The 107,628-nt window shown below is 40.6% G+C and overlaps 4 protein-coding genes across 16 annotated transcripts; 2 read left to right on the top strand and 2 right to left on the bottom strand.

The window, feature by feature from the left end:
* Nucleotides 1-5,784: 5,784 nt before the first annotated feature.
* On the bottom strand, nt 5,785-34,616 carry GPRIN2 (G protein regulated inducer of neurite outgrowth 2). Of its 8 annotated transcripts, none has more exons than XM_040072155.1 (5): nt 34,524-34,616; nt 31,063-31,128; nt 12,123-12,211; nt 10,968-11,127; nt 5,785-10,008 (listed from the first exon to the last, which is right to left on the bottom strand). In XM_040072155.1, exons 4-5 carry the CDS (start codon nt 11,072-11,074, stop codon nt 8,226-8,228), a joined length of 1,890 nt encoding a protein of 629 aa, XP_039928089.1. In that variant the 5' UTR covers nt 11,075-11,127; nt 12,123-12,211; nt 31,063-31,128; nt 34,524-34,616; the 3' UTR covers nt 5,785-8,225. The 8 variants fall into 8 exon arrangements, with proteins under 8 accessions (XP_039928089.1, XP_058277506.1, XP_039928095.1 ...); XM_058421523.1 differs by having other exon boundaries at nt 10,968-11,084; XM_040072161.1 differs by lacking the exons at nt 10,968-11,127; nt 12,123-12,211.
* A 2,206-nt stretch (nt 34,617-36,822) lies between these two features.
* Nucleotides 36,823-45,582, top strand: LOC120755799 (synaptotagmin-15-like). Its single transcript, XM_040071267.2, has 8 exons — nt 36,823-36,904; nt 39,964-40,162; nt 40,813-40,955; nt 41,468-41,763; nt 42,230-42,400; nt 42,876-42,996; nt 44,002-44,181; nt 45,289-45,582. The coding sequence occupies exons 1-8, from the start codon at nt 36,898-36,900 to the stop codon at nt 45,423-45,425; spliced, it is 1,254 nt and encodes a 417-aa protein (XP_039927201.1). The 5' UTR covers nt 36,823-36,897; the 3' UTR covers nt 45,426-45,582.
* A 2,204-nt stretch (nt 45,583-47,786) lies between these two features.
* Nucleotides 47,787-77,618, bottom strand: SHLD2 (shieldin complex subunit 2). 6 transcript variants are annotated; one of them, XM_040071295.1, is made up of 13 exons: nt 77,338-77,618; nt 71,157-71,254; nt 67,869-68,797; nt 61,330-61,631; nt 59,760-59,851; nt 55,334-58,650; nt 54,684-54,791; nt 53,730-53,924; nt 52,721-52,855; nt 51,549-51,755; nt 50,477-50,711; nt 48,746-48,861; nt 47,787-48,180 (listed from the first exon to the last, which is right to left on the bottom strand). In XM_040071295.1, the coding sequence occupies exons 6-13, from the start codon at nt 57,720-57,722 to the stop codon at nt 48,008-48,010; spliced, it is 3,558 nt and encodes a 1,185-aa protein (XP_039927229.1). In that variant the 5' UTR covers nt 57,723-58,650; nt 59,760-59,851; nt 61,330-61,631; nt 67,869-68,797; nt 71,157-71,254; nt 77,338-77,618; the 3' UTR covers nt 47,787-48,007. The 6 variants fall into 6 exon arrangements, 5 of the variants coding, with proteins under 5 accessions (XP_039927229.1, XP_039927230.1, XP_039927228.1 ...); XM_040071296.1 differs by lacking the exon at nt 61,330-61,631; XM_040071294.1 differs by lacking the exon at nt 61,330-61,631 and having other exon boundaries at nt 68,597-68,797.
* A 356-nt stretch (nt 77,619-77,974) lies between these two features.
* GLUD1 (glutamate dehydrogenase 1) lies at nt 77,975-107,035 on the top strand. Its single transcript, XM_040071134.2, has 13 exons — nt 77,975-78,416; nt 90,036-90,116; nt 90,927-90,982; nt 91,878-91,941; nt 93,546-93,640; nt 97,770-97,949; nt 99,462-99,599; nt 100,658-100,795; nt 100,936-101,016; nt 101,780-101,903; nt 102,790-102,881; nt 104,803-104,865; nt 105,669-107,035. Exons 1-13 carry the CDS (start codon nt 77,984-77,986, stop codon nt 105,786-105,788), a joined length of 1,665 nt encoding a protein of 554 aa, XP_039927068.1. The 5' UTR covers nt 77,975-77,983; the 3' UTR covers nt 105,789-107,035.
* The last annotated feature ends 593 nt before the right edge of the window (nt 107,036-107,628 follow it).

Raw genomic sequence — 107,628 nt, 5'->3', positions numbered from 1 at the left:
GGATAAAAGCCTGCAGCTTTTGCCCTCAGAAGTGTGTGATACCACGTAATGCATGCCTATACCCAAGATTCAGCACTATTTCTTGCTGAACAAGAATCCCATTTAAAGTTCTGCAGCATAAAGCCCATCCTTCCTTGACTTGGCAAAAGTGCGTAATGGCTCCCTTGTCACACTCAAAGACATTATTCCTTGCTCATCTGCAGTGTGGGAATGAAGACCAGGGAGAGATTAATCCCTTCCCATCCCCTGGAAACCATGAGGTTTGATAGAGAACTGGAAGATTTTTCTGTGTTTCTTAGGTATGGGCCTGCAAAACTGTACTACTGGACACCACTCAAACCACAGAGAACTTGAAGAATATTCTCTGGTGCAATGGCTTTTGAGCAAATTTTATGGGGTTTAAAGAATGTTTCTGTTTTCTGTTCAGACGGTTCCTCTTTCAAGAACTGCACTAGTGTAGTTGAAGGGCATCAGCTGTGTTAACTTCCCTGTTAAACGCCCCAGAATGTGATTTCCCTGTTCTGCAATGCTGCCACACCGTTGAGCAGTCCATCCCTGCCCGGTAAAGCGGGAATAAGGAAGCGCAGTGAGCCCTGCACAGCCGCGGGTGCAGCCGGACACCGAGGCAGACCAAGCTGCCGGCCAGCACTTCTGCCAGAAGCAGAAGTCCCAAGGCAGAGTATGAAATTCTAGAAGAGTCGTCACGGTAGCCGTCAGGGAACCTCAGGCAGCTCCCGCGGGAATCTCCAGTTTCCTCAAGCTCTGCCGCTGGAAAGGGACTGTTTTCCCTTCGTCCCTGCCAGCCCGGGTGCATGACCCTCCCTCGCACGTATCCTCTCTGACGTGTGTCCCTGGTCCCCTTCCAGGCAGGCCGTGACCTGGCACTGGGTCCCACAGCTGTGTGCCAGATCCATCCCCAGCCTTCCCGCAGGGCCCGTCCCGCCCGTGCCCCCAGGGCGACCTCAGCTCCCAGCCCGGAGCAGAGCAGCTGCCACTTGTGCTCAAGTCCAAAGGCTTCGCTGCCCTGAACGGCCCTTTCAAAGCTCTCTGCACTGTATTTACTCACTTGGAATCTTTGCTGTTTGTGTCGAGCTACCTCAGTGCCAGAGAGGAATGAAATGTTTTTGAACTCCCACACAAACAGTTTCATATATAGACTGTAAACAGATGTTTTAATAGCCTTTTCCTGCAGGCGACACGCAGCCTCTTTCCTTTCTCTAGTTTAGGGGTTTCTCATTTCTGCAAACTTTTTAAGTACTCTCTATTCTTCTATCCCACTACACATTGAACAAAAATACCAACTCCACCTAACTCCACACTCATCTTTCATTTAAAGAGGTTCTCGGGAATGTCTTCTGTAGCTTCTCCAGACAGCCTAACCAAAGGCAGAGCTTCTGGAAGCAGTGGGTTGCTTTTGTGAATTAGGGTCCCACCACAGATGTGAACAAATCTCTTACTTGTTGTGGCTCAAACCTATCAATGCAAAAAATAACAGGCACAGCACCAAAGGGCTCACATTGGAGGGAGGCAGGCATATAAACAGTATATAAACAATTTTAACTATAACCAAAACTGCTTTTACAAAGCTTAAACCTGCTTCAGAAAAGCTGCTCTATCACAAACATAGATTGAGATCCTGTAGCAAAACAGGTGTGATTTTGATCCCTAAACATTTTGCAGCTCCCCAGTATAAACACACACACACACATTCCAGTCAAAATTGGCCCAAGAAAGGCCTCATAGTGCAGACTTGGAACAAAGGGCTGTGTTACAGCTCCAGGGTTTGCTCTCATTTGAGTGGGGGAGCAGGTTGTTGAACAGCATCACACAATCGAAACAGGTCTCTTCTGCTTTCTCAGAAACACTCATATCATCTTTTCCCAAGATCCTTTTTAAGAAAGCAGTTACAGAAGCATGACAGTAAATTTACCCCTCATTCTGCTGTTAGAGTGAGGTTGATGCTGAAAAAAAGCGTGAAATTCAGAAAACACGGATCACTATGTGAACAAGGAAGAAATTACAACATAACAAATTATAACATCACATTAGAACTTAAATCAATGTAAAAGCTTTTCTAAGATTCGATTCTCTGAGGCAGGGACATTTGTAGGATTTTCCAGACAGCATTCAAATAACCTGCACACAGGAATTTCTGCCCAGTCCCCAACTGGAGTGCATCAGTTTGCACTACAACCAGCACCAGAGGCACACTAAGCAAATCACCTACAAGCTTGCAAAAAGCCATCAGAGGAGGGGAAAGTCCTGACTTTTTATGCATGTGTAATCCCTGAGTCAGGGGAAGGACCAGACACTCCGGCTCCCACTGGAGTTGCTTTAGGGGCAGTACAGCACAGGCCAGGTGCTGGCACTCAGGCCTCAACAGTTCTCTGTGCTTCCTGCACCACAAAAAGCTGCCTGTCAGTGGGTCTGCTGGAAAACACAAACAAAAGGGTGTCCGGGCAGGATTCCCTGCACCCCAAGCTGAGACCCCCATCTCTGCTTTACAGTAAAAATTGTCGGAGGTGAGCAGGGACCAGAAGGTGCCGGAGAGGAAGTGTGGGTCTGTCCTGCGAAGCTGTGCGCTGGCACTGAGCACCAGGTGGAGCTCGGAGATGTAATCCTGGCCAGCAGGAGTGCACGGGAGCGCCTGACCCACATTCCGTAAGTCCTACTACCTTTAACACCTTGGGGGACAAAAATCTCCCCTTCATCACACCTGTGACACCGTTGTAACTGGAGTTGTCCTTAGTGCCTGTAGGCGAGCAGGAGGTGACTGGAAGGGGATGGAAGCCTGCAGCATGGTTTCCCTGCCCGTGTCCCTCCCCTTTGTTTTCTAAGCTTCCTTCACATGCCATCTGAGTGGCATGGTCTGTAGTATACCGAAAGCCTGGTAATAAGACAGATGACATCTGTTTAGGTCACATATTTGAAAGGATTAATGCTCCCGAAGACTTAGAAGCTACCGCTTAGTACTCTGCTATCTGAACACATTGGCCCTGGTACGTGTGATGGCTGTCAGCTCAAGGCTCAGCACTTCTACAGCTCCAGAAAGATGGAAGCCGGGCATCCAAGGGACCATGGCAAAGGATATGCACCATTCCCCTCACAGATGCAGTAAAAGCCACAAGCAACTGTGTGTCAAGTCTGGTGAAAGAGTTCCAAGGGAAAGAAACTACTTCATGGCACTGGTTTTGCCTATGATATGGTGCTGCCCCACAGAAAATGGACACGCTCGTTCCAGCTGGCAGAGGTCAAAAGGGAGCACAACCATTTTTATACAGGGCAGAACTGCTGTCTACAAGTTGCTTTCTGAGCAAGAAAGGGAAGAAGATTCTCACTAATCCACGTCACCCACAAAGCTTACCCATCTCTTTCTTTTTAAAACCACATGACTCTGTAGAATTGCTCCTGTAGAGGGGCAGGGGAGTGGGATCACCTGGACTATAGCATCAAGAGAAAGCACCACAGCTCCCTTCCTCAGCAGGCAGGAGGGACTTGCAGGACACACAGTACTTGTGGACAGGCAGGACTTGCAGACACGGGCAGCCCAGGGCTCTGCACACAGGCTCACTGGCATTAGATTCCCCGGTTTTGAGGAGGGTCAGCTGGATCTTGTGGCCTGTGTAAATAATAAGGCTTTGGAAGGAAGCTGAATAGAATGTTATATTCTCCATTTCAGATCCATAGTTCTGCATGGAGGGAAAAGAAATAAAATTTAGAAATCAATCCTACACCCTAAAGTCCCCCTAAGGGGAAAGACACGAGAGACTGACGCAGCAAGTTCCACTAAGTTATTTAACCGGTAACATGAGAGTTGATTAGAATTATTTATTTCCAACTCGTAAACCCACATGCTGCCTCCTTCTCTCTTGCCAATTAACAGTATTACTTAGCACTAATAAACTGCTTTCATTTTCAAGGGGCTTAAGAAGACAAATTAATCACCTCAACATGTCTGAAGGGAACAGATGGCAATGAAGTATTAACATTGCAATTTCACAGTTGGAAAAGCTCCTAAGAGAGGGCAGTAGCAGTGTCTGGAGGACACCTAGCCCTGTTCCCTCTGTGGAACTGGGGTCCCTCAATCTCAGTTCCACTCAGCTTCTGCTTTAACCCAACCTCACCACACATTACTCTTCCCAGAGCAAAGCTACACTGTTTTTCTTATTAATTCTTTAATAGTGAGTTACATCCTTCTAGAAGGCCTCTTACATCTCCAGACAGGTCGTTACTGCTTTGGATTTAAAAGACTAAATGTCTATCCAGTAATGCAATTAGTCCAGCCTGTCATTCTTACTGGCTATAAGCAGAGAAGTGATCAGGAAAAAACACATTGCTCTGTCCATACAGTGGAGGTGCTCTTTTTCCCTGGAACATCTTGGTTACATTTCAGTACAAAACAGCTGACTGCCTTTTCCTCTCCTCACCCCTGTCTCAGAGGACTGTGCAAAAGTGATGCTCTTTGGGGCCTCTTGGCTCAGCTGTAGGACACAAATTTTCTTAAGCTACATCTGGAAGGAAAAATAGGCTTTCTGTGGAATAGGGATTCCTAAAGCAAAACGTGTTAGGGTGAGGACCAAACAATAAATACCACGTATTTTTAATAGTAACTGATGTGACAATGACTAAGCAACTGTTTAGTGTGTTTTGGCTTTTTCTAAAGAACTGATTTAACTATGGAAGGTTTTTATTTAAAGCATTGAGATAATACGCTCTATTTCAGTATTTAACCCCAGTCAAAGACTATCTCAAATTGAAACGGCAATGATAATAGGCAGCATCAAATGTCTGACAGGTTTTGGGTTCTCCTCTAGGAATGGTAACAGTAAATACTAATTCAGAATGAAATTAATTGTTCTAACACCTTTTCAGAACTATTTCAACAGCATACTGATATTAGTATCAATTGCCTTCAATCTCTGCTGAGCCACTGAGCTAAGCATCTCAGCCCGTTATCAATCTCATCAAGTATCAATGTACAATGAAATCCTTCTAGAGACATTAGTTAGTGCCTAGGGACAACAAAACACATCCAAAATACTGCATTAACTGAGGCTGTTCCCACATGTTAAGGTAAGGAAGGCACGCTGAGACAAAAGGGTTCAGCACCCAGTGTGCCAGTGCATCCCTCCCTGAGAATTCCTGGGAAAGGCAGCCCCAGTGTGCTCAGCTGGAACTCCTACCTGAGCATTCAGGCTGGGGAGCAGAGGCAGCATGATGCAATACAAACTGGTTTTCAAATGGGCTTAAGAAAATAACACACCCTGATTTCACCCTAGCTTGACAAGCTGTGTTCAGCATTGACCCACTCAGTTGTAAGTCCTAGTGTGAGTTTTCCTGCTACTTTATTTATATTTAAGAGTAGAATGTAATGGATTTGATTTTCTTAAGTTAGAAAATATTAAAAAACAGAGTTCTCACATTTACAAGAGTAACACTTCAACAGAGAATACTTAATAAACAAAATGGTTGTATTTGATTTTTTTAAAAAATTGAACCAAATGCAAAATTAATCCAACTAGCCCTTTTTCTGAGACTTTGATTGTATAAGTAAAAACTTGTTTTATCCCTATAGCTAATATTCAAATGAATGTTTGTTGTTGGGTTTTTTCTCAGATTTCCATTATATTCTTGTACTTTAAATATTTCCAAAAGTGTAGGAAGTCCTCAAACATAAACATTATTTTTTGTAAATAACAGCAATCCTAATTAATAACATGAAGATTCAGAATGCCCATAATGAGTGAGCATCTGTTTTTCTGAACTTGCAAATCATTGGTATCCTTTGCCTTTATTGTAATTTATTTTTCTTATCCAGGAATGATAATCAATGTTTAGGACTGTAGTAGCAAGTCACACCAATGTATAAACCATAAGTAATTGACACCAGAATTGTGTGAAATACAAGAATGCTTCCAGGTTTTGTAGCACAACAGCCAAAGAATTCCAGGGACTTTGCTGTATTATTCCAGTCCCTTCTGCAAACTCTCTCTTTCTGACCAGTTTAATACTGGTTTTATTATATCATCTTCCTACAGCATCCTGGGGGCATTATTTTGGAGAGGTGCTTGGAATGGCAGGGGTGGGAAGGAGAATACATATTTTCCACATGTCAAATAAAGTATGGATTACAATGGCCATGGGAGGAAGGTGCTCTTGCTGCTTTAAAGCTTTAGTTTGATTCTTCAAATCTTCAATTCTGCACAGCCAAGGACAAGCTAAGACAGCACAAGGCTTCAGACTGCTATAGTACTTAAAATTCTCAAAGTGTAATGTTTGAAGAAAGGAAAAAAAATCAATGTTCAATATTCTGGACAATAAGCTCACATAGAAACTGCTTAGATAAACTCTAAATAACAGGAGAGTAATTTTATTTAGTTACTCCCTTACTCCTATTAAAGCTTCAATAAAAGGAATTTTAACATCCAGAATCATTATCAGAACTTAGATGCTCACAGCTATTGAGTCATCCTGAGTAAGGCATTATATTCCAGTGGTTTCACACTTGGTTTGTATAAAAGTCATTTTGAGCTCAGACTTCTTTGAGGCCAAAGTCCCAGGGTCTGAATGAAGCCTCCTGAAACAAAGTGAATTTCACAGGAGCCAGCTCTGTTAAATCCCACTTTGCCCTGGAGTGAAAGTTTGATCTTAAATTACTCTACATGATTAAATTAATGCATCACAGGACATTCCAGCTAGGAGGTCCTACATTTAAGGATGTTTAAAGCTGTCCTAATCACCAGGGGTTCCTCTTGATATGCAAATGTCAGGTGAACATTGTGGCAACGGTCTGCTAACTTACTGGAACAAAAACCAAACCAACAAAGCACAAGCACGCATATTTAAAGCAAGAGTGGGTAATTCCACAGCAGTAAGTTCTCGGACACTGCAAATTTACCTTTGAGTCAGAAATGAATGTTTCTCTTCCCTCTCATTAAAAAAAAAAAAAAAAAAAAAAAAACAACAAACCCAAAACATTGCACATCTCTTTCTGAAGAACCTTAGGCATTCACCAAAGGCACATATGACACTGGAAATAGTATTCTCAGCTTCCTTGAGAAACCTTTCACTTCAAACAGGCCCTGCACTATGGTGCATTTCACTATCATAACAGGTTTCTCACTGAAAACTTGTTTGCGAAGTTGTTTTTAGAAGAAAATAAATCTTTAAGCTGCCCAAATGACCAAGGCACTCAAAATAACCTTAGGACTGTCCTTTGGGGAAGACACAAGGTGTCACTTGCAGCAGACGCCTGACGTCAGACCAGAGAGGGAACACGAGACAGGCAAAGGTTACGTGCAAACTGTCCCCTGTGGCTTATGCAAGAGCCAAACATCCACTGCTCAGGATAGATGCACATAAAAAGAACTCACTGGAAATTTCTTTTAATATAAGCAAACCAAAGCTGCTCGTGAGTGGTAGGGTATGGTGGTGCCACAGACTAATCTGAACAGCTGCCATTTCAGGTCTCTAAAACAAGCATTCAGTAAGTAATCCACGTTACATCAGTCATCTTTGGTAATACTGTACATTTGTGTCAATCACCTGGTAAACATCACTTCTGGATATTTAGAGTGTAATTCATCGTAACTACAAACTAACTGGAAAGATGATAGTGTCCTCCAGCAGTACGTGAGCTTGCTAAGGGAAGAGTTCAGACTAGCAACACTGAAATTACTTCACAGTTATGTAGAAAAAAGTTACAATTCTTTGTCACAGAACATTACTCTAGTTTGTTATTTTGTCTACAGTTAAAGTGGGCTTATAGTCAGGATTATTAAATTAACAGCAAAACAGCTGCCAAAACAATGTAAGGGAACGTGATTGAAAGCTAATAACTTTGATTGAAGCAGAATTTTTAAACGTTGTTTTCTAACCCTAAGTTATTAAAGTACAGAAAAAAACCCCATTATTTCAAAAAGATGTATCATTAAAAAAGAAGTTCCATTCCTTACAATACAGTTTAAAACTAACACAGAAGAAAAGAGTGCTACATTAAATACAGTCAAGAGCATTTGGATGGCATTATTTAAGTATAATCTTGTGTCCTCTGTTATATGGTCCAGCCATGGACTTTTCCTTGCTTTAATGTATATTTGATGATCACTGAACTTTTCCCACTCATCCTGATGTGGGCTGTCCACACACACTGTGTTACCACTTAAGAGTCAGCATTTATGTACAGCTTAAAAACAGCACAGCTATCCTACACCCTCCAGGCAGGCTCACTCCACTGCAGTACTGGAGCGAGCACAACAGCTTGGATATCTCAGGGAATGCATCATTGTTCTGAAAGGCTTTTTTTTCCCAGGTTTTCCAGGCGGTGGCTCCTCATTACTTTTCTCAGCTGCCGCAGCAGGCTCTGTCTGGAACTGTTCTATTTGAAACTCGAGATGTTTTTGAATGGCTACCCCGAGGACTTCTGGATCCACAGATGCCCCATACACTTCCCATGTCATTCCTTCATCATCCCATCGCACTTCACGAACTGGAGATTTGGAGGCCTCCAGGTTCACCTCTGGGAACACATGTGAGTGACCTTCTGCTGCAGCTGCTGGGCTTGTTGACACCGATTTGCATTCCATGGTTGGAAGAGTTTGTACCTCGGCATCTCTCCGCTCCAGAGCTGGTTTCAGGCCTTTGCTTATGTCATTCATAGAGGTCATAGTCCACATATCCTTGGTTGTCACTACCACGTCTGCATCTTGCTGGCTGCTCAGGGCAACACGAGCAGCCTTGGCTTCTGGAGGAGCTCTCTCCTGCTGAGCAGGTTGCAGTTGTTCTCCAGGAACGTTGCAACACTTCAGGATTTTCTTGGCATCCAGGCCCGATTCACTTACTGAAGACACCAGCTTAGGATATGTCAGAATGTCTGAAGCAGAAAAGGAATGGAAGTAGCCAGGGGCTGCCTGCTCTTTTTCTGTCTCGCTGACAGAGCACAGCAACTGCGGGATGAGCTGGATGGATGGGATGGGCAAGGAGTGGCAATAGGCCGGGATGGTGGCGTCTGCCTTCAAGGCATCCTGCCTGAGACTGCAGGGCCCCGCAGAGTTGTTGTGAACCGTCATCACCATGGGGGAGTACGCGGAGTTTGGAATATTACCGTAAGCTAGACCACCATGAATAACCCCAGGGGCTTGACTGAACATTGTCCTGTTTGGGAAACTATTTCCAGGCACATGGGGTCCTAGAACAGCAACGTGAAACGTGCCAGGATCTGTGTAAACAGTAGTGTTACGTGGAATACTGCCACTGTCAAAGGTATTTGTGGGTACTTGTTGGTCTCTAGGAAGATGAGCCACAAGGTTTTGATAGTGAGCTGTATTTTCATTTGTTTCTGATCCATATCTCTGAGTTTGGGAAGACATCCTAGCCACTGGTGGATCATGCCTGCAGCCAGAAGAGCTTAGGCTGGAGTGAGTAGCACTGGTTTCTACGTGAGTGACATAAGTCTGCTGTTTGCAGCTGCAGGTTAGGTCTGAGTGGCTTCTCTGAAGGGCAGCTCCTGATTCTTCCATTTTATACATGCCTTGCTGGTGAACAAAGCAGGCTGAAGAAACATTCTCCACAGTGCTGCTCTGTACACGCATCTTAGTGTCCCCCACTCCCCAGGATGCTGAGGACTGTTCAGTGACAAGAACATGGTTTGTATTCTTAGTTCTGCCCTCTGAATGGTCATTGGCTGACCGGTCATTTATGGTTTGGACTTCTGATCCAAGTCCCATCGTCCCAGGCTGCGAGGAGGACCATCCAGAACTCTGCACGCTCCTTGCATCACTCCTGTTTTCCAGGATATGGCAGATGGTACTACTGTGGCTTTTCTTCAGCTCCTGTTTGTTTTGCTTTTCCTCTAAACTCCTTGAGTGCCCAATACAGGCCAGATTTGAGGAGCTCTTGGACAGGGGGTGACTGTTGACATTCAGGAGACTGTGACAAGAACTTTGTGAGTCCTGGTAGGAATGGGTGTGGAGCTGGTGGCTGTCGGATGACATGGCAAAAAAGAGAGATCTGCAAGAAAAGGTGGAAAAGAAAAAGAAGCAATTTAAGTAGGAAACAAATGTACTGGAAACTATATCTACTGACCTTCTGCTTGGCCTTCTTGCCTTTCACAGTTCACAAGTATTTTTTAAAATGCACAGTACTCTCGTCTAAGTATACTCAGACCAGTCAGTTTCCATTTTCACCTTCCTCAAAGAGTTTTCCCCTTAACTAGATCTGGGATGTTTTTAAATTCTGGTGAGGTTTTTTCCAATTCATAAAACACAAAAGGAAAAACAACTCCTTGGTTTCTACCTTTTTACAATAACTATCTCAACATTACCACGTATCATCTCCCCAGATTCACTGGAGCCATTTTTGGGACATCCAGAAATGTCATGTAACTTAAGCAAAGACAGAAGTATTTACAAACTAGATAGCTTTTCACCACAGTGGTCATTAAGCCGATGGTATTATTGGCAATACAATTATGTATTGTCAAGACAAAAAAAGTTTCATTTTTAGTCTCTTGACATCGTCATTTCAGAATTTATCCAGTCACTGATGGAGCTTTTAAAACTCAAAGCTGCAACAACTGCACAAATTCTCCCTTTTCCCCATACCTTTCCTAACAAGCTTCTTGATATTTCATGTTACAAGATCACTGTTTTAGTCCACTGTTTTCCCTGAGCTCACACAAGTTTACAGTAGGTATGGACAAAGCTGTTTGACCGCTAGTGACAGAGATGACACAAAGCACAAAGGAAATGACCTCTGCCAGGCCAGTGTGGGGTCACTGCCAGTGTTCCCAGAACAAATAATGCTGGGCAGCACTCCAGCTTGTGCTCACCTCCGACACCACAGGAGGTGGCTGCAAAGACAGATCCAGTGAAAGGCTGGAGGTGAAATTCCCCTCTCTCTGTAAGGAGAATCTGCACCTCACACTGCCTCTGGTAAGAGTGCATGCTCTGGACTCTTGGGCTGCTTACCTCTGCAAATCCACAAGTTCATGCTGGCACCAGAGGTCGGGTAAAAACGGAACAAGAAAATCTTTAGCCAAGGTCTTGCAGTTCTTCTGTCTTTTTCTATCGTGCATTCAGTCATTCCTATTTTTAGAAAACCCTTGTTTCTACCAGTTGGTGCAGTAGCCTGTATGTTATTAACATTTATGTTAGCAGTTTCACATCTAAGGGAAGTCATGATTGAAGATTTTGAATCTCACCAGATTCAGCGATCCATTTTTGCTGACAGAATCAGATATTCCACTGACTGACTCCACATATTGCCTTGGTGTCACAGAGGTGTTGCAACATTTGTACAACTAAAGTTATTTTAATATGCTCATTTATCTGTATCTACCCACTCATATACATATATGTCTTTTCTACAAGAACTCACTATGTTGAGCACAAAGATACAGAGTATTTGTGCATTGCCTCCAGACCAAGTACTACTGGATATTTTGTTGTGCAGATGTGGAGAGTGAAAGCCAGAATTTCTCATTTTGGACAGATACACTCTATGCACTCTGCCTCCTTAGCAGGTCTCTAACAGAAACCTGCACAATTTCTTGTGCACTATATCACTAAAATAGAAATGAATGTGTGGAACAGGAAAAGTACATACACATAGTGACCAAATGCACTCTGCAAATGTAACAGGGAAGTTCACTCTTACCATCAAGGACACAGTGGCTGCAAGGGCTCACATTCAACCCTCTCAGTGAGAAGCTTCTCATATGTGATCCTTTTAATGTGATATTTACAGGCTTCAAGAGTCATGAACCAAGGTAACTGATAAGAACATGCCTTTTGCTCCCTCTGCCAACCAAGAGCTCAACAGCTGATCCAGGAGCTATCAGTGCTCGTAATTCCATTTCCATTGTTAACTTTGGCAGGCTAGCATGTTGCGATTTTCCCATCACCTGAAATCCACTTGTGTTGGCTGTCTTCCGTAACAAAATTAAATTGAAAATGACAACATTAAAAAATAGTAATATTTGCAATTCCATTCCTACAAAAATTCTGATTGTGAGTTGTGCAGCAGGGACTTGTGACCAGCAGCAACACCCTCTAGCACAGGGTTAGCCCCAGTTTGGACCGTATGCAGAAAAAAGGTGATTTCCCATCCTCCATACGTGTTACCTCTCCTGCAGCCGCTTCAGCACGTGAGTATGGTCTGCCACACAGGGTTCAAAGGAGTCAAGAGGATTAAACACCAGAGCAATAGCTGCCTACAAGGTGAAAACCTTACATTTAATCTCCTTAAAACATAACACCTGCAAAGGCTCTCACACACACACCTGGGTGAAACAACAGTTACTAATAGAAATCTTCAGACACAAATATTGAGACTTAGGTGAAAGGAAGCCTCAAACATATCCTGTTACAAATGATCCAAGGCTGTGGGAAGTTTGAAGGGCTCTCTTACAAAGTTTAAATACGTATAGGTACACAGAAACCAACGTCTCCATTTGCTTTCCTTATGTAGCAAAGGGCATTGCTGCAGAAGCCTCTGTACCTGAAGGAAGTGATGCATTTGAAACTGATTTGTCACCTCACACACAACACATTCAGATGGATGAAACAGACCAAATATAGTGACATCACTGAAAGCAACATCCAGGGTGATGCTGGCAAGGAAACTTCCAAAGAAAACTGAAGAAATTTACTTGTGCCCCACTGCAGGTGAAATCATGACCAAACACGGGCCGATGTGACATACACTACACATGGACATGTAGAATATTCTCACCAGCCACTCCCAACAGCATCTGAACATCAGACACACCAGTGTCCCACGCCAGTGGAATTGTAACGATCCTCCCATGGCCTTGGGCCCTCCCAAACTCTGCATTTCACACTGAGGGGATGCCCAACTCCACCACACCTCCCACTGAGCCCGGTGTGCTCCCACGGCTCCTGGGAAAGGCTGGGAAGCACAAGGGCCTGGAGGGTCCTTCCCACACCGACACCGCTGCCAGCGAGGGGCTGGGTCACGTACGGACAGTGAGGTGCCAAATTTTTCAAAATCCAACCCCAAAACGTGGAACCTCCTCAGTGGCACAGCCACGCAACACCTTTGAATTTTGTGAATCAGCTAATCAGGAGTGGATTATCCACATAAAACATGGATACACAATGATTTTGTGTGTTCGTAGGCACCCAAACCAACTTTCTGTGTGCCTGCTGGGCAGAGCAGATTGGCTTAACTTTCATTTTCAAAATGTAAAAATATGGTTTATAGGAAAGGAATTTTACTTTAAAATATCTACTTTAAGTTTTGGGTCTGTCTGAAAGATTTTGATTTGAAATTTCAAAGGAAATTCCCACCTGAATACACAAATAAGGAAGTATGAATTTTTGAGGCAGATACTATGCTATGAATATATAGAAAATTATTAGACAAGCAGAGAAAGGATTAGGTTAGAAATGGAATTAACATCCACTATTTTTGGCTTAGCTTCAGATAGCTTATGAGGGGATCTAGGCTGCTTTCACTAATTCCACTGAACTACTTTAAAGCAACAAATGTGTATTTTGCCATGACTTATGATTAAAGTTTTGACCTATTTAATGCACCAGTAAATTTACTCTCAAAATATTAAATATAATGTATGTAATCAATTGAAAGATATTCCCTGTAAATTAACTATGATGCTAAAATCCTTTGGTATTTTTGTATTCCACACGTGTACTTCAACTGAAATTTTGACAACACTCTCATCTCTTAGTTTGAAACTGTTCCCCCTTGTCCTATCTGCTCACATAAAAAGTCCTTTTCCCTCTTTTTTAAGGAACTCCCATTTAGTACTTTGTTAGTATAGTTAGTTAAGAGACAGTGAGGCTCTGAGAATCACCTGACACATTGAAAAACACAAGTTAGTTGCAGAATTTGGGAAGAGTCAGAGAAGTTTAATACTATTTACTAGAAACATGCATGCAGTGCCAGAGACCTCTCTAAATCTACCACAGTTTTGGTGGGGTTTTTTTTTATATAACTCTGATGGTCAACCCACAAGTCAAGAAGATTTGTAATAATGACTACAGCTGTTTCATCCATCTTTACTTGGCTGATCATACAAAAACCCCATTTTTTTCTTAATTTTATGCTTTCAAAACCAGCATCTGACTGCAAAATAAGTTATAAAATCAAAGCCAGTTCCAGGGGTGAGAGCACTAATATGCAAACGTGGAATTCAGAAAAGCTAAGCAATCTGATCCATACCAACATTTTCAGATGATGACTGTTATTTCTGGATGCTGACCAGCACCCTCCATGGCACTAGCCCTTTCAGAGAAGACACCTTCTGAGAAGAGTTAGGGGATTGCAAGGTCTTTGTCCTGAATTTGCTTCTCCATTTGCATCATTCTGGTCCTGCTGAGCAATAATCAGCTCCGCAAGGCAAACACAGAATTTCTGCAACAACACCAAACTCCAAGACATACACAATTATCTTTTATACAAGCAGAACACTGTCATTTTAATTAACTTAAGAAATTTACTTGAATAGAAGGCTGCTAGACAGAGATTCTTAACTTTATTTAATCTTATTACGAACACCATGGTTATAAATTTGAAAGTTAAGAGCAGTTTATGGCTAAAACGATGGAACTTCAATTACATCCTCAGGGGCAGCAGTCACTTAGCCATAAACACTGCTGACCCCTGACCCCTGCCTGGGGCACAAGGCAGCACAGAGGAAAACCTGCATTTCTGCCCAAACAACCAAACCCCCTCAGGTACCAGAAGCAATTCAGTATAGTCACACTGCCTTCTCTTCAGGCCCGCTATTTTTAAACAATGTGGCTTCCTTACTGCAATCCATGACTACACTTCTAAGATATGTGTTAATGTGGTAAAACTATGTAAAAAGGAACATCATCTAATATGACATTCATTTATTTTAGAGCTGTACTAATTTTAAAGAAACTCATACCATTTAAAAAAAAAAAAAAAAGAGTGTGCTTATGTCTAAAAGTTGTCCTTGCTTGGCCAGATGGAGAACTACTTGCAGAAGATAAGAAAGATCTGTTTTGCTTTAGACAAAGATTGGCATGATAGCATTATGAGATCTGATGGCCTCTCCCTAACCACTACTACTGCTGAAGGAAATAGTTCATTAACAGTAATCACTAACATTTAAATTGTGCGGGGGGCAGGGGGGAGTCAAACCAATTGAAAGGCATTGGCAAAACAGGATTAACCACGGTAAAAAGCTTAGAGATTCAAGTGTCTGGGATTAAGAGTTTTGTTGTTGCTGTTTTTAATTGTTATTTTATTTTGGTGAGGTGTAAGTGAAAGGAAAAATAGAGGATTTATAGTAGGAGAAAAGGTATCACTTGTCAGGGAATATAAAAAAAATTCTCTAAATTCTGTCAATACAAAAATAATTTCTGTAAATTCTGTCAACTAGATTAATAAAGACTCAGGTTGAGACCCCAATCACTTAACCTTTAATCCATCATCTTTCTGTAGGCTTTCCATTTCGGAATAGCATTATAAACAAACTATGCCTTGTTCAGCTCAATCTGCTAATGCCCTTTTCTAAATATTTTCCATCATCCTAAGTATTTCCAAGTATCAGCCGGATCTACAGGACAGCCCAGCCTGGGCACTGCGGACACCCACAGCCAGCCGCTAGAGACGAGCGCACACTTGCTGTGCAGGGGAGCGGGGCCGTTTTCCAGTTCAGCCCCGCGAGAAGCCCTGGGGCCAGTGGGGCCGTGTCACTGGGACCATCATTCCATCATTCTCGGGGGAAAGGGGAGAACACCCGACAGGGGGAACGCACGAGAGCCGTGACCCTCAGCGCCCAGCACGGCCAGAGCAGAGGCCTCGTGCCTGATGCCTCACAAAGCCGCTGGTCGCAGCCCCGTTAGTTTCTGCCGATTCCCGCTTTGGCTTTTCCTAGAAGCCTTTTGTCTTCTCCCCCTCCTGTGCTGGGCACGTTGGGCAGGTGTCCCCCTGCAGTGACGGGTGACCAGACCGAGAGTGAGGAGTCCCCTATAATGGGGGAGCGTTCGTGGATTAATGAACCTGGGCTCTCTCCTTCCCGAGGGCCACAGCGGGGATCTCCTCCCCCAGCCGTGAGGGTGCCACGGCCCCCTGTAACCCGCGGCCTCAGCAGGGGATAACAAACGAGTTACCACATCAGGAAACGGACAGACTCCAACATTTGCCAACGCATTCACCTCAGCGTGGAACACAGGGCCACGGTGGCCACAGTGACAGAGGAGCCATGCAGGAAGGGCAGCGTTCTCTTTCAGTAGACAGCCCGCAGCCCCGGCACAGTCTGAGCCAGCCAAGCAGAGCTGACAGCTCGGGATTCTAAACATGAAAAAGGCTAAAATGAAAGTGCCATGAGAGAGGAGCCTGATAGGGATGAACCAAAGGAGACCATTTCGGTGACACCTTCAGCTGAATTCCCAGGAAGGACAATGCACATTGCTGTAAACAAATTATTGGGAAACCAGAGAGAGGTGCGTTCTGTCACAAGGGGGGCATGTGTTGGGACATTGTCCTGACACCACCACATGATTTATTACTGCAATATGTGGCTTCTTTGCCACCTTTTTAATTTAATCATCTCCCCTAGAAACAACTTCAAAAATCTCTTGGACTTCATCTTTCTTTAGAAGAATTTTATAAGCAAAATATTACTCCCACTATATCTCCATGTGGAGATCCCCTGCAGCACACAAACTACCCTACAATACACCCAACAGAGCTAAAATATGAGATCTTGTACCGTCATATTTGATGCTCGCTTTTACTGTTTGACACCTCACTTCTTCAAAGCTCATCTCTTCAGTTAGAAGACTTAAAACTTTAATTACAAATTAGATATGATGACACGGTCATGTAATCAGCTGTTTTCACCAGCTGGGGCTTAAAAAAAATCAAATATAATGACAGCAGGCAACATTGACTTAGAATCATGCTTACACTGAATAGTGCACATCTAAAGAAGTGATATATTAATATAATTGTTTTTCTGGCTTAAACAGAACAGAATGAAGAAAAATGAAACTGTTAATTCAGATGCCAGGATTATGCTGCTAAGAATTGATGGCTACTGATATCCACTGGTATATTGCAGAAGTCCTGTGACAAAATATTTGCTCTTTTCTTTAGGAATCCATCTTTAATGCAGAAAATATGCAGTGGCTTTTCCACACTTAGATTTATTTCAGAGAGACAGACACTAGTCTGCCTTTTCCTCTTCACAGCAGGGGATCAAATCCTATTCCTTCACGTGTTCCAACTTGGAGGAGAGAAAATTGGTCTGGTGTCGAACAACTCATGTTCCTCAGAGTTCCACTTTTGTACCCACGCTTCAGTCCTGAGCAGACCAGCTCCAAAGCAACCCCACTGATGTGGAACTCTGGAAAAACACATGGCCATAGATTTGCTTAGGAAGCCTCTGCCTGTCAGAGGCCCAAGCCTGCCAACTGTGTGAGTCACAGCTGCCTGGGCAGCAGCATGAACTAAAAAATCATACAGAAAACCAGAAGCTCACTTACAGCCTCCTTCCAATCTCAAATTACAGCTGGATATCAGTGCAACCTGCACAAGAGGCCAGCAGTTTGCACATCCAGCAAACTCCACCCAAACTGGCTCAGTGATTAGAATATCTACTTGAAAATTCACATGTTTTAGCAGAAAATATTCAAATAATAATTTTTGCTGTTTGCTTGAAAGCTTGACAGTGACAGTTAGAGGGAAGGTACGAACTCAGCTTATCCTCCCTGCCCTATGGACATCCCAGCTTTAATGGCACTGCACTTCTGAGTGAGGGGGCAGTGGGACGCCCCTCCCTGCCAGGTGTGAGAGCCAAAGCTGTGTCCCAGCCCGTGGGAGTGGATGCACTGTGTGTGTGCGCTGTGCTGGCTGCAAGGCGGCAGAAAAGCGCAGAGCTGAGCCTGTCTAACACGCCCAGCTCCCCAAAGAACTCGCTGCCTTGCTTCGTTGTTGTGCCAACAGAGATAAAAGCTTTACAACCAGCTGCAGTGGCAGACAAAGGAAGCTCAAATCTGCCTTAAAAATACTGAATAGATATAGCCCCACGTACAGCAGCTTTTCGTGTTCACATATCAGCCCTAATTGAAGGATGGCAATTCCTACAGCAGCATCAAACAGGAATAATGGTGATAGAAACAACAGTAAGAGCAACCTGAAGGTCTCCAAACATCTCCATCAGGGTAAAGACAGTATTTCAGATTGAAGGAAACCAAAACAATTATAGATGGCTCATTATTCTTCAACATGGAATAGTTGAATCTCTTTCCTACCTAGAAAAACCTGGCAACTTACCAGCAAAACCTAGGAATTTACCTTCATTACTTATTCCCTTGTTTTCCCCTGTGATTGAACACTATACCAGGGCCACAAAATCCCCTTCTTTATTTAAATAACAGCATTTTTGAACTGTATGCAAAACTGTTTTTCTTGAAGAAAATAATTCAAAAACACAATCCATCTAGCTCTAGAAGCTGCTCTCAGTGGTGGCAGAGAAAAGACTGACTTTGACATTGTGGACTGACAGAAAACTGATTTCCAGAACTTAAAAAACAATTGCTCAGTAATTAGAAAGGGGAAACAATTGCTTTCTAATTTTGTCTGTGCTCACTGACATAGTGTATGACCTTGAGCAAGTCATTCCCTTTGTGACTCAGTTTACTCATCTGTGACTCACAGATTAGATGCAGAAGCCCCCAATGTAGGTATTTAAAGGCTTAACTCATGATTGCAGAGCACTCTGAAATCCTAGAATAAAAGATATTAAATATAAGATGCTGAAGACAATGTATTCTGGCCCTTCTTTTGTAATATTTGGATTGGAAGAAATAAATAGAGCATCTGTAGAGTTCTTGTTGCACTTGCAGAAAAGTCACCTTACCAGTAAAGTTCAGACATTATCTGTGCTTCAGAACATATGTTTAAAGCACCTCCTGCAGCTTTCCAGCATTGTAATGTAATCTCAAGGATTTCAAATACTCAAACTCAGCTGAGTTTCTCAAATTAGCTGTTGTATGTATATACTCTCTATACAATATGCATGCTGACAACATGTATATTGTATATACATGGTATATTAAGTAGCAATGATTCATTATTATAAACAGTCTCATTAAACTTTCTAAGCAGTCTTGTCACAACTGCAGACCACGTTGTCTTGCAGTGCCACATGCACTTGTGGGCTTTTATTTACTATGGTGAACTTCTCATGAAAAAGAGATTCTGGGACTGATTTAAGCCTTCAGTTCACACTGCAAGCTGTCTTTTATATATCCTTAAGCTGGAAAAGAGCTGGCAACCTCTCTCCAAGGGGCTAAGTGAATATTGAAAAGAACTAGAAAGGGGACTAGCTAATCATGTTTCACAGCACTAAAAGTTGCCATTGTAGTATGAGGTAGATTTGAAACTATTTAAACAAGGAATATGGGAAGAGGAAGTTTTCATTTCAAACTTGGTATTTTGTCATAAAAAAGCATTATGCCAAAGTGCAATATCTGTCTCTCAGGAAAGCAACTGTCCCAATTAATCTGTGGTCGAATCAGACCTGTGTGGGGAACTAGTATCCACAGTTTGCAGAGAATATCTGAAAGGGATGAAAGGAAGCATTTCCCTACTCTCTCAGGACTGAGAGAAGAAAAACATCAGAGCTTGGCTAGAGGAGAGCCCCTGCCTCCCAAGGCTTGACACCAGAGACAAAAAGGAGAAAAAACTCAAGACAGAGTAAAATAACAGTCCAAAGCAGGAGACTAAAGTTTGCAAATACTTTGTCAAATCCAAGTGACTTCCTCTAGAACTAATGTTTACACCCTACTCTATGTAAACAAACAATTTTCCCCTCCTTTTGGTTAATTTCAATCATAAACCAAGCTGCAGAAGTCCCTACTTTCTTATTAACATTTAGTAATGTCAGAATCACAAAGTTTTGAGGTATAAATTTGGAACAACTCAAGAGCCACAAGACAATTCAGTTCCTGTCGTCATTCAGATAGAGAAAGATCCCCCCCCGTGACATGGACAACTAGAAAATAACTCTCCAGGCATCTGCTGTTAACTGCTAGCAACAAGATACTGATTATAAAGAATAAAAGCCCTGCTACAGGAATTCTTTGCTTTTCAAACATTGGCCATATTCAAGACTCATGCAGACAGAACTCTAAGAAATCTGATCTGATCTCACAGCTGTCTGTGCTTTGAGCAGGAGATTGGAATAGACGAATTCACAAGGTCCCTTCAAAAATGGCTTTTTTAAAAATTCTTTTCATAAATTCGTGCTTTTATCTGTCAGTGCAAATGAATGTCATGTACCTTCTCAACCTGAGCAGCTGAAATGTGTGGCCATTTTGCAATACTGAACCACTTTTAATTGATTAGTGGAACCTGTTGGTTTTACTGAAACCTTAGCACCTTTTACTGAGACAGGAATGGCTTTGGAAAGGAAGCACAAAGGCGATCCCCACATTCTACACAAAAAGTGCTATAGGAAGGAGGCAGTGACCCCAGAAGTTTCTTTCCGATTTATTAACACCTCTCTGTTACTAAATCAACAAAATCACCCCACGCCTTTCACAGTTTAGAGGCCATTAAGAACCAAATAAAACTGCTATAACAAGATGTGTTTTTCCTTGATGTTTCAAGAAGTATTGATCTACCCTGCTCAGTCATAACCACTGAACTCTCCCAGCAGATTCACTGCAGAAAGCATATTTTTAAGTCTTAAAAAAAAAACACAACAAAACCAAAAACCCCACACTACCCTAGTTAATAAGAGTTAGGATGGCTTTGTGCATTCATCATCTCTTCAATTTCCATGTCAGGTTTGCTTAGCTTGAGCTGAAAAGGAGTCGGATCTGTCACTTCAGCTCAGATGAATTGGGTTCTGTCAGTCTTCTTTGCTGTTGACTGGAGTAAAGCTCTACAAGTCAAATGAAGGTCTAACAACTGCTCAATCCCATTAACCTTCATTTGCACACTGAAGTGTGCCCTTGCTAAAGCTTAATTAGCAAATATTGTGCAGATGGAGAAAGACTCCTGTTCCTTTCTCTGCTTTGTATTAAATCCACACCGCGCACAAGTCAAGCCATCATTTTGCAAGAATTTCCCCACACAGGGACAGCCCAGTTTAAAGGTGATCTTTCTTACTAAGCTCTTTTTTTGGTGCAGAACGATGCTTGGCTGTAACTCACATGCTTAATGCTCTCACACCAAGGAAAGACCTGGCTGATGTCAACTTCCTTTAGTTGGCCTAACCCAAGTCCCGTGCTCTGAGTACATTGACCTAAGCAGCCCCAAAGTGATTTTTTTGTGTGGTTCCTGTTGCTAAAGCTAATTTCTCAGAGTGGAACAATTTTGAAGAACTTCAACAGCTTTCCTAAATGGAAGAGGACATCTTCCCAACAATCCCCACAGCAATCAGAGAATACTCCTAAAGGAGAGTTCTCAACATACAGATGAACCACTACCTGTACAGCTATAAATTAATTCAATTGTTATAAGGCATGCATAGGAAGTATTGCATCAAGTTATCTTAAGCAGAGAAAAGCTCAGCAGTATCTTTCAGTTCACTGCCTTCTCATTGTGTCCCTCATGCTGATATTCCTGACCACTCTACTCCAACATTTATTTTCATTCTCATTTTGCTTTTACTAAAAAGATCTCTCTCTCACCACTGAAAGGCTGCCCTCAACCTCCCCAGCAACAACAACAAAAGGTTATTCAAAGTTTGGATAGTTCACATCTTCCAGAATCTTAATATCTCAGAGAGATACTGTGTATGAATACAGCTTTACTGTTTACACCAGTTAAAAACCTCTTATTTCTGTACAATGAAGCTGCAAGAATTAACTAAAATGCCAGTGCCTGCAGTCCCTATGGTGTGGCTCATAGCCATGGGAAATTATTTTAAAAAAAAAAAGAGTTCAAGGCTGACAAGGAAAGAAAAGTGCAACATCATTTGCAGCCTATGATTCCTGATGTACCGTTGCTCTTGGGCCAAAATGGTTTGAGACTAGAAGCAATGAAGTACCACACACATCTGCAAAAGATACTTGCTGCAAGAAATGTATTAGTATGATAACAAAAAGAAGATTTTTTTTTCCTGATTAATTGGAAGAATTACTTGCAGAATAAATACCATTAACAGGTCTCTCTCAAGTCCCTAGCCCTGGAAAGCATCCTTCTCCTGCAAACTGTGTAACAGCTTGTAATATCCAAATACAAGGGACCAGTGAAGTACACTCCATCCTCATTTAAAAACATTAACTCCAGGACAAAGGAATGAACAATTCAGTCTCTCTAACCTCCAGAAGAGTCCACTGGAGAAGAAACGGGATTTTGTTGCTGTTCTGCTCAGAAATAACCTGCCTGCAGTCAGATGTAACAGTATCTCACTGGTACAAGCAAATACCTCTGCTCATCTGCAGTAGTTTAAAGCTACCTCCAATTTATCCTTTGTCATTGCCCTAACAGGCAAGAAAGAAAATCAAACTTGACAAGTCTAATGATCATCAATAACAATTTTCCTTTGTTTTACCCTCCCTCATACATTTTCATTTTTCAAGTGCAATTTGAATATGCATAGTTTACTATGGAAGGAAAAATGTTTGGATTTGAAAATGAAAGGATTTGGCATGGTTATCTGACAGAAATTTATCACACTTGGTATTATAAACCAACTCTGACACTACAAGGCCATACACAGTTTATTGCTCTTGTTTATGCAGCCCTAAATCACTGTCAGATAAACTAAATTGCAATTCCAGCTTTCCCTGGAATACAGTTTAAGATAAAATGTCTGGACAACAAAAATCAACAAAACCCGGTAAGTGGAGAAGTGTTTACAGAGTAATCAAGACACGGCACGAAAACATAAAGCCCTCATCTAATCCACCCTCCTAAATGAAAACTTCTGAAAACCTAATTGTTTTACACAAAGACTCCATGCAGAGATCTCCAAACTCGGCTCTTACTAGAATCCATGTCCTGCAAACATTCAGACATATGCTAAAACATGCAAACAACCATCTGCAAGCTTTCATCGATGTCTGGGTGCAAGAAAAGCACTGATATTTTTATATTTTTGTACGAGATTATTACTATGAAGCACGAGTCAATGGAAGAGAAGTAGATTTTGATCTATACAAGGTCCATCTCATTTATGCAAGAAATCAACATCTTGCAAAATATATTTATCTCACAGCTACCTTTCCCATCACCTTTGATGAATTCTCTAAATGAAAATAACTGCTTGCTCTTCCTCCCTCCCTTTTCCCTCTTCCCCTGAAATCCAGGAGTGCATCAGCACAGAATGTTGCTTTAAATCACAACATATACACAATATAGTCTTCTACTAAGGATTCTGATATAAAACACTTAATCTAGTGACAATAGAAAGCCAAACCGAATCAAATTTGTGACTTTGGAAAGAAAACATGTTTTGATTTAAGATAAAAAATTTATTTGCCATTTTAAATAGCAATTGACCATGTATCTAGGAAGGAAAACTGTAAAACAAAGCTGATATGCAGAAAGCACAGAAACATTCCTCAGATTTTTCTAGTGTTCAATATTCCTAGGAATTTAAAAAACATGTGGTACACACGGTGGAAAACAGTAAGGTAAACAATTCTCTGGTACATTAGTACTAAAAGGTAGAAATCTAAAGCAACAAAATTTACTCTTTTCTCTTATTTTTACTAGCCAAACTCTAACATACACACAAGAGATAATCAAAAAGCATCTTCATAAACTCACAGATGTGCAGAGGAGTAAGATGAACAAGCTTATGGGGGTTTTTCTCCCCCAAGTGACATGCACATTCTGGAAATATTTACTAAAAGAAAAACACATACACATGTAAGTGAAAGACATCAACACAAAAACCCCACCTTCTACAGAACTACATTAAATTCAATTAAAGCTCAGAGTCATCGTTCCCATCATTTCAGAAAAAGAGAAAGCTACCATTTCCTGGGGTTTTCAGTCCAGCTATCAACCCCCTGCTGCCACCACAGCACGTACAGAAGCCTGGGTCTGTCTCTGTGCAGCTCCTCTCGCTTCCCTTCCCCTCATCTGCTTTGTTACCCTGGCAAAACGGAGAGGGCTCGGTGTCCTTACGGGAGCCGAGAGAGCGGGCAATGCATGACTGCCGTGGTCCTTACCTTCCCCCCACTCAGGGACTGCACATCCAGCTTCCCTGCACAAGTTACTTGGAGGGTGTTTAAAAACAGATGCTCAGAAATCTGAGGAGAACAAAAGCCCAAAGAGTTCAGATTTCCTCTCCTTGATCCGCCTGATGCTGCTGACACTAAGGTGAGCATATGATAAGGGGAAGGAGGTGGGATTGTTAGAGAGCATCAGAGGCAGGAGATTGGGAGATGGGGTTCCCTCTGCCCCTTCCTGGCTCCCCCCTTGGCTGGAGAGGAAATAAAATGGAGCCTAGGAGGGAGGGAGAGAGATAATCCTGCAGCTTCATCTGATTAGAGAAACTGGGCCTGTGCGGAGCTGGCAATGCCGCCAGGGAAGCACAGGGAGGGGAGGCAATCAGGGGCAGGAAGAGGAGGAGCAGAGGGGGAGGAATAAAATTCTAAGGGTTAAAGGAAAATTATAAAAGGTATACAAAGGAACTGACTGCTGGGCCAAGGCATCCTGCTATGTGGTCAGTATCAACCCTCATATAAAGGTAAAATCACCAGTAGGAAACACCCGTTGCTTCCGGTAAGGTGGAACAATCAGAAAGAAAACAAACCAAACCCCAAGCCCAGAAGGCGTCAGTCCTGTAGGCACAGACTGGGAACAAGCATGTATCCATGGACTGCACAGAGTGAGATTGTTTGTGCTGAGCAGGGAGAAATGGAAAAAGCAGTGTGCTACAGATAATTATCTAGTTTCTGCCAAACAGGACACCTTTAGAACACCTTTTCTATCGTAAGTCATTTTCCAGAACCTGTTTCCACTTACTTACACACATCTTAGTTGAATCAAAGTGACTTCCAAGGAGTTTGTGTCAGCACACACATCAGGGTGCTTGCAGTTGAGGCTGCCCTCCTGCAAGGCTCCCACTTGTGCCACCCCTGTCTCCCACACCTGGCACAGGTATTTCTGGGCTCACAGTTGCCCACAGACGGTGGCCTCCCCACCCACTGCAGCCCTCAGGGGATGCCAGCCTGCCCTCTCTGCATGCAAACATGGAGGCAGCACCGTGTCCTCGCCCTCAGCCTGACACAGGGGCTCACCCAGGCACGGGCAGGGTGCTGAGGGTGCTGCTGTTGAGCATCCCCCCCCAATCCTCACCCAACAGGAATATCAGGCACACAGGTCCTCCAAGCTGCCAGGTGTGACCTGTAGTGCATCAGGGAACACCAAGGACAGATGTGACCAGAGGAGTCTCATCCCCATCCACAGTGGCCCATTTTTGTATCGAATCTCCTGTTTTGCTCACCCTTATAAGGGGGACACTCAGTCCTTTCCCAAGGACCACTCCAAGGTTCCACATTGTTTGCTGCTTTTATTCCTTTCTGGCCTATTCCCTCCATTTAGAACTCCACACAAGGGAGGGTGGTTGGATCTCTAGTGGGACAAGGAGAAGGATGCCAAAACATCAGAAAAGACCCCTTTCAAGTCCTCTTTCTTTCTGTTCAGGAAGCAGTAAATAATTCTTGTAAACCACTTACAGCATTTTGTTCCTAAGCCTTCACCAACACCGTCCCATCAGGCCTGGCTCAGCTGAGAGAGGGGGATCAACACCCCCCCTAATGCTTTTAAAAATGTACAATCGATGCCTGAGTCTTCAGAATGGGCTGCAAAAGCAGTGATTTCCTATGTGCTTCCGGGCTTTGTTCCTAAGATGCACAGCCCCACGACTCACCGAGCAATCACGCCCTCGGGCTGCAGGTCAGGAAGCGTTTCGGGGGTTAAGAGCCACACACGGGTCAGCAGCAGCTTTCTGGCTGCATTATTTTACCTGCCATGTACTACAGCAGTGAAGCAGAGGAGGCACTTGCAGTCAGCTCGTTGTGCTGACCCTGACATCCTTCCTGCTGGGCTGGACACAGAAGTTCCTTGAACCAGTCCCTTCCAGCACATCCTTATCAGCATTCCTGCTGGCCCAGGATCATGCCCAGGAGACTCTTCCCATGCCATGGCATAGGACTGCAGTGGTGCTGCAGGGAGAGGGCAACTCTCCTCCTCTTTTCTTATTCCAGCAAAAGACCTTTGGCTGGCATGGTGAGACACAGCCTGGCACCTGTAGCTGCTCCAGCATTGTCCCAGTGCCAGTGGCCACCCATGGTGCCACCCTTCCACTCCAGGGCATCTTCCAAATGAGTCCCAGGTTGCCCAAATGACATCCCAAGAAGATATAAAAGATAAAATGACAGGACAATACTGCACTTAGCTTCTCCCTGAACCTTTTACAGAACCAAGTTGCAGGGCTTTCTTGTCCCAGATTTTCTATCACTATTTTCTATGACTATTTTCATTGAAAGGATCAAAATGTGCTTACTGGAAGATACTGGTGACCATCTTTTACATCAACAGCTCACAAATCTGGGCATCCATAATGATGCAACGGGCATGCAACTTCCTCATTCCACATTTGATGAGAAAAGGTGCAAAACTGCCTCAAATTCAGACTTGGAGAATGTGATAAACATTAACTATTTTTTGTTCACTGGAGATCAAATAACTCAAGATAACAGGAAGTTACTATGTTACTATCTAAGCTTATAGGCAAACATACCCTTGCCCATTCCTTTTTTCTCTCTCTACTTGCTTAATCAGCTTTAAGTTTCAGGAATTCCAGTTTAGTTACCATATAAGGAAGAGGACAACTACAGCCTTCATCTCTGCGACCACCGAGGGACAGAAAGAGACCCTCCCAGCAACACGTCACACATACATCATCGGAGGAAAGAAGCAAGATAAAAGCAAGACTGAAAAACCTGCCAAGGCACGGCAGTTGGTGGAGCGAGACTCCCCTGCCGTCCAGCGCTGTATTTGCCTTTGCTTTGCCTGCTGCAATGTAATAAATTCCTATTGGAACTTTTCTTCGTGTTCATAGTCTATTACAGAGAATTTATTCTCGTATCTTTTTTTTAAGAAAGTTGATAGTTAAAAGAAGCTGAGAAATCAGTAGCCTACAGATCCATTAGGCCAAATCCAGACAATGCTGATGAATTTCTTTTGAGAAGAAGGACAGTATTATTTTCAAAGAGAGTTATTTCAGAACAGTTCTACCACTGTGGCTCAGCCTGACTTGCATTCCTGTTTTCCTGAGAACTCCACTCAGGACGGGGTTCTTAGGAAAACGTGAGAATGTGTTTAATCTCATAAAATTAAAGTCCTATGCCCAGCCATGGAAGAAAGCTTTCAAAATCACTGTTCACTGATTTGGCTGCTTGAGGGTCATGTGAGAACAAGCCACCAGCCCCCTGATTTTGAGTTAGTTGTGTGAGGTGGGGCAGTCAGCTCTGCTTGCCTGCTGAACAGGGCACCAACCAGGCAGAGCCGTCAGATCTGCAGGCCAGCTTTTGTCAGTCTCCATCCAGGCAACCCCCAGGGCTTCCACATTCAAGAGAGGAGAAGTCCAGTCCTAACCCAAAAGTCCTTTATCTAACCTAAAATTCACCGGCACACTTTGGCCATCTACTCCTCTTCAGAAGAGGAAATGGGGTAGGAAAACCATCCTGATTGCTTGGTGCCTCCTAAAACCATGTACTGAGGCCCTTCTCTCACCCCTTCCCATTTATAACCCCACAGGATTTTCTTGCACTGCCTGGTCTGCTGTCATTTAGAGCAACTTTTTCCTGCCAGGTGGGTGACCTGGACCTGTCCAGACTGTGCCTTCTGAACTCCCCCCTCAGCCCTGAGCCTGCTGAGCTCTGCTGCTCTTTGAGGGGCAGGCTTCAGTGCCCACAAACACTGCTTGAAATTTGTTTACATCTCTGTCTGGAGGCTCTGCATGCAAACCCTGGAAGGCTGATATTTGTTGTCTGTTGATTCAAAGCCACTTAAGGCAGTGAAACTGCACCTTGCACCAGGCAGATTTTATCTTAATGCATTTCTGGGATATGTTCTAGTCTTCCACAATAAGGCAGCCCTCCAGGAACAATATGCTGTCCTGTGGGTAACACTGCTCATTTGCCCGAATGTCATCTGCCACAGCCAATTTGGATCAAGTTTTGGATATCTCTATTGTAAAGTATTTTCGAGTGTTTCTGAAGAATAACAGCCCCTTAGCACAGTCTGAGAGAGCCTTCAAGATAATAACTAATGCACCATGGGCAAATTTAATTCTTCTATGCCTACAACCAGTCAGAAGCTCTCCACTCCAGATGCTACTTGTCCCTTATTGAAATTGGCATTCTGTATGCAGTGCCAGTTTTCAGTTTTTGCTTACATTGAGACACCCAAAATAACTCCGGTCAGTCAGGTGAAGGAGCCAGCATAGCAAGTGTTCACACACACACTCGAGGCAACTGAAATGCACCTGGGGCTTTTTAAAAACACAAAACTGACCACCACCTTCCATTGGACATAAACAGCAGGGTTATTTCTAACAGAGTTCTATAAAGAAAGCAATTCTGTCAGGTAAGTGGTATCACATTAACCTCCAACTTTCCAATACAGCCCAATTAATCACCACAAATATCATTCCATGTGCCACACGTCTAACACGTCTGTCAGCCTAATTTGTATGTAAACACTTTATATACAGTTTTGGGTATAAACAGAAACACTACATACTGTTTCTATCCAATAAGCATCATGACAAGTTCTGCTTCTTGTGCCTGGGAGAAGACAACTGCTGGCTAGACATCCCAATTATGGCATGGTCTCTGAATAAGCCTCTGTTCTGCAAGAAAGATGATTTGTGGGGGTTTATTTCATAAAGTCTCCATGAAATCTGCCAGGTCACCTACATTTATCTTCATTGGGAATAACACCGTAATGCTACTGACACGACTTTTTTCAAGGAGCAACATAGATGCAGTTCTCTTCTTTGCAGAATTAATCTTTCTGAAAGCTGTCAGAATTTTTAGACCTGTGAAAACTGGTGGTTTTGAGCTCTGTCATCTCCATTCTTTTTCGTCTTGGATATAAGAGCAGCTTTCTCAACAAAGCAGACCAGTTCTCTTGCCTTTATTTTACCTTGGCAGTTAGCGAGGCAGCCCACTGATACAAACAATCTCATGTATTTCAAAGACTTAGCAAATCTCTGCAAAGCACTATTTTTAGTTTGGTTATCAAACAAATAGCACAGTAGCTTATGGAGAATGAAAACAAGCTCCTTTTTTTTCAGCATGTTTTGCAACGAGCCAAAGATGATATTGCACAAAACCTTACATCTCTTAAATCAAGGGACTATCACATGGACACTGCTCTACTTCTCCCAAATGTCATTTCCTCCCATGCACAACCACCAGAACGTCTTCCCTATGCCTCCCTAATATCCATTAGCAAAAAGCAATAAATAATTGCACCAACAAAAACTAACCCTTCTAGCCAGTTTTGGGGTAGCTTTAAGCTGCCTTTCATGCAATAAGGGCTTTGGCCTTTTGATAATTTAATCACATATTTAGCTTCGCCCTGTATTTGATTGCTAGTCTTCCATCTGTTCTGTACTCTCAGCTGAAGAGGAGGCAAGCCAGGACCACACAAGCAGGCAGGGCTCCCAGGGCCTGCTTCCAGAAAATAAAAACCACTACAGAACACCACACTTTGAGATGTCACCACTAATTCTGTCCTTAAGCAACTTGCCCACCAGGACACTCTTGCAAATTTGGGTCTGACTGTTTTTTCAAAACTACATTCATGTAGATACGTCCTTGGTTTACTTTTGCAAATGGTGTCATTCAAAAAAGAAAAAAAAATTACTTGGTCTTTGAAGAACAAAGTATCAGAGTCTGTTCTAGATGTTAACTGGTGCCCAGGGCTGAGGGCTGTGAACAAAGCTTGCTGTAGAGACAGTTTGCTTTACTTATTGGGAGTTAAGCATCTAAATAAAGACTTGAACTTTGATGCCTCAATTCCCACGTGTAAAAAGATGAAATGGCATCAGCAATGAGCTGGGGAGAGCACAAAGGAAAACACTACACAACAGGAAAGTACTGCAGCCTGGGAGCACAATCTGCCCTCATGCACTTTGAAAAAATGCAGCTCTGCAGCTCCAAGAAAGGCTTTGTTTTCCCATGTGACCTGCACTATTCCCAAACAACTCAGACCACAGTCATCCGAATGTGTCATGGCCTGTGGATCAGCCCCAGCCCACTCAAAATTCCTGATCCTGACTCCCTTTCCCCAGACAACAGGCCTGGGTAACATATCCATCCTCATTTCTGCTCATGCAGCAGGAGATACTTAGGCTGGTCTCCCTGACTTCATCCAGCATATTCTGGGGAGAGAGTATGATGGAAGGAAGAGGGATAGAGGCTTCAGGAAAGTTGGGGGAAAATTTGAAGAGGATCTGGATCTAGTCCCTGTGGCTGCCTACAGTGCACCAGTCACATAAGAGGCAGGATGATCCTCGCTTAAATGAAATAATTATTGTGTAACCAATACACCAGAGTGACATCCCAAATTAGACAGGAGCTGAGAGAACAGCACTGTCTATTAAACAAGGCTTGCAGCACTAAGCCCTAGATTTCAGAGGAGCCCCCAGCAAGAGAACAATGCTATTTCAAATGTATCCAGTGTCAGAGGCAGTGCAGCAAGATGGTCTGTAAGCCCCAGGCTAGCTCTGCCTGCAATAATCTGCAGGCTTGACTCGGTGACAGATTGAAATGCAGTAACAGTGTTTATGCAACTAAATCTTGTTCTAATCTATTAGTTTATGTAACCTTTGCTCATGGACATACTGACTCATAGGTCTCTGGAATCTAAAGAAAATCTCCTTTAACTCTCTCCCACCCTTCAACCCCTGGATGCCCAATAAACAGGTTGTCAGAGATTTCATCCATTCTCTTTGAGGAAAAATTATGTTGGCAATGGGAAAAAAGGTATCAATTAAAATTCTCAAATCCAGTGTTCTTCTCCATGCATACAAATGAAGTTATATAATGAGCTTACCCAGGGTGTGCAGGTGTCCTTCAGGTTAGCATTTCCAACCACAGCAGGTACCGTTTGAGACCCAGGCTGGGAAAGGCACAGAAATTGTTTGCTTAGCTCCTACAGAGAAAAAATACTGCTTTCTAGCATTTAGACTTTTTATTTTTCCCCTGAGTAAAGCAAGGCAACAATATCTGTGTCAGCGACATTTATTCTTCCTAGCTGGAAAGATTTACTTTCATCCTTCTCATATTTCTTGTATTCCCTAGAACATTCTCACATCTATTTTAAGTGAAGAGCTAACCACAGGAAGAGTGCACAGCATTCTTACTGCAGCAGTCACAACTCTAGTGATTACCACACAAAACGTGCCCACATCAGCTTATTTTATTCCTTCCTGGCTAGGCTCTAACCTAGATTTTTGAAAGGATTCGATTTAGATCAACCCTTTTTGATTTTTTTTTGGGTTGTGGAGTTTGTTTGTTCGGGGTTTTTTGTTTGTGGGGTTTGCTTTGTTTTGGTTCTTTTGTGATTTTGTTTGTTTGTGGGGTTTTGTTTTGTTTTTTGAGGGGAGCTGTTTGCTGGTTTTAGTTTTATTTTGTTGTTGTTGTTGTTTTTGTTAGGTTTTTGGGGGTTTTTACTGCCACTGGAATAGTTCACACAGCTACTGCAGTGCTGCCCTCGTGACACTTGTCACGTACCCTATACCTACTTTAATTTCTAACCCTTTGTATCAAGGATTCCTACACAGGCCAAACCTGATTGATATCAACTGGAATCAAAAGTATTTGGAGCCAAACCCCACGGTATTGGGTGCATTTAGGAGAGATCATCATGTAGTTTTGATGCATGCTGGACACTATCAGCACTAGATAAATATTCTTTAAACACCTCAGGCATTCCTTATCACTTGTTGCAAAAGCAGTGTAAGGATGGGCAGTGTCTCTCTCTTTCAAGCTCCTTTGCACGTGGGATGCAGTGGATTCTGGTCCTAGAGAAGTGTCTGTGTCAGCTGAGAGCTGAGGTTGGGCATGTTCCAGCACCGCCCCCGGGCCCTTGCCAAGGGAATCCAGCAGGGCCAGCGCCAGGATGGCACCCGCTGGCCACCTCCTGGCCACTCAAAGGCAGCACTTACCCACATGAAAGAACCACTTCATTATATGAAAGGTTTACTCTTTTTTTCCTACACTCAGCATTTAATTTTTTTTTTCTTACTTCTTTGACAGTCTTTCCCAGGCTTTTGAGCAACCTCTATTTCTTTTTAAACACAAAAAATGTATAGGATGACACTTATAAATCTGTTGCTGCTACATAGAGAGAGGTTTTAGGTGCACGTGCTTGCAGAAACATCTTTAAGTTAGAGGAAACAGATCTGCAGCTTTCAGTATCTGATTCCAGAAGTAAATGCTTCCAAAAAGAAACATCACCTTTTGCTCTCAGTTGAAAGTTTGCATCCCATAAGGCTGTGTTACACACGGTGTAATTGCTATGCCACACATATGATTTTGGGCTTCCCTGCAAATCTTAAGACGAATTAGTGTCTGTGGATTCACCTGCCTGCTCAGCAATCCCTCCTCATTTGTCTAATTCACATTATGTCTGGCCTAAATTCATTACCCCTCACTGAGAGAAGGTGAGGCTTAGGAAAAACTGCCTAAGATAAACACCAGTCTTGCCTTAGAGCAACTTCACTACAGTGTGAACAGTTCATTTTTTGTGTGTACACACATAATCTTGCAAGGCCCTGCCAAAGTTATGGAGCTTAGATTACTCTTATCAAGGCTGGGAAGTGTACAAAACTAGAACAAAAAGTCAGATATTATCCCCAAAAAGCTTTTAAACCACACCAGCCAGAGCTTCACAAGTAGTCTCTGCAGAAGTCTCTACTTGTGCATATTATCTCTAAACTTGGAGTTATTAATAAAGTAATTTAAAAAGGAATATTTTGAACTCTTAAAACATTTTCTTAAAACATCAACAACAGCCAGCTACTAAATTTCTTAATGCCATTTACATTAGCAAAAAACCCTCGCAACCATAAGAACACATTCTAGAAAAAGCAAACCTGAAATTCCTATTAACAGAGAAAAGTCATTTGAAAGGAATAAAAGTTCTCATTTTTCCGTTTTGCTTCATACATTAAAAAACCCATCACCTCTAAGAGAACTTTTAGCTTTGCTCTGTTATTTACATCAAAGCCCAGATGTGAACAGGAGGTGGTGCTATAGCCTGTGTAAATTCTGTTATTAGGCTAAAGCTTACTAAAAGCAAAAGGAAAAGGTAAAGAAAGAGAAACATTCTGCATCCTGTAGAAGTGCTGGCGTGCAGACTTTACCTACAGATGCTTTCATATCATATCAGTAGGTATTCTGTAACAGTGCTAAAAAGATTTGTAAGAAGGCAATGAAGTGTTTGTGTGTGTCAGGGATTTCAAATACCTAACAAAAGATGATTATCAAAGCACAGGAAAAAAATTCCTCTTGCAGAATTCTGTGCAAGCTTTTATGTGGCCAAGGCTCTGCTGAGCAGTTCTGTGCCACCAGGAAACTGATGAACAGTGGAAGGTTTTTGCAGGTCCAGAGAGAGCATTCTGTCTGCCTCTCCCTGAGGAATGTCAAGGTCAGCTGCAGGGTCAGTTTTACTGGGCTAAGATGAAATGCCAAAGTAGGAATCCAAACCCCACGCTAGGTCAATGCTATTTCCCACCCTCTCCTTTCCTCTTTTGCTGTCTTTCTCCTCATGCCCATCTAGAAGCACCAAACATGGCATCTTTTGAAGATTTTTTTCCTTGTTGTCCATGTTGCCCTGTCTCTATCCCCATTTCACACCTGTAATTTCACTGGGAGAGCTATTCTGGATTTCAGTCTGCTTGACAGTGACTACCAAGCGGAGAGAAACAACTGTGAAAGACTTGTTCCCTGCTGGATGCACTTCCTCTCCCATTCTCATCTTTTCTTTGGAAAGGAAACTAACAAATGACTCCCAGAACGGATCCAAAGGGTATTTTGTAAGAGAGTAAGTAGATCTTTCTTTCACATATTCTTTTCTGAAGCTGTCAATCATCCAACAGCCTGCTAAAGCCAAGAACTAGGCGTCAGACCAAGGCCAACAGTACATTGTGGGAGAAATTCTTATCTCAGTTACACAAGTGTGGATCTGGAGGAACTCCAGTTATTAAACAATCTATAAAATAAGGATAACAATAAGTATTATTTCAGAAAGGTTTGTGATGGTTAACTAGCAGTAATTAATGCTGGTATAGAAATCAGGAAATGATTGCCTGGAAACGAAAGGCACTATAGAAATTCTAAGTACTCATTATTTCTGCCATTTGCAATTATACTTTTCAATGTAATCTATTTGTTGTAGCCAGGGTGCCCATCAATGCTCCCTGCAGACCCTAATCTATTGTTCCTGAATAATTCACCCATCTCAATAACATTAGTTCACATTTAACTGGGGGGGGAAAAAAAAAAGTTTACCTCTTTCTAGATGCCATTACAGATGAAGGTACCACCAACAGGAAAGTCACGAGGGAGTGGGTGTGAAGGCAGAATAACTCGAACATATTTCACTTGAAATGGATGGACCTGAATGGCTGCAAAAGGAGATTTTAAAACTAATAAATGAAACCCTTTTATTAAATGGGATTTGTTGAAACATTAAGATTATTAATAAATTATAGTAGAAGTTAGAGCTCAGTGTACAATGATGCTATAATTACTCACCTTTCTAAGGACCTATTGATGCTTGTGATCCTACAGCTATACCTTCTTTAAATACTTTTCTATCCTTTATCAAGGGATGTTCCTATAAACAGCTTTAAGTAATTACATGCAATCAAATTAATTGTAAATCAGAACTGGATAAAAGGGTTTATATGCCAAGCTAACATTCACAGATTTTTTTCTAAGACATCCAACTCAAAAAACACGTATGTTAAATTTCACCCAGTCTAGCTGGAATTACATGAATATATGATAAATTATTTGCCGTTACTCAAAGAGGTATCAAATAAACAATGTAACATCACTGTTTTTAAGGTAACACACTTTGGAAAATTGGTTTGTGACAGAATTTTTAAGTGGTCTTTTAAAGCTCAAGGTTTGGCTGTAAGATGTCCCTGGATAGGGACACCAAAAAATGCGTATGTTACAAAATATGCACCAGAAACATAGAATATTTATAGCACAATATCTAGGTCCATAAAACAAGCTGTTTCAGGGATTTAGGCTAAGAAGGAGGCTAGCAATCAGAGATAAAGAAGGGTATAGTTGTGCTTCATGTCCTATATTTATTCTGATTTCCAGCTGTTGCCAGAACTCAGCACAGAAAGACTGGAAACAGGAACTTCACAGTGGAGCAGGGAATCAAAATTAAAGCTCCCTGCTCACCAGCTTTGCCATTAACTCCTTCCACAGGAACTTGGAGAGGGTGAGATCTGCCCCTCCAGGTCACACTGTCCCACTCACAGGCTCACTGACACAGGAGCTGAATCAGCAGATGGAGTCTGGGTGTTGCTTCAGATGTCCGACCTCCCACGGCAGCACGGCTCGTATGGGAGACAGCGCACCTGGCACGGGTCACTTCACCCTGCAGCACTGCTCTGGAAAGCAATCAGGTGCTTAGAGCAACTGCAGCACTCCTCACACAGCCAGGAAAGTGAGCTCAGCAAGAGCACTGCAAGAGAAAGCAGACAGTTGTCTTGCCACACAATTCAAAAATTTTGGTTGCCTCAGACATGCTTATAGACATTACCCTGACGAGTGCAAAACTGCTGAGCAAAAGACCTCTACTTCAGTGTCTGCACTAATTCGATGGAGAAGTAAGAGTAGCAAAAGCACTGACTGTGCAAAATTTATTTAATAATTAACTAACAAACAAGCATAAAACTAAAATATATGAAACTTTTTAATTTGGGGGTAAAAAAATATCTAAATACTTTCTTTCTCCCAGAGGACTCAAAAATTTATAGCAAAAGCTTAACCTTGCTACATTTAGAGCAGAACATTTTAAATGCAATGAAAAGAATTCCTCAGAAACAGAGGATATTTCATTAGGACCCTACTGGTTTTCATTCCTTTGCCTTTCTTTGGCTTTTCAATTAAACGCCACCACGCACTCTGCACGCAACAATTGTGAAGAGAACCTGTAATACAAACAGCTGGTAAATTTAAGGTATAGGCTCTTGTCATACCGGCTGGGAAAGAAGCATTAGCAGACAATTTTTGTTTCTGAACTATGCAGGCGTAATTTTGTTGGTTAAGATCTGGCTGGTTGTATTTATTACACACTCAGAGATTAAAGATCATTACGTTCATAAATACAAATAGGAAAGGCTGTAACTGCAATTGTCTAAGGAGATATGTGTTCCTTCGTGCTTACATATTTTGTTAAAGATATAAAAGAAATGCATGCTACTCTCTTGCCCGCAGAAATATTCAGAATTAAGCTGCTAATACTGAAGAATTTTTCTGGGCTTAAGGGTGGGTTTTGGCGTTCTCTCAGTGTCGCACGGGTGCCTTTTTAGGGCTGTCAGAGGATTCCTGCAGCACAACGATCAGCACAACTCCTGCCAGCTTCCAGCCTCCCTCCCCACAAGGCCGGCAATGCCCGTCCCTCGCTGGCCGGGCTCGGGGAGCCTGGGACGGGCGGAATCTCTCCCGAACGGGTCCCTTTGCTTTTCTTCCGGCAGGTGCCGGGGAAGCCTCTCTCGGAACGCTGGCAGCCGCTGCCGTGTGCGGGGGCGGGCCGGGCCGGGCCGGGGAGGGGAAGGGAAGGGAAGGGAAGGGCTGCCACGCTCGGACACCGGGCGGCGGCGAGCACTCGGCCCGAGCCCCAGGAGCAGCGGCACCCATGCCCGGTAAGTGCCGGGGGCGAGCAGGGAGGGCAGGAGGGAAGGAGGGAGAGAGGCAGGGGGTGCCCGGCTCCTCCCGCAGCCCCGGCCGGGCCCCGCTGGAGCATCAGCTCCGAGCTGTCCCTGCGCACCTGCCCGGCCTCCTCGGAGCCGCCAGGGAGGAGGCAGCCTGGAACTGCCCAGAGCACCCGACACAGGAGAGCTCCTTTAGTGCTGTTCAATCTAAAAATCTGGAGACGGGCACAGCCGATGGGGAGTCTTGCCTTCACCTCCCCCAGTTATATCATTCAAGCACTGTACGTGTGCTTAGACTGTGTCTTTATATGGGGATTAGAACTCCTGGTGGAGAACGGGCTGGTCGCAGCTCCAAAAGTTACTTACTGCAAAGTTTAAGTAAAGCTTATTAAATGCATAAAATCAGACAGTAAGCAAAAAGGGATGCAATCCCAGAGGGGACAGAGGATGCCTGTCAACACCTCCTCTACGCCAGGATAAACCTTGTAGCTGGTAGCAGGAGACAGACCCCGGCTCAGGGGGGAGATGAAGCGGTCCAACAGGTCTCCTCCATCTCCTGCTGCCCTTGATCCTGTACCACAGCAGCATACAATACATCCGTTTCTCATGATGACAGGTAGTTATTTTAAAAGATACATATTTTCTCCCTGCACACGATGGATGCAACCTATCTCAGTGGTCGATTTTGTGACTAGTGCTACATCGTGCCCCAAGCCGCTGGTTCTGTTGCTGATCTAATCAGATAAGACAATCTTATTGTGAGACAAATTCTCCTTACTCTCATTAAATTACATGTAACTACTGAAATAAAAGTAAAACTTTACCTTATATCTACAGCTGTATAAAGTTAAAAACAAAAACAAAAAACAACAGAATTTGAGTAAATGGCTATGGCTGTGTCATAAATACTTAACATTATTCGGCAGTGAACAAATTTAGTACACACAAAGGCAGTAACTAAGAGACTGAGAACTCATTCTCTTACTCCAAAATCAATGCACACCTCATCTCACTGTCTTTAATGATAAATGGTGACAAACTGGCTATAGAGGAACACAGGACAGCTGCTGGGAGCATCAATGTGAACAAAGAGGACAAGTCAAACAAAGACCTGTACAGCTTGCTTGAAATGTTTACCTTTCAGGTGCTCATGTCAGCCAGTAAAACTACCGGCCATACAGATATTTGTGTTGTTTATAGTGCACCTACATGAAGGAAATAATTAATTTCTATTATGTTCAGGGGCATTAAACTGAGTGTTTTCTCTGCATCTGGCCTTCTGAGATGCAATAAAATGTGACTGAAGACATATTTGAGCGTGTCCTGCAAAACTAAAAGGAACAAACACACAAAATTTCCATGCTCATATGCATTTCCTCATACTGTGCATTCTTGTGAAGGAAAACCAATTTACCCACATGGCACAATCAGACTTGTCTCTGCATTAATATTACCCCACCCCAAGCAGGTGCTTGTTTCCTGTTCCTGAGAATGAGGATTGAGGATTGTGCTAATAGTCTGGCTGAATGCTGGGACCTACTGAGATCACCCCCCTGCTGCAAGGACAGCCAAGTGCTGTTTGCACCGTGGAACAGCCGTGAGCAGCGCGGCTGCTCCGTGGTGGTGCTGGGAGACAGCACCGATGATGCGACCCAGGGAAGCAGCCAATTCCTGCAGAGGGCTAAGGCAACACACCCGGAGGGGAGCTGCAAAATCAGCTTGGCTCCAGTGACTCTATCAAATGCAGGAAGATGAGTCAGGATCACATTAAAGCCTTTGAGGTGCTATGGCCAGGTTAATTTTATAGCACACGGTAATTACTTAAGTGTTCTGTAGCCGAAGGACATTTCATGTCATTTACTGCAACAGGGCAACACTGAAAAAGATCAGCAGAATATCTATTTGCAACTCACCTCCCATGCTCTTTATAGATTTAATGAACAAACTCAATTAAATGAAATTAGTTTTGAATTATTCAAACCTATCACTAGTGTTGATTGATTATTTTGTGCTTGTGTTGTCTTTATTTTACTTGTAACATTTTTTGGAGATGGCTATTTGCAATGTACCTAACAAGCACAGAGAGATAAAAAGGGAAAGGAATAAAACACAATCACAGTTATGCCTACCCAATGCAGAGAAGAGGAGAAAATTCAACACCAGTTGTGAGAAAATCCCAGGTCACTTCACTACTTCAGTTTCAGGGGAGACCTTGAGAATGTCAGCACCCAGCGCTCAGCTGCTCCTGAGCTGCCTTGCCATGGCTGCAGAGTGGAAGATAATTCTGGAGTTTAGATACACAGCAAAATAATCTTTGCAGCCTATCACTCAAGCATTCTCAGCAAACATGTGAAAGCAATGAACTGAGCCCATTATCAACTGTCTACCCTTGGTCTAATGGGAAATTCTCACAACAGAATTTCTCATTCATATTAAATACATTTACCAAGGTTTATTTGGGTTTTGGTTTGTTCACAGTAATTATACAAGGTTTTGTTGTACATTAAGTACTCATGATTCAGGAAACTGTGTTTAATGGATATTTAACTTTGACTTCACAGATCAGGAAACACATGCATCCTTAGAAAGAAAACAACCCAGAGCTTTACTTTGTTCCTTGTGCCAGGGTCTAGATTCAACACAGATGAATAGTTGGAAGAACAAACCAAAATAATGGTACCTTTTCATATTAGGTGCTTCTGGGTTCTCTTTTTCTTCCATTATGCAAGCTCTAGCACTTCTGTCATGCTAAGGTAAATGAAAATCCAAACAAGAGCCTGAACAATTCTTTTGCATCTGGGTTTTTTCATCTCTGTAGTCTCTTACATTGCAGTACTGCCAGGGCTTCTGAACACTGTAATCTGTCATTGTCATGTCTCTTCAGGTGCTGCACCATGCTATAACCAAAAAAAATGTGCACATGAGCTAAATGCTTCATTTAAAAATCATTTTGGAATGTTTTTTGTTAGCTTTAATGTTCCTGTCTACACACAAAATATATTTAACTTTGCTCTTCCTATGATGTTTTATGTGCTTTTGTGTTTGAACAGAACAAGCAGTTGCTGTGGCTGGAGGTATAATAGGAGGGATCCTTTTATTTGTTCTCCTTGGAACAACTGCATATCTGCTCTGGAAGAAATTTTGCCTCTTCTTTTCTTATGAAAAGCTCATTAATCCTGTCAAAACAACAAATGCAAATGCCATTTTCCAGGATCAGGCAAATTCTGAAATTCAAGTAAAAAGCACGAGGTATATATTTTCATTTTGTTTTTAAAGCATATGCTGTATAATTTATTTCAACTTGTCAAATCTCAAATGAGCAGGTAATCCAAATATATGCATGTACAGAAATAAATGAGATCCCTAAATTATATGAAAACATCAGTCATGTTCTGTTTTGTTCTTTTAGGAAAAGGATCATCTAATTATGAAAGTGATGATTATTTCTGATTCATTTAAAAGAGAGAATATTCTCAAGTCTAATTGGTTCATCGATAGCTTTACCTGTTATTTAGACAAACACAGCCTATGTTCCAGAGTAATTTCTAGTCTAATAATAAAACCAATAGGACTTCAGTTCAGGAAGGAGACTCTCTTAGAGAATTAAACATTGCAGGGGTTGGGGGCTCTAAAACAAGCAGCTGCAGTTAATTCTTCCTTTCCTTTGAAAGATAAATTCTAAAGGAAAGGGGGAAAGAGAATAATCTGTCAGAAGAATTACGGCCTAATGTGCTTCACCGGATTTTTATGCATTAAGCAATTGATTTTATATGCTTTTGCTTTTATTTTTACCTTTGCATGGCTGTAGAATTTTTACATTGTGACATAAGAACAGTAAACTTACTACTCTTACCAAGTTTGGTTTCCACATTTAAACTATGTGCTGTTGTCTTGAGCAGATCCAGAAGTGTTCCATTTATCATTCCACCAACACTGCATGGGCAAGACTGGATTCACCTGACAAATGAGGAGCAGGTTCAGGAAGACAGGGTCCCCTACATGACCCCTCAGTCTGGGCCACGGTCATCATTTCATTCTTTGGGTATGGCATTGCAAAAATGGGACTAGTTTTAAGGGTAGGGTGGTTCTATTATTATGAAATGTGTATCTTAGGGGCACACCGGAGATAGCATTACACAGCACAAGCCCTAAATGCTCTCTCTATATATTTTATATATAAGAATTGGGCAAGAATGCAGTCATTTTAGTGCCAGTGCTGTGATATCTCACACATTGGGCAGACAAAGCAATCTCCCCTCCCGTATTTTGTAAAGGCCAGGTAGTGTCTGTTGGTCCCAGAAACAGCAGAGCCAGCAACAACAAATAGAGAGAACTAACAAGGTACAATCACAGGAATAAGAGAAAGAAAAGTGCTGCAGCCTACAATTACTCCCCCAGATTTGAGAAAGGAAATAAAACATGAAAATCTTACAAAAAGTTGATTGTTAATAAAAGAGGGTAATCTGATTTACCCCAATACAGCAGTGGTTGTAAAAATGCCTGCAATGGTTCTTGAGGCTAATCTGAGGGTGCTTCTTTTGTCTTTTCTTGAAGCTGGAGCTTACGTTGTAGGCACCATTAACCCAGATCTGTACAAGTTTCCTGAAGACAAAAGCGAAACAGATTTTCCTGATGGCAACATTGGCCGCCTCTGGTTCTCCATAGAATACGAGCCAGAGTCAGAAAGGCTCCTGGTTTCCTTGATCAAAGTCAGAAAGCTGCAGCCTCCTGCTGATTCCTGTAGTCCATTTGTGAAAATCTACCTGCTGCCTGATGAAAGAAGCTACCTGCAGTCCAAAACAAAACGCAAAACTCTTAACCCGCAGTTTGACGAAAACTTTGTTTTCCAGGTACTTTTTCTTTTGATGAGACAGATTTTTGTTTGCAAATATTAACTTGTCAAACTACAGTACATGTTTGGATGTTCTCAATGCTTTTACCAAGACAGAAGTTGTTTCCACCAGAGACAGGATTTTTTACTGGGGCTTCTGGAGATCCTGGGCTACAGAGGTGTGTGGCTCCAGAACTGATCTTACCTCTGGTCTGTACCAAAGTTAAGGATTCCAGACCTTGCCCTGGGAATAATGAAAACTCCAGTTTGAACTACAGCTGAGCATTTCAGCCCAGCAGTTCTAGAAGTGCAGGAGTCAATACTGATAGAATGCTTTCACAGCTTTTATTTTCTTTGCTGTGGAAGTAGGCTAGACAGCAGAACCTGGGAGGTATGTCTGGGCTGCTATTTGTACAGTGCTCTGCAGAGCTAAGAAAAGTGTCAGATGTTCTATATTTTCTAATATTCTTCCTTTTCTTGTACAGGTTTCCAGTAAAATGTTGCTCCAAAGGACACTAAAGTTCTTGGTTTATCATGTTGATAAACAGAAGAAGCATCATCTCCTAGGCCAAGTTATCTTCCCACTAAAAAATGAAGCATTAACTGAGGACAACAAACTAGTCATATGGAGAGATCTGGAGAAAGAAAACTTGGAGGTATGTGATTCCAGGCTGCTTGGCACTGTGGAACTTCTGTCACCTTACAAGTATTGGAAGGATAGAGCTGAAGTAGAACTATATTCTACTAAGTACCCAAAATTCCCATCTTACCAACCTGCAGATCCATAGCTGTTGTAAAGGGATTACCCAGCTGCTTAGAAAAAGTCACGTGAATTAGGAGGTAGTTACATAAGAACTTTTGTTATTTGCTTCTCTTTTCAATTAGTAAGAGCAGAAAAGAGCAGAAGAGACAAGGATATATCCTCCGGAAAAGAGTAACTCCAAGGGTTAGGAAGGCTGATTAATTGGTTCCATCAAACGTTACAACAGCATAAGTAAAGCCATTACAATTCACTCACACGCCTTAGTGTGACAGAAACCATTAGCATGAATAAGGATTTTTCTCCCCATTTGACCACACAATGAGAGAGTTTTTCAGACATATTTGACAGGTGTTGTTCTGCTTCCAAAGCCTCCTTCAGAGCATGGGGACATCCAGTTCTCCCTGAGCTACAATGACTACCTGGGCCGTCTCACTGTGGTGGTTCTGAGGGCCAGGGGACTAAAGCTCCAGGAGGAGAGCCCTGCTGTTGGTAAGTGGGATTTCTTCCCTGCTATCAGCTCCACTATTCCTGTTTTATTTTGCTCCTTCCTCATCTGTCCACCCAGGCTTGTGCTGTGGGACTCTCACAGGAACAAGTAAACATCCTGGTGGATTTGAGTGGAAACAAACTGATAGCTTAGTTCTGCTATCCTTGGCGTTTGTTTCATAAAAAATGGTTTGTCCTGTGGCAATTGGTGGTAACTCTTTTCTCCTGTTTTAGTACAGTGAGCAACATCCTTTTGCTCATCCAGAGCATGCAGCATTTCAGGGGATACTGACATTAACAGTTGTCTTAAGTCAAATTCTCAGAGGTGACAGCTGCAGGACAACTGCTTATGCTGAACATCTGTCCTGGGAGGAACTGAGTTAGGAGAAAAAATCCCAGTTTAGGACAGCCTGGCTATTGTTCAAAGGACCATGGCACAGAGTCACAATTTTCTCCTTTAGTGCAGAGGGCTTTACCTGGTACATCATATTTATGTTCCTGGTCTCAATGACCTCAAAATGTTGTTTCAAATCCAACACTCAAAGCAAAAACAGATGAAGAACCAAACTTGAATTTCAGTGTGCAGCGATTTCTTGCAGGGCTTTGAAGCTAAACAATGTAAATGCAAAATACACCTACCATTTAAAAAGAAAATAGGTTTAGTTCTCAATATACACACATCAACTATGAAGTTTTTTTTGACTGGACAAATTAAGCCTTCAAAAAAGTCTCCATCAGATGAAGGGAAGGCACGGAAACATAAGATCAAGGATGCAGGGTAAGAATATGGCTGCTTATTTTAACAGCACTTAAACTGGAAAGTGCATTGCAAAACTGCACCCTCAGTACAAGTACCCTGCTTTATGTCATGCTGTCATGTGTGTTCCATGAATCTTTCAATCTGATGTTATACTTGATACTGACTCCCAAAAGGAAGAAATTCCTTAAGCCATGTCCCAAACTGCTTCTTGAAGATACCTTTTAGTCTTGAATTTCTTTTTCTCCAAGGTGTGTATGTCAAAGTCTCACTAATGAACCACAATAAATTCATCAAAAGTAAAAAGACAGCAACTCTTCTGGGAACTCCCAATCCTGTGTACAATGAAACCTTCAGTTTCAAGGCAGATCAGACAGAGCTGGATACAGCAAGCCTGAGTCTATCTGTGCTCCAGAGTATCAAAGGAGAAAGTAAGTTATATATTATTAGATAAGTAAGTTATATATGTAAAATTATTACAGTCATATAAAGTATTACAGTCAAGGTGTCAAATCTCTTACATATTTGAGGTATGTTTAAACCTGAGAGGAATTCCTTTTAAGCAATAATCATAAAACATGTAAGAGTTTTGGGGTATTTCAAAGGTTGTCTCTTTAAAAGCAGAACAAGTTATTTGTAGTTAAGCATATGTCTCTCTTTCAGAGGTTAAATTTGATGGAAGACATGAACAAAATCTCTGTAGACTAGACAGTGCCAGTACAAGGTGCTGCGTCTTTGCTTCATTCCAGTATCCTGTTAAAACAAGCTTATGTGAACACATAGCCTCCAAAATTCTGTGACCATTCACGCATTCTAAGCAAATCTGTAAGAGGAATATGAATTTTAATTCTTTCAGCATTGAGAGAGAAGAAGGACAGATTAGCAAACATCCCCATTCCCTGGCAGAAAACCTGATGCTTGAGGCCACCTCCTACTAACTGTTGGAGAATCCATTAAGGAGTTCTGCTTACAGAAACAAATCAGAATCCAGTACTTCCACTGCTCACAAGAAAAACATCTTCCCTGCAGTGCAAATATGATCTCAATAATTTTCCCCATTCATAGCTGAAAAGTCCAGGCATGAATAAACAATCTGCTCCTTGGCAACATACATATTACAGCTCCCAGCTGTCTCAGTAACTGCATTTATTTTTTGTGAAACCAGAGCATCATATGAATCCTACTGAGGTTGCTGATGTCCAAAATTAGGGCACACTTCCACAGTAAACCTGAGGTAAAGGGGCAGGGCAGATTTGGGTATTTGTGCCTTGAAGATGTTTTAGTTTAACTGCAGGGCAGAGGACAGGCCTGCATTGAGTAAACACCCACACACTCCTGTGCCTTTTGATGCTGAACCTCAGCAGATAGAAGCTAAAAGCCTGAAGTCCAGAGTTATTTCCTTGAAGAATATTTTGGTTTAAAAATACCTTTCAGAACACACATTACTTGGAGAAACACAGGTTGATATTCTGATTTAGGCAAGGATTTCAGAGAAGCATCACAGGTGTTCATCACCAACTGCTTTCTTTTTTTCCCAGAAACGCTTCTGCTGGGACGAGTAGTAGTTGGGCCTTTCATGTACACACGTGGCAAAGAACTGGAACACTGGAACGAGATGATCAGCAAGCCCAAGGAGCTGGTTAAACGATGGCATGCTCTCTGCCACAGCACATGAACAGCACTGAGAAAAAACAACCTCAACACGGAAAAGCTCTTACTGTCTTTCTCATCTAAAGGGTACAAAAATCTCTGCTAAGATTTTGTATCTGAAGTAGAAAAGAATAAAATAAATTATTTCCTTGACCAAACATAAATAAAAGTTTTACTCCCTGGCAGGCTGGGAATATCTCTTTCCTCTCTTCAAAATATATGTTAAATTTAATTAACACACAGCTGAGCAAACAAAACAGCCAAACATGATCTCTCAGTATTAATTATTTTGACTAGTAAATTTCACTTCTTGGTCATAAGTTCTGGGCACAAATGATCACCCATCATGTAGACAGAGCCCAAAACAACCCAAGAACTGCCAGTGATGACACCAGGCCTATCTGCCCACTGCTCCACATCCCCACACTGGCTTCACCCAAGGGGACAGGAACCCAGTGAGCATGCCAAAACAAAGACAAGGCCCAAAAGATACTGACTAACACACGTAGAACTTATTTAAAACAGCAGCATTATGTTTAACACCTCTTTTGAAGAGGAGGGGTGAAGGCACTGCTTGCTGTGCACATCCCTCAGCACGGTGTACTCCCTGCAGTAACTCAATGTTTTCAGCAGACCCCAGCTACAGCACTCGGTGTTGACACTAAGGGACAAGCAGAGAAGTCACAGAGTCACAAGTGACTGGAGGCTAGTGCCGTACTGGGATACTCTGAGACAGTAAGATGAAGACTTGTCCTGTCCTTTTATATTCCTCTCTACACACATCCCTTCTGGAGACAGAGCATTGATTACAAGAGCCTTGGCTTTGACCTAGTATGACCATTCTTACACTGGAAATCCAATCAGCTTAAGCTGCGTGGGCATATGTCTGTTTTAGTAGCAGTCTTCTTCCTTAGGTAAATTACTGCTCTGTAAAGTAATTCAGAGCAATTACTCCTAATCAAAATAAAATAGGACATTTTTCTCTTCTTGATTGTTCACTGGGGACCTGAGCTCTGTACCCTTCTCACTGTACAGTCATAAACCAAACACACAGACTACTGCAGTAAAACCTTTTGCACAATCGTGTTCCATAACCTCTACAGCTGAAATCAAACCAACTTCCTTTCAAACAGGATACAGTATTAATTAATTCAAAATCTTAAAAAAATTAGGCTTCTCTGGGGAGATGAAACCACTTTCCATTTTGATAATATTGTTATTACCTAAAGGAAGTGTTACGAATGAGAAGATACCACAGAGGAATTGGAACAGACTTCCCTGATCCACCATCTGATACGTTACATGGTACCCTCAGGTTGTCTTGCTAATTACACCACTGCATACAAAATGAGCCTGAACTCATTACATTAAACTGAATTTGAAAAGTGCTCAACACTCATTATATCTTTGCTAAAGGAGTAATACCAGCAACTCAACCCCAAAGAGCTGTATTCACTTTTCAGCCCCACAAAACTACTGCAAACCAATCTGATAAGCAAAGCTATTGTGTTTGTTCTGGGAAGAAAAACTACACAGTTATCATACAGTTTACATATTACTAGAATAAAATGACTTTATCAAATCAATTTTGTCTTTTATTATGTCAATCATACCAATCAAGATCTTAAATGAAGCCGTTAGTAGTGTTTCAGTCAGTTGGTTTGTGCAGGAAGATGCATGCAATGTAGAGTGTCTGTTAACAAATACCTCTAAGGTGGGAAGTCACCTGTCTGACCTGATGTACGGTACGGTCCTCTCTTCTTACACATTGAAGTAACAATACTTCCAGCTTGTGCGTTCAGTAATTCCAGCTAAATTGTGAAGAAACAAATTCTGATGCACTTACCAATGTCCTCGTACTCATGGTCATTGGAGTGAAGGAGAAAGGCCCTTTCTGACTCTTCCTGAACAAGAGCTACTTCAAAGTGAGAAACATCATCAAATAAGGAGTTTGAACACAGTGTTTTTAACTGTCACATAACGAGCAATTCTTTTTACCTTCTGCTTTTTGTATAACATCCACCTCATTTGTGCTTGAGACTTACCTGAGCTGAAGGAGGTGGAATGATTACAAGACAGTTCTGTTTTACCAGAGAAAAGAGCAGCAGCAAAATTGCTGAGGGTAAATGGCAAAAATTCTGCTGCTAAACCACAACAGCAAAACAAAAACACCAAGCTACAGACAGCACATGGGATAAGACAAACAAAAATTGTATAACTAAAATATTACTGAATTCTGTCTGTCTTCCTCTGTTATGCCAGGTCTAAGGAAAATTCAGTCTCTCAATAGTAGTGGACTTTTCTGAGGAGAAGAAGGAAAACAGATACTGAAGAAATTGTTGGAGTTTATTAACATAATTATTAACATAAAAATACATATATAAAAATATACTTTATGAAAATTCATCAGTATTACTCCAGCTGTGTATACTATTACCAGATATTCCATACCACTCCTTTTGATGATTTTGCTTTTTCCATAAGTTAAAGCCAAAATCCTTCATTATAATTTTTTTTAAAGAGATCCGATTCCTTCAGCTAAGTAATTTTTCTTCTGATTCCCATCTGTGTGTCCTTATGGTCTATGTTATTCAGTTAGTGCACAGGTCAAAGTTCAGGATGAAAATTCAGCAGGTGGAAATCCTTTTGCAAAGGATAGCTGTTCTCATCTAGCACAAAGTGGCTTCTGATTTCCAGCACATAGGATGCTTCTGTATCTGCCAGCAGCGAGTGGCACAGATCTGCTACGATTGTGCTGTAGGTTAGATCTGAAGAGGGCACTGCAAAACACAGACAAATTCAATTTACACTTGAGTTTCACAATAGCACCTAACATTCAGGTTCTACCTCCATGAAGCTCCATTGAATTACTGGAAGTAAAGTTCAACATCTGAATAGAAAGTTACCTTTTATTTTTAATTCATTTTTAAAAACAATAAGCTGAGCCTGTTTCTCATTAAACTGTTAACACCTGTGAATCACATAAAACACCTCTCCAGCCAAACAGAATGTATCAAGTGCAGCTTGTCTGAAACACATCATGAAAACAAGCCAGCTACTTCTAAAAGCTCCTAAGAAATTCTATTTTGTACATAAGGAATCCATTTAGTTATTGAATATTTAGGTATGTAACTGCAACTATTTAGTTATATAATAGGCATTCACTCATCTCACCTCCTGTTGTTGCAACCTCTCCTCTGAAACTCTGAGTTTGACAGAGAGCCACTGAAATATTCTTTGATGTTGGTTGTTTAGGGTTTTTTTAAACAGTCAGTGATTAAAAATTTTGCTTCCATTGTGAACTTTGCTGCCTGTTTCTATCACAAGTAATTCATTAATCAGTACCTACTAATCTCTTCAGCCAGTCTGCAGGAATATTGAGGAAGATTTTTTCCACCAACTCAGACACCACATGAACACAAATTTCATATCCTTCATCTTCTACTGTCATCAAAGCAGGTCTAGATTAGAAAACAAAGCTTCATGAAAGTTAGCAGCTATGGCTTGTTTTTTATTGAGGCAAAATTTTAGAAAGCACAACAATTTAATCTTACTCTGCAACATAATACCAAGAAATAGAAAAATGAGAAAATCTCTATGTACTCCTCTGTCAAGTCTGTAGCACCGGAATCAGTTTGAGGAACGCATGAGGAAATGGCCTTAAACTGAGACAGGAGGCTCAGATTAGACATTAGAAGGAAAATTTTCACTGTTAGGCTGGTCAGGATTGCCCATGGAGGTGGTGGAAATGCAGAGTAGGGAGATAAGCTTAGGTACATCACTGGGAATTGTGCCATCCATATCAACATCACTCAGTATTATTTCATGTGTCTTAATACACCACTTCATAGCCACATAATACCAAGGTATATCTCTTGTACTGTAAGAAATACCAAATCTTTTCACAAACCACTAAACAAATAAAAACCCCTCTTTGGAAATACTCCCAAGGTGATGCATTCTTATTAAACTGATCAGAAGAAAAATTCAGGGCAAAAAATGGACATGTAAATTCTACATCTAGATGTGTTTCCAAGCTGAGAATGTGAACATTGGAAATCCTTCTCACTTTTCTACCACCTTCTGTGCAGCAGCAAATTGAGGTCCCTCATGCCCACTGAGATTTTATAGTCTTATGAAACACTGGCAGAACCTTTTCAGTTAAGGAAAAAACCTCTTTGCACTTAATCCTCCCTCACAGGAAAACAAACAGCACATAAAGATACAAGACTATTTTGCTAGAGGAAAAATACTAAGTCACTACCTGGTTAGATAAATAGGATTTTTAAGTGATAGTCCTAAATATAGGAATAGTAATATTAAGTAATTAAGTAGTTGCATTTAAGTCAATGATTCATTAAGCTCATTATGAAAGGGTTTAGAAAGAATCTTAGAAAAAAATTAGATACAAAATGTACATATTCTAGAATTATTACATCCATGGTTGTCTCAATAAACAATCTCTAGCTACATGTCTTTCTAGTCACTATGATAATTACATTTCAAAACCCCAAGACGAATGTGAGAATTGAGCAATTAGTTAATAAAGATGTACCTACATCAACTGGATGCACTTAGTTTATTTTCTCTAAGTGGGAATGTACGTGTCTCACAGTGCCATCTGCTGATAACTCACTATCTCTGCTCTCCAAGAATGTCTACTGAAAACATTTGTCAGTATTATTTCTGCACAGCTGAAACTGACTAATCAGTTTAAAAACATCATTCTGCATTCACATGATTTCAGATTTAGGCTGGAACAAGATTCTCGAGGAGTTTTCCTTTGGTCCTCAAGCTTGTACTCCATCTTAGCTGTATCTGACACAGTACTGGATAAACATCGCTCCTGCATGATATAGTATTCAAAGAAATTAAAAAGTTAGATTTGAACTAAGAATATCATGAATAAATAATGACAATATAATACAGCAATTCAAGAACAACAGCTTGAAAATTCGTTAGAGAAACAGGGATTGCTAACCACACTTTAAATAAAAAATTTTCAATAGGCAGAAATTAAAATGAGAAAGTTAACCTCCCTAATAATACACATTACTTTAGTTCTAGTTTGTTTACCTGTAGAATGTTTTGACTTGGCTGTATGGCAAACATCTAATACATTGCTTGTAGATCATGTTCTCATCTGCCTGTAGTTCCAAACCACATTTGGCACAACCTGAATACGTAATCATAGGCAGAGAAGCCAAAACACATTCCAGTGAAGTGTCAGAAGAGAAGATGATTTGCTTGTACTGACCAGTGGAAATGGTAAACTTCAGTTCCAAGATATGGGCTTTCACTTGAATCACTCCTACAAAAACAATTCAAATCTGAATGAAGCTTGATTTAGAACTGAAAGCAAAATCAATGGCTACGGCTGATTCAAACCCAAAATTTCTGTGAAAAACTTCCTCAGTTTTTTCCCCCTTCACTCATATTTTTAGAGATATTGTATTCAGTGAAAAACCCTGGTGATTAAATATTATTTTAAAATGTATAAAAGTACTACATTTTCAGGTACTGTATCAGTAGATGCCACTACAGAAGGTGCCTGAATAAAAGATCAAAATTGTGCAAAAAATTTCCAAGTGATTTTCTTCCCTCTGTTTCAAAGACACTGAAAAGCATAGCTTAAACAACTTAGCTTTTCACTATTTATATATAGAGTTAAATGCTGCAAGAACAACTTTAATAATTTGCTAGAATTTAACACCAACCATAGCAATCTTCTAGGTTTATCTGGGAGAGTGTGACTGTGTAAAATGTCTTCTTTGTCCTTTTGTAAGAAGTTTTCAATAGCAGTAGCTATTTTGCTTTAGAGAGTTCCAGTGTTTGAGAAACACTGATAAAGTTTCAGCAATTAGTCACATCATTACTGGACTGGTTGGGAGTGGGCAGCAAAAGTCAGCATTTCCCTCTGTGTTCCAAAGCTGACTTTGCACACACCACACCTCTCTCTCCCCCAGCCTCATGGGATGGCGGCTGCATTCAGTTTGGCCAAGTACAGAGCAGCAACATCCAGAATAAATTCAGAACCAGACCTGATTCTATCTTTAAAAAACCACCATCCTACTTCATCAACAGAGCATCTCTTTTGTCTACTTATGCACGGCACAACAGACATTACAGAGCTAGGGATAACACTTACCTGAGCATTTTTCTTCCAGGTGTGCCGAGAGCCTTGTCAACTCCTTGAGGGACGTTTGACTTTTCTGAAACTTTTCTTTAAATTCAACTGCCCTTTTGTCATCATCAAACAAGCACTCATAGGATGACCATGGAGTTGTGTGCAGTTCCACGTCACCTGAGACAGAACTACGTTGGACCAAAAGGTATTTGAAGTCCCACAGGTGGTCTACAGAACAAAAAAGAAACCAGAAGAGTTTAGTCTCTATACTGTGGTTAATTTACAGGAAGCCAAGGTCACTTACAAGATTGAGAAACAAATCAGAAGGCATTCCCATATGGTCAGCTCTGGCAACTTCCTTTTAAGTGTGATGACATGTATGGTTTTCCCTCTCCCTAGAAACTTTGCATGAGTTGTCTCATAACAAATTTCATTTCACTTCTACCAAATTCAGCAGTAAAGACAACTCAGCCTTTTGAAATAGAAACCAGCTCTGAAATTTGTTGTCAGTTCTAATGCTGGCAATGTCTCAGAGAAAAAATCTTCATGTTATTAATCAACTTCCATTCTTTAATATGTCCCTGTTTTTTAATCTTCTATCTCCACAATTATCAATTTCACATAAACCTAGTTTAACTTATCTTAAAAGAACAAGACTTGGAATAAATCAAAATTTGGCAGTAGTCACTGCTGACACACAGTCTATGTAATTCTTACAAGAGATGTTTTTACTTAGTTACAGCTGGACTTGATCTCAAGACCATCAGGACATAAAGCCTGACACAAGTAAGGTGGAAAGCAGAAAATGAAAAAAAAAGGAGTAGAAAAAACCCAGCAATTCATAGTAAAGCAGACAATGACAACGAAGGCCCAGGAAAACTGGTAACAGCTAACACTCACAGATTTTTATAGTTACATAACCAGGCACTATGCAAATAAGTGCAGCTTGTATATAGATTCAAGTTTTTAAGTATTTATGCCTTCTCAGCCTTCTAAAGTGCATTCAAATTCTGATGCTGATGGCACTGCTTCTAAACACAGGAGGCATGTTAGAATTAGCATAAAATGTGTTACCCCCCCCAAGGGGAGTATGTAAAGGTTAAATGGATAAATGTTACCAGCTGAACATTTAAAAGGCACTAACAGCATCACAAAAATCCTTTTACACCTACCAACAGGAGCAGGGACCTTACCTTTTTTCTGCTGAAGCTGGGGGCACCAGGCAGCTCCTGCTCCCCACAAAACCATCCTATAGTGTTGATCTCGGTTCTGTTCTACTGTCAGGATAATTTTTCTCTGGTTGCCACCTCTATAGCTGTACACAGATTCTGAAAAGCATTGAAATTACATTACTTCTGCAGTAAAAAGCATATAAGCACACAAACCCCATGTGCCTCAGTATTACACTGAAATCATGGTGTTATCACATTTTATACTACAATTAAAAGCAAAGAATACCCCTACAATTTCTTCTGGACAGAAAATAATCTGATTTCTTCTGCAACAGGAATCTAGTTTGAGGGAGTGCATACAGTATATTAATTTACTTTTATCCATTTAAGTATTCAGTAACTGGACAACTCCCTTGGAAGCAGGAGGTATTTGAGTTTCTTTCAGCTCCTGAAATCCTGACTTGTATTGAGTAGAAAGAAATTGTACTCTCCCAGCAACTGTTGTAATTGGAAGTTCCCGTAACTTCTGTAGAATATAGTGGAAGAAACATTTCTCTAGAAGTTTTCATATAAAAGAAAATTATAGTCATGTACAAGGCACACTATTAGTGTGTCACTAAAAGTATTAATAACAGTGCATACAAATTGCAACAATTAACATCTCTACACCACTCTTATCCAGGACACTGCATGTTTGTTTCAGTTCCACACTAAAACTACAGCATTTTTCATAAATAAATTTTGAACAAGAACACCTGGATGAAACAGCTAGCTAATATTTAGTTCCAAGGTTTACACACTAGAGCAAGTTATGAAGATTTCTATCTTCAAAATTCTGCATTTAAAACTAATAAACATGATATTGACCATGTGGGTAGAAACTTTTATCTTACTAATTCAAGATGATGGTACAATTTGATTACATTTTTGTGCAAAGCTTGAAGTCAAGCAGTGAGAAACATCTCGCCTTGCAAAATTGCTATTAAAATTCCACCTACTGCAGAAGTTGAAGTCCAGTGTGTGAACTTACCTGTTAACACAGAAATATTGATGATTTTCAGGATTGAGTGCACCAAAGTATTTGGCTGGAGCTGATCTAGCTGCACATACTGAACATCATCCAGTCTCTGAACTTGTCTTTGTGGAATGTCTCTGAAGTGTGGAAATTCTGATGATATGTATGCCAATAAGCCATGGAGAACACCACCATCCACCAGAGGATAAACTTATACAGAAAAAAGGCAAACTCACAAACTGTTTCTTAAGCTTAGAAGTATAAAACCTATGACTTGGAACATGTTTACACTGACAAAATCCAAAGAGTTTAAGAATAATTTGAATGTAAGAAATTTCTGAGATATATAACACTTGATCTGAAATTAAACTGTACTTCAGGGTACTATCAAGAGGAGGCAGATGAAGTTAAGCTAAGTGCAATACTTTAAAATACACCAAAAAAATCTTATATAATAGCTTGGTAAGAAGAAAAGCATTCTTGATCATTGACCTCAGAATCTGCCTTAAAAAGCTCACATCACAACAGTGGACATCATAAAGACAGTAAGAAGTATGGTGGTACTTCCACAGTATTTTCCCCTCAGTCTTCAACCCTCCATGGCCTGCAATTTATCACTTTCCCTCAATGGATCTACACACTCCATTTCACAAAAAATTTAATCTCCATGAAATCTCAGACATCACACAGCCAGGTCCTGGGATGACGGCTCTTTCCTAAACTAAACTTTTTTTTTTTAGAGTTCATAGTGGCAGCCACCAAACTTTACCATGATCTCCACATGCCCATCTGATGTCATGTCCACATCTTGTGCTCAGCTGTTCCTGTCATACTTTTCTATTGTGTTTTGCACCTCCCAGTTGCACCCATTTCCAATTCATCCCCTGTGTGAGGCATTGCCAACAAAATGAAGTACTTGAAATAGCTGTTACTGTGATTTTCATGGCAACTTATGCACTACAATCTTACATTCTTCTGGATTGAGAGCTGAGCAGTTCCCCAGATTGAGTAACTGACTGGTAAATGTAGACTGAAGCATGACCTCTCCACACCAATGATTCTCGTACATTATTACATCTGCAAGAAAAAGAAAAGCAACCTTATCAACCCATGTGTCGACAATACTGAAGTGTATCATCTTTTGATGTATGATCTTTTGACCATATAAACATCTTGCATACAGATGAGTAAGGCACAGGGTTTGAAAGAGATCACTTGGAAACACAGCTATTTTTTAATTTTTAATCTACCAACACCATTTACAATGAGTTAATAAAATTTTCTCATTAGTTTGATATAATTCTTAAATTCCTTAGCCTCCTAGCAGACTGCTTAGGTCTGGTTTTCAGCAGCACTTGTCCTTTTCAGGAACAACTGTTTTAAAACACTGACACCTTACAGAACACCCTGATTCTCCATGTCTGTGTCTGAGGGCAAACTTCCATGGAACAGTCAATGTTCCACTGGTGGGATGACCGAGAACTCAAATGATATAAGTGACGTAAGAAAGCAACTTACAAATGCTGAACCACAGCTCCAAATTACTAATTACATTCTTCTACTTTAAACAGGCATTTTAAAGATCCATATTTTAGAAAGGCAAACAAAAGAATTCTCACCCGTAAGCAGTACGATATCCCCAGGAAACACAGTGAGGGACCAAAATGCAGCACCACGCCACAGCACCACCTTTCTCTCGATTTCTGACTGGTCCATAACAACAATTGTTGCCACAGGAACTTTACACGAAGATTTTGGTTTAGTCTTCATCTGTATTTCTTTGATATGACAAGGATGTACAACTGTGACCAAAATGTTGTACTTTTGATTTTTGCTGCAGCAATTCTTAAGCAGTGATAATTTCTTCTGGAGTTTCTTGAACTCTGACATCCTGTCTGGATCTACTCTCCCCCCAGAACCAGGCGGAGAAGAATTCAGTTTCGCTCTCTTGGATTTCAGCTGTCTTTTAAATGCTGAGTGGAAAAGATGAAAGGAATCTTCGTACTTGCGGGGCCTTTTAGAAGAGTTCTTGCGAGAACAGTTCCCTTGAGAGCACAGTATTCCAGAGCTCAATGGCTCAATACGGACTTCATTTACAAATTGCTCAGCAGGAACATTAAGTTCTTCAAACTCTCCTGCATTTTCCTGAGCACTTTCTTCCCGTTTTGTAGCTTTAATCCAAACATTTTCCCCATCATCCTCAGAACTGAAAAGTTCAAGAGAACTTGCATGCTCTTCCATATATTCATTTTCAGTCACATTAGTAGCGCATGTTCCGACACCAGAATCACATTGGAAGAGATCACGCTGTCGTTCTTCAGCTTTTTTGCCCGCTTCTGTTTCTGATCGTTTTACAATTCTTTCCTGAGTCTCATTCTGTGCAAAAACAGCCACCTGACTCGAAGTGACTACACTACAAAATTCAGTGTCTGCTGACACTGCAAAGTCTGCACAGCCATTTGCTTCTGTTGCTTTGGACTCCTGGCTTTTTTGGAGAAGCACATCCATATACTGACCGAGGCGTTCGTGGCGCTCACTTCTGCGGGCTGCCTGAGGCCCCGCAGAGCGCAGGTGGATGCTGACCCGCTCAGTGCTGGCCAGCAAGGCACAAATGGCAGAGCTGCTGAGTTCTGAAGGACTGCCTTTTCTCTCCCTGAGCTCTGGGCAGCAGGCACGTGATGCTTTCTCTTGTGCAGCTGATTCTGCCCAGCTCTGGGGCAGGTGCTGACCTGCAGCCTGATTTACCGCTGCAGGTGTGGATCTATCTTTGGGTACTCCACAATCAGAGCCAGTTAAACTCGTGCTCTTTTTCGGTCTGCTGCTACAAGTTACTGCCACAGGGGCAGGAGATGTCCCATCTTTTCCTACTTTTGCCATGAGCCTGCCCTGCTGAGCCCTGGCCCCACTTGCAGCGGCTCCTGTGAGTGTGGGGCTTTCTGCCTGGGGCGCTGGGGGGACAGCAGCACCGCTGGCAGGGGCTCCTGTGAGCAGGGGGCTCTCTGCCTGGGGCGCTGGGGGGACAGCAGCACCGCTGGCAGGGGCTCCTGTGAGCAGGGGGCTCTCTGCCTGGGGCGCTGGGGGGACAGCAGCACCGCTGGCAGCAGCTCCTGTGAGCAGGGGGCTCTCTGCCTGGGGCGCTGGGGGGACAGCAGCACCGCTGGCAGGGGCTCCTGTGAGCAGGGGGCTCTCTGCCTGGGGCGCTGGGGGGACAGCAGCACCGCTGGCAGGGGCTCCTGTGAGCAGGGGGCTCTCTGCCTGGGGCACTGGGGGGACAGCAGCACCGCTGGCAGCAGCTCCTGTGAGCAGGGGGCTCTCTGCCTGGGGCACTGGGGGGACAGCAGCACCGCTGGCAGCAGCTCCTGTGAGCAGGGGGCTCTCTGCCTGGGGCACTGGGGGGACAGCAGCACCGCTGGCAGGGGCTCCTGTGAGCAGGGGGCTCTCTGCCTGGGGCACTGGGGGTACAGCAGCACCGCTGGCAGGGGCTCCTGTGAGCAGGGGGCTCTCTGCCTGGGGCACTGGGGGGACAGCAGCACCGCTGGCAGGGGCTCCTGTGAGCAGGGGGCTCTCTGCCTGGGGCACTGGGGGGACAGCAGCACCGCTGGCAGCAGCTCCTGTGAGCAGGGGGCTCTCTGCCTGGGGCACTGGGGGGACAGCAGCACCGCTGGCAGGGGCTCCTGTGAGCAGGGGGCTCTCTGCCTGGGGCACTGGGGGGACAGCAGCACTGCTGGCAGGGGCTCCTGTGAGCAGGGGGCTCTCTGCCTGGGGCACTGGGGGGACAGCAGCACCGCTGGCAGCGGCTCCTGTGAGCAGGGGGCTCTCTGCCTGGGGCACTGGGGGGACAGCAGCACCGCGGAACTTTCCAGACACGAAGCCGTGCGCGTGGCACAAACAGCGCAGCTCTCTCCAGCTCTCGGCAGCAGGCCCCGAGCCGCTTCGCTCCAACCCCTCCAGTGGGCTCGGGATGCTGGGTGCTCCCACAAAAATATGGATTTGAGGTCTTCTTAACATTTTTGACTGCTGTGTAAGTTTGACTTTAAGTAAGGTGGTTTATGCAGTAAGCACAATAATGTGCATTAGCAAATGAAAAAACCAAAAAATTTTTACTTTTTCTTTACAATTTTAAAAACACCTGAAATTCATGAGAGTATTTCATAGTTTGACTGGGAAAAACGCTACCTGACTACTTAAACCCTATAAAAATAGACGTATAAAATCTAAAAAGGGGAATTTATTTTAGAAATATTTAACATTTGTTTGTGTCACGCTCGCACAGAAAAAGAAATTTACAGCAACACCTAGCTGCTGATTCTGATACATGGAAACACATTATAGCGAAGTTAAAATTAAATTTAATTATTGACCTGTTTGTCCTCATTTATTATTGCTAATTAAACGTGATTTCAGTATTCAGTACTTGATTTTAACTCATCTGAAAAAAATGTAGGAAATCTTCATAGCATGGTTAGGACATCATTTCATTTCCCAGAAAATAACAGTTTCAACTAAATGAATAAAACACTAGAGCTATTTAAAATTAAAGTTTGCTAGCAATGCAATATTTTACATGCCGTTTTAGCCTGAAACTACTGATAAAATTTAATTATTTAATAACCACTAGGAGGTCAGTAAAGCTTGAGCAGGCAATTTAGGATTTGCTTTAATTCATTTATGTAGTATCAAACTACTCAAGAATTACTAGCTTTTCTAGCTAATTAAAATTAAGCCAACTTACACAGCACACAAAAATAAGACCTTTTGTTTTTTTAAATTTCTTCTGTATAATTATAATCCTAAAATATGCAGAAAAAGCTGTAACTGTTCATTAAAATGCTATTTACAGTTACTTGTTTGGGGAGTGCTGCTGCTAATAGAAGTTGCTTCAATAGGCAATTTGCAGATGTGGAGAACACCAGAAAAAATCCAAGAGCTAATCCAGCTGTAAATAGAAGGAAAAGACCACTAAAACAAATGCAGCATTGAAAACTATGCAAATTTTTCATTTAGCACTAATTAAATTAGCAACCATTTTCCTAACAACCCCACTAGGGGTCGATAAATCTGCACATTCATAAGGCTCCTTGTAGCATGGACAAAGCAATAAACATCCTGGAATACTGATCTATGGTTTATTATTACTGTCACAGGAAAAGCGATATATAGCCACTAAAACTAGATAGGGCAAAATACAAAGAAGCTACAAAACCCAGTGACTGGTATTGCTCACTTTAATGCTCAAAACAAAACAAATGCCACTTAAAGCATCGGAGTGTCCAAACTTCTGCAGTTGTACATTTAAATTTAGTCGCAGGATATGGACAGTACCCAAAGCTGTGAAAGCTCTGAGTTATATAAAGAATGGTAATATACAAATAACCAGAAGAACAGAATTTACAGTCAACACTAAAGTAGTGGATCAGATAAGGGAAAGACAAAGCACAGTGACAGTGAGGATGAACCCCTGAAGAAGTGATGCTAATCAGTTTTGCAGACAAAAGGCTGCCTAATATACTTGATGTAAAAAGCTTAGTAACAGATCTGTGACAAATAGAAAATGTTACTATCAGTTCAAATGAACTAGGGAGATGTTCAGTTACCTAGAAATCTATCAGCCCCTCATTTAAAGTATCACAACTCTTTTGCTTTTCGAGGTGTTTAAAGGTTTACAAGTTACACAAAAATTCAGAAAGTTTTCCTTAACTTTCCAGTTCTGTAACTTCTCTAAACTTAGGATTTGCTTTCCTGATTCCCATTTTGCAGTGCCAGTACATTCAAGGCCAGGTTCGATGGGGCCCTGAGCAACCTGGTCTAGTGAAATGTGCCCATTCCCAGCTAGGGGGTTGGGAACTTGATGACTTTTAAGAACCTTTCCAAACTGAGCTGTTCTATGATTCTATGGTCACACCAAAGGAATTGAATCTTGATGTTATATAATGAATGTTTGCAATTACAATATCGTTTATATTTTCAAAACATAAATTACCTTAGGAATGCTAAGTGACCTCTGCCTGCTTTCTTATTCATGTAATAGGTCCACTGCTAAATTACCTGCTTTGGCAATTTCCAAGTGACTTTTTGGGTCAAAGATGTCCAACTCCTTCCTGTACTAGGAATCACCCCGTACCTAAAATCATTCAAGTCTATAAATCAGAAAGAAAAGAAAAAAAAATAAGTTTACCTAAATTCTCTGTACGCAAAACTGTTTAAAGAACCTTTGTTTTGCTGCTTTAGAACAGAATTATGGCTCACTTAATGAGATTTGTTAGTGAAGCTCTGCACTTTGTCATAAATAAAAGTCCAATTGAAAGATCAATTCACTACAGATTTTAAAAGGTGAGCAAAAAACCTCAATCATTTTAGTAAATTTCTACTGCCACAGAAAAAAATCCATTTTATACTGTAGTTAAATTATCTGTGAGCAGACAGTGGGTTAACTAACGACACCAAAGATAACAGGAGCTAAAACTTACAAAGATACTACTGAAACCTGAATGCACATATCCATTATACCTGTTAATTATTACACCATTTCCTAATTTGTGGAAAGCTGCTCTTTTCCTAACAGCCAATGAAAGCCGAGCTTTTTATCTCTGAAATGGTCAGAGTCTGATTGACGGGTCAATGATCTATTAAAAAACAGCAACTACATCAGCAAGTTTTACATTTGCAAGACACTGCAACTTAAGTTTCATATACAGAAATTTATTATGCTACGTAGTGTATTTCCTCCAATCTAAACAGTAAGGCAGAAATTCTAAATTTAAAGGTTTTTTAAATGAACTATCATTAATGGATCGCTAATCTCTAGTGATTTGCTGCACATAGAACTAAGTTTAAAATAGCTTTAAAAATCCTCTTCCCATAGGTACCCTAGAAATATTGTGATGTTACATATATGACTTTAAAGTACCCTAAAACACCCTAGAAATACTCATTAATTTTATTCCATATTTTTCTACTCATTAATAGTATTCACTCACCATGATAATCATTAAACATTATGCCAAGGTAATTTAGGAGGTTGATACAGCTTCAGCTTCCTGTCATTCCTGAATATTCACAGTAGCCACATGCCTAAATCTCTGTTTTGAGAAGTTACATCCAAATAGTCTCATCAAATCTTTACTTAAGCCCTGCACACTGAAAGCAAACCACACTAATTCAACCTCTGGTTAAGAGTTTCTTTATCTCTGTTACATACTACAGAGTTTCAAGCTACAAATAAAATTACAGAAATAAAAGACAGTAATGCATCAGAAGGCAAAGGACTATAGCAATATAATGCAAAAGTGTTCTTTCCCCTCCAGAAGCATTACAGTTTTAGGAGATAAACAGTGTAATCTTTTAACTTCCTACTTTGATTTGCTGCAGCTTGATGATGAACATCCTAAATGCTAAGTGGTTAATGACCTGATTCCCCCCAAAAATGCAAGAAAACATCACATTGTCCTTTACCCGCTGAAAAGCTGGCCCAGTAAGTAACAAGTACATAAAGCAGGATATTCCTTAAATTCTAAATTTTAACTTATATTGTGAACTTTACCCTCCCATATTCACATACTTGATTTTATACTCCTCCTACATGTACTATAAAAAATTAAAGGATTTATTCATCTACCTTACAACAGAGGGAACTGAATTATTCATAGCCATCTTCAGAGTATTTCGTTTCAGTTCAATTCAAGCTGCAGGCGTGTCTGGCTGGGCTTTTCTTTTTTTGACAACTCAACCCATGTGATTCTGGAGTAGAAAATCTACTACAACAGTTGCCAATCAAAGGAAAACCAGGAAAACTTCTTGATGCAGAATTCTGATTACATCACAGGAAACTCTTCGGGCACTTTCACCATGCTGCTCAAATCTCCCTCCAAAATTCACCACGATCTTTTTAAAAAGCCAGGTACCTCAGCTGCACAGTAACTTTGAAAGAAGAAACAGCAGGCAGTGTAGTAACAGTTTCATACACTTAGAAACTGAAACAACTCTCGGCTGAAGTGATGAACACATCACACCTTTGCTTGCAACTTGTGCAAGAAAAAGAAGGGTGATCCTTCTGCCAACAATTCCTGCTGGCACTGCACGTGAATCAATACACCAGCGACAGCACCTATCCACTAAATCAATACGCCTGGTCCAAACACACACTAAGGAACACAATGGAAAATACAAACTGACAGGAAATCAAACCAAGAAACTTGTAGCTGAAGCAGACTTACCCTACATAAGAGTGAGGGATCTATCATGAGGGCTTAAAAGATTACATGTGTATGTGAATGGCAGCTGAAGGAGATTTACATGCATTGCATCAGCCAAGGTTGGTGGGAAGCACCAAGAAGTCAAGGGAACACAGATGAGGGAGAACATGCACAAACACACAGGCAACTGGGGAATGAATAGGACAGGTCTTATTTCTGTCATGCATTGGTACGTGATTGGTACAATCACCAAACTCCTTTTAGCTGAATTGGGACTGCAGTCCTGTCCATAACTGACCTGTTGAACCAAATGTGATTTTACACCAGGATGGTGATTTGGCTCCCATAATAACACCATGGAATACTGCGCACAGAGGCTGCTGTCAACCAGACCTGTGGTATGGCAAGAACCTGCTAGCTGACCTCAAAACTGATGAAAATCACAAGCCCTCATTTGCCCACAGCAGTATCTGTAATTAATATAAAGTTACTTCTAAATGAGGTACTTAAGTTATTATTGACCATAAAATATTTTTTATTAGTATTTACTGTTGAAGTTAAACAGCAGCACTACTAATCCATTCACTATTTAGTTCTTCTCACTGGCTATTACCAGAGGATTGTAATACCATTTGGACTCGAGATAGGTACAGCTGCTTTACAAGTACATAAAAAATACACAAAACCTGTACTCCGCAATATGTAGTCATAAAACATGAGGTGTCCATTTTTTTTTCCTTATTTGGGGGACTTTCAGTAACAAGATGATTTTTAGAATATGGAAGATCTACGGTTTAGGTGTCACAATAGAAACCCTCCTAATCCTGCAGCAGCAGGGAAATAATTTAAACCAGAAATCAGTGTTCTAAGCAGTTCCATAGCCTGACATTGTAAAAAATGTTAAATCAAAACACTGAGTAAGAAGAGGCAAGTTGTTCTTCATAACTATTACTGGACTATGAATATACAAGAAGAAGGCAAGCAAGGTTTCTAAAGCTGTGCTCTAGAAGGAAAATACTTTCCTGGATCTGAAAGGAAGACATTTCTTCTGTAAATCCAAGCTAGGATCATATAAAGGCAGCTACTGAGCAGTTGCATCAGCCATTTTATTTTAGCATTATTACTTTTGGAACCAAATGGTGAAAAAATCTGAACACTGATAATACACTTTCAATTCGGCCATTGAGATAGTCTTCACTGTGTTTGAAAACTGGAGTAAAGGTAGTAGACTTTTGTGATTAACTTGATAATTCTTTCCTCACTGTTTTTGTGCCTTTCAAGATGGCCCCTTAAGTAAATGCTATTTATTGATTTTTGTTTTGCAATACACAAAAACATATAATAAAGGAGATATGAGCATCCAGTGGCTGCTACAAACAAAAGAAGTTAAAAGTTCTATAGAACGCTGACCTTTTGAGTAGAAAAGAAAGATAAAGGTAAAAGGTCAAAGATACACAAACGTGCCATGCACGTTTTGTTGAAGAACACTCATTCCCCAAACCTTTCTTTTTGAGAACTATTTAAAAATTGAACTGCTATACCTTCTGTCAAGATATTGTTCCATCTATTTCAGCATATTAAAATGCCTCACAATATTAGAATGGCATCATTGTGGCTTTTTTTAGAAAAACTATTTAGTTTGCAGAAAATTTTCCACAGGTATCATTACCAAAGAAAATCTATGTTGGGGCTGAAACCTGATAAACAGAGGTAGATAAAACAATACAGGAACTAAGATGAAAGCAAGGTAACTGGTCGAAGAAACATCTTAATAACCTGATTTCCATCAGATTAACTGCTGGTAGATTTGACTGATTAGGACCAAAAGATAAATAAATAAATAGATAGATAAGAAATATTTAAAATGCAAAGCCACCAATATTATTTTCTCATCTTTACAAAAGCCTTACTCAGCAAAGATGAAGTTTTATAATGAAAACCTGGATGCTGACTGCACGTTCATAGTCCAAAATGGGATATTGTCACTGTTTTGGACAACAGCCAAAAGGTTAAGACTGTCCTTTTGCTTTTGTACAGTGGGAGACAGGGTGTGGAAAAGTTGTCATTCTTAAGTTTACCATGTAATCTATTTTATTACATGTGAGTAATCTACTAGTGCCAGGAAAATGTCTTTCACTCTCCACCACAAGTGGTTATGTTAGCAATAGAGCTTAACAGAAGCTGCACTTCCTCTTGCCTTTAAGACAAGTGGGATACTTCTCATTTGTCAGCATCACTAAACAATTCAAGTTCAGTCTGTCAACTGAAAAAATGAGTCACTCACTCCAACAAGTCATATTGGAGCACACAAGTCATCACTAGATCAAATCATGTTCCAAGGCTGATCAAAACTACAAGCTACACAAGGAGCTCCAGAAGAAGCCAGGTGGCACATGAGCCCACAAGACACCTTTAGACCAACAGCTCACTCATGACTTCATTTACTTCATCACTGCTCATACAGGATCCCTCCAGAAGATCAAATATTTAACCTTCCTGCAAACATAAATGGTAGCAAATACTTTTTGTCAGGACCGAACCTAAGGCACCAGACCTATCTATTCCCCCAAGCCACATTGTGCACATTTTATCTGTTCCTCTAGTGTGCAGCTACATCCTTTATGTGGCATCATTAGTGTATTTCTGTGATGTTCAAAGGAGCTGCAATCCAATGCAATCAATAGCTGATCTCCTCAGTACTTTCAGATCTCAGGAAGATGAAAGCTGGCTTTATGCATTTCTATAGATCCAGTGTCTCAAAAGAAAAGTTCAAACACATGCTTTGGATGTGAGCATTGTAATTTAAACAAAACTCTTGAGAGATGTTAGCTACATCATAGTACTGACTTTTATAACCAAATGCAGAATTTCAGTTCTTGGAAAAGCAAAGGATTTTCAAGATTATTTTAATATTTCCCTTTTGCACACACCCTAAGAATACACTTCAGCTGTAAGCAAAAAGGATTTGCTCTCCTATCTGTAAGTCGAGAGGTTTAAGATTTTTTTAAGAGATAAAGCTCCCTTAAGGAAACATAACCTTCAGACTTGGGCCAAACTGTCTCTGTACACTGGTGAACAGCATTGCAAAGACCACTGATGGTTCACTGCCCACGCTTGCTCCTTGTTGTGGCCACAGAAGGAACACACCTACCAACTTCTCTGCAGAGCTGCATGAATGTCAAACACTCTTTCATGGCTATTCCAGCTCTGTAGTAAAGTTGGTAATTTACTAGGGCACTGCAGGAAACCAAGACAAAAAATTCCAGTTGTTTTAAGTAAGAGCTAGAGTGAATCTTCTGGAAACAGAAACAAAGCTTTCAAGTTTTTTGGCATTTATCTAGGAGAAAAGTAAGATATGATAAATAAAGAAAATTAGCGTTAGCTTTTTAATATATAAGCCTTTACATTTCAGTGGTTAGATGGATGTTAGTTTAGCAAAGTGGTTAAGATTTAACAGGGAACAGGTGACACTGAGTAACTATCAACATAGCTGACTGAGCCAAAGGTGCCTTTTAGATGCAAATTTCCTTCTTTCAAAGAGGTAGCTTTTCTCTCAGACCTGAGGGCAGCAATGCACTTTGACTATTTATTAAAAATAATTTGATTTGATTATAGTTCAAAAAATTGTAGATCTCAATTTCTACCCTGTTGTGCCCCAAAACGTTAAAGGAAATCATCACAATTGAACAAAACGTGAACAAAGTGTATTAATTAAATTCCAGAAGTACTGATTTGGCCTTTACCCTTTTCCATGGTAACTCAGCTGTCTGAAAATACCTCAAGTAAAATAAAAAAAAAAAAAAATCAAGAAATGATGTAACAAGTCATCCTGAGTCTCCCTCTACTGTTCCAAGTCATAATGTGTAGCAGCGGGGCACAGCAGCATAACCACTGATAAAAACCAATTCTTGTACCTTTGTTCTCAGCCAAAGCACATCATTTTCTTCACTGTTTTTGTGTGAGGCAATACCTCAATTATTGTCTGCACTGTGCTATTATTGCTGTGTACCTTCACTCAGCCTTTGATTTGGTAACTTTTATAAATGTTTTTATTACTTGTAGCACTACATAGTCCTGCCCCAGAAATTTTAAGTTATTTAACTTCCAATGCTCCTGAAGTACGAAGAGTTAAGGATGGAAGCTAAAGAGATTTATCTATTTCTTAATTTGTCTTCATGCAGAAGCTGCTCCAATCTGAAGTAAAACTATAAATTGCTTCTTTCTGCAATATAATACAGACAGAGGAGAGATTAAAGAAATGGTCACCTCATAGTTTAACACCTTGTGTATTGCAACTGTAATCCTGTTTGCAAATGCAATTTTTTTTCTGTCTGCCAGATATTAAAAGTTCTATACTTGATTTTCACTAGAATAGAAACAATAGGACTGATGTACACAAGGCCAATATTTGCTACTAGCATATTAGCATATTCTTTATCCAGAAAACCTTGTGAGCTGCTATACAAAGCTAAAATCCCAAGAGTTTTCAAACCATATTTTAAAAAGCACTAGCAGGAAGCTTTCACATAGAACAGAAGAAGCAGTGTCAATGTTATAAATCTCTCTTTTTCAAGAGTACTCTTTAATGTCCCAACACATAATAGAGTCTGGTCCTAAAGTAGCCCTGAGGAGGGTTTTGTAACCCACCCTGATTCCATGTCAAGTGACATCATTTACAGAAAGACAGTTACTGCTCCGTGTGACTCGTGCTGCTTTAGGGCTATACACACCCCCTGAATTTTACCTTCTGTGAAAACATGGAAGAGGAAAATCAGAGGTGAAGAAACACAAGGAATTTGCTACTCATTCCATATCTAAGTATTCTATGTATCCAGCTAATGATTTGAGTAATTCCAGGTCTAACTTGCTTGTGTTAGGATGCACATGGAATATAAATAAACAGCTACTGTAGTATTGAGCATATGACAGGAAATAAGTAAATACATATTGGTTTCCCTTCCAATAAATTTCATATTAAAATCTGTTTATATGAGCTTGCTTTAAAAGATTTTAAAATTAGCAGATAAAGCATAAAACTCAAAAAACTTCTACACTAAACATATGATCCACTATCTTTCTCTAGAGATTAGTAACCTTTACAACAGACCAGAGGTACAGGTAATCAAAAAGCAGTACAGTCTGCTCTATCTTGGCTAACATTCTGAGTTACCTGACATGGCATTCCAAGAACTACACCTATGTTAGCATTACGTTTGATATAAAAACTTTATCTTGCAGATAAAACTAACATACCATCTAAATGAGTGTCAGTTCAGGAGCCACGTGCTCATAAAAAACATTAAGTGAGGTATGGCAACATTTCATGTTAAACTTTATGAAAGACTGGAGCAGAAGAAAATTAAAAAAAAAAAAATTGAAGGCATTTTTTCAAAACTAAAGCTAGTATTCATTCAGTAAATAGAAGGCATTCAGAGACAAGTGAGAATCAAAATAGTAACATACTTCTCTCTACAGGAACCTTATGACATTACAATATATAAACAATATATCATGAACTTTAGCTGCCAACAGAAAAACCATGCAGAAAACCAAAGAGTCTGATCACAGTGAGAGAAAAAACTAGTAAATGATGGGTATGGACGGAAACTTTCACAAAATGAGCAAGTGCAAGAATTTGATTTGATGAAGCTGGAAAGAAAAACATCCAAAACAATGTCCACTTAAATTGCATTCCTCATTAAAAAAGGCAAATACTGAAGAGGGAAGAGATAATATGGCAAGAATTAAGAACTGTGCAATCATACTGTACAGTTTTTAAGTCCTTCAGACATTATGATGTTACTTGTCACTGCTTTCTCCACATGGCAACCAAGTAAGTTCTACTTTACCAGCTCTCAAGGAAATTAAAATTCCAACCCCAAATGGGAACCAGCTGTCAAGTCCCTTCACCTATGCTTACCCCTTTAACTTGGGAAACAGTGTTTAAAAAACAAGCACTCACATTTTACATCCAGGTAAGTTTAAAGGATAAAGTTCTGATCCTGGAAACTATTCTGTGCAGTTCCCTTCTCCAGGCAGCTCTGAAGTGACAAGCTGTTTAGTGGGCATCTCAGCTTTCCTTGGAGCATGCACACATGGAGAAGGAAGCTGTCCAGCAGCAGCATTCTCCACTGCTGAGCACTGCAGAGCCACTTACACCGCAGTGCTGGATAGAACAGCGGTGTTACGCGAAGTTGTTCCTCTCCAAACAGAGCCCAGCTTCTTAAGACTATAAATACCTTAAAGACTGTCTTGACTCACATTCACCTTTCAAAAAAGAATATTTCACTCTTGCAGCCAATATCAGTATTTTGGAAAGTTGTGGGGAAACTTTACCCAAATAGGTCATATTCTTTCAAATTTTCAATAGCTCAACTTATATAAATCAAAATAAAGTTTAGTGGGGATTGAAGCTGTTCCAATGTAAAAGTTATCTAGGCTTTTCCACATTACATTAGCTTTCCAGTCTAGTTACAGGCTCCATGACAGAAATTTGCTACCACACTTCACATAAATAATATTCATGATACTTCAAGAGTAGTTCTATCCCATCATTCTAAAAATTATATAGTGACTTCTCAGCTCAGGAAACAGATGTCAAGAGCAGAACCTCTGACAGAAAGCTTGGCACTGATCTTTAGGATTAGGACTGCTTTAGGAGCGTTGTTGTGATGAGGGCTTGGAGCTTACTGCAGGAATGAACGTCTCACGCCTGAGAAGTCAGAGCTCTGCCTCCCGGGCTTCCACTGCTGCACACACGAAGGCCAGGGAACAGCTCAGCTGCAAAGTCTGGATTCCCAACAGGTCCATTAGAATTAGCAATCCATGAAGTTACAGAGCTAATAAAGTCACCTTCCTCCATCTCATCGCAATTTCATGCTCTTTCATGACCTAGGGTGGGAAAACAGGAAAAAAACAAACAAGTCTAAGTTCAAGAAACTACACTGCTTTGAACAAGTTGATTTGACCTTCTCAGCAAAAAGCACAATCATATCTACACTGGCATATTCCCAAAGAACTCATGCCAACCCCAGCATTTATTTTCTTTCCTCGTTGAGTAATTTCACCTTACTGGGCATTTCAGAAATTTTTCTAATCAAATATAGCCACAGGTCAAATTATATTACCTGCTCTTCACCTGCCATCATCCGATTTGCTGGATGAAGACCTGCTGAAAGCCTGATTTCTTTTCAGATATATAAAGCATACGGTATGGAAATAATTGAAATAAAATCTGCCAGCAAAACATAAATATAATGTATTTGACAACCATTCCTTTTATCCAAACTGACCCATTCAAGTAACTTACAGATGAAGCTATTTGTTATTCCAAGAGAAGTTCTGCTCATTCCTCTATCACTAATTTCTATGGGTTCTTTTAATCCAACAGAACCCACAAAAGCCTACATAACTTCTATTTATCATCACCTTCAACATAAAATTAATGAACTGCAGTTCCATTAGACCTTACGATTTCTGTTCTTAGGATTGACTAAATTGAATATGCTCTGAAAAAGGATAAACACTCAAGACAAGAAGTATTTTACTTATCACCTTGGAAAATAATCCAAGACTTTCCTATATTTCTTGAAGAAAATCAAGTCTGATAGGAAAGAAACTGTATGAGTTTACTAGAAAAAGCAAATTTCAGGAGTTTCTCCTTAAGAATACATACTTGCCATGCTCCATAATTTCTGGCCTATATTCATTCAGATATGAGGACCTTACAAGTTTGTATAACCAGCTCAGTTCCAAGCAATACTTAATGTATTTGTCCCCCTCATATTTTTAAGAAGTTGGGAATAAATTATCATCCAGATTTTTTATGGGAACTGAGGCAATGAAAGCTTAAGTAACTTACTTCTGGTTGCACAGTACATTGAACCAAGTGTAGAGCTCAGAGTAAATCTTACATACTCCTCAGAGTAAATCTTACATACTCGTACCTTAAACATTGCACTGCCATTCCCCGGTGCATAATCCTTCACCTTTTTGATAAGATACAAAACTACCCTTTTCACCTCAGCTTTTCACCCTACCTCTTGAGATTTTCCTGGTTATATGGTTTCTATATCTACAATTCTCTCTTCCTGCAATATGAGATTTATTGTCCTCCTCTGCTTTTGTTCCTTACTTGTGTAAGGAAGGTGGGTCTTGAGGTCTCAGGTGCTCCTTTACAAGCATAAAATAATCAAATGATTCAAAGTCAGGAGTAACACAGGGCATCTGATATAACTATTTTTGTTGTTGTTGCAGTTTAGTTCCTGAACCTCACACGCTATTTGAAGGAAGTTCTGTTACCTTATATTGTGCAGAACACAATATCCACACAATCAAGCCTTAGTTTTCAAAATGTTAAGAATTACTTTAAGTCTTAAGGCAATGCCCTATATTCTATTGTGACGTTAGGACTCATTCTGGGAGTAAAAAGATGAGTGTTTGTCACATAACAGACCTTTTTTTTTTCCTTTTAGTTAACAGGCCCATTAACTTCTTTAACTTGCATAACCTTCACTGAATTAGCCATCTAATAAACAAGAATAAACTGCACCTAAAACTGAGTAACATTAATGGACTTGCACTACAAGCATGACTTCAGGGTAGGTGAGGGGTAAAATATTTAGGGACAACAGAACAGCAAAGGAGAGTGGCTTCTAATTTCATCCTTCACCTACTCATCTGTTACTTTGAGGGTTTTGGTCACACGAGGAAGAAGCTCAATTTCTGCTTAAGTAGCCCAATGTTATATTGATGTAAATGTCACAGTGATAACATAGCCTTAAAACCTGAGGTGAACACACAGCATGCTGTGTTCATGAAAGCTGATCTCTAATGATAACTGAACAATCTAAAAGCATACATTATTCAGAGTGCCATTTAGTGGTCCTTTACTAATCTAAAGAAAAACACCAGGCTTAGGTGAAAACTGATAAGATGAAAGAAACCTTTTAGAAATAAAGATAAGCTTTTATAAATTCCATGGTGAATTTAATTCATTTAGTCAGAAGAACACAATACAGTAGCCCTTATGAAACCAGAAAATATCTTACAAATGACATGCAGAGACTTGCTTTCAAAGGAAAAAAACAGAAGATATGAAGAAGAATAGGTAAGTTAGGCATTATCTTGCCAACATCGACAAAATTATAAATAATAATCAAGAAAAACTTGATACAGTGTTTTCAGAATTTGTTCAAATGTGTTCAAGAAGGGACCATTTAATTAACACAGAAATATTTCCTTCTCCGACCTATTTTCTCATGCTGAGATTCCGCTGGGATGAGCTATACAACATTGATTTTGTGGTGGATCTCTGCATCCAGTGGGCACCATGAACAATCCTGAGGTCTGCGAAAGATGACCAAGAAAAGATATCACACATTCATTTTTACATCCAGCATAACCAGCTATTTCCACCCCACCCAGGAAATCCAAAATGTGTTGAAAAATACCAGCAAACGCACTCCTGGAGTTGTCTGATAATACCAATTTCAACTATATCAACAAACTTGAATGGCAATTCTTAATGCTTTGTATCTGGGCTTCACCCACCAATATATTTCACAGAAGATTTAAGCATTCAAACATATTTTAACAATCTTGATCTCCATAACGACTCTCCCAAAGTGAAAGAGGCTAAAGTTGATTTTGTTAATAGAAATGCAAACAAAAGCACTACAGGAGACCAGTATTCTCTAGTTCATAAGAGCTTTAATGTTTGTTATTTAAACAATACACACTACATTTATGTCAACAACTTCGATTGTCAATTGAGTATTAAACCAAGAAAAAACTGGTTTGCTGCCTGTGATGCTGTGATTCCAGGTTGGAAAGATCTTGGGTATAATTTTCAGCCAGCCAAGGACACCAAGAGTTGCAAAAAAAAAAAAATCCCACCCATTTCAATTGTAAATGTTACTTTCAACCAATTCTTATTTCACTCCCGGCAAACCACTTTCTACTATCTGTTATTTGATATGTTCACTGAAGTAGACAGGAATTTTCTAAAAAACATAATTTCCAGGAAATAAACTGACTAAAGTACATTATTTTCCTCCCAACCTTATTTAAGATAACAAAGCTGGCATGCTCACAGTGCATCTGTGGAAGATTTATGCCTGTATATCTATCCCATTTCCCATTACTAGCTTTTTCATCAGTTAATTTCAAACACAGTTAACAGCGAGATGAGAATCACAAATATTTCAGGATTGGGTAACTATATCATGCCCTCTTTTGTCTTTTAAATTAGACATGAGGAAATACCACTCAAAAGTTAAGCTTATGCCACAGTGACACAAACCAGCTGTTTACACAGATTCTCAGTGTTTCAGCAATTGAGGAAGGAGAAGCCTTTACACTGACCCACAAAAGCCTTGAATGGCCACATTGAGGGAAAGGTCACTGAGATCAGATTAATTTGTTACTGACTTCAGCAAGCTCTGGGTCAGACCTAGAGCCTCCAGAGAGAGTCACTCTTTGCCCTACCCATCTGAAAACCAGAAGTGGTGTTACAGGGCTAAGTGTCATTAAAAAGCATATTTAATATTTATCAGTTAGATTATCTGGCAATACCCATCATCAATATATTGATAGTAACAGTACTGAAACATGGCACTGAGAATTTCTGTGTATCTATAGACTGCCCGAGCAAGAGATGAGGGCATCAGCTCCTGTATACATGAAGAGCTTTTTATATCTGCTCTGTCACAGAGCTGAAGCAACCATTTGGCAACATCAGTCATCGTGCACAGCAACTATATAAACAGATGGAGACAGGAGGTCTTTAAAGCTAATAAACATAAGCACAACCACTTTTTGTGGCAATTAAAAATATTTACTCATGAAGCAGTGATCAGAATTTATTCAATATTTTGATTTCTGCAGCAGGATCATTACCAAGTTAAAACCTCAGAAAACTGCTCTGAACCACTTAGGAGGGTTTTTCCAAGTACCTTTCACTTACAAAGTAGGAATCCCTGTCAAATTCACATCCTAAACAATGGGTTAATAGAGCTATGACCAGAATTTTGCAATAAGAATGATACCTTATTTCATATAGATATAGATATATCAAATATTTGTAGAAGTTCTGGAAAAGTTAAAAAAAAAATCTTATGTTTGATTAAATAAGAAACTTAAATATTATTTTGCTTAGCTACAGATTATTTTTGTAGCAATGCCTCAAGTAAAAAACCAACATTCACTCTAGCCCAGTCTCTACTAGGCTAAACCTAGAACTTCCTACTTTACTTGCACAATTATGAGTTTCACTCCCTACTTTTACAGTGCTACGGACAAGCAAAAACAGTATTTACAGATAAAGAAAATAATAGCAACTTATTACTTCAACATAGCAGTCAGGAAAAACTTCAATTCAATATAAAGTAATATATAAAAACACTGAATAATCAGAACCCAGGTACCTAAGCATCTCATTAATAAGACAAAGTATTGAAAGGTTTAAAGCCTTTATCTCAACAGGAAATAATCTGAATACCTCTTCTCCAAATTTGCAACATTGCAGAAAGCACATCTCAAATTTGCAGCATGTGCAAATTACCTTCTGCAGCCTGCCTGGAAAGCCACCAAATTCAGGTTCTTCTTTATCAAGGCAAAAGGAGGAAAAGAAGAAAACCTACAAGTCTGCTCTCCAAATCTGCTATGGCTCAACACAGCTGAAGTTATTTATGGAGGAAAGGCTCTAAACCAATAGATCTCAGTATTGATATCTTATGCTATCAGTAACAAGGCTTTGGTCTCTGATTGGTTTTAAACAGATGACTGAAATGAAGATTTCTCGTCAAGTGTTCATTTGGTAAAAGTGCCCATATAGCCAGGCACAAATTAAGGGAATCTTCTGGGATTCACCAGAATTCCATGTAAAAGCATCTTACAGGGACAGCCCTCCAGCAACACAGAAACCAGACAAGTGTTCCTCACATCCTGGTTCATTCCTGTTACATCCTTGGCATAAAAAAGGGAGGAATACAATCAAGAAATATGGCACTTAGAGTTCAATAATTAATTCACAAATTTGGAATTAAAATTAGGATCAGATTACACTAATTAGTTCTTAGACTCTTTAATCTGTAGTATATTTGTTTCATTAAAAAATACATATTTGAAAGAACAAATGCTGTACCAACATTACCTGCCATTACTCTGAAGACTGAATGCTGTTACATTTTCCTGCAGATAAAGAAACTGCCATCTCCATTTACACATCCTATGCCAAAACCAATTTGACATGAAGTTTTTACTTTAAAGCATTGGGAAGACAGAAAATAAAACCCATGAACTTGGGAGCATCTCAAGCTAAAGATCTGGAAAATAATTAGATTTCCATTTGGTACTATTTTAGCACATTTTCCCCCAATATGCAGGCAGCTCACATGCAGGAGGATTTCTGTGAAGTCCTACAGGCTGCTCACCTGCATCATCTCCATTTAACACAAAACACAGGATTTTAGCCAAGAGGTGTGTGAATAGGACTACACTCGACATTCCTGTCAGATTAACATCCTCCCATTCACCCAGAAACTATTATGTAACTGTCCAGAGATCTGTTGATGCAGAGGCTGAACAGTTTCTGCAGCAGTCTGGGGTAAGAAAATAACCCCAACTCTTACCTATTTGTTACACCTACCAAGGTTTACATAAAGCAGTACAGCATAACATCTGAGCCCAAGAAAAAGAGAGGTTTTTTGCAATTTCCGGTGAAATGAGGCAGGGAAACATAAATGCTCATAGAGGCACTTCAAAGGCAAACAACTTGCTTCAATTTTTATTTGGAATTTATCTCAATCAATTCTTTAAGCAAAGGGTAAGAACTGTCAAGTGCTTCACGTGGTATGGCTCACAACTTAAAATGAAATTTTCAGGAACAACCATAATTCCATTTTGTAGTTTATATCAACAGCAAATTGCCTTCCCAGAAGACAGTTTACCACAGAGAGGAATTGGTCCTGTGTTCAGATCAACCCTCCTCCTGAGAGTGCTGTCTAATGGAGGCTCAAACTCTGCACTCGAGGCAACCCCAGGGTTACCCTAGATTTGAAGGGCTCAGGCAGACAGGGTAGAGTTATCCAGAGCCCTGGGAGGATCCCTGATGTGCAGCTTCTCTGCTCCTTCTCATCTGCTCTGATCAGCTGGTGAGAAGACTGGGATGTAAGCTGCGAATAGCTATTCTAGTTTCTGAGAGAATTCAGCACCAGTACACCCTGGGAATGTTTTAGCCCAAATAGCTATTACTTCAAATAATATAATGAATTAAAACAGGAAGTGCTTGATTCTTGTCTTAGAGCCCTTTTCTTAATAAAATTTGAAAATCTGACACATATTCCACCTGCTATGAAATTGCTAATGTAGACCTTAAAACAGTTGTTTGCTTTAGGACGGCACCATGCAGTGCTTATTATCGTTCTAACCAATAATAAAAATAATCTGTTAAAATTTATATATGCTTTAGAAGCAGCTTAGAAGAAAGTTAATCAAGTTGTTTGTCTCCCTCAGTTGTACTTCACAGATTTTAAATAGAAACTGATACCTGTCATGGACACACAGTTGAAAATGACCTTGCTGCAAAGCCCATCAATCACACACACTGTTCCTACCACACAGGTACTGAGTTTTCTCTACTTATCTCTCTCTTCAGATGCAGTCTTTAGTCCTAAGACTAAAACTTGGTATGAAATTAATGAAGTTAGTGAAACTTCTGGTTGTGAAGACAAAAAGTTATCTTTTAATCCACCCCAGTGATTTATTTTTTTACTGATGCTACTCAAATGTGAGTCTTCTGATGGCACCCCACATGCCATATGAGAGTAAAGAAGATACAGTTTTTCTTTTATTATTGCAATTACCACTTTCATGCCTGCATTCTGAAGCATGCTATTTTTTATTTCCTCTGGCAAACTGATTTTGATTCAACTGCTCACTACTGAGCACATAAGAATACTGGAATGAGGGACACAGATAGTGTCATAACTCCTGCCCCCAGAGAGGACTTAAATACGGTACAGACCTGCTGAGTTTAATAAAGTGCCTGTACATGATTTCAGTCATAAAAACATGCAAAATAGCACTCCCCAGTTATCTCTAAGAATTTTAACATACTGATTTAGTTATTCTCAGCATTCAACACACAGCTTGTTAAATATTTTGCCAAAATCCAGTCTTGTTTAGAAAGGAGGGTAGGCATGGTATTGCCATTGCGTCAAATGACTGAGCCCCTGGACAGATCCACGTGGTTCTCACATCCTCAGGCTCAAATACAAAAAGTGTGCTACGACCAGCCTGATACTGCGAGCAGCTGACAATTGAGTGTGCTCGTAAATCAGAGAGAACACAGCTGAAAGCAGGACAGGACCACATTAACCTTAAGAGCTAAGCCTACATGCTTGAGCAAACTGGCTAATCACAGTCTTCATTTAACCTCTGTGTTTGTGCAGTGATAATCCAACCTACAGAACAAGGTGGAAATAATGACCTGATAAGGGCTAATTGTCACAATACCTCCCACCACCTTCTTTCCTGTGCATTTACAAGATTTAAGAATTTGTACAGAAATTGAGCTCTAGCTAATGAGAATATGCAGATGACTGAAATCAAGTGGTAGCTCAAAGCTGATACAGCCACTGAGAACACTGCAGTTCTGTGAACTGAAAATTAACACCAAAATAGAAGTTTTCCACAGACCACCTATACTATGGACAGAAAGCCAAAGCAGTAGGCTTGTTCCTGAAGCCCAGTGTGAACATCCAAAGAACAAACTGGCCTAAGAACCAGCTCCTTTCTTGCCTCCCCCCCCACCATGTCACTATCAAGGATCTTTGCTCTCTAGACTACAATCATAAACCATCCTCATTACAGATAAAGCCCAGCCTTAATAGTGGTCCTTAAGAGAACTTCTTCAGATTTTTAGGACAGAGAGCACCATTTAGTCATGATAAAAATTGTGCATCAGTTGCCTGAAGAGTTTATGTGAGTTAAAGAATCCGTGACTAATCTCCCTGCTGACAAATACAAAAGTTAAATTACTTTCCCACAAGCCTTGTAGCACAGCCCACAGTGGTTAGATTCCCACAGTGATAAAGCAACTTCCTGGTTATTCCTGGCTTAGGGGCATTGGTCTCCCACAAGCCTAAAAAAAAAAAAAAAAAAAAAAAAAAAAATCCTACTGTATTTTCATTAGCAGCCCAAACCAGCAGAAAATGAACAAGCCACTTAATTCTCCTAAAATGAACCTAGCTCAATAGTACAGCACACTCTCTCTCATGCTCTGAAAGCAGATATTACAGTTTAAGGCAATATTCTTAAGATAAGTTGCCTGAGCAACATTAAAAAAATGGACTTGAACGGACCAAGACCCAGCAAAATCAAAAACAGTCGAGCAGACAAAGCAGATAAAACTCAAGGTCTTTTCCAACCTCAGTGATTTAAGGGTTCTATGAAAGCAGCCGTGTTAACAGCTTTACTCGAAGCTCTGTCCCCTCTCGGCAGGGCAGCCTCTTAAACACGGCTGGAGGAGCCGGGTTCTCCCCACAGGCTCCTTTCCCCGTGAGCGCCGAGCACCGTGCGTTAGCACGCCCTCACTTGCACTGTACTTGCGCTAAGAGAGGCCTCGTTTTTCACGCGGCTGAAGAGCGGCACGTGAAGGCTGCTTGCCGCGGGCTCTTGCCCGGGCCGCAGCGCACCCAGCCGGCGCAGGGCCCCGCGGCCCGGGCCGTGGCAGCGGCCGCGCTCCCGGCGGGGCGGGCGGCGAGCCCGGCCTCACGGACGGGAACAGGAAGGGGAAAGAGAAGGGGAAGGGGCGGGGCGGCGGGAAGGCGCTGCGCAGGCGCGGCCCGGCCCTGCCCCGCCGCGCCCCCTCCCCTCCGCGAATCCGGCCGGGGGCGTTGCGGGGCGCGGGGCGCAGGCGCGCGCGGGAGGCGCGGAGAGCTCCCGCCCCCCGCGGGCGCGCCGCCCCCCCCCCCCCCGCCCGCAGCCCGCGTTTAAAGGAGACGGCGGCGGCGCCCGGCGACTCCTGTGACAGCGGCAGCGCCGCTCCGATCCTCGCTTCTGGCGGCCGCCGCCATGTACCGCTACCTGGGGGAGCAGCTGGCGTCCCGCCTGGCCGCCGGCTCGGTGCTGGCGGGCGCGGAGCCGGGCGGGCCGGCGGCGGCGGCCGGGGGCGCAGCGGTGGCGGCGGCGTGGGGCGGGGGCCGGTGTCCGCGGCGGCACTACTGCGAGGCGGCCAAGAAGGAGGACGACCCCAACTTCTTCAAGATGGTGGAGGGGTTCTTCGATCGCGGCGCCAGCATCGTGGAGGACAAGCTGGTGGAAGGGCTGCGCACCCGCGAGAGCATGGAGGACCGGCGCCACCGCGTCCGCGGCATCCTCCGCATCATCAAGCCCTGCAACCATGTGCTCAGCGTCTCCTTCCCCATCAAGCGCGACAACGGCGAGTGGGAGGTGATCGAGGGCTACCGGGCGCAGCACAGCCAGCACCGCACGCCCTGCAAGGGAGGTGAGCCCCGCCGCCTCCCCGGGCCCGCGGAGGGCCGGGCCGCCGTGCCCCCGGCCAGCCCCCCCTGCTGCCCGCCCGCCGGCGAGGGCAGGCGGCTGCCTTCCCGTGCCAGCCGTGGTATCCGATACCCCAGGGAAGGCAGGAGCGGGGCGGTTCCCCCGCGGCCCTTCAGCGCTCCGCCGTCCCGGCCCCGCGGGTGACCCCCGGGCCAGCCCCGGTGCCGGCTGTCGCGGCTGCCGCTCGGGCCTTCGCCGCACCCTCCGCCGGGCTGGCCCTAGGCATGGCGAGGAGAACCCCCGCCTAATTTTAGCTCGATGTGACTCAGACCTCGCTAGTGTTTGTAGGGAAGCGCGGGAGCACCGTGCAGGGAGTGCCTGCTCGAGTCCAGAGCTGGAGGAGCCGCTGTCCCTTTACACTCAGCCTTGCTGTGTTCGCGAACACCTAGTGCTCGCATAGAAAACATCCCTAGAGGAAAATAACAAGTTAACTGTGTTTCCAGTTACCGGCTGGATACATAGTTAGGCAAAAGTGATTTTTCTGGAAGTAACTATAGCTCGAGGTAGGTGAGACCAACGACGTGCCGAGGGACCGAGAGGGTGAATCCCACTGGAGCTGAGCAGAGCTGGGCTCTCATGGGATGGGCCGTGATCTCAGAGGAATCAGACTCCCTTTTAGTCTGGGATAGATGGCATTTCCTTGAAAAACAAATACAGATGTCCTTCAGCATAACTTACTCAAGAGCTCTGATCTTTGTGGACATTTGAGTATTGGAAACCATTTCAGGTCTGTGACTCAAACCAGAGCTTCTGTAAACATTTTTTTTTTTTTTTCAGTGTACATCAGCTTTATGGTAAATAATGACGGTGACAGAAAACAAGTGATTTCTTATAAACGAAGTCCTCTGACTTCACGACTAGATTAGGAAGGGTGTTCTTAGGCAAATGTATTTGTGAGAATCAATTCAGCTGGTATATATATGTATATATATATGACATGGAGATTTCTCTCTGCAGCACAAACAGTGTGCTCTGTTAATGTGATTCCTAACATTCCAAAATCAAATATCTAGTGAGTGTCCTATGACATGCTAAATTCTTACCCAAAAGAGGCTAACTCAACTTTTGGTTGTTTACTTGAAGCAAGAATTAGCATCAGACTTAGTTGTAGCTGAAGCTGGGTGTGGCTGAAGTTTACTCCCCGTGAATCTACTGTTCTATGCCATTGCTATAATATCTTTTAAAATACTGATGGATATCACACTGTTGTTGTATCACTGCTTCGGTTAAGTTACTGTTTGCTGGTGCTTACAGAAAGTCCTTTGCTGTACAGCCTGTGTTACTCTTAAGATTCTGCTTGCATAACAAAATGCAGTCCAGTGGCAAATGAAGTAATAAAATAATATTACTATATGATAGCTTTTAATATTTCACATTAGTATTGCTCATAAATGAAAAGAACTAATGTTTACACAAAAAAATAATTATAAAATGCACTGTACTTAAACAAACCCCACCAACCAGGTGATTGGACACTCTGTTCTGATACCTACATTTCTAAATTCTTACCAGAATTTCCTGATTTTTGGTGGCATTTGTAATGCCTGTCTGCACTCACACTGAAGGAAACACTGGAGCACTTACAGGCAATTGAAAATGACAGCTAAAGAAAATAGGAAGTCTCAGTTGTTTGTCCTTTTCTTCTTGTGCTGCTCCCCGCCCCCTCCAAATTTAGGGAAGGAATTGCAAGTGATATTTCCTTTCCCCTCTTAAGCGCAGAGATCAGTAATGGATTTCACCTTCTACTGCTCTCTAGGAATTTGCCCACTATCAGATGACAGAATTCATAGTAAATTTTTATGGGATGCCTGATAAGCATAGATCAATTGCTTGAGAACCTGCTATGATAAAGGGGTGAGGAAGCAGAACATTTCTACTTTAATGGCAAAGGAGTAGTAAAGATATTTCTACATTTATAGTACGTTTGACCCACCTGAAATGCACCAACTTCAGCTTATGTCCAAAAGAGATTTTTGAACTAGAATCTTAGTACACTCCGCAGGGATAAAAGCACAAAGTCCAATGAAACACAACTCCAAACTCCATATAACAGTATGAAATAGGGAAACTTGCTGAAGTGGGCGTCTCACACACTGTGGACCCCTGTGTCCAATGCAAGTAATTTGCATCACCAAGAACCAGCAAGGGACATAAGGCCCCCTTTTAAAAGAAGGGGTGACTTGACAAGTGGAAGGCTTGCAAAGAAATTAGGAGGAGCACAGTTTCCACATCTTTTCACATGCAGAATTGTGACCTTTAACTTTGTGCTTCCTGAAAAGTAAAATTTGGTAAAGCGAAGAAACAAAGTTACCCATTCTGCTTTTTTTTTTTTTTTTTTTTTTTTTTTTTTTTTTTGTTGTTGTTGTTGTTGTTGAGTGTGTGTGTATTTGGTACTAAGAAAGAAATGGAGTTTAGTAACTGCCAGGTGATTGCTAGCAAGTGGGGATGCTCTGTCATATCTATCATTCTTTCACAGAGAATTGTGTTTTAAAAGCTCATCTCTTACATTTCTTGAGGTTTATGTAAACTGAAGGATAAGAGATGCTGGTTAGAGAATATTAAATACTGTTCTGTGTGCAGATTAGACAAATGATCAAAGAACGCTTTAGGATTCAAGTAGGAAATGTAGGAGTACAAAAGTTCTTAGGTCTTGTAAAGGCTGTCCTCCTTTAATTGTTCCTAAGTTTTTCAGTACATCCATACCAAAATACTTCATTAGCGGGTATATATTACTTCTGTATGCCTTTGTTTATAAGGGCATTTACAGATTTAACCATGAACTAATGAATTTATACGGTAAATCAAATTTAAAAATCTTGATTTAAATGCCCTAAACTTGGAGGCAGCTGAATTACTCAAAGAAAAAGAGTCTAAATAAATATTTTAATTATATGCACTTTACCTTCTTATTTCTACTAAACGTTAGTTTACATGTAGTTAACATTATAACATTTAAATGATGTTCATTCTGTCAGACATACCTTCAATTTCTTTGCCTGCTCATTCTCTTCTGGAGTGAAACCTCAATCCCTGTTTAATGGTCCAGCCCAAATGTGAAAACTTCCAGACTCTAAATGCAAGATTTATCTTTATAAATCTCACATGTGCATGCAAATGATACCTGCTGGTACAATCCAGCCGTTCCTTGACTAGTAGTCCTTTCATACCTCCTCTGTGCTGGCCTCTCTTTTGCCTGCAAAGTAGAAATACCACAGCAGAGTGAATGCCACGAGAGGACTGCTTTGAAAATACCAGAGTGGATGGATGACTGTGGCCTGATAGAGCTGCATGAGGGCAAATCCAAGATCAGTCTTACATTTTTTACAGGCAAACTCCTACAGCTTGGTGAGAAACTTGACCGTCGTATTTCTATTCAAGAAGTACAATGCTCTTAATACCCTAATTCTAACAATCAAAAGCATTGTTAATAAAAATAGGAAGTTATTTAAAGGCTTATCCTACTTTCCTCTCCCCCCAAAGCACATATAAGAACACGAGTCAGCTTGGTTGTGTTGGACATAGCTGTCACTACATAGCATTGCATGTGATTCTTCACTGGGTGAGGAAAAGTTCTTTTCTGGAAAAGAAGCATGAGGTACTGAAACGTGCTTTCTTTTCAGTTTACAGCTTTTGGTGGTTTTCCACTGTATTGGGAGAAGCCAAAAATAACACTTCTTGTTGAATCTTGTGGTGCTTACCTATTTAATTGTTGTAGAAGTTAATTCTTAATTCTGCTTTGGGGGTTGCAGACTCTTGCAAGTTGAGAAGTGGTAATTCTTTTTCTTAGCAGTGCTTCTCTGCTGTACTTTAGGAATCCTTACATTGTCATGAAGATCCTCATTTAGTTGTTAAGTCTTGCAGTATATCCAGCATGCAAATCCAGGTTTTAAGAACTCCATTTTCTGAAATGTAACGGTTTGCTAGAAAGGAAAAATCTGTTAGATGCCACCTCATCCTGCTGAGAATATGGACTAAGCAGTTTTCTTGTGTGTTGGAACTCAGGTTGCTTATGCTCCAAAAGTAGTGTTTGTACAACTGGGCTGATGCTGCCTGGTAATTGAAGTAATGCTGTGGGTCACATCACTCTTTCCTTTGCTGATGTGGTGACTTGCATGCCAGTGGCCAGTACTGACAGGAAACCACAGCCGCTCATGTTCACTGCACTGACAGCTGCCTAAAGAGCTAAAACCAAATAGGGTGCAGGAAATGAGATGTCTGAATGCAGATGACTTCGCCGGAAAGTACTCTGGCAGTTCCTACTTAAAATAATAAAGTCTTCTAAATAATTTTGTCAGGTTGTGTGAAAGGCATAGAACTGGTTAAGCTGTTTTTTAATGTGGTTGCTGATGGCAATGTATGATTAATTGGTCAATTTTAGAAAACAAACTTACTGAATTTTTACCTGCTTAGTAGTATGGAAGTGATCCCATGTTTGTTAGACAGCATTTACTGTGGAAATAATGCCGTTAAATGGTTTTAAAACTTCTTCAAGCCTTTCCATGTTAACGAACAGTGCAACAGGTCTGTTATAAATGAAAGCAAATGAATCAGAGCCGGAAACCTAACTTTTGTTTGTGCTCACCCAAATTGCTGTAGCCAAGTCTCAGCTGCTTCCTCAGTTCAGAAAGGCTTTAAAACCATCCTTAGTTCTGGACTAGATTTAGTATAACCTTAATTTACAGAGGAATTTTGAAAAGCTCTGTCAAACATTACTTCAGAGTTCACTCTTTTATGTGAAGACAAAAGAGTCTTACTTTATTTGTTCCGTTGACTTGGAGGTGAATGAATTTGATTTCCTGTGTGGTGCTGCCTTGGCTGGTTAGTGGAAGGAGCTACTTTGCATTACAAAACTTTCCTGTTGTCTGGTCTTGGCTCCTTTTATTCTGCCTATCAGGATTTAGCCTTCTCACTTGGCTCATCAGTTCATATTAATGAGTTTCTTACTGCATAAGGTGACTTTTATTCATGCCACCCTCACTGCAGTTGCAGAGGTCCAAGGCTGGCACTGATCTCAGTGCCCAGTCACAAAATACCCTCTATTGCAGACATTTATTGTGTTTAAAACAGTGTACATACCTGATGATGGAAACCTTACTTGCAAAAGAAAAACCTGTACATGCAGGACTTGGACCAGTACAACCCCATGTTCTGTGTCAACGTTATTTATTCCTTTTCTAAGAGGGTAAAGAGTAATGCTATAAGGTTATCTTGGAATCCGCAGAGCTGTTTATCTTGGGGTTGAATTAGTGGCTTTGCTTTTTTTTAAGTCATGCATGGGTGAAAGTTAAGAGCTTGTGCCTTTGGCCTGGGATCTTTCAAGTAAGAAATGGAAATGTACCCTATGGACTATGCAACAGATGGAACTATAATATGGACCATCTGTAACCTGAAATAAACCTTGGAAACTGATCTAACTCCAAAGGATTGTGAGAGGTTTTTTAGGGGGAAAAAAAAGGTAATTAGCCTAATTGTGATAACACTTGCAGTGTTACAGCTAAAGCTTATACAAGTGCCTTACTTTTATAGAATCATTAAGACTGGAAAAGACCTCTAAGATTGAGTCCAACCTTTGACCAATTTTCATAGGTTTCTATTCTCTTATTGTAGCTTATCTAACTTTGCAATTAGTGCAACAGTGGATATACATTTAAATTGCAAATTAAAAAATAAGGAAAGGAATGTGTGTCTTGTCTTTTACTGTCTTTTAATATGCTAGTTGTAACGGGAACCATACCAGATTTTTGGTTTTACCTTTGATTTCTTGTAAGAGGCTATGCCTTGCTCTTTTGGCTGTGAATCTTTTTCGTCTCAGCATTTTCATATAGTCAGCTCGTACCATTGCTGCAGTAGCCAGCTTTGTCCTTGATCTTAGTTGTTTTCCCTTGCTACTGTTGGCTCTTTGTCTATTTATAGAGAGATCATACCTCTCTCAGCATTGGGCTTTCTCCATAAACACGTGTTGGGGAGAGGAATCTCCTGTGTGATAGTCTCCCTCCTGTTCTCTGGGTGATCCTAGCAAGCACTTTTTTGTTGCACGAATTGCAACAGCTCTATCTTGTTAGGAATTAGACTCTTAGGAAGAGCATGGAATTTGCCTGCCTCATGTCAGCACTGTGGTGGCTTTTTTGTTTTGTGTCTCCCATGGCATTTGGACCAGCCAGGGCCAACTTGTGCGCTATTTCCGCCCTCTGCACACACCCCCTGCACGTGGTAATAACAACATCTGTGTGGAAGCAGTTTAATGTAGCTCCCTGTTTCTATCCTTGTTACTACGGTGTTGAGTGCACTTTAATGAGTGATCTAATCCTTTAGGTGGAGCTGAGGTACTGCTGTGGTGAGACATCAATTCGTAGCCAGATTCTAAGAGCATAAATTCATGTCCTATTTGCTTATCTGGTAGCATACTAGATTTGCCGTATTCACATTTAAAACACAAAGTCTTCTCAATGCACCAGAGGTAATTTTTGAATAGAGAAAATTCTTGGCTTTTCTCAGCATGGATTGAAATAAACATATATGTTTAAGCATATATCAAGAGCAGCTTATTGAAAACATACAGTAAGTGGTATACTGATGTATTCTGTCTGTCTGAGTACCTTATGATCATTTTATACATACTGGTGCTTAAAGCAGAATGGTGGGGTGTCTGTAGGGGAATGTCTGTCCTGCCCCAGCTTTATAGCTGGCTAGTGCTGTGTAGGAAGAGATAAATATTTTTATCTCCTCTCTTGGCAGTTAGTGAATTGAATTGAGGAATTAGTGGTTCTTGTTGCTGATTGGTGTACAGTGTTCTTGTTTTCCAGTACTGCATTACTCATCTTGCTCTGTTAGGTTTATCTGGAATTTCTTTGTCTTCGATAATTACAAATTGGTCACTGTGCTGTTCACAACACTTTCCAAATGGTTAAAAAAAGCTCAGCAGTTTCCTTCTGGGAAAGGTTGGATTGTTTTTCTTAGGCTAGAAAAATGTGTGTGTTCTGAAAGTTTACTGAGTTAGGAGTCAGTGGATACTTAGTTTGATGGCAGTACAATCACAATTGCACTTGTTTACTTACCAAACATGAAAATATGATACATTATCCAGAGTTTAAACACTCTGTTTTAAGTGCTGCAGTTGAGGTACTGCAGAAAGTGCTGGGATTGATGCATGGATTTTTTAGAATCCATAAGTGAGCTTTTGTACTGAAGCTCCTTCAGACTGTGGACTTAGACTCAAGCCTTTGGACAGGGTGAGGCTAACCCACGGAGCTGCTGCAGAATCCAGTGTTGCTAACTGGGAGATTAACATGCCTATAGTCAGTCCTAGAAACTTCCAAAGGACATCATGACACCCGTGTTGCAGAGTGCTGTATGGGGAGTGTAGGATAGCTGCTGCTCTGGAAAGCTTCTTTTGATGACCAAGCACTTTGCAAATAGAGGTGAGCGGAACAAATGCACCATATTAACAGGAATTGTCATCTGTCAAGGACCCAAATTAGTTCCAAAGTTCACAAGAACATGACATCCGGAAGAAAGCACTAAAGTCAAAGCAGGACAAACCCCTTGGTTAGATATTAATAATTTAGGCTGAGATGCAAATGTGTTCCAGGTTCTGGTAATCTTGAGAGACTTACTAAGATTTGCAAGATACTTAGTGCAGGAGGAATAGGTTTCCGAGTGCTTTGCTTTGAGCTGTTGCTATGGCAACTGTTTGGGGTTTTGTTTTGGGTTTTTTTTGAGACTTTGAATACCTCGTGCTCGTTAGTAGTGTGGGTACTACCGTTCAGGATCACTCCATGAGAAGCTCAGAAAGTAGTGACACGAACTTCCCTAAATAGATTTGTAGGCGTACTAGAAAGGCAGTAGTCATCCTTGAAAAGCTGGTGGTTCTGTACACCACATTTTCTAAGGAAACATAATAAACACACTTAACATCACAGAACATACTGAAATCTGTACAATGTAAAATCTAGTAGGATGTACAGTTTTCTTGGAAATCACGGTCTTTGTTATTGTGTATGTTAATACATCCCTTGCTACAAAATGATAAATGATTAAAATGATAACTGACTGCTGTTACTATAGAATCCAAAGTAGCCTTGCTGATAAAGACTACTTTGATGTGAAGAGGTAACTGAGTGAAGTAGAAGATCTCCATAATACAGATCATACAAGAGAAGTTGTAAAAGCATAGACACTGCAGTGTAGTGATAAAGCCTTCTCTGTATACTGACCAATACTAAAAATTAAATGCAAACATTTCCTCATTTAGAAGCCTTTGTGCATTAAAAAAAACCCAAAGTCACTCTTAGCATACTGTTTAATTTCTTAGGGCGTGGTAAGGAAAGAGAATTCTCAACTAGAACAAGAATTCATATGTTTTCCAATGAAAAGTATTTTCCATGGCCATGAGTCATACTGTAACTTGAGGCTTTCTTCAAACTATTTTTTTGTAGCTAGTTTGCTGTAAAAGGCACAAGTTTCCAGAGACTTACTGCGTGGGACTGGTCAGGGTTTAAAAAAAATGTAATCTTGCTACTTAACAGTGACTTTGTTTGCTTTTATGCAGTGAGAACCTTTTAAAAAAGCCAAAAACCCAAATCCAGTATTTTATCTGTGCATATAGTCCATTTTTAGACTCAGGCTATTGAATGCATAGTAACACTGCCAAAAGAGTCACACAAATGTGTGGCAATACTGCTGCCAAATTAGGAAGCTGTCAAACTAAATTTTAATGATGTCCAAATAGAATAGAAATTAAGTTGTCTTTTATCTTTGTGCATCTGCTTGCAGATGGAATGTACAGCATTCTCAGATGCCTGCTTCTCATCACTCTTAACAGCTTAGCACAAATAATTTCCCTGTCAAGAGGTGGCCCTCCTGTAAAGTAATTACAATTCCTGGAAAACAGTAACTGGCTGGATTGTGACGAGGAATTAAATGTTAGCGCCTCTTAAATGTTATGTGCTTCTGCCAGGGAGGGGAAAAAAATCCATCACACCTGTCAGAGAACCTGGGTTCACACCCTGAACTACACCTAATGAAAGATTTCACCACACAAACTAGAGAAGAATGACCAATAAAGTCAGCACAACTCTCAGAATTCACTAGTTTTCCTCTTATGAACCCAGAGCCAGCAGTCAAGCCATTTTAATTACAACTGTTTAAAAGCCTGGAAAAGGAGTTAAGCCTTACTCAGAATTATGAAGTTGTACAGAAAAGAACAGTTTTGACCTCAAGTCCAAAAGTTTTCTGTGTTCTGGTGTGTGTACATGGCAGATAGTAGCTCAGTTGAAAGCCTGTCAGTACTTTGTTAGTTTTGGGGCATTTTCCCTATTTACCTTGATATGAAAATGTAACATTTATTACATCAAAGTTTGTGGAAATCCTTGACTGTAATACAAGGAACCAGAGATCTGTTTTGCATGCACTGGAGTGAATACTACATGCACTAGCACTTCTAGTAAACGTGCTGCTTGTTTACCTCTTCAGATCCTCTCTTCCATATGATTTGCAGAAGAGGCTTCCCTTTCTTTTTGTATTTTGCTTCTCTCTTTAAACTCTACAAGATAACTATCCCAAAGTATTTTGTCTCCTTGCTGCTTTTCATATATCAATAAACACCATTTTGTGTGCCTGCAGGAGTGCATTTATGGCAAAACTTTTTTACGCAGCTGGGAAGTTTAAATAAGTATATGGGTTGAATAAATACACAGTGATCTGGTTCAGCTGGGGGTGGAGGGGCAGAGTTCACTTCTGGCCAACACAGGCTGTGACTCCAAACTTGGCTGGTTTGAGCAATACTCAGATGAGACCTGTCCCCACAGTACCTGCTCAACCAAGAGGGCATGGTTTCCCCAGCTAGAACAGTCAGTGCCACAGGCAGTGCTCATTCTTGCTCAGAGCTTGATAAGAAGGATAACTGCTCCTCTGAAGGATCAGAGTAAGACATATTAAAAACACCCAACGCATTTATGTTCTAACTTTGACTGGTCTTTTGGGCTCTGATAGGTTCTACTTAAATTTTGAATATTACTTCCCATGAGAAGGTTATTGAAAGCTCAGACATGAACTCCATGCAGCTATCTAAGTAAGAAAATACTTAGTTTGCTTTTGGAGACCACCCTTCTCCCATATACACAATAAATTGGAATTCTGTTCTGCAGAGGCATGGTACTTTCTTTTGCTGATTGAACTCACATAAGAAAGCAGCACTTGGCCCTCAGCTTTATTTGAGCAGCACTTAGTTCCTTTGAAACTGGGATTGTTTCCAGAGCATTCAGGAATGGCTTTCATAGCAGCACAGTGCTTTAGTTTGGATAATGTATGCTGGCCTTTTTTCACTCCTGAGAACCTGAATATGGTCTTCTCCTTACATAATAGGAAATTTGTGGTGCCATGTTCTGGCATCTAAAGGACACTCTGTGCCTGCTACAAACCACCGTGCAACTTGGCAGAACCTACAGCCAAAGATTTGGGGAGTAGGGGTGGGAATAATGAATTATTCATGGCTCTGTTGTATGCTTGGTGAAGTAGGAGAAGCTTGGATAGAAACAAACACACAGCCATGGGACCCTTCTGGTGGTGGCCACGTGACTTGGGGCACATGTTGATCCTAAACGTCACGTTTAAGCTTCTCTAGTTCTCTATATCTGCCCTGTCAGTCTGGTGAAATATTTCCTACTCAGGTAGCTGAAGGGACCTACCTACATGAATCTTAACTTCCAGTTCAATCAATATATTGGATTTTTCCATTTTTCAGAAGACTGATAAGAGTCAGACAGGTGAAAGGTCTCCTTACCTTTTGTGTAACCATTTTTTTACTCAGCTTTGAACTGCCCTGAATGCTGGACTCACCCATTTTGCATCTGAGCTGCTGCCAGCACACAACAAATTGAATTTGCATTTGTACCATGTGTCAGCACACACTTGCAGCCCTGCTGAGTGACTTGGAGCAGGGAATGCAGGTGTGGGCTGGCTTCCATGTGGATGTGGGATGGGTGGCCTGGTCTCACAAGCTTGTATAGCACTATTCCCTCAAAATGTTTGGAAAAAATTTAAACTGGCTTTTTGTTTTGTGGCTCTGCCTGGCAGCCAGGGCCTGGAAGCCAAGGCCTAGAACAGAAGCTTGTATGACTCTATCAAAAAGACCTTGATTATAACCTGTACTGATAAGTTATGCTCAGGAACAAAGTTAATCTTGTATATACAATGAATGAAGTCCAAAACTAAAGATCTTGTGCAATGCTGAAAAGCTTTATCAGCCTCTTGAAAACTCTGCTCTTAGCTGCCTGTCAGCTTGATTCATCTTCATCACAAGGGGTATTCGCTTTTTTCCCTAAGGCTGAGTGCTGCCATGAAGCTGCTTCATAGAAAATTACTGGAGTAGTGAATTTCTGCTACAGAAAAGATAGATATTTACATACGGGAACAGGGTCTTGTTTTTTACCTCTTAGGGTAAATAAGTTAATAAACCACCTACGTGCATGTTAAAGGTTGTTGGTGTAGAATCACCCTTCCCAATTTATAAGTACTTATGAAGCTGTTCAGTGAATTCCTATTTTTTCTCATGTGTCTTTTGCAGGTATTCGTTATAGCATGGACGTTAGTGTGGATGAAGTGAAAGCCTTAGCATCTCTCATGACGTACAAATGTGCTGTGGTTGGTAAGTGTTCATTTTTCAAGCAGATTTCAAACCAGTTTCAATCAGTACTCATGTAATTACATAAAAAAAACCAAGCACAGCAAGGATAAAAATGAATTTCAGACACTAATCCCTAACTTAAACCTGCAGCAAGGTGGAAAAAATCTACAGTGACCAGAATAATAATATGTATTCCCTCTGCTGTTACTGAGAATACTTTAATAAGGTCGCATTTTCATTTGAAACATCCAAATTCTGCTAATTACCCTCTCCCATAGAAAGTACTGCATCTTGAACTCAAATTCAAGTATGACAAACTTGGATCAGTAGGAGACTAATTTTAGGGGGAACAGATAGAGGCTGTAAAGGATTCAGGCAGGGGAGAGAGAAGGATAAAATTCCTTTTGTCAGTTATAAAGAAATATAATTTGTACACAGCTTCTAAATTGTAGAGAATCTGCATATTGTATGTAAGAAAAGAAAATACTTTCCTAATATATATAGATGTGCTTAGGACTTCCAAAGTAAAATTTCTGAGCTAAACCAGTAAAATATAAAAGGTAAAACTTATTATTTCTACAAGTGTCAAGGACAAGAGACATTTAAGCATAGAAAATTTAAATAATGAACTTTTGACTTTTAAAGACCATTTTTAAAGTGCCTTGAAAGAGCTCCCATTTTTATAAGAGTACCTAGATCAGATTATAACTTACACTTCAGAAGCCAAAACCAAAATCGCTGCTAAAATCAAAGATATAATTACACAGCTTTCTCATATGTTCTGCATTTATTGTTGAAAAAGTAAAATGATTTTCCTTTGCATTCTTGTAGATGTGCCATTTGGTGGGGCAAAGGCTGGTGTCAAGATCAATCCCAAGAACTACACAGTAAGCCTAATCATAGATAAAAATTTGGTTATCTGCAATACTGAAGCCAGCCAGTTAAAAAAGCTCTTCTAAGGGCGTTACTGACCACTTAAAACCTCCTGCCACTTCTGCCTCTGTAAAGGCTGAATGCAGCCTGTGCATGCAATAGATAGGAAAAGAATTTTTAAAAGGTCTATGTTTCAGAGGTGGAATACTTCAATTAATTTATTATTTTTTTTCTGAAAATCAGGAGACTACAAATAATTTGGAACCTGGGTTTTTTTGGTTTTTTTTTAGTCAATACTGTTAATAAAAGCTTAAATTAAGTTACTCTTCTAAAAAAAAGTTAATGTTTTTTTTATTTTGACTAATAGTTTTATGCTCCATTAAACCATTCTATGCAGTGTTCCAGTGTGAATAATAACTAACCTGGCTTATAAAAGGTTTACTGCAGGCTTGCCTTCTTGCCCTAATTAAAACAACTTGTACAGAAAGGACTGCTAGAATACATAACAGATATTCCAAGCTGAAAGCTCCTGTGTAAGGATTTGTGTCAAGTCGTTTGGTTGTGTTGATTACACAACTGGCAGGGCCAGCTCTTGCTCTTGCTGGTTGTAAAGCGCTCACACGGGATATCAGATTTGTTTGCTGGAAATCTCTGCTGTGGGCACAGGTGGTCCTTCCTGTGCTATGCTCCTGACTTGTCCTGGATCAGAATGTACAGAAAGAATGCCCAATGTTTCTTGTGCTGCCTGAATACCAACGGTCTGCTGGGGAGTGGCATATAAATTACATAAATTATGAATCATCCTTTCTTCCGAAAGATGAGGGCGTTCGCTTACGCTTGGGCTAAGTTTGAGCAAACACTCATAAGCACTAATGATTTCTTCTGATATTTATTGCATTTTCTCTATAGGACAATGAATTGGAAAAGATCACAAGAAGGTTTACCATGGAGCTGGCAAAAAAGGGCTTTATTGGTATGTTGGGCGGCTTTGCTATTCAAATTTAGGAATGTGATTTATTGTGCACTGGCAGCATCCATTAGATAATATCCTTAAATGACAGTACTTTTGAGAACTGTAAGCAATTTGGCTACAGAACTTTCAGCAAGAACCGCAAAGAATTGAGTCATTGCATCCTAGTGCATTTTAAAGGGAACTTAACTTTTTCTGCTGGCTGTTCTGCTATGAGAAGCCACAAAAGCTGAGGTCATGTTATCCAAAATGAATCACATTTCTCTCCGAGTTAGATCATAAGATGGTGACCATATTTGTTGCAGTTTTAATCTCTAATAGCAAACTCTTCACTGTTACTGTTTCCTGTAGTCTCAGTTGAGGCTTTTGGCAGGTATCTGAGGAAAGAGAGGAAGGAAATAGAAGATCCACCCCAGCAAAAGTTGATGGCTTCACCCATGGCAACCAGAGGCTGCAAGGGAAGCGTAGGCAAGAAGCATAGGAGCCTGTTGTAACACAACCTCAGCTTCTCTAATGTCAGTAGGAACTTCATTCACACTCAGCCCTGAGCTGTTCTGGTAGCTTTGCTGTCTGGATATCTCCTCTGCAAAAGGCTGAATATTACCAGCTCAAATTGTAATTAAAGGGAGCAGCTTTACCCAGAGAAGGTTCTTACTCAAATGAATAATGAGGCATGTAACTAGTTAAAGGTCTGTCATGTATTCCTGATAGCCAGCTGCCTTGGGAATGTCTGTACTTTTATCTGCATTTTCTTGCTCTTCAGCCAGAACGTTTGTCATCTGCTCTTCCAGACAGAGTATTTATCATCTAAATTAAGCTCCTTTATAAACACACTTACTAATGTCACACGTGACTTTGGTTTTACTATACACAATGCAAGCTATAGTGATCATTAGTTCAGTGACAATTAAAACAGTTTGATAAAATTGTTTTCCCTTTTGGCTCTCTGGTTGGTGCTACACAAAACTTTCACAAAGCTTTTAAAAATACTTAGAAAAAATGGTTGAGGCAGAGTTGCATATAATATCCCGATGAGCAAGTTTCTATAATCTTAAATAGTTGGGGAAAATACTATTTTTGGCTATGTACAAAAGCAGATTTTTTTTTTAATTCAACAGATGTGTGAGACTTATTTTAAAGATTTATTTCGTCAAAAAAGAAAAATGAAACATTTCTTGAATTGAGCAGTAAAATCAAATGCATGTGCTACAGTGCAATGACTAGGAACAGCCTCTATCTTCAATATTTAAAGCAAATTCTTATGCAGAAGAATCCAGTCAATGTCACAGTGCATAGAAATCCTAGCTAGATAGCACCCTCCCTGCAAAAAACACCTAACCACTTTGGATGCACTATCTTGATCTGACTTTTTATCAGTGAAGCGGCCTTCACCTTTTAGCAAGGGATTTTGATAATATTGTAGAAAGGTGTGACACAGCATCTAAAAGTGCACTGAATTCAGAAGAATATGTTGCTTGCATAATAAACTGAGGATTAAACAGGAAAACAGTTCTTCTCTGCCAAGGCTTGCACAGTTCCCAAGGGAATGATGATTGAAAATAACTATTGTGTTGATCCTTAAGAGCTCTTTTCACTGTTGCCAACAGGACCTGGTGTGGATGTGCCCGCTCCTGATATGAGCACGGGGGAGAGGGAGATGTCCTGGATTGCTGACACCTATGCCAGTACCATAGGACACTACGTAAGTCTTGAGCAGAGGCTTTCGAGCAGAAAAGCTGCCCAGTCACATCAATTTGTTTACATACTGGATCTAAAAATATTCTTGCAAACTGTGACAACCTCAGTGGTGTGAGGATTTTAGGGTACAGCAAAGGAAAAATAGCTTTAAGGATAATATTCTTACGCTAGCTTTAAAAGAAGCTTCTCTGATACAATACTGATTGCAACTGCTCAACAAAAAGAAGAGGTGTATATAGTCTAAAATTCTATTTCTACAATTTTCCTCTGTTTTTCATTGGTACTGTAAATACTAATTAGAAGTTGTTAACTGATAGCTGAATTTACAAGTTTTATTAAATACATGCTCATGGTTTTGTTCATTCAAGAGACCATGCAAATTAAGTTCACACTATTGGTATAACTTGTAAAAGTTTTAAGGTTCTCTGCAGTCTCCTAGAAGTAACAACTTTCATTTTGGACTTCAGCAGATTTTTCAAAATGTAAAGCAAAAAAGACACTGACATAATTTATAGCCCAGGAGGCAATAAGAAAAAAATAAAGTTTTTAAAAATTACTTTATAATGTTAGCCCTTAGTTTGGCCTTTGTCCTTGCGTCAGTGGGGTTTTTTATACCTGTTAACCAAACACCTTTGGTAGATACTTTCAACAGGTCAGTTCAAAAAAAAAAGTGCTCTGGACAATTCCTTTATTAGTAGCTGTGTATGAATATGCTAATCTATTGCATGTTTGCCTATCGCAGCTCCTTTTGAAAAGAAAAGACCCTTTGCTTGTACTTTGTGCAGTCCCTTCCAGCAGGGTGTACGCCTCGGGCGCTGGTGCCACCCACCATGTGCCTCGCTCTGGCGCATTGCTCTGGACGTGCCTGGCTGTCCTCAGGCAGTCTCCTGGCACAAGGCTTGTCTGCGGCCTTGGACACTGGGAGGTGGAGTGGCACAGGTTATTCTAAGTGTGAAATACAGCCGGAGGTATCTTACAGAAGGAAAAAAAGGAATGCTTGAGGAATCAGCTGATCAGCTGAGTTAAATCGCTTTTAAATCCTCTCCGTTAGGGATATCGCTGTAAAACATTATTTGCTTTTTACTATTCACATAGGTAAACGTTTTCATTAAAACTTGATATCTGATAAAAAGCCAAAATTATGGCTGTAGAAGGACTTCAACTTGCAGGGTGGCAACTAGTTCCCTCTGTCAGAACTTCAAATTCTAACTTGGAGCAAAACTACTGCCTCAAAGCATTGAGTTATAACATTACATTATTACACTAAAATGTGTATTTCACATACACATCAATGTGTATGATACAAGAGCACTGTGTTATTAAGACTGACAAGAAGGATCACAGCAAGTGACCTGCTTTAAGATTTGCTGTACTGAAGAGTTCTCATACAGTTTTATACAAAAGCTCCATTTTTAAAAAAATTAAACTAAACCCTGATAGAGAAGTTTTCAAACTGATCAGTTTCTTACTCCTTCCATTTTATAATCTCACCTTATTGTGCAGTCCTACACATTCCTATGACTCAATGACAATGGAAAAGAATATAACTACTGAGGATTAAAATTGGAATTACACTACAACACCTTCTTTTTAGGCTCCCTCTGTATGGCAGTTTTATTGAGAAATAAATAAAACTGAGAGGATTCAAGAACTCTTTTCTGCAAAGTTACTTAAAAATGGAAAGAGGGTGGAGAATGTTAGTTTACTTAATTTTTTGGGTTTGTTTGTACACTCGAGAGAGAGTAGTAGCCACAGTGGAACCCCAGAGTTATTGTTGAGAATGACCAGGTATGGGAGAAGGAAAGTGAGAATTCTGACAAGGTTATAAAAAAAGGAATAATCCATCAATGCCAGTTTCTAGAGGAAGATGTTTCAGATAACTATCTTATTGGGACACCAAAAGCAAAAATAAAGGTGATTAAGGAATACTAAAAAGATAAAGGTGACCATGGGGGTAGAAGGGAAGGGAACTAAGAGCAAGAAAATGAGCAACGAACAAAAGTGAAACAAGCTGTAATTCCATAGATGGAAGCTGTGCAAGGGCCTACATTCAGTGGAGTGGAAAGATAACTGGTGAGAGGGCTGTGTCTGAGGTACAGACCTGATGGCTCTGTGCTTGCTCACAGCTGAGTTCAGGGAGTTTCAAGTGGGAAGGATAAATCAAATAACAGATATAAACAGATAAGGGAAGCTTGCTCAAAACCTACCATACAGAGCCAGGAAGCTGGAGAGACAAGGAGAACATCATTGCAGGAGGGGAAAGGGGTTAAGGAAGGAGCAAATGTAGTGCCTGAACATCACCATCTAAGTTCATAAGCTGATATAGAAGTCTTTGATGCTAGCTATAAGCCATTTTTCAAGGTTCTCAGTAAAAGCCATGCTCTTTGGGTTTTGCCCAGGATGTGTTAAATTTTTTGTTTGTTGACTTGAAACCAAAGATTTTAGGACTTTGACATCATATGTGACTTTAGGAAGACCCGGATCCGCCCCCACTTCATGCTCTGTTTTCTTGCCAAACCATGCAAGTTGTTAATAACTACCATGTTAACTGTTCCAGAAAATCCATCTGAAGTTGCTGGATCACTGCATTATATATGGATAACGTTTTTTATCGAATTAATCCTTTCCGCTCTTCCGTACTTCCTGACACAATCAACTGACTTTTGGCACACAGGAAAGGACTTTGATAAATACATTCTTATGTCTGGTGGGAAGCTGTATTTCTTCACATGTTTATAACATATATTTCCTCTTCTGTGAATACACGAAGCCCAAAGCGTAGTTTAAGACCATATAACAGAATAAAAACCTAAAAGTCCATCTAAACATCAGGCCAAGTTGTTCCGAGAGAACACCCCTGCCAATCTTTGTTAGAGTTGACATGCCACAAGAGGGAGCATACAGCTTATGGAGAGCAGCGAGCTGTGTTTTGGGAGGCTTAATTAGGAATTCTGTGGCAAGCCCAGCATGACTTGTGCTGTTCTTAAAAATGGTTATATGTTAACTCACTATCGTTTGTCAAACAGTAAATAGTTTTAGTCGTCATTATGGCTCTAGTCTCCAGCCTCCACTTACTTTTGTCTGCTCCTTTCCTTCCTCTCACCGAGCATCCTGCACCACCGGCATGCAAATGCCTTTGGCATGAGGGATGGAGCAGAGGGAGCCTCCCAGTGAATGTGTGCCTGGTGGAATGGAAACCCATCCGGCTGCTGGCACTCTCAATTCAGTGGATTCTCTTTCATCCCTACTTTTTCACTTGTGTTGGAAGCCAAGCCACCGTGTGACTGTGCTCCCAGGGTATGGGAGCAGGGGAACCACTGGTGACAGAAGAGGGAAGTCCAGGGTCTGGTTTAGAAGAATTTCTTTTGAGTTTATTATTTCCAATTATTTCCAATGAATATTCCAATTATTAATTCCAATTTGAAAAATCAGCTATGGTTTTAAATAGCTATTTTATCATGGCTGACTATCTGGCATATGGAAAACTTAATTTTATTGCCACCAGATTAAGAATAGAGGCTTGATTGTAAATGCTGATTTTCTGAATAAGAGTAATAAGTACCCGACTTTTCTCATATGAACTTCAAACTGCAGATTTCCTCTGAGACCATCCCTGTATTCTGACTACTGACCTTATACCTCATTTTGTCATAGCAAAATAACTGAATTTGTTATAAAGGAACACTAAACACCAGTTAAAGATGATTAAAAGCCAGTTCAAGGATATGTCTGAGCCCTTAAAAAAATTAAGACATCAAAAGTAATGATGTAAAGAAATTGTGGCTGTAAGTAGGAGCTGACTTTGAGAAACATTCCTGAAAGCTTTTTGATTTGTCTGCTTGTGGATGTCACCATGATACACAGACTGAAGTTAGCATACACACTTAAAGGCAACAAAAGATCACAGACCACACCCACTATTGCATTACACAACTTTCCTGACCGAATATTGAGGTGTTCACATGAAGTGAGGAGGGAAATCATCTTTACAAACTAAATGCATTTAAGCTATATCTTTTTCTAACTCTTAAAATTTCCGTTTTCCCTTATGTCTGAAGGGTATAAAACTTCTTGTTCCAGCTGTTTTTTGATTGATTAATTCCAAGTCTCACGAGTCCTTTGCTGTTTTACAGGACATTAATGCACATGCATGTGTAACTGGTAAACCCATCAGCCAGGGTGGGATCCATGGACGTATATCTGCAACTGGTCGTGGTGTCTTCCATGGGATTGAGAATTTCATCAATGAAGCCTCATATATGAGCTTATTAGGAATGACTCCAGGATTTGGAGATAAAACATTTGCTGTTCAGGTAACTTTTTTCCTTGGATTGTAGGAAAAGTAGTACACTGACTTTCAGGAGAGCTGTTTTTAAAAAAACTGAGTGAACTTTAAAACTTACATGTTAACCTTTACTCTCAATCTTTAGAAACACTTCTCAGGCAACATAGGTGTCCTTTATTTTGGACTGGTTTTTATAAACTGAACTTTCAATTGCACTCTACAGGCACAAAGCCAAATATCTATAGTCTTTATGATCTTGTAAGCTGCAAACACCAAAACGAAATACTGTTACAGGAGATCTTTAAACTGAGGCGCACTTTAAACTTAAACTAAAGCACACTTTTCAGTGAGCTGTGACACTGGTTTTACCTATGCAAAATTTGTTGCAATGTTTTACAATAAAAAATTTGAAGGGAGGAAGAATTGAGGCTTATGTTCTTGTTCTGTTACTGAATAAGCAGTTGGAAAAATAGAAACTAAGACCTTACCTTAATTTCTAGGATTGGATGTATGTTTTTGGTGTTCCTAAGGCTTGGAGATTTATGTAGTTGAATTTTGAAAGGGTTTGATAGTCAGTAATATACATTATCATTCCTATAATTTCAAGGAAAAGAAACTTGTTCAACTTTAAACAGCATGTTAAATGGAGGATTTGAGGAACTGATTTGTTTTGTTGTTTTCAAAAAGGGCTTGTTAGAAATAGCAGAGTAACTGTAACCTCCAAGTTGTCCTCTAGTTAACCTTTGGGCTGGAACAAACATCTCTGCCCTGCACACTCGTCCCCGTCCCCCTGCACTTTGGCATTTTCATGCCTGGCAGAGGACTAACCAACAGGCACTTAAGCAAAACTTAGACTGAAAATATTGCCATAAGAAAAGCAGAAAGTTCTTGTAGGAAAATGAGTCTAGAGCATTTCAAAGAGACCTAAGGCATGACAGACTCTTCTACTAAAGTTTGCTTCTAATACATAAGCAAAACTCCCAAGTATAATTGAAGCTGCATTATATAGGAATTTATTATTCAACTATTTTTTCAGCACAGAATCGTACAACAAACTTTCTACATTGGTCATATGACTTTTTGGCCTGCTGTATGTGTTCTTTTGCTTCCAAAGCATCAACATTCTGGAAGTAACGGAACTTAATGACCTGGAATTAAGTCAGTAGTCATACAAAAATCCACTAATCCCTTTAAGAGGATGCCAGTCATAAAGCAGATACACAGAATGTTGTCAGGTTGATAAGCATCATAGTTTTGACACTTTCATAGTAGCATTACCTCTTCCTTTCTGTATTTCCAGGATAAAACACTTATCACAACTGTACATTGTTGGCTTACAGGGCATCATTTCTGCAATGGTATTCACACAAGAATAGAATATATGAATATATGAAGATCTCTTCCATCTTGCCTGTGCACGTCATCTAATGCCAAGATATGCCAATAGATGAAGAACTATTTTAAACTATATAAGCCTTAGCAGTAATCATCATTTTAGCTGGAGGATTAACTGCTTTTCCCTTTCTCTTTCCACCTTCAGGGATTTGGTAACGTGGGCTTGCATTCTATGAGATACTTGCATCGTTTTGGCGCAAAATGCGTCGCTGTCGGAGAGTTTAACGGTTCCATCTGGAATCCTGATGGGATTGACCCGAAGGAACTAGAAGATTTCAAATTGGTATGAAGCTTAGCTAAGCAGAAAGAGTTTCATTTTTGTCAGCCTTGCAAGTACACAAGAATGACTGATGACTGTAGACTGCCGTTGTGATATTTAAAGCATGCTGCAAACAGTCCTTACAAAATGGTGTGGAAATGTTGATTCTTCTGACTTTTCCTTCTTATCCCCAACAAGAATGCAAATGCAGGTGGTACATTTTTTACCCTTTGACCTGACTCTCAAAAAAATGACTCTATGTGTACAGGCTAATTACTCTGTTTTCAGAATTGGAATTATTATTATTACATTGCCTTTCTTATGACTAAACTAGGAAGGATGTCTCAAGGAACCAGGGCAAGAGGGTTCCTGGAGGAGTCCTGACTGCGAATCACAAGCACATGGTCATTTAAGATGTACAAAGTGTACTTTTGCTGTTTATTACCTATTGGATGTTTTTGAAAGAATGAAAGCCTGCCTGGCAATGTGTAGTTCATAATGAAAGCTGGATGTGGTCTTTTTATTTCAGTTTCCAAGTGAAGCAGACTTGAGGGAACAGTTCACAGGCACTACAATACAGTCTTCTACTTAAAGTTTCTTAGGAGTTGATTTGATGTGTCTTCTTTTACATAGGGAATATTTGAATTTGTTTATTACCCTCTTTTTTAAAAAAAAGACTGAAGATTCTATCACTAAAAAAAGGCTATCGTTGTAGTACTGAATTTTAAAAACCGTTTGAATCTTAAGTGATGCAACTTATCCTGGGTGTAGCAGACCAGTGAGTCATTTTGGTTGTTTGAAAACTATTTTAAGAGCTGAGAGGGACTTTTTTTTTTTAATATTCCAGCACCCAAATGGTTATCAGTGTCTTTATACAGAGAACAGTTGTGCTTCAGTCTTGGAAACGTTGTTCCTGAAGCTTTGTAGCTTGCTTTTTATGTCTAAATAAGGATAGGAATTATGTTATGTGCCGTCACTCAAGTACTGTTGCTTCTCCTTTTTCTCTCTGAAAGTCAGAAGGGAGGAAATCCGTATGAGTGCACGACACACTAAAACCACTGTGCTTTGTTTTCTTCGCACAGCAACACGGGACGATCATGGGCTTCCCTAAGGCAAAGCCACTTGAGGGCAGCATTCTGGAAACAGACTGTGACATTCTCATCCCTGCTGCCAGCGAGAAGCAGTTGACCAAGGCCAATGCACACAAGGTTAAAGCAAAGGTAAGTCAAAGAGTTCAAATGGAGATGGAAAATAGAGATGGTCTGTTTAAATACTAATATTCTAATCTAAATGCTAATAATCAGCATGAACAAACCCAAATCTCTGCCTCTGAGTTACTCTGTGCTGTGATTTCTTTCAGATTATTGCTGAAGGTGCCAATGGGCCTACAACTCCTGAAGCTGACAAAATCTTCTTGGAGCGGAATATCATGGTTATCCCTGTAAGGTTCTATCATGACCTTCGATTTTCATTACAAAAGGAGCATTTTTGTGAAGAGTACCAAGATGCTTGTTATTGTAGGCTTTTATTAATAGCCATTCACTCTGAGAGTGGTTTTTAATAACTGATGTCTAGGAAATGGGTGTCAATGTTGCTGAAGAATGATATTTATTAAAGACCTCACTACAGCTGTAAATGACCAAAGATAATGATTATTAACTGACATTTGCTCAATCAAAAAGTCCACTAAACACAGGAAGAAAGAAGAGTAAATATTCTAGCACATTTGTAGACATGGTGTGTCTAGGTGATGCTCTGACAGAATAGTGTACTGCGGAGTGTATGGAGTATGTGTAGTGATAATTTGAAAGAGTAAGACCTCTCCAGCTATAATGACAATTTTTTCACAGAGAAAGGGTGTCCTGATCAATTGATATTGCTAGATGGAGTAGCTGATCTTTGGCCTTTACTCACTGAGATGGCCTAAGAATGCTCTAATTTTCTTAAACACTTGTGCTAAAATAGTGGTAAGTCAAGCACACCTGAACCTGATGTGTTCTAGAGCCAAGTCCTATTTTAAATCAGTAGAAGTAATCACTGAACTGAAGAAGAAAGTGTTTTTCTGTAAGAGTAGGAACTGGATTGGCTTCTGTACTGCAGTTTCAAGTGATGCCTTGTACATAATGCTGCTTGCTTTTGCAGAATATGATAGTGCTCTCTTTGTCACATGGTCACAATTCAAGATATTTCTTCTTTCTGTGAAGGATCTTTACCTGAATGCTGGTGGTGTAACAGTATCCTACTTTGAATGGCTGAAGAACTTGAACCACGTCAGTTACGGCCGCTTGACTTTCAAATATGAAAGAGATTCAAACTACCACTTGCTCAGTAAGTGCTCACTTCTGCTCCCACACGCTGCTTAATTAATAGACTGGACTAGCAAACACCAATGTGGGAGAAGTGAAAACAGAACCCTTTTAAATTCACCACAATTCCCCCAGAAGTCTGTTATTGCTGCTTACTAAAGAATAGAAAAGGTTTCATCAGTTAACTGACCTGCAATTCTAATGACTTAAGTTAAATGCATACTTTTTTGGTTATCTTTTAATTCTTTCCTCAGTTTTGTAAAATAGTAAAATCAAGCCACTTAAGTGAAATATTTATTACTTCTTAATAAATGCCTGTCAGCTGTACACTTGGTATTTAGGAAGCATTCAGAGTTCAAGTGGGTGCTATTGCTATGCACATACAACAGTACAGGATTTCTATAAAGGCAAATAATGTAATAGAGACAGGCACTGGAAAAATGTACTTATGGCTCACAGCTGCACCTGTGGTCATTCTGTGCTGCCCCGTTTCTGGGATGCAATAACAAGTACATGAAGAGACAGTGGAGAAGAACTGGAGGATGTTGCTCCATTTTAAATAGTATTCTAGAAAACATGAGAATCTTCAGACACTAGACTTGACAAAACATACACCTGCATAGTTTTTAATATAACCCTTTCTCATAAATCATACCTTGTAAGGTGTTTCTAAAGTAGTGGAGAGTTATGGAAATTCTCATTTAAATGCCTTTTTTAATTTGAAGATTGTGTCAAATCAAATGCTCTTTGTTGCTGTTTAGGAATTTCAGAATTTCAAGAACTTAGAGGAGATAAATATCAATGAAAATACCAAAGCACTGCTCATGTCCTAAGGGAAAAAAAAAAAAAAAATCCTACAATATCACATTTGTCAGTTACCTTGCATCTACCTTTTTTTTCCTTTCTAGTGTCTGTCCAGGAAAGCTTGGAAAGAAAATTTGGGAAACATGGGGGAACTATTCCAGTTGTGCCTACAGCAGAATTTCAAGATAGGATATCGGTAAGTAGTTGCTGATGTTTTTTTACTTTTAGGGGAGCTGTACTCTGATATAACTGAAATCTAAGTTTTACCATTGTAGCTATCATAGAACATGTTTCCCCAAGCAAAACATCAGTACATAATTAGCCTGATGGCCAAACAAAGAAAGCAAGTAAATTATCTGAATTGCTTTGGAATATTGGAAATAAGCTATTTTTGATTTCTTTTACTTCAGCCAAAGCAAAATACCTCCAACATAGTTAAAAAGCTAATGTTTTAATACAGATGCTTTTTGTATTTTGGAGCTCTTGTTGATATAGTTTGCCTGGTTTTCCAACAAACATTAAACAAGATATCACACCACAGACAGTGTGATGTTTCTGTAACTCCAGCATAACAGTTGGGTGAAAAACTGTAGCTTGTTCCTTTAAGAGTGAATCAACAGGCAAAGAAACATCAGGTAAAATTCATTGATATCTATTGTGTAGCAATACAGGATGGGGAAATTTCCCTGTGAAGAGATGGGTTGTGAGCTCATCCATTTGCATTGAAAAGGAAATTTTGGAGGTGATGACAAAATACAAGCCTAGAAATCCATAGCAATCAATAAGCAAATCCAGCATTAGAAATTGTTCTGAAGGGATAAGACTAATGATGCCACCATATGAATTCAGAGTGTGCTGCCTTCTGAATACTGTGTGCAGGTTAGGTCTCTGCATCTTCAAACGCTGGAAGTGTGGAAAAAGTTCAGAGCAAGATCACAAGGATAGATAAAAGTACAGGAGCTTCTCCGACATGCACCAGTGAACTAACCTAGGTCCTACTGGCCTGAACGAGGCCTGAGGTGGAGACAGTGAGCTGTAGAATGAGGGATATGGAAAGAGGTGGGTAAGGATAGATTATTCACTGCAGGGAATGGTGGAAGAGAGTGAGATGTGTTCCAACAAAACCAGCACAGTGAGGTGCAGAATGAAGAATTAGGGGGATGGTTCCTAGCAGAGCAGACAGTTCAGGTGTGCAATACTCTGCCAAGGGATGCATGGAAACTAAAAGCATCGGTTGGTTTGGTTTGTAAACTCTTAATTCAGGAGGAGGAGGGACAAATGAGGTGGGGAGAAAAGTCCAGCAAGTTGTGAAAAAACATGCTTCTTCAGGAAGAAATCAGGGGTAGTGCATATAAACTTGGACTACAGCCAGAGGCTAGCAATAGACTTCAGCCTGATCCAGGATGGTGCATTTTATATGTGTTAGGCTATATCAGTAGCATGTGTGATAGGTTCAGTAGCTTAAAGCAAGTGCTGGATCTCTTCAGCACAAGCCATAGAAACTGGCCTAGTACTTTCTACTTCCAGCCCAAATTGGTATTTGTGGAAAAGCAAGTATTTTGTGGAGCTAGATGTCCAATTATTAGTAAATTACAGCAATCAGGATGATGGAACATTGAACCTGTAATGAGTCATCCTAATTCTTAAACCGCTTGTTGTTCTGTGTATTTAAATTTTAATGAGAATAAAGTTGCTAAGGGCTAATATAATGTGGAATATATGAAATCGGGATCTATACCCTTCCTAAAACCTGTCTTCAAAACAATTGCAATAGGTTGTTGACTCTTGGAAACTTTTTTGTTTAATATTTGCTGTGTGGTCTGAAGGCTGAAAACAGTAATTACTACATCAATAGATAATGGTAGCATCATCCATCTACAAGGTAGGCCCATAAAAGTCTTCAGTGCTTACATTTGAGGTTTTAGAATTGAATTGACCATAGCTAACTCTTCAAGTAACATATTAAAGGCTATTTAGATTCTTCACCCATCATTAGAAGAGAATGAGTGAGCAAGCTTCAGTAATTATGGGAATCCAATATGCCATTGTCCCCAGCGCGCAATGAGGACTTTTTTGTGTCGTGGATTAAACCTTGATTTTATCCTCTGTCGTTGCAGGGTGCATCTGAGAAAGACATTGTGCACTCTGGGTTGGCTTACACGATGGAACGTTCTGCCCGGGTAAATACTGTGTAACTGTATATACACTTATCAGAAAGAAAGAAAGCTCACAGAATCACTGGGTTGGAGGAGACCTCCAAGATCATCGAGTCCCACCCAGCCCTAACACCTCAACTAAACCATGGCACCGAGTGCCACATCCAGTCTTCTCTTAAACACATCCAGGAATGGTGATTCCACCACCTGGGCAGACCATTCCAATACTTCATCACCCTTTCTGTAAAAAACTTTTTCCTAATATCCACCCTGTATTTCCCTTGGTGCTTCACTGTATGGGAATTTCTTTGCAATTAAAGGAGTAGATAAATAGTACATGATTAATGGAAGTCAGAGTACGAAGAATTTCTGCTCTGGGCCATCATGGCCAACTATAACTGGGTATGATAAACATTAGAGATTATTCTAATAGAAGCTGTAGTAAGTGGAAACTTTTAGTTGTCCTCTTGTAGCTAGCTAATCTGGGACCTGTACATAAGTGCTTTACTTCACCATTAGCAGTTTTAGATTAATTCCTCTATGCTGTATGTTTAATTAATGAGACAAAGGCTGCATGAAACATCTCATCTCTCCCTATCAGTGTAAGGCTTGAAAAGGGGTAATATAGTGACCCGAGAAAGATGTTCTTCCTTTTCAATTCTCATTTGTAAGAGGAATCAAGAAGTTTCAGAATTGATCCACAAAGGATCAGAGCTCTGATGCCAATCTAGCAGCTCCTTTTACTCCTTACTTGGATCCTGCAAGCAAAATTGTTGAGCTCCTGCGGAGAAACTTGCAGAAATTACATGTAACCTTTTCTGTTTCAGCAAATCATGCGAACTGCCATGACATACAACCTGGGTCTGGACCTGAGAACAGCTGCCTACGTCAATGCAATTGAGAAAGTCTTCAAAGTGTACAATGAGGCTGGTTTGACCTTTACATAAACAGGCCAGGACCGCTCCTTGTTGTATCCCACCCCTCGCTGTTAATGTACCCTCTTCTTGAGAAAGCTTATCACAAGTTTACATGTAACCACAAAATTTTCTTTTCTTCTGACATTATAGTGGATTCTATTCTCAATTAGTTTCAGTTCCAAACTAGTCTTTTTTACAATAAAAATCCATGGATTAGGAAATTGTATACAAGTATGTATCTGAAGAAAACAGTTCATCTGCACTTGTGGGGGCCATTCTGGGTGTTTCACCTACAAAACAAAATGGTACACTTTATGTATGAAAGAGTGGTCTTGCCACCCGAGCCACTTCTCAGACTTCAGATCAGATACTGTACTATATGAGCACTTAGCTCATTATTACTTCATGCACTTTTGTTTAATGACATAATTTTGGCTTCAGCACTTTCAGTAAGGCCTTGTATGATCAATGCTGTGGCATTGTCAAAGGAAGAACGGGCCTCCAGCAGGGATTAACTTTGATAGGAGTCTAGTTTTTATTTGTAGTAAAGCTTCAGGCCTGATTCTCTTAAGGCAATATTTTTTCTTTAACTGTGCTACTGTTACAGGACTGCCTTTCCTCGTTTGTTCGAGCTAATTTGACTATCATCATGACATTTGTAGCACTGACAGACTAATATTTTTATAAGCTGAAACTATTGAGCAACTCTAGTTATGTTTTTAATCAAGTCTCTACATAACTATTCTGACTATAGGTTGTTTCCTTTTTTTTTAAGAAAGGGATATTCTGAATTTGGTAAGCAATCATACTTAGATTTTTTTGAATCCTACTTCAGTCTTTTCCTTTCAGAGGCCTTCTGAAAAGTAGATAATGCCTCAGTGAACAACTAGAGTGAAACTGAACCCAGAAATCATTGGCCAAACCACAGAGGAGCTAGAATGCTGCTATAAACTTAATTCACTGTCTTAACACACACAGCCTTTTTTTTTTTTTTTTTTGTCATCAGGAGGTCTTGAAAGTTTTGAACATAAAGTACAACAAAATGGACCTCAACAAAACGTTGGATCAAGCACAGTTTTTGAAGTGTAAGGCATTTGTCCCTTGGAGTCCCCTTGAAGTGCCAGATGTTATTTATGTAATGAATATGAATGTTTTTTTTAAAAAAGACAATTAGTCCCTCCCAGAAACTCATACTTTTTCCTAACTACTTTGTAACTGCATGACATAACCTGGAGAGAGAGCAGTTATTAAAAAAAAAGTTGACCTTTCCAAACCTACTATGCTGGTGTATTACTGTTTTCTATTTCATGCAATAGCTTTCTGTAGTTACAATCTGCAGCTCTTCACACATGTCTATTCATTACCTGACCACTACTAAGATACTGTCCCTGAATTATCCTAAGGGGCTCACTAATACAGATCTTTGTCTCTTGAACTTGCCTGTCAGCAAGATTTTGAAGTTGCATATATTTAGTAAAGCCTTTCAGGTCTTTTTAGCTTGTCCTCTAAAATTTGTGTGAAGAACTATTAAGTAGTTAGCATGGAGCAATAAACCTGTGTGAGGCATTTAATTAGTGGTTTACTCCATCATATATGCTGGCATCTAGGGTTGTAAAAATACTACAGATCAACTAAGTACATATATATATATATGCATATACACATTCATACTATTTTAAAAAAAATGAACCCTTTGAACTTGAGAATTATTGTGATTAAGGTATGGATCTCTAACACAAGATCTATATCCTGGATCACATTGTTCAGTGCCATTTTTACATAAACCATTATAAAGTAAAACAAAATTATGATTTTAACAGCTCAGCTCTGACAAATTGTAACCAAAACTTGGAGGCTAAAAGCTCACAAA

Source organism: Hirundo rustica, chromosome 8 (assembly GCF_015227805.2).
Source record: "Hirundo rustica isolate bHirRus1 chromosome 8, bHirRus1.pri.v3, whole genome shotgun sequence".
NCBI lineage: Eukaryota > Metazoa > Chordata > Aves > Passeriformes > Hirundinidae > Hirundo > Hirundo rustica.
This window is presented reverse-complemented; position numbering and strand designations above follow the sequence as displayed.

Excerpts from the sequence above, each read along its gene's own strand:
- GPRIN2 (XM_040072155.1), bottom strand. The coding sequence starts at position 11,074 with ATGCACGATAGAAAAAGACAGAAGAACTGCAAGACCTTGGCTAAAGAT. Across the intron at positions 10,009-10,967 it reads GAACTTGTGGATTTGCAGAG|ATCTCTCTTTTTTGCCATGT; the intron begins GTAAGCAGCCCA and ends CTTTTCTTGCAG.
- LOC120755799 (XM_040071267.2), top strand. Across the intron at positions 41,764-42,229 it reads ACGAAAACTTTGTTTTCCAG|GTTTCCAGTAAAATGTTGCT; the intron begins GTACTTTTTCTT and ends TTTCTTGTACAG. Across the intron at positions 42,997-44,001 it reads GGAGGAGAGCCCTGCTGTTG|GTGTGTATGTCAAAGTCTCA; the intron begins GTAAGTGGGATT and ends TTTTTCTCCAAG.
- SHLD2 (XM_040071295.1), bottom strand. The coding sequence starts at position 57,722 with ATGTTAAGAAGACCTCAAATCCATATTTTTGTGGGAGCACCCAGCATC. Across the intron at positions 52,856-53,729 it reads CAATATTTCTGTGTTAACAG|AATCTGTGTACAGCTATAGA; the intron begins GTAAGTTCACAC and ends AATGCTTTTCAG. Across the intron at positions 51,756-52,720 it reads CCAGCTTCAGCAGAAAAAAG|ACCACCTGTGGGACTTCAAA; the intron begins GTAAGGTCCCTG and ends TTTGTTCTGTAG.
- GLUD1 (XM_040071134.2), top strand. The coding sequence starts at position 77,984 with ATGTACCGCTACCTGGGGGAGCAGCTGGCGTCCCGCCTGGCCGCCGGC. Across the intron at positions 90,983-91,877 it reads TCAATCCCAAGAACTACACA|GACAATGAATTGGAAAAGAT; the intron begins GTAAGCCTAATC and ends TTTTCTCTATAG. Across the intron at positions 100,796-100,935 it reads CACACAAGGTTAAAGCAAAG|ATTATTGCTGAAGGTGCCAA; the intron begins GTAAGTCAAAGA and ends GATTTCTTTCAG.